The sequence below is a fragment of the Maylandia zebra genome, linkage group LG14, assembly GCF_041146795.1.
Source record: "Maylandia zebra isolate NMK-2024a linkage group LG14, Mzebra_GT3a, whole genome shotgun sequence".
Classification (NCBI taxonomy): Eukaryota; Metazoa; Chordata; class Actinopteri; order Cichliformes; family Cichlidae; genus Maylandia; species Maylandia zebra.
Window position 1 is genome coordinate 9,131,819 of NC_135180.1, and position 102,393 is coordinate 9,234,211.

Here is a 102,393-nt window from a genome sequence, read left to right on the forward strand (position 1 = left end):
ATTATAAATCCCTAGAAAGCACATCAGTACATAATACGCACACATAATACTGTATTTAACACAGAGGAAGTCATTATACCAGTGATGAAGAAACAGACATGTCGGTCTCTGCTCAGCCTTTCACCTCAGTACCAGCATCCCCCTCCATTCACTAATTGGCCCACACTGAATAGGCTGTTATTCTTCTACTTTTTTCTCATCACATCCCTCTTTCCTTTCTTCCCTTTTCCCATCCTCATCCTCCCTCGTCTTCTCCCCTCGTCCGCCCGTCTCTTTGTTCTCTGTGACACAGCAAGGCAGGAAGGGAGTGTGTGGATGAGTGTGTGTGAATCCTCTTTCTGCCTTTTCTTCTTGCTCACGCCTCTTGTTTTTCTTCTTCTTTCTGTTTTTGGTGAGTCAAAGAGGTAAGCTGAAGGCCCCCTTTATGTACACAGAGAAAGACAGTGGCCCCATCTTAGTCTCTTCTATAGTGACTATACATGCTGAAGCCAGCTGAATAACCCTTTTATTGAAGGAAGGGCAAGTTGTGGAAACATTGCAGAGATTAAAAGAGGCTTCGGTGTCATTAGTCTGTAGTCTCTGTCTTTGCTGTCATCAGTGGATGTGTAAATAGGTTTATGGGGGGTTGATGGGGTTAAATGAGGTTAAAAGCAGTGTGTCAAGTATTGGATCGGTCTGTGAGCTAGTGCTCCCAGTATTAAAGTGATTTTTCCTGTTTTTCTTCAATTAAGCTGCAGTTAGTTTGAGACCCTTCTACCTGCTGGAACAATTCAATTGGCTTTAGTGTAATACGAGCACAGTCAAATGCAATAATCTCCTCTTACTCTGTCTAATTTCCTTTGCCTGCCTCTCTCAGGACCTCATCGTGGACCAGACCATAGAGAAGGTTTCATTCTGCGCTCCGGACCGTAACTATGACAAGGCCTTCTCCTACATCTGCAGAGATGGGACTACAAGACGATGGATGTGCCACTGCTTCATGGCTCTGAAAGACTCGGTGAGTAGACACTTCCAGATACCCTTTAGGATTTATACGGAAAAATGTCTGTGTTGCTCTAGCTTTTATATATATCAGTGCAAACAATTCTTTCATTTGTGCCCCCCCTCCTAAAAAAAATAGATCTTGAGGTTTACTTTCAGTATTTTAAAGGGGCTTAAAAACAGGAAGAGATTAGCAGTGGCAACAAGGGACCATAATAATTCAGCAACTTGTATCAACAACAGGTAGTAACGGGCACAGTGCAAGTTTAGTTTTTCAATATAATTTTGATCTCTGCTGTCTAAAAATGCCAGATATTTTCCACTTATGTGAAATAGTGTTTGGTAAAGTTTGGTTTAAACAAAAATAAGACTCATCTATATCATAAAGCCATTTACGCACTCTGGATTTTGTCAAGAGAATCGGGTCTGGACATACACAACTGGATAACTCCACTGCTGAATTAGGTAAAGGTGCCATCTGTATGTATATTGTATGGATATTTGTTAGGAAGCATGTATCCCCCATCAGGTAATGTCTATAGATGGCTACATGAGTGCTTTGGATGTTTCCATTTTCTTATGTAGACATACAGCATTAAGTCACACAAGATACTTGGATCCCAGTTCTAAATTTAATTTATTTACGTTGTTAAAATGTCTGGAGGGGGTTTTTCGTAGCTCTTTTTTTTAAAATAACAAATCACCGAATAAAAATAAACAGACATTTTACTGAAAATACATCTTCAGTTGTTTTTCATATATTAACACGCATTGCAATCTGTCTGTTAGATTTGTATTGTTTATTGTCATTTATGCTTAGAAATATTTAACCATATATGCTTAGAGGTGTGTAGTCGATTGTGTAGTGATAGGATGTGTGATCCTTATTAGTCTGCAAAGACTTTGTGTGCATTCCAGAATGTTCTGGCATTCACACCAACATCCTGGGAGCATGGGAGAGGTTGTACCTTCTCTTATTGTTTTATGGTAGGATAAACAAAGCTATATCTGTTTTAGTCTAAGTGCCTTTTGTTTAGATGAACTGCTGGACTTCCAGATTAGCAGGTTTAGGGAAGTCATTTATGGGGTCACACTCTGACCCCACACACACACACACACACATACTTACACAACGCACAAGCAAGGTACTCTTTGTTTGTATGTAGACGTCATATGTTAATGAACCTATGTATATTCATGTACCTCAATAAAAGAGCAGTGTTACGGGGGAGTAGATGAGAGCAACTGGGGTCGAGCGAAGGAAAGGCGTTTGTCCAGTTCTCTCCCGTGCACGAGAAACATAAAGAACTTTGCCTACTCGTGTCTTGCTTTGCTGTGTAATTAAATTATCTTGAACGTTCCAGCGAATAGGTTTAAGCTACAAACCTATCACTGTCAAAAAGGTAAACATAAACACAACCCACTCTGTGACAGGTGTCTCAAAATACAGCTGTAGCCAATTAAATGATTGTTTATGAATTTTCTCTACCTGTCGCTAAAATAGTGTCACTGGAATGACCTTGGGATAAGCCGACTGAAATTTAAAGACATCTGCGATAGAACGAGTGCTGGCATAGTATAATGTGGTTCTAAACCCCACAGTGGTTTCATCAAGTTAGACGGCGAGTTGGATTATTAATGTGGATGGAAGAGGACGCAGCACAGACCTGGGGGATTAGGAGAAGGGATTAGATAGAAGCCAGTGGAGTTATCTGCCCATTTGTGTCTCTCTCCATTTCCACCATACAATATCCATAACTGTGTGCTCATCTTAAACTGGACTCTCTGTTCTGTAATTGCCGTGGCTGTCTTTGTATAAGAAAGAAGCTAAGACAAGCAGCCAGTGTACCAGGGATGGAAAATATTAATGGCTCAGTGTAAAATGCCCTCTGAAATGATTTGCTTTCAGAGGGATAACTTACTTTGACTTTTACTGATATAAAAGTTTCTTTGCAATCCTAAAGAAACTCTATTATGCACAAATACAGAAAAAGGCATTTCAAAATATATATGATAAATCATGATGTTTTGGGACAAGGGAAAGTGTGCAAATGTGTTTTAATGCTGTTTTTCCCCCCTCTCTATTTGTTTTTGCATCAGGGGGAGAGACTGAGCCATGCAGTGGGTTGTGCCTTTGCTGCTTGCCTGGAGAGGAAGCAGCGCAGAGAGAAGGAGTGTGGTGTGACGGCTTCGTTTGATGCTAGTCGCACCTCGTTTGTGCGAGAGGGCTCCTTCCGCGCCAATTCCTCCTGCAGCCAGCAGGGCAGCAGTAGTGAGCGAGAGGACAAGCTGCAAGAGAAAAGGAAAGGTAGAAGTTTTTTTTCTTTTTTAGCTGCATAGGCAACAATAGCACCATGATATTTACATAAAAACTGTCCTGAACAGCAGTAATTATCGTAATCCCTTCTTCTTCCAGACCAGCCCTCTATCATGCCGGCCCTTCCACCTGGCACCGCCTCCCCACCCGAGGGTGCGGCCTCCCCTATGGAGCGACCAGAACCAGGCGGGCCTCATGCCATCCCCCGCCGCCACGCGCCCATTGAACAGCTGGTGCGTCAAGGCTCATTCCGAGGATTTCCGGCCCTCAGTCAGAAGAATTCTCCCTTCAAGAGGCAGCTGTCACTCCGTCTCAATGATCTGCCATCCACACTACAACGCAAGACAGATTTCGAGACCAAGAACCCTGGTGAGTGGAAACGTTTTTGATGTTATACTGACAAATGTTGACATCTGCTGACCTCCTGACCCCAGTCCTGTTTTGATAGAGGCTGAAGTTCACAACATTGGAATGTGGGGTAGGGCGACAAAAACTACAGCGCTGTTCCTTCGAAGCATGAGTTTATATCTGTGCCCAATTCACACTTTCGTCATAATAATAAATTTGGTTTTAGTGACTGAATAATAAAGACTATGAGAAGGTAGCACGTGTTTTGATAGGTTAGTAGGTTTAGAAATGTCTAAATGTGTGTTGGATGTGTAATTTGGTAATCAAAATGATTGTTCCGCAGTCACACAAACTATATTTTTCATGCTGACATATCATTAATTTAGATGACATTCAGTGATGGCCATCATTTACAGGGCTCTAGACTAACTTTTTGCCATGGTTGCACTGGTGCGCCTAAAAATAAAATTTAGGCGCACCAGCACAAAAGTTAGGCGTACCCAAATTTTTAAACTGCATTACTTAACACCGCAGTTTTACATGTTCACGTTTTTTTTGATTTGTAAATGATTAACTAACAACAACCTTTCAAAATGATTAACTTGACACCCCCTTTGCTGCCCAAATTAACAGCAGCTCCATCAGCCCCCATAGCAATGATTTTATCCAACCAGTTACTGCACTGGTCCCCAAGAGCAGCAAATGCTTACTTTGAGGCAGCATAAATTCCTAAACAAATTAAAAAAAAAATACCATTTACTTATCAGATCAAGAGTTTACAATGCAGTCTTTTTCAGTTTGAGTTTCTATATTCATGTATTATTGCTATGTTTAATTTTCAATGATAAGAACATGCTAGATATGGTTAATTCAGTAACACGACGTAATATTATTAATCATATACATAGGCTACATGACATGACATGGCTTACCTTGGGCATGGGCATGCTGGACCTCAATGTGTCCAATCAGTATATTCGCTGGTCTTCCTTTTTGCAAGATACGAGCGTACACAATGACACATTCTTTTGTGGCGATGTCTGTGTCTCCATCGATCAGGAAGGCCATGTATGTACTGTTCGCAATTTCCACTGACGTCTTTTTTTTCAGTGTGTCAGCGATTACGCCTATAAACTGGGCGCACGCAACATCATTGCTGTATGTGGGGTTTATGTCCAAGCCATTTTTCCTGTGAAGAGTTATTTCTGACTTGAACTTAGTAAACGGAACTTCTTCTTTTGCAATATTGTAGGCGATGTTAAACTTAATGATCATCTCGGCCTCCTCCGATGACCTGTTTACTCCTGCCTGCCGCTGAAAGGCAGTGGGGAGCGGGGACATTTTGGCAGAGCATTTATCGCGGCATATAATGTGTCTTCTCGATGCTGTATGCTTTTTCAGCGTTTCAATTCGAAACGTATTAGCACCAGTGACAAATGCTGTGTTGCCGGCCATGGTCTTTCCACACTCGCGACAATAAATGCAGTGCATCATATTGTCAGCTTGGCTGTATCTTAGCCAGGGAAACTGGTCAAGCCACTCGATTCGAAATCTATACATTTTCTCACTTTTACTTTCAGTGGACTCCGGCTGGGAGTCGATCGTATGTGGCTCATTTTCTGATGCCGTCTCCGGACCAGTGTTTGACAAAAACAGAGAGGTTGATGGCTCCGTGTCAGAGCGCTGGCTCAGAATTTTGGACTGATCAGGCCTTAACTTAACGAAAAAGTTATCAATTGTTCTTTTCATATTTTCTCAATACCAACTTCATACACTTCTGACCTGGGCTACTCACCCTTCTCTATCTGCCCGCACTTTCAAACGTAAACACAAGTAGGTCTGCAGGAATATCTGGACCACGGCCAATCACAGAGGTCCCCGCCTCTGAGTATCTCTGATTGGTTTAGAACACGACATGGGCATAATGTGTGCCTGTTGTTGAACACATGGAGACTTTCAGGGTTGCTGAAACTTTTTTTCCGAGAAAATACTTGGTTGCACCGGTGCAACCAAGTATTTTTTATTAGTCGCACCATGGAGAAATTTGGTCGCATTTGCGACCAAATTGGTCGCACTCTAGAGCCCTGATTTATCTGTTGCTTTGTCTCCTATTAGCTGAGCAGCATGTTAAGCACCACCTTTTTAATTGTTAGACTGACTGCACCATTACTGAAAGTGCACCAATTATAGTAACAAAGGTGTCTAATTTAGAGCTTTTGTGTGAAAGGGGAAGATCCAAAAGTACACTAATGTTTTAGGATACATAGAAAGTTAACTATTTAAGCTATTCTCTGTATGATGTGGAATAACCATGAATTCGTTTCACCATTAGTTTTCTTTAAATCAGTATTAAAGCTACTAATATACTTACTAATGGATCAGTAGCAGGATGGAGGTTTCACAGGCAGTTAAGGATACAACATTGAAAAAAATAATGGCAACAAAATAAATATTTTGTAGTGGTAATAGACAATAAACTATGTTTATAGCAGAAGGATTTATGATATTAACATGTAGATGCTAAAGACTAATATTAGGCTAACTTCATTCACACTTCATTTTTCTGGAGATGATTTAACCACACTTAATTTACACATGGCATCAAAATACCTCTCAGATACTCACAGGAAAATCAGGCGGGATGTCACTCTTCAAGAAGGAATGGTATCTTTTTTTTTAAAGGTACTGCAAACCCCACATTTCCAAGTAATTATTTGTTATTCCAAAGAAGTCAAAGAACATGACTACTGCCTCTACAAACTATCTGCACACGGGGCTGTATTCCACTTGCGTCATGGTTGTTTGTTGGAGGGTTATTACATTTTCCATTTGGCTTGAGCGTGACATCACTGACCCCTGACTGTACACGTCTGAGTAATCATATTACAGAATAAATCATCCGCAGATCTTAGGTGAATTTACATTCATGTTTTCGTGGTGGAGCAGGTGTAATCCTGCTTTTTTCATTTTAATGCTTACCTTCCACTGAATACTTGACAAGGAAAAAAAGAAGCAGTTATGTGAAGTGCTGTTATTATTGCGATAAGTGACAACGCTGACAGCTGCTGCCTGTGCAACTTTGGGAGCGCTTGGCTTTTTTTAAGGGCAATTAAACATAACTGATTTAGCCCAGACAGGTTGCATAAAAAGAAATACACAGTCCCCCCACCCCCCACCCATTCTCTGTGGTGCCACAGGATCAGAGTGCTCAGTAGCAAGGCTGATTACAGTCATTAGAAGAGATGAGAGAGAGTTTTTGATATGACTGGAATACTAAACCACAACAGCCACTCTCATTCACTATATAGTCCATCCTTTTATTTCCATTTCCCATTCGCCAGTGACTGTTACCGTATCCAGGTTGGTGGATATGTTGTTGTTTGAAGCTTTAAAGCTTTTTGGAGGCGTGTCATGAAGTAAAAGTGGACCAGCTAAAAGGTCCTCAATTTCCCAAAGTGTCCTCATTTCAGTGGTCTTGGAGGCACAAACTAGTCCCCACATAGACATATAGACAGGTACACACACACACACGCAGATAAAACCTAAATGGTCTCAGCCAATTCGTCTGCTTGCCTTCTCCCTTGTGACTCCCTGTACAATGTGCGTATTGATTTATGCGGTCAATCAGCTGTCCTGTTTAGCCTGCAGCTACTATTCTACCAGCCCTTGAACCTGCCACTGCACTGAGGAAAACACAGAGAATAGGCACACATGTGAAGTGCTTAAAGTACCTCTGAACTCTGAGAGGCACTGACAAGAGCAGGGGGGGAAAGGGATCACAGGGCTGGTCTTTGTGGAACAAAGGACAGAGAAATCTTTGAAGGGAGACCTTACACATGCCTCCAGCGCCCTCTGCGCCCTCCAGTATAATTCAAGGCTTGTAGCCATACAATGCAGACAGTTAAGAGAGATATACATGTATTAGAAGAATGGATTTGAATGGCACACCAGTGCGATTTGCTACACAATGGGCCCATCTGTTGTAAACATGTATTTCTCTTTACTTGAATCCCACTCCTGTATTCTTGAATCTGTCTATGTATTCATATTATGAAAGTACAATGTGAAAGAACTCTAACAGGAAGGACGAGGAAAAAACACAAGCATCATTTCTCTGAGGTTGTGAGGGAGGCTCAGGAGACTATGAGGAAGGAATTTTATCTATTTATATCTGCAGTCAGTGGTTTAACCCATGGTTGATGTAAGAAACTTGTATTTTGTTGCTTTTTAGGTCAAACAGTGGCGAGCATCAAAGTATTTAAATGCTCTAGTTTTATGCTTTTGATGCTAACTAGGTCTGTTCAACAATTGTGTATTCCATCTCTTCTTTTCATGCTTTACTCTTTGTCTCATTTCTTTCTCTCTCTTTCCCCACCTCCCCCTCGTGTGTCCTTATCTTGCTAATACCAGAGATGGATATGGGATTGCCTGGTGAGGGAGACAGCAGTATAAATGCTCTGTGTAGCCAGATCAACACCTCGTTCACCAAACCATCAGACGAGCTCTTCTCCAACCCTTCCTTGTCTGCAAATGGCCCGCCAACCGGCACCGTGCCCCCTGTTCTGCCTCCTCCACCTGCGCCAATGCAAGGTAAGATGAGACTATAATAGATCAATATTAGTTTTGAATTATAACAAGTGGTGGGCAAGTTTAAGTAAAACTTTTACTCCATCACTTCTAGCCACCTCCTCATGGGTACAGGCGGAAGCTCCTCTCCACTCTCCTCCTCCGGTTTCTGTGGCGATGCAAATGCAAAGTGGCCACAAACGCACGCCATCTGAGGCTGAGAGATGGTTGGAGGAGGTCTCCAAGGCTGTGAAGGCCCAACAGACACCTCCTCCCGGCCCCGCCATCCCCACCATCCCCGGACCTCCCTCCATCTCCAGTCATCAGATGTCCAGTCAGGCAGCCATGTCAGCTGCCCCAGTGTCCACTGTGCCCATGTCCAAACCTCTTATTTCCGGCCCCTCTGCTCTTTCAGGTCAGGCTCCGATGCCCCTCCCACCAATGTCGATATCATCAGTTCCTCTAATACCTGGACCTCCAGTTTCAGGTCCCCCTATGTCTCTTCCGTCCATGTCCATACCCACCATGTCAGGGCCAAGCATGTCTGGAGCCCCCATGATCCAGCCCTCCCTCCCTGGACCTCCAGGCTCACTTCCAAGCTCCATGCAACCGTTCCCTTTGGCTTTTGATAACACTCCAGCCCCTGTGGGAATGTTTGCCAGTCAGCCTGTCCAACCTGCTTTTGTGCCCATGCAGACCTACATGCCAGGTCTAGCAAGCAGTATGACCTATCCCAATGCCAGTGTGCCTGTGGTAGGCATCACACCATCGCAAATGGTGGCCAACGTCTTCTGCACTGCCACAGGCTCGTCGGGCACAGGCAGCACTATGGGCTCGGCTGGAGGAGGAGGACCCAAGGTGGGGACGCTTGGAGCAGTCGGGCAAGCCCATTCCTATCCAGTCCCACCTAGTGCCGTTGGCCACTCTGCAGGTTTTTCAACACCTCCATTTTCATCCACTCCACCTTTATCAACAGCCATTAATGGCCTTGCACCGCACAGCAGCACCACAGTGGCCCTCCAAAATGGGACCTCCAGCACTAGTGGAAATTGTGGCACTAGTAGCAGCTGGCCGCCAGAGGGCAGCCAGCTAACAGCTCCGGTGGTTGATTCCCAAGAGGATGACCGTTTTGAGGCCAAGTGGGCAGCCTTGGAGACAAAACCAGCAGCTCAGCAGCCTGGGAACAAGGCATCAGCTGCGACAGCCAACCCATTTTCCAACAATCTGCAAAAGACTTTTGAGATTGAGCTCTAAGACAGACTTGGCCTCCCAAAGCTGTAGCACTCATCCTGGAGTTAAAGCCTCGGGACGCCAGGCACTAATTCCAGCATCTTTGCTTAGAATGGGATGGAGGTCCTTACATTTAGCCTAGGATCCAACCTGTGGCAGCCTAGCAACTTGCTGAATGCCCTCATAGGAGCCTACAATGATCTTGCTTTCTTCATGCTCCAATGAAACATAGAGTAACTTAGCAGCTTGCTGGACTGTAATCTGAGGATCAGGTCTCTAGCTCTCTAGACTTGATGGACTAAATCCTTTCACTCCACCTGCTACCTGCCTCTCCTCCATGCTTTCTCTTCTCACTTCTGGCTTTAATTTACCTGCTGGAAGTCCCCAGATGTACTGCACGTGCCCCCTCCAAGTACAGTGTTGAGGGGATGAAATGCAGTTTAGTACTTTTTTTCTTTGAAAAGGGGACTCCACTCAGATGCATTCCAATCCCATGTTTCTTGGCAATTTTACTTGATTTTGGTGGAGACTTTAGCAAATGTGGTTATGTGACAAGATACGTGGAGAAGCAGAGCAGTGACCTGTTGACCGATGAACAGACTGACGCTGATCTTAGCAAAGCACAGCAGAAGTTCAGACACCTGAAAGGACTAGTCAATGACGTGAGACTCAACCCTACGAATCCAAAAGGAGTTACTGACCAATAGTAGAGATTTATGGCCAAAAGTATTTTATTTATTGTATTTTATTTTTTATTTTAACAGGTTATATGTACTTAAAAATCTAAATCTCAAAGCAGTGTTTCAGGAGCATGTTGTTTTTTTATTTCTATCCCCTATATTTATTTTTGTTGAATCATAAAGAGTAGGTAAAACTACAGGTAGCAGGTTGTAAACAGTTGAAGGTAAGCACTGTGGGAAACTGAATCATGTAACAGGAACCAAATAACCAGGGCATACAGTAATGTGACATGTGAGACAAGTGTGTATATAGCGGCATGTTTCTTCCACCCGTTAGCCGTCAAATAAATATGCTCCACTGCTGCTGCCGAGGCCAGATGAGTCTGTATGGCTTCACTTTGGCATTGTTGCCCATTTCTGTTGCTAATGCCTAATTTAAAGGGCACTGGGACTTGAAAAATGTCTTCAGGATATCCAGCACACAGACACTCTGGACAATACAGCACAACAGTCCTTTGGACTCCATCTTCACCGGACAAACCCAAGGAACTTTAATAACTCAGTGGATTTAAAAAAGTAAAACTCTGCAACACTGTGCAACTGGTTGGTGGAAAAAGATGCACTACATTCTAACATTCAGAAGTCCTTTTATGTGTTCAAACACAGGGTAAAGTCTCATCATGTACAGTATGATTGTGTATTCACCTCTACTGCACTGCTGTGACGCAGCAGGGCTACACTCACAACTGATTTCTGGACTGTAGGAGAAGAGAAACACGAGCAGATATCGATTCAGGCGTGTGGGCTGAAAAAAAAGAAAAACAAAACTGGAAGGGTTTCTGATGTCGAAATATTAGGGACAACAAAGATTCAGTTGATTACCAGAGGGGGAAAAAAACAGCGGAGAGGAAAGATGAAGGATAAGCTGTATGTGAGAGGATGTTGCTACTGTATACCTTTTAAAGAATGGGATGGAGGAAGTCTGAAGGAAGGAAAATCAGATGTGCGTAAAAAAAACTAAACAAAACAACCCAAGATAAAAGCAAGAGGCAGTTTGCGTGAAAACACGTCGAACAAAGACACATTCATCACCCACGACACAAGCACTGTCTGCCATCTTTGTGTTCCTCAAGGTCAAGCCGCTTTCATTTCAGCATCCTATTCCTCGTCTCTTAAAACCTCAAGAAAACAACACTTCTTAATCATGTGAATTTATGAAAACAATGTTGCTTATTATTATAACTGCAGCCTCATAAACAAGGTTTTTCTCAAACTGTGCGCAACTCCTTATATAGCTAAAACTCCAGTACTGTCAGCAGAGCCTTCAGTGTTTGTCCAAAAGATGCAACCTTACTAAAAGTTCAAGCAGGCCTGTGTAATGAAGGGCTTTTCCATGGGTTACTTCTCTATGTTATTTAAACTACAATCTGACCACAGATGCTCCTGCTATGTTCCTTAGGAACTGAATTGTGTTTGGATATATGGACTGCCACTGATTAGATTTCCTGCTCATTAACTCCCTAGAGCTTAATTAGCTTGTTTGGTCTCTTCCTGTGGCCGGCTTTTCAGAGAACCTAAATTTACATGCCACTGGCCTAATTTACACCACCTCGGCTCCTCCCAGGTTTTACCCCTTTGTTTTCTGATGACTTGATATATCTTCCCCACAGAAAAAAAATCCAATCCGCTCCCTCTCTCTACAAAAACAAATCCGATTCCCTCATGAGATCGATGCTTTTATTTTGTTTAAAATCGTTTGGGGTTTTTTTGCCCTCAACTCTTGTTTGCACGCTCCCCCCCAAAAATGGTAAATGTAGGTTAATTGTGTTCCGCGTTAAAGCAAACTAAATGACCTCATAAACTTGATTGTAAAACCATAGTTTAGTGATGGTAACAAAGCAAAACCAGTGGAGTTTATTTTTAATCTTTATTTACAGAATTTTTGTATTTAAACCAACATATTTGTATTGTAATTACATTGTACAAAAGATAAATAAAGTAATATAATATTACACCTGCTCGTGATTTCTGGGTAGTGATTGTGGTTTTCTTTTTATCCCATTTTTTGACTCATTTCTTTTCAGACATTTCCCATCCTTCAGCTGATCTTTTATGCTTAACCCCAAGCAAAGCTGCGTTCTCTTTCTTCTGTTATTATCATTCTGGCTCATACTTGTCGGCTTCGTTGCTGTGCTTTTTCATCAGCTGGATTTAAATGGGTTAAACACTTTTCCCTGGATGTTCTTAAACCACAGTAGAAACCCTTCAAGCGAGCCGATTTAGAGCAGTTATGCTGACATGTTGGATAGTCCTCACCGGCATTTATCTGGGAAGATCATTACGGCTCTCATATCTGCTGGCTATATATGTAACAGTCAGGAGATTGGTAGTGCAGTGCTGCAGACGAAGAGTGAAAAACACCTTTATATGTAACTAAATAAAATGTTATGTCTTGCTTGTTTAAAGCAAAGATTATGGTCATTTACAGCTCCACACAGCAGCATTGCATAATTCACAGATTGAAATAATCCATATTTATCTTACACGAGGCTTTCATGCTGCCCTTCAGTTCGTCCCACCGTCTGAACCACAATGGATGAACTGAAGCTTTCAAGCCAGCTTTGTTCTGATTGGATGGCCCTTGCAAGCAGGCTTGAACATCAGGTGGGTGGAGCTTGTGTTTATAGTCAGAGCTATGTGCCCAAGATGGCCATATTAAGGATACTTGCAAGGTCCACTCTGTAGAGAAAAGGAACCGTAAAAAAGTGAATTTTTGGTTTTAAGGTGGGAAATCACCGCTGGATAACTAAGAATTTTAAGAAAAAAATTTTTTTCTTTTTGAACATTGGATAAAGGTGGGCTCCCTCTTCCCTGCCCGTCTTTGTGCTGTGCAAACCACAGTCAGCAGCAACTTCTGGCTGTAGCTTCATGTTTGGCAGACATGAGCGAAAGCGGTTTGAAGGGTAATATAATACTTAGTCCCAAAGACGGACAAAAAGGAATGTGGCTGCCGACAGGTTGAAACAGCTGACAGCACATAGCCTTATTATACTTCCATTAATCTCCTTTTTTGTTACTTTCCTCTCTAACTAAACATCCTACTCGTGACTAAACTGCTGTCTAATAAGCGCTGTCCTCCATGCAGCCAGGACCGAGTGCTGCCGCTCCTCAGGTCACTAATGGAACCAGACAAGGCCTCTTTTCTTCTTAAGGACCGTGAGAAACTGAGTGAATGCGCGCGTGCGCGCACACACACACACAAACACACACAAACACACACACACAGCGCTTGAGCAGCGGTTGCAGTAACTCTCACCAGTCGATGAGTTTGTGCTGCAGACAAGGAAAAGAGGACAGATCAGCTGTGCTCAGTAGCTTGTGAAGCTTGTCTTCCAGTCATTCTGGATGTGCATCATGTTTCATGCATGTCAAAATGATTTAATAGCCAACGTTAAAGAAGCCATTATTAGTTGTTCTCAAAAAGCAGGCTAAGGCTTTGTTAATTAGGACAGCCTTCATTGTTGCAGCCATGGTAGCAGTGTGGTCTGTGACATTTGTGCTCCCTCGGGTTAAATCTGGGTTATTTATCAGTTTTACTTTTGGTTTATACATTACAACACTCTACAAAGACAATAACGAACTTGGCAAACATTGCCTTTTTGGAATACTGATGTTAGCTTTTAGTTATTTGTGGACTCCAGGGCTGAAAAGTAAGGCCAGCATTGAATTGCCAAAGGCAGCAATTCTGTTTCTTTGTTGGATGTTTTAAAAGAATTAGAGTTGCCCCTCTGAGAATTAATGTTAATTTGCAGGTGTGTGTGTGTGTCTTTGTGTTATACCTGTGCACCCTATGGACCCAACACTAGCACTGGTAGCAGTAGCTATCAGCTAGTGCGCCTAGTTTGTCCATATACTCTCACTTTAATAGGTACATAGCCGATCAGATGACAGAAGCTCAATGCATTTAGGCACGTTGCCATGTTCAAGACGACCTGCTGAAGTTCAAAGTGAATATTAGACAAAGCCCTAGGCATTACAAAAAAAAAAAGCACTTTGAATTCACCGTTATTGTAGAAAAGCACTATTTAAGTACCAGTCCATTCACGAGAACAGCCAGACTGCTTTGTGGTAATTGGAAGGCTTAAGTGACCACTCGTTACAACCAAGGTAGGCAGAAGATCCACTCTGAATGCACAACCTTGAAGCAGATGGGCTACAGCAACAGAAGACCACACCAGATGCCACTCCTGCCAGCTAGGAGCAGGCTCACCGAAGCTGGGCCACACAAGTCTTAATTTCTGCTGTGATATTCAGAATTTGGTGTTAACATGAAAACATCAATTCATCCTGCACTGTATCAAAAGTTTAGTAATTTGACCGAACAGCTTTACATTACATCTTTTTCTCCTTCACAACCCCTTCAAATACTGATGAATCCTCCTCTCTTTTAAGCATGTCTCAGTATAGTCCGACTTGGGTTTTGGTTTCTATCCCTTCCACAGCACTTCAGTCAGGTTAATGTTCCCCCAAAACACTGTTGTCTTCCATTTATGCTTTTGTAGCTATTTGCTGGTATTTTCTTAGGTTGCAGTGCAGACCATGTATATCCCTTTAAGACCACAGTGTACTCATCTTTTGATGGCTGCTTCTGCAAGAATAATATGTTGCAAAGCTTAAATCATCCAAAACTGGCTTCTTGAACATGACGGTGAGTTCACTGTACAGTCGCCAGATCTCCATCCAATAGAGCATCTTTGAGATGTGGTGGAACGGGAGATTCTCATCACGGCTGTGCAGACCTGCTGACCGAAATCTGTCGAGGAGTGTTTTCAGCAGCTCGTTGAATCTAGGCAACCCAGTTCTAGCAAGATATACCAAATTAAGTAGCCGTGTGTGTATTCACTTCTTTAAATCAATCTGTAAAAACTGGTCACAGATACGTTTTTTACTTTTAGGGGTTCAGAACTATCATTTAAATTCAACCAGCTGCAGCACCTCCACCTACCTATCTACCTACCCGTACTCGTTACATTGTAGGCTGCTGCATAATGAAGTTGGTCTACATAGGAGATGGAAATGCTTGGTTGCCATGGTGACGTAGTTAAAGATTCAGTAACATCTGAAAAACCACTGGAATCCGCAGAAAAGGCTTCCTATACGTATACATTACAGCGCCGAAATAAATTAAGGTTGCTGAAAATACAATATAATCCTAATGGATTCTCAAGGTGGGTCAGACAAGTGTGTGTGTGTGCATTTCTCTGCCTATTTGTTGCACACCTAGCAGCAGTGTGAGATCACTCAGAACAGATTACATTAAACCAAATCATGTAACAGTGTTTGAATGACCGTTTCTGTGAATTGTGTTTCACTTCAGATTTGTTCTCTCTCTCTCTCGTGCTTCACTGCCTTTAGTGGATGTGTACAAAAGGAAGGCTGTTGTCTCTTTCAGCCCTTTGCATCACTGTGTATGTGCATATAATTAAATAGGGCCTGTGAGGAAGGATGCGACTGAGTATGTGTGATACCCGCGCATCTGTGCGATAGCAACATCTGATAGCTGTATAAGCACAGACTTGGTAATGGTTTTTGTGTAATGGACCATGGCCGGACTGTCAGCTCTGCACCGGATAATGTATCCATGCTACATGCACACACTCATTTATCCTTCTTATCGCTACTTGATCGCACAAAAAGGCACAAACACGCTCACGTGCATACTGATATTTCCTGCACGTCAGAAATCTCGTCAAGTGTTTCTCGCACTCCAGGACTCATTCTCTGCACACTTGTGCGATATGGCCACATTTATTAGATATACTGTTTTCAGTGTGACCTCGCAGTCCTTGAAGCTTGAAGGAAGTAATTACATTGATTAATTGGATGTGGTTCCTATTGATTAGCACAGCATCTGTGTCTACTGTTTGGCACACAGCTGGCTCCACCAGCACGACATAGTAATGTATACATTAAGGACGGGTCTTAAACAAAGCAAAGCAGTGATCCATTTTTGTACTTGTGTACATATTAAATAAGCCATGACAAGCTTCTACTAAGGGGGTGCAGTAATATGCACTTGTCAAAACAAAAAAGCAACAAAAACACATTAAGCCCTCAGGGATTAAGCCAACTTCAAATACCAAGGCAAGAGCAGGGGCCTGGCTCTCCTAACAGAGCTCAGTTTAAAATCAAATAAGACTCTAACCACTTTCTCTTTTGGGCTCCTGATAACAGCCTTCCTCCTGCCCGCCGATATAAGATCTTAAATTGTATTGCCTCAAACAATCAGCTCTTGAGATAACGGATCCAAAGGAGAGCTTGACCGGCTTCTGCACATCATCACGAGTAGGAATTTGTCTCAGAGCCCTCAGCTCGGTGCATCCATGAGTCTCTGTGTCCTCCTGACCTTCTTGTGTGTATTTCCCCTGCTATTCTCAAACTGAACAGGGTAATTTGTTGCGCGATACAGATCAAAATTCAATAATCCTGGAATTAGATGATGATTTATGTGTAAGGAGACAAAGAAGAGTATTGTGCAGGCAGAATTTCCCTCTGGGTACAGACCAGAAGGCCTTGGACCGGGGAGTGCTGCCTCACTGTGCACAAACACAAAATGAGCACGGGCAGTGAGAGAGTGCCGGCTCCTACCACCCCCTGCCAGCAGCTGTCACTCATCAGCACTGGGTGCCAGAGAAGACCAGAGCGAGTCAGCTCTCGCCCATTGTTTGCTCTCATCAAATCGCCCAAGCAGTGAAGTAAATCGTCTATTTACTATGCCAGTAAACCAGAGGGGACTTTCCTGTGTGCTGCAATACCTAATAAGCCTATAGCAGACGGAGTTTACAACTCTTTAAAATGGAGCCATCTCCTCAGTGCTTAGTCACAAGCTTAATCATTTGGGTGACAGATTGTCAATATGAGTAAATCCTCTGATATTTATGTCTTCTGTGTAAATGATATCATGCAACACGAGCCCTGAATATCATTTTATTTGCTCTAAGTTTGCCATGCAGAGCTTTTCTGTTTTTGTAAAATGCTACAACTTGGGGGGAAAAGGCTTTTATTTCACTGAATAAATACCTTTAGAGGCTAAAGTAGAAAAGAATAAGCAGTCATGAGAGGTCTAGCAGTAAAAGAGTGATGACAATGTATGCCTCCCTGGGCATACCTGAGAAGGTGTGGACAATTCAGACAATGAAGCCCATAGACCTATGCACTGCCACTGCAAGGCCAATGAAGGTGCAGGGGACATAACAAATAATATAGTGATCAAATCACTCTCATGTGACTCTACTGAGGAGCATGTATCCATCTCCCTACAGCATCTAGCTCTGTTTGTGAAGCAGTGGGAGTCGAGTTCTGAGCTTCTTGAAATCACGAATAACTCACTAGCTGAGAAAATGCACATTTCTAACTTCCAAATAGGACAGCTTCATTGTAAAATCCCCTGCTGGGACTCATTCAGGACACTTACCAGTAGGTGGTCTCATACAAAATTTACTAAGCTCCAGCCGCATTATTTATGCTCATCTGGCGCCCTCCTGTGAAAACACGAGGAATTACAACATGGGCCCGACAACTTATTTCATGCTGCTACAAGATTTGCTCATGCCAGTTCTGTTGGAGCTCTGTAATGTCTTTGATTAAGTATGTATGTGCATGTCTTTACAGCCTTTAAAGCCAACGCTTAAAATTCAGCTGATACCAGTATCTCAACGCCCACCCATGCATCTAAATGTCCAACTCACGAAAAATGTCCTTTTTAAACTTCTTTACACAGCCTAGAATTGCTGCATCTGCAAGCTGCTTTGGAACCCATCTCCCGCACACCTGCTTCTCTCAGGCAGTCCTCTGACTAAATGAAATCTGTAGTCATTGATTGCCTGCTCTATTCTGTGCAGTGGGTTTCAATGTTGCTATGCTAAGCTTCCACTGGTTTTCCATGTTTGAAAAGAAGAGCAGGGGGATCTCATAAAAGCAGCCAAGGCCCTAAAAATGAAAGCTGCAAATCGAAATTTAAACCTTCTTTTACCTGTTTTAGTTCTGGCTGAAATATCATTAACAATGGTTGATAAATATCTGTATCCACAAGAACAGAACCTTGAATCTGAAGAGAAGGAAACTACCAATACTCATTTCCCACTGTGCCACATTATTACTGGATGTTACAATCCCTGATAATGCATTGCTTTAAATGGAGAAAGCGGGATGGCTGTTATAAGGAAAGGCAGCCCAGAAACTTTAGCAGTTTGGGACACATCGTCAGTAGTGGACCTTGGATTCATCGGGTGTTTCGGCCATTATCACTAGACACCCTCATCTAAGGAGGCCCTGCCAGGGTTGATCAGGCCCGGAGTGTGTCACTGGTTTATGTTGAATTGGTATTTCTCTTCTTCTTTCTTCTGTTTGGTTTTCTGCAGTTTATTTTCTTCTATCTATTCACTGCAACTAAGAAATAATACTTACCTCTTTGACATTTATGGAGCCTCACGTCTTCAAAGGGATAAAAAGGTGACAGAGAGAAGTAAGACCACACCTCTCCACCGGATTGGGCTATAATTAATAATTAATGTGCAAAATTCACTGGAAATCTGCTCATAAAATACTGGTGTGGCGGGGCATGGTCTGCGGTGCTGCTGCAGGGGAGATGGACGCACCTGCACGGCCTATGCAATTCGGTCCTAAACCGTTTGGGCTTTACAACAGTGGATTTAAAAGTCATCGTCTGAGTGTTTAAAAAGTCTCGATATCTTTAAATCATACCTTCCATACTTTGGGATACTCATATATAGTAACCATGTAACACCCACTTTAAGTGCATCATCACATGTTTCAGCAGTCACGCTCTGATCCAGGACCTGGCACTGAGACAGAATAAAAACTCAAGAGGCTGGTGGCTTTTTCAGCAGAGTGTCTTGTTCAGACTTAGTGCTCTTGGATTTTTCCACAGTGCTTTGGAGAAAACCCCCCCAGGACAAATACACGGGGCAGTGCAAACCAGTCACTCAGCTGAGACCACCAGCACCACTAAAGTGTTTCTCCCAAGTTTCCACGTGTTTTGCACCTACAGAACCTGTTTGTACTGAACCAGTCAGTTTTTGAGCAGAACTGCCTTGCCAAGGACCAAATGTGTGCTTGGGAAGTAAACCATAAGGAGCTTATGATCTATATACACACACACCCACAACGGCAGAAATAAAAAAACAAAAATCGGAAAACTCACATTTTGTGCAGATACCTCAGATTTGTCCATCATGTTTTAAAGTCATTTACTTTGATTTGCTGTGGCATCGACAATCCATTCACAGACATCCCTCTCCAGATCTCGTGTCCATGCTGGTGCAATGTGGAATTGGTTTTTGAAGGACATGAGGACTACTGCATGGATTTACTGTATCTATCTATACTGTATGGATGGTGTCATTGAACACCAGGGACAATGAACTTCAAATGACCTTGAATGAGAGCGAGAGAGAGAGAAAATTACTTGGGAATATGTGTGTATTTACAGTAAGATTAATTCAAGTGTATTTTAGTCTTTTACAGCAACATCTTTGCCTCCATTTTCATGTGTACAACAGCGAGCTGCTGACTGACTAACAGGAGTGAGTCTAGTCCAGCTGCGTCCTTTTCTATGAATTGTTCACACACAACAGTGCAGGGCCATTAGTTTAGACTGGATTTCATCTGTGGAGACTGCAGTTGACTCCAAGGTAACATGAACACCAGAATACAAAAGCCAATAAACAGAAACAGAGGAGAGGCGATGAGGACAGGTACAGCAGAGTGGAAAGCTTTCAGGTTGAAAAGAAACTATTGGAATTCAAAATCAACGCAGGACAGGTCACCCACAGAAATCGACCGCGTCCTTTGAAGAACTCAACAAAACATCACTTCCACTCTGGAGAGAACAGAGATAAAAGTATCAAAGCGAACAAAGATGCAGTAGCAAGAATCGAAACGCTAGACAACACAAGACACTAGTTTAAAAAAACAAAACAAAAAAAAACAACAAACTTGGAGCAAAGCTTTGAATTAAGTTTGGAAAAGACGCGTTTTGTATCGTATGTAATACTCCGAGTACCTAATATTACGTGAGGGTTTTTATTCAATTATATGAATTTATCAGTATCTTGTACCTCTGTTATTGCAGTTTATAGCTCATTTAATGTTATGACTGTTCACCCAGGGACTGCAGGTGGAAATGAGCTAACAGCTAAATCTGGGACGAGGCGTTCTTGTACAAGATTAATGTTTTTGTGCTGACAAATAAAAAAGAAGAGTAAGTGTGAAGTGTCCACAATCCACACTGTTCCAGCTCATCAGTGAAACAGACAGGAGGTCAATTCATGGCCTGGATGTGCATGACTCACCTGCACTGATGATGGAGGAGATAATCACAGCAGCAGGATGACTTCAGAGGAACACAAATGCATGTTTTGTTTTTATGCACTGCATTCATTATATGGATTCAAATATTAGACTTTATCACTTTTACCTCCTCGCACAGAACTTCTGCACGATAACTACAGAAATGGCAACTCTTTATGTAACGAGACAGACTGTACAGACATCCCAGCCTCTGCTTCTGTCACATTAACACGTTTAGAGTTTGGGTGGAAAGGTCACCTGCCACTCTATAAACAGAATTATCTAGGATTTTCAGGGTAGACTAATTATCCTCTAAAGAGAGACGAACACAAAGAAAAAAAGATGAACAACCAAAGAATGCAGCCAAGATCTAATCTGCACTGCTGCATCGACCAGGCTCACAATAAGGAACACGGAGGGAAAAAAAGAGCCAAGCACAGCAGCAGCAAGCTGAGAATACCTCTGAGGACAGAGGCTTATCAATAAGAGCAAAATAGAGGAGAGTAGATTTTAAACAGACAAAACACACACACACACACACACACACACACACACACACACACACACACACACACACACACACACGATGAGCTCATGTGGGCAGTGTGTGACCCATAAGCCCAACTACAAAGAGATCTTAAATGGAAAAACAGAATATAATCTTATTTTACCAAACAGAAGACAGATAAAATTTCAATTTGTCTGACTCGGTGTGTACTACAAAGAAATTTACTGCTACTGTGAGGAGAGAGCTGTTAAACCGCGGAGCCAAATCGAACCACACTCATTAGCGATATGAAGCTTTTTTTTTTCCCTACACAAAAACAAGAGATGGATTGACTCCAGCAGCAGCTGGCTCACAAACCAACACTACTCATAAAACGTTTTGTGAATACTGGCAGAACAGGAATAAAACAAACAACTAATTACAGGCGGTGAGAACACAATGCTGATCGAGCCAAAATGTCACCCTGAACTGATGAAAATGGGGAAACGCAACGCTATAGTCGGTTTGGATGGGATGACGGTTTTAAAGCCAGCGGAGTTAAAGATGGAGATGAATGGATGCACATTACTTCTACTTGACTGCAGTAAAGGACAAAGCCTGCTGTGTGTTATCGCTTTGCTTTCCACCTCCACATCGCACGCTCTCTACTGATGCTATCTGAGGAAAAACCAGAGATAGTCAAAGAGAAGAGCGACTCGTTCCAGTTGCAGTGCTCGCCGTCGCCTCACAACTTGTGCGCTCGCGCTCATTCAGAACAAAGTCAGCCGTCAAGCTACTCCCGCTCACATATTTATAGACACAAATCTCTCCTTTGTTTTATTTATTTATTTGGATGAGCCTCATCAAAAACTGAGATTGTCAGTAGCTAGATTTAACAGAAAATTTGATAAGTGGTTATTTTGAAAACTGGGATAAAGCACTAAAGAGTCCAGTATGATACACAGAAAACGTCTCTCGAGAGAGAAAATGTCGTTTTTCTTCCATCAGTGTTTATATCATTTGCATGTCATTCACCATGAGAGCAACTCTATCAGGTGTGTTCTTTGTTTTAAAGCCCTTCAAAGACACCAACTCCCATCAATTCATCGGAAACAGCAGCAGTCTTGGTATTTCAGACCAAGAAATGAGTCTAAATGCACCGAGTTACAACTACGGACATGCACACAAGACAGCTGATGATGTCTGCTGCTCAGTGAGCCACTCCCTTCATTAGAGAATTCCCTGACCAGAAATAACCTGCACATAACGTCATTTAATCGTAGTTTCTTTTAAGAAAATTTAAACCAGAAAGGAGATCTTACTCTCCGAGCCTGTGCTGGAGGGGTGAGCTCAGCTCTCTCTCACACAAACAAACAAACACACTGCTCTTAGTGACACTGCCAGATAGAACCTAATGCTTTAAAGTACCTATGTTGACAACTCCTGTTGCACAAAAAAGAAATTAAAAAAATCATGTGTTGCTCTTCCAGTCATTATTGTTGGCATTTTTGATTGAAGCCTTTGAGATGACTATGACTGAGCGACAGAACGCCGTCACTCTGATAGATTGATGAGAGCAGCGATGTCTGAAAAGGGCTTGAGAGAGCTACCTGGAAACATCAGTGCTTCACTTCTTATAAAACCCCAGAAAGGCAAATCTACATTAGTACACAGGTACTTCTATATAATGGAATGTCTAACATGACAACAGCTACATATTTTATACTGCAGATACAACTTCACGAGAGGATGGAGGCTATAATCGTGGCTCTATAATTAGGCACAAATGAGCTCAGAATTTGAACGTACAGAGAAATCTCCAAAAGCAAACCCAAGAGGTTAAATAAGTGGGTGTTAAGATTCCCATGAAGGCACACACTGCTGCAGTTTGTGTTTCTCCAATTTGCATTGCATTCTGCCCTGAGTACTGTAGGAGCATCCCCCCCCCACTATCATGATTATACATACTCCTTAACCAGGACTTGTCACCGTGTAAGTGGTTGCAGTGAGTGGCTACGTTTTAAAAGACCATTCAAACTTTTAAAATCTCCCACTATTCCCAGTACGTCCCTTTTACTCGTCCTCCTGTCATATTTAACTAAGAGCATATTCAAACTGAGAACCATGGTGCTGGCCTGTGCAAAGAGAAATTAATGAGCATGGAAGACCACCCTCGAGTGCAGTTAAGAGTTCAAGCTCTGCTGTTATAATGATAACTGGTCGAGATGAAAGTCTTCATTCTTAAAAGCAGTCAGTTCAAAACACATGTCCAGCTTCCCATTTCTCCAGTTAAAGCATTTCGATTGGTCAGTAGAGGCTGTCAATCATCTCACGGCTGACAGGAAATCAGTCGCTCAAGAAGGCAAAAGAGACCGAAAGCAAATCCCGGCTGAGCGGTGGAATCCAGATGGTCATCCTTCTACATATCTGAGCAGCTCCCGTTTCACATAAAACAAAGGCTGATTCCAGACCTGCCATTTAGTCCCCTTCCTGGTTTCCAAGGAGCAGCAGTGCCAAGATTCACAGTGTTTTGTAGCCCATCTGAGAAAAACTGAGAGCACTTTGAGAAGTTTGCCTGGTGGAAAAGGTCACAGGCTGTCTGTGCGGGCGTGACAGCTGTCACACACTCTGACCGGGTGGTCCCAACCTCGAGAGGGCACGGGCTTGTTGTGTGTGGAGCAGGGCCCGCAAACGCCCTGCCCACAGGCCCTGCAGTGGTGCTTCGACATGGCTGGAGTGAAAGGTTTGGAGCACTGGTTGCACTTGGTGATGTCCTGGTCTGGCACCCAGTAGTCTGGCCGAGCCACGTCCTTCACGAAACCTGAAGCGGACGGGCAAACAGAGAAGAGTGAGTTTAAGATTTTAAATCGGAGATTGGCTTTTTATTTTTTATTGTCTTAGAACATAAATGCATTGTTCATTGTGTGTGTGTTGGGAGGGGGGACTACTTCAAAGTGGAAGTCTTCTTTTTGTCCAGTGTTAACAAAGTTACATTCACCACCTAAGATGGCAACATGTAATATGTACCCATCTAACAGCATCTCCATTACAGCCCATTCAAACCCCTTTCAGCTCCACTAAAGAAAACTCTATCTTCCCTCTCTGTGTTTCTCTCTGTGTTTCTTAGAGAAGAAGATTATTTTTCTTGTACAAGAAGCTTTCAGGTTTAGGTTTGTAGTCTTGATCAGTCACAGTTGAGGCTTGTATTCCAGTAAACAGCTTGCGTGGAGGGACAAAGAGGGACTGCGTTTTCTGAAACACAAACCTAAACCTGACATTTTTGCCTGTTAATTAGTTTTTTAAACTGATCTGGACTAGCAAACTATAACCACCAGCCTTACACCCAATACCAGTTATCCATTATTCACAAGGCTATTCGCTACACTAGAAGCACCAAACCCCGCTGCTGTCATCAGAGGACAGACGATATATCCAGCTATCATCTGAGAACCTATGTGGTCACCATTGCAGTGCTGGTCAGGTTGGTGATTCAGAATCATTAATTTTAATCCCTTTGCCCAACATCCTATATATTTGGTTTTTCCTTCCTGGAAACCGTTCATTGAGGCTGACTTCACGCTATGTCCTTCACTCTGCAGGAGCACTCAGCCACTCAAACATCAGTTTCCACAATAAACTCTTGTGCCAAGTCTGAGGCTTTTACTCATCTGTGTTTTAGAGCAAGGTCGAGCAAATCCCAAATTGTGCCAAAGCGTTCTATTATTACCTCCACCGATGAGGTCATGTGACAGGTTGGATTTGTCTGTCTGAAAGCAGCATGATATAAAAATATATGCATTTAATATTTACTACACGTAGAGTTTGACAGAACTTAGAAGTTATTATATTTTTGATCTGGATTCACAAATTTTTGAAAGGATCTTTATTTTTTTATTATTAAAGGAGTTGAGACAAAAACGGAACATTTCACATCATATCTTTACAAATACATATAAAATCAAAGTTTGAAAAAAGGTAGGCGCTGTTTCGATCTGCAGCTGTGTTTCTGCTTATGATCAGAAGCCTATTGAGACTTTGGTACCAGCTTTAACTTAAAATCCACTGACTAACTGAATTTGTTGCCACTGTCACAGGTAAACTGGCTCTTGTTGCACTGATGTTGAAGCTTAGCAGTCTGGAATTTCATCACAGTTCATCAAACTAGTTTGACTTTAATTATACGTTAATTTAAACTGATACTGGTGGATAATATATAATTTTAGTGGTATTGCACAGACATGCACTCAGTTCTTGGTGGATGACAAACATCAGTATGCAAAATCACTCTGAAACCAACCATCCGATCATGTCCCAGATGTACCTACGCCTGTAGATTAGCCTATCCTAACACACTCATGGAGTGGTTGTGCTAAAACCAGGTATTAGAATTACCAACAAATATCTGAGTGGTGAGGAGACAATATAAAACAAGCTGCAGAGCACCAACAGACCATGTAATGGTAAAAGAAAAAAGCAGTGCTCACAGAGAGGGTAGTCCACAGCCGTGGTGACCATGTCCAGTGTCGACTGTGCCACCTCCGTCACCCTGCGAGCTATCAGACCACGAGGCTCCACCTTACAGACTAAACAAACAAGGTGTGTGTGAGAGACAAAGAAATCAAAACACAAAAGCAGTAATAACAACAAGTCAGGAGCCGCGACGACCAGCATCAAATGCATGAAAACACACAGTCTCACTGTTCGGTATGCACGCTGCAAATCCATGACACAGTATTTGCTCCCCTCGTGATACCGTGTTGTTTTTTTTTTTGTATATTTGTCACACTTAAATCTTTCAGACCAGACATTTATTATTAGACAAAGATAACCTGCTTAACCCTCTGGGTCTATATTTCACCTTTAAAAACTGTTTATCTTGCCTTGTTTGGTATCATTATTTTCAGCACAACCTCAAATAACTGGAATTTGAGTTATTTTTTCATTTTTATATACTATATTAGCACAATTGATCTAAATTTAGACAAAAAATTCTAAATCCGAGTAAAAAAAAAGTTATATTATTTACTGTAAAACCCACAAACATATTTAACGAATCATTTTCATAACTTGAAATGCAAATAGAAATTGTACATGTCTAAAAATTATGCACAAGTTTTGCAAACAACAAAGTTATCTGGTACTATTTAAAAATGCAGCCAAGGCCTCGGGCGTTTTTTATATAACCATTTAAATCTATTTACAGAACAATCAGGTGTGCTGCATCAAATAAGAAGGCACACTAATTATTTGTGTCAGTCCAAAAAAATAGTTTGTGTTCAGTATAAGACAGAGGAGAACACCACAGGCCTAAACCCTGCAGGTCTGACAGCAGGAGGTCCTGTTTTCCATGTGGGAACAGCGTTTACACTGGAATCTGCCTGTGGCCCATCGACACAATTCAAAAACTGGTATATAGTTTGAAGTCCGTACTTTCGACCCAGGTTTAAATGGAGACTCTGAGTCGCTGCATCTTGTAGCTGTGTCGTCTTGAATTGGTCATGTGATTTTGACGCGCCAGTGCGTCCGTCGACCCCAGAGGGTTAAATACAAAATGCAGTTTTTAACTCATGATTTCATCTAATAAGGGTTATACAAACCTAACTGGCCCTATGTAAAAAAGTAATTGCCCCATCTTTATAAATCATGAATTAACCACATATTTGTGTAGACTGACTTTGACTTTACTAGCTACACCCAGGCCTGATTACTGACAGACCTGTTTAATCAAGAAATCTCTTAAATAGAACCTGTCTGACAAAGTGAAGTAGCCTAAAAGATCTCAAAAAGCAGCACATCATGCCACAACCGAAAGAAACTCAAGAGCACACGAGAAACAAACTCACTGACATCTATCAGTCTGAAAAGGGTTACAAATCCACTTCTAAGGCTTCAGACTCCAGTGAACCATGGTGAGAGCCATTATCCACAAATGGAGAAAACTTGGAAGCGTGGTGAACCTTCCCAAATGTGGCCAGCCAGCCATATTACTCCAAGAGCGCATCAATGAGTCATGCAGGAGGTAACAAAAGACCCAGAACAACATCTAAAGTACTTCAGGTCAACTTGTCTCGCTTAAGGTCAGAGTTCACATTGAGTCTTATTGTGGAGTTCATGACTCAACATTAAGAAAGAGACTGGACAAAAATGGCAACAATGTGAGTGACAGTCACATAAATAAACCACCAATGCTGAATTAAAACAATTCTGCAGCGAAGAGTGGGACAAAAGTTCTTGATGCCAAGGGTGGCACAACCAGTTATCAGGTTTAGAGGCAATTACTTTTTCACAAGTGACCATGGAGATCTGGATAACTTTCGTCCTTCAATAACTAAAATAACAAATAAAAACTGCATTTTTAAAAATTTACTCAGGTTATCATCGTCTAATATTAAAATTAACAGCATTGTATACACAGGTGTGCGTGTCACATAACATTAAGTGTAAATGTGGGCTCACCTGTAATTGAGTGCTTAGCGACTACAATGATGAAAGACATTTGTCTAATGTAACTCTAGGTTTAGGCTCGTCCAGCAGTTTAACTGACAGCTTGTTTCTGTCTTACCCTGGCTGTTGGTGTCAGGAGGACCTCCCTGGCGGTAGCAGGCCTCACACACCCTGACAGGACTGTTGCCCCAGCCCCTCTCTGGCACCGGCATCCTGCGGCTGGAACAAGGATGGCAGAAACCCTCCCCACATGATCGACAGTGATGCTTCCTTTCAGCCTCCTTGAACTCCTTTTGACATCCATGACAGGCCTGAGGGGAAAGAGGGAGGGGGATACAGTGATGGCAGATATCACACCGACAGACACAAGTCAATGAAGACCAAAAATTTAACCACTTATAACTGCTATAGTTATTCTAGTGCCTTATGTTGTGTTTCTAAATGTTAGCCCTTCATACTCACAGTGATCTCTGTATTAGGTCTCCAGTATGGAGGTGCCACCTGGTCAGTAATCCAGGCAGTGACGGCTTTGGTGGGGCCAGTACCGTACTCTGACACTGACTGAATCACATAGTTCATCCCATCCAAGACCCTCTGGGCAGCATTTTGGTGGCTGGTTAGAAAAGCGTCAGACTGAAGAAAGACACGAGTGTGATCTCAATTAAAAGCTTGATAAAGAGGATGATGGTCAAATTAAGTGCCCATTAGTGATTCCACCATCATTTCTACAGTCACAAGTGCAAATCAGCTGAAGTGAATCATCTTAACCCCCAGAATTACTTGCAGTTTAGCATTTAATATCAGAATTACCGTATGAGGCCAATAACTGGGAACTCCCAGTTGCAGGGAGGAAGGCAATGATGGTGTTATAGCATGGCTCAACAGTCCAAGTGTTTCACTTAAATTTACATCTGACAAAACATGCGAGCATCCTGTTTTGTCTGTGTGCAGAGAAAGCTTAGCTGCAGGCTCTCTCTATAGCAGCAATGCCTGCAGCATGCAGGGATGAATCCAAACTGATGGCACAGGGTGTACTCCACCACACCTCAAACGTTTAGTTGCTACTTATTTAGATTAGCAGAACTAAAAGTAAATATATTAAATAACACCCCAACCCATAACGAGACAGCCTAAAGAAATGAATTTAACCATTACAGAATATTTTTTCTCTAGGGCAGTGACAAAATATGACAGTACCTTACTGAGTGTCAGGACAACAATCACTAAAACAATTTGCCTCTGCTTTAATTACAGGCAACAAAAATCCAAAACAGTATTTCAGTACTGCGTGCTTATTTTACAAAGACTAAAAATATGTAACATAAAACCAACAGGTGCTATTTTTTACACTCTCCACAAATTCTTTTGATGTTTTTTGTGAAATAAACATTATTAAATATAAACATGAGTTAAGCATGTTTTAGTACTCACATCCTCCCAGACGTGCTTGACCTCTGATCGCACCACACCACTCTCTGGGTCCTGGTTTCCCATCCAGTACTGTCTGCTGCGGTAGATTACCCCACAGCTAGCACACTCCAACACATATCTGAAAGAGGGACGAGAGGAACAAGGCAGCAGACAGTGGAAGTGAGATTATTGGCTGAAAGGCAAAGAGGAGTGTGAGCGTCCGCCTAAGTGTGTATATGTGAGTTTCCATACCCTGACCAGGCGTATTTGGCCAGTCCAAACCAGGGATTATCAGACGAAGCTGATGTTTTGGGCACAACAATCACCTCTCTGCCAGCTTCATAGCACCTCTGGACATGCAACACAAAACAGATGTAAACAACAACAACATACAGGTTCACCAAAACTAGCAGTGAAATTCTGTTCTTACCTTACAGATGAGGACCTTGTTGTTGTACTGGTGTGCATACTGGCAGAGTCCATCTGCCATGTGGGGAACTCTGTCTCTCAGGTGGTTCATTCCATTTTTACAGCGAATGCTGGAGAGTCGACATGACAGATATTAGAGTTGGTGAAGGAGAGGGGGATTTGTAAGAAACCTATGGTTACAGTGCACTCATTCTGAACAAGTGTTATAATTTCTCACACACACGCTGCTCTCAGGTTTTAGGAAAGAACAAGGAAGAAGAGTAGCTAAGAAGCAAAGTAGGTTTCTCTTCACCAAAACCAAAACATGGAAAAAGAATTAGCACTTATGCATCCCACTGAGGAGATAGTTAACATCCACAAGAAAAGCAGAGGATTCCCATTTTTAAAGAATACTGTTCTCTACTGTGATTCAGTCACAGAGACAGTAAAAGGCTGTTGTTCTGAGATGGAAAACTAGAACTATTTGGATCAAACTAAATGAGAAAAAACTCAGGAAAGGTGTGGTTATAATAACAGTCCATCCAAGGTGATTAGGTAATCTGCAAACACCCAGCGCTGGAGATGAGTACAGTTTCCAGATCAACAATAATAATACACACTTCTCACACATTCCCAACTATGCAATCTAAATATTTCAGGTTTAGGTTGACCATCCATCCATCCATCCATCTTCATCCGCTTTATCCGGGGCCGGGTCGCGGGGGCAGCAGCCTAAGCAAAGAGGCCCAGACCTCCCTCTCCCCAGCCACCTCCTCCAGCTTATCCGGGGGAATACCAAGGCGTTCCCAGGCCAGCCGAGAGATATAATCTCTCCAGCGTGTCCTGGGTCTGCCCCGGGGCCTCCTCCCGGTGGGACATGCCTGGAACACCTCACCCAGGAGGCGCCCAGGGGGCATCCTTGTCAGATGCCCGAACCACCTCAGCTGGCTCCTTTCGATGTGGAGCAGCAGCTGCTCTACTCTGAGCCCCTCCCGGATGGCCGAACTTCTCACCCTATCTCTAAGGGAGAGGCCAGCCACCCTTCGGAGGAAGCTCATTTCTGCCGCTTGTATCCACGATCGCGTTCTTTCGGTCACTACCCACAGCTCGTGGCCATAGGTGAGGGTAGGGACGTAGATCGACCGGTAAATTGAGAGCTTCGCTTTTACACTCAGCTCCCTCTTCACCACGACGGACCGGTGCAACGTCCGCATTACTGCAGCTGCAGCCCCAATCCGTCTGTCGATCTCCGGCTCCCTTCTCCCATCACTGGCAAACAAGACCCCGAGATACTTGAACTCCTCCACTTGGGGCAGGAACTCATCCTCGACCCGGAGTGGGCACTCCACCCTTTTCCGGCTGAGAACCATGGCCTCAGATTTGGAGGTGCTGATCCTCATTCCCGCTGCTTCACACTCGGCTGCGAACCGTTCCAGTGCGAGCTGGAGGCCCTCACCCGATGAAGCCAACAGAACCACATCATCTGCAAAAATCAGAGATGAGATTCTGAGGCCACCAAAGCGAAAGCCCTCCGCCACTTGGCTGCGCCTAGAAATCCTGTCCATAAAAATTATGAACAGAACCGGAGACAAAGGGCAGCCCTGGCGGAGCCCATCACCCACCGGGAACGAGTCCGACTTATTGCCGGCAATGCGAACCAAGCTCTTGCAATGGTTGTATAGGGATCGAATGGCCCGTAGCAATGGGCCAGACACCCCATATTCCCGCAACACCTCCCACAGGACACCCCGAGGGACACGGTCGAATGCCTTCTCCAAGTCCACGAAACACATGTAGACTGGTTGGGCAAACTCCCATGCACCCTCAAGTATCCTGGAGAGGATAAAGAGCTGGTCCAGTGTTCCGCGACCAGGACGAAAACCGCATTGTTCCTCCTGTATCCGAGGTTCGACTAACCATACGTTCAAATTTTAAGGACCAGTTCTAGCTCTTGTGTGTAGACAGCGTTACTGACTTACTTGCAGCTGAGACAGAGAGCTGAGCAGGTGAAGTATTCATCTGGGAAGAAGGAGTACAGTGTCATCTTTTCATCTGATAGTTCTCCACAGAAACGCTCACTCAGAGCCTTGTTGAAACAAAAACAGAAGGGATTAGAAGACAGAGAACTAGATGGGAGCTGAAAAAAGGCTGAGGAGACACAAAGGAAGGATTAAAAAGAATCATATGCTTTTTCTTAAAAGGCCTCTAATATGGTGCTTCTTCACTTACTTCTAGTGCATGAAACACTATCCCAGGCTGGCGGGGGGACCGTGTATGAGTGTTCTTCACTTGCTGCTTGATGGCCTCTAGCAGCCCGCTATAGTCTGTGGGCGGTGTGATCGTCTGAGTGCCTACGTACTGCACTGAGCTGAAGGCCTCTGTCCCCAAACCCAGGTCATGAAAACGCTTCTGGAGGAGTGTGTCTGCATAGCCGGCCATCTTTGAGTCTACAACAGGAAGGAAAGACAATAACATTGAAATCTGTGACACAGGAAATTACAACCAAGGGAAATAATTATCCTAAAGTTCTGCTTGGAAGTACCTTGGCCCAGGAGTTGCGTGTGTGTTGTTTCCTGGAAGATGATGACTGCAGGCCCCAAAGAGGACAGGGGTACATCCAGACCACAGCGGGTGGACAGGGCCCTTAGCTCTGGGGTGAAATGCTTCAGGTATGCCCCTGAGGCACTACTCAGGAACTGGAACATGTCATTGTGAAGACGCTCTGCCCGTGTGCGATACACCACTATATCCGACACTGCCAGCACCTGAAATTGAAATAAAAATGTATCTGGAAATAAGATGACTTGCTTATATCATGAAAACATTGGAAATGAGAAATAAAGTGAGTTTCACTGTTCTGTTTACATGATTAGGATGTGACCATTACCTCAGCAGAACAAGCAAAGAAGACAATACTAGAAGTCAGCACACAAAATCACAGACTCCTCCAATTATTCCACCCAAACCAAGCAGCAACCGCTAAATTTACCTTCAGCAGCAGCCGCATTCTCTGGTTCTGATTGGCTGCGGCTCCCAAGAGGCCCTCTGTATCCAGCGCAATGAGGCTGAGAGTGGGGTTGTAAGCAGCCCAAACTCCCACAGTACAGGAGCTGGGGGACTTGGAGGTGTAGAAAACAGTCTCGCCATCAAACAGGACGTGGTTAAGCGTGTGGGACTTGCCATCACCGGTGTTTCCAAAGATGGAGAGGACCTTGACGCCCGCTACGTCGGCACAGCCAAGTCGCTCCACGAACTCTGCCTCATCCCGGACCTATAGGATAAGAGGAGAAAGAGCACCAAGAGACAGGCTGGTTACAGAGATGAGCTATTTTGTGGCACCGTGATACAATTGGGCAAATTACTTTTACTGATTCTTTATGAACGGTATTATTTATTTTAAACAAAGAAACCAAAAACAAAACAAAAAAAGAACTGCGGGGGATTAGTCACTTCAATCTTAACGCTGGTTGTTCATACAGATTACCTTAAGTACACAAGAAAACATTATCTCTTGTACTTTGTAACACTGTGAGGGTGCCTTCCATGTGGGTCAACTGTGCTGTATGACTCACCAGGGACTTTCCTAATAGCAACCCTGTCTGCTGTTGTGCTGCTCTTATTTACAACTTAAATTTAATGTTTTTTCACAGTATTATAAGCAAGACACCATCCACACGTTAAAGCCACGGGCTGTATACAGACAAAGGCTAAAAAGACAAGAGGCTAAACACGACGAACATCCAAACACGCTGTTTAACGTCGCATTAGCAAAGCGTCGTGAAGTAGCTAAAGCCTCAACAAACTTGCTTTATTAGCTTCAAGACAAAAAGATCGATTTAGCGCTGAAAGCAGATTTGGCTCATCCAACATTTTTTTCTTTTCGTGACAAAAGATAGTTAAGGGCCTTCCGTAACAGGAGTCTTCCCCTTTCTAGCCTAGCGGCTAACTGTTAGCCGCCGTTAGCTCAGCTGATGTTAGCTAACTTTACCTGCAGGTTTTCTTGCTCGTCCACGAGCAGGAAGCTCCGGCCGCCGCCGTTGGGACGGTCCTCTGGCTTCAATGGACTGATCGACAAACTATCCATTTCTTTCATCAGTATATCGGACATCGTTGTTCACTTAATTGAAACGCATTTGTGGCAGCAGCACCAAAGAGCAAAGCGAAAGTTTAACATGACGCCTACCTGTCGGTCAATCACAACAACAGCGCGTGGACTGTAGGAGGAGCCAGATGGGGCCACGCAGGGCAGCAACGTAAGACGCGCTTGTTTGACTTTGGTCTAAACATGAGCACCACCGTGTGGTCAGCCGCAATACAGCACCTCACATGCCATTCAACAAACTTCCTTCATCAGGGAATGAGAAAGCATAAAATAAAACCGAGTGGACCCATGTGACCGGTCTTTTGTGGCCCCTAATATATATTATTATTATATTTTTTTCTTATTTAGGATTAATGATGTGAACCAAACACAAATAACGTTCATCTAACATTTCTTGCTACGTTAATACAAAATAACACATTTATTATTCTTCACAACTAAAGAATAACGCACAAAATCAAAGTTTCCTTAACTGACAGAGAGTATTTTATCGGAGCGGTGCTTCCATGCTAGAGCTGCTTGCTAATGTTCATTAAATATTTGTTAGCACAGATCTATAAATATCACATGTCACTGGCTTCAGAGCGGCGCCACTGCTGCTAACATGACATGGAGAAAGAAATTCCAGCATTGCTGCTCTAACGGCTCTGAGTCCTTCCTTCCTTCCTCCCTCATCTCCTCCCTCCCTTCCTTCCAATGTCTAGGGAGTGGAAAATGCCAGCCCAGGCTTTGGCATAGTCGCTTTAACACCCTTGTCTCTAGCCTGAGTCAAATAAAATCGCCACCTGGGACAGATCCAGCAAAAGATGTAGTAAGGGCAAGAAAACGAGCGAGAGGGGGAAGGATGCAATAAAGGATGGCGTGGTTAAGGATTTAGAGAGGGTCCCGGCCTTTCTCCGGGCTCAACTATGAGAGACAAATGTCTGAAAGAATCAATTATAGGCCTACTCCCAACCCATCACCCCTGATTAATGAATAATTAAAGCTTCTCATTGCAGGGCTATCTAACATCCATGAGGCCATGAAGCCGCTAAGATTACGCAGAAACAACTTCTCTTGATTTTCAACAAATGACTATACAGACCTGTCCTCAGTTTCCTTAACAAAACAGGTAAACATCTTTGTATGCAGTTTGTGCTTTTTGCTACTCGAGTATCCAGTTATTCCCTTTACAGTGCATTTAATATGATATCTGACCCAAATTTGCACCCATATCCACAATCATACCTCTGTAAACAAACACAATTTAGTGTTTAGCTGCTATAAGAGCCAGAGTCATCATCATCACCCAGACAAGGGAACGATGCTTATAGGAGAGACTGACAGAAAGTCCTGCAACCCAACCTCAACATAACTGTGGTGGATTTTCTTCTTCTTCTTTCTTTTCTATAAATTCGGATGGGGGGTATGGGGGGCATTGCCCTAACAAGTCCGAGGCGGGACCGTGGTCCACTTAAACCGCTACCCCCGCTGGAACTTGTAGTACTGTGCTCCTCGGCGCGTCTCATGTTGACATGCATAAAAACTACACTTCCCCAAAGCTGTCACAGAGCGCTCCCGCCTCCCATTGGCTGGCCGCTCCAGCCGCAGCCCCAGAGAATGAATGAAATTGAAATAGCTGCTACATTACATGTACAATACCGGGCTCTGCAGTGTTGCATTCTATCATACTATATCAAAATGGCCACAGCGGTACAGAACCCCCTCAAATCGTAAGTACAACACGTTTCCTGAGTGTTTGCGCTTTTTTCGGTCATTGTGCATGCTGTCACTGTCAATTTAAGCCCCTCAATTTCCCACATATTTCCCCAGCATGATTACCAACGCGTCTATATGCATGCAGTGCATACAGCGGAGAATGAGATAACGTCAGGAGAGGCGAATCAGCCCCGGAGAAAAGTTAGATTTAAAGCTGATGGAGGTTTCTGGGAGGTTTTTTCGGGCATGAGTGGTGGGGGGATTATTGCGCGCTCCGATGCAATTCATATAATCATTTCTCTGAGCCGACAGCAGCGTGTGTGCAGGGATATGGAGGAATGCTGGAGGTAGATTTGGGTGACCCGGTATGTCCCTTGCCAGTGTAGCCAGCCAAGATCACGGCCAAAGCCGGGCTGGAGTGGCAAGGCTGTCCGGGAGGAAGGGGGATGGTTTAGATGGCTTTACAGTACCTGTGTGTATATTTTGTTGAAGGGGGGCTGAGAGGAGGTAAACAAGTAGACTGAACGAAGTGCTCCGTTCCCGGGTTTTTAGGCTGCAGCGTTACCTTTACCGCCGGACCTCTTGGAAACGTATAGTGCGAGGTAAATAACGCTCCTCGAAGACTTGCTTTCATCTTCGGCGCTTAGAATAAAGCCTGGAATCCAACCCAAAGCCCGGCGCTTTACATTTAGTGCAGCTACATCACAGCGGACATTTATCTCCACTGACAGACGTTAAAGCGGCGGGTTTCCCCGTGAAGTTTCTTCCGCGATGATCCCCTTTGTGCAGTTTTTTTTTTTGGGTGGTGGGGGTGGTGGGAGTGGAATGTCTTTTTTTTGTTTTTTTGTTTTTTGTTCTGAGACTGGTTTCAGCGGAATGCAGACGCCTGCTGCCCGCCTCAGCTCCCGGCCAAAAAGGTGGCTGATGTGCGTCTGTCAGCGGGTACGCACGTTCAGCCAAAAAAACAAAAAAAACAATAGCTCGAGTACCTTGGAGTGTTTGAGCATACAAACGCTCCAGCTCAGGCAGTTTGAAACAAAGAAAAGTCACAAGACCTATGTGCCAAAGGAAGGAGGGAGGGGGGGAGGCACATCGGATGCTGTGCAGGTTTTTACCTGAGCAGGGAGATGGGATATAGTGTCTGTCTGTCAGCTTCTCCGAGAGGCGACATTTCGCGCATTTCCATGAACGACTGCCCTGTACGTGCCTGCTGTGAAAAGCTCCTCACAGGGGAGAGGGAACTGGATTTGTAACGGTGCTGATTGGTCAGCAAGCCCTGATTGACTGTGATGGTATTTTGGGGGTGTTTTGGTTCAAAGTACTTGAACTACAACGCAACGCAGGGACCACAGATATAACGCAAACACGCAGGAGATGAATCATTTATTTTTGGTTTGTATATGCTCTAAAGGGCAGGTATGTGGCAATGCCGATGACGGGACGAGAATGGATGGGTGGAAAAGGATGAAGGCTCCTCTTCTCTCCTCCACAGGATCCAAGCAAAGAAAAAGTGTGTCCAGATTGTTCCCAGAGGCCCTCAGTGGCACCATGTCAGGGGATTAAATTGACTCATTTGCATGGAGTACACACCAAGACACACAAACAGAGAACACAGGGTTTTGGTACAAGGAGGAGAATAGAATGAGGGGTGGGGGGAGTGTACAAAAGACAGCAAAGTAAGTGGTTAGAAAGAGTGACTAATGAACTACAGCCCAATTTTGAGTGGACTTACACTGATTTCTTTTTAAGTGCTTCAAGTTAGACCAGAACCTCCATATTGTTAGCCAGTATCAACCCTGCAGGGATGCTGGATTCCCTTAAAGCACGTGAGAAGAGGACAAAGCTGGATGTATTTATTTATTTATTACACAAGGCCACAGCAATCAAAGCGGCCTTTAATATCTCACCAACTGCATAAATGCCATCATTACGCAGTGTGGGTTTAACTGTGTTCCAGTTACCGCTCTGCAATGGGCTTTTAAACAAGCCCTTGTAATTAGCATGTCTACAAACAAACTTGCTATTAGAGGCTTACAAATTAGGGGCCCATCCAGTAAAATGGGCCAAACAACCAGCAAAATTGGGTTCAAAGTCAGCCCTAATAGGGTGGCTGAGCCCTGCGCGCCTGGAGACGATGCCTGTTGTGCCCATGAATGTCCCCAGACCTTGCTGGATCTCTGCGGCGAATTAGCTTTAATTCAGTGTATATAAATCTTTGGGAAGCTGCTGGTCCCCACTGTCCAGCTGAGTGTGAGCGGGACACTGTGACAGCCAGTCTACGTGAGTGGAGGTATGGTGGAGGGTTGATGTGCAACAGCAAATGAGGGGAGGAGAACACCGAGCTCCATTCAATCTGCTGGGCATTTCCCTACCAGCCCTTCTCCCTGTCTATCACTCTCTCTCTCTCTCTCTCTGCTGGATTAGACTCGTTTATAATCTCTCTTTCTCCCTCCCTTTTACTTCCTCTCTGTCCTCCCATCACCCTGCTGCCCTCTCTTCCACTATATGCCTCCCTCCTTCTTCGCCGCTTTCCCCATCCATCACTAGTTTTGCCATCTCTCGTTTTTATTCAGCCATCTCCTTTCTCTCTCTCCCTCTCTCTCTTTTTGTTGTCCATTTTCCTTCTTTTTGGCCTCAAACCATCTGAGCCCTCTCCCCTCCCACCACTCTTCTTTACATTGTGAATCAAGGCATGGCCACTCTTTTAATAAACTACATCGATGAGAAATTCCTACGCATTCTCTCAGATCCCTCGAAACTCCGTTATATAGCTTACAGCTAAGAGTTCCTTAAGATGTATCTACTGTATATTTGGGCCATCCACTGCCAAGAAAGGGCTTTTAGTATACTGTCACCACATTATATAATGTTTCATAAGAGTTATGGTGTTTACAAAAGACACCCTGAATATTTGGGCTTCTGGATGTCTGCTTATAAGTCATCTTTAAAATCCTCTGCAGATGAAAGTCTTTCGGGAGGAGAGCGCAATTAAATGAAATTTCAGACTTTGCAGCAATCACTTAAAGGCACAGGTGGCAGAACTGATCAAAATGACAGTGGATGGCGTGTGCATTTCCACGATATTACTTCCCCGTGCTGGTTAGAGAGGGAGATGTAGATAGTTGCGCGCTGTGGCACTGGCAGCAGTCGTGGTGGCAGGGCCCTATATGATATTATTTCTGCCCTGCCTGACTGAGCTAAATGAGTTCCGTGTAATAACCGGCTCTGTGTGCAAACAGCCCCGCGTGATGGCTGAAGCCACAGCCTGAGCATCCATTTCTAGATCTTTCCCTCTCCTTTCAATCTCTCCCTTTCATTCCCTCACTCGCTCATTTGTGTGGCATCGCGCGTGTGTACGGAGGTAGACAGGAAGGCACACAAACACGCACACACTGTTGCACTCTCTCATTTCCTCTCTTACTCTCAGTTTTTTTCTTCACCCGTATGGGAGTAAGCCTGAGGTCTGATGTTTTTAAGGGTATTTCTTTTTCCGACTTATTCCTTTCATCATCCCCTTATTTAGACTTTCTATCTGTTTTACTTTTTTTATGAAGACAGGAGAGAGAGAAACACACACACAGAGTGTGTGAGAGAGAGAGCGAGAAAGAGAGAGACATAGATAAGTATTTTTAGCTCTATGACCTATTTCTCCAGTGCTACCTAACTGACTGTCAGTCAGCTGCACTGCTTTGGGACTTTGCGTGATTTCCAGCTAGGGAATTTGGAATTTGTAGTTCTGTTTGGTTGGAACTTGAAGTCCAAACTAAAGGCGTGGTAGGAAAGGAACAGAATATATTAAGCCTCTAGTCTCCTCAACATTATTTCTTCTCTCTTGTCAGTCCCCATTTATATTATTCCCAGTGTCTGTGCTCGTCCACTGGTTCCCTATCAGGAGTTGTTGAGGGAGGAGTCAACAAAAAACCCCAGTGCCTGCTTTCCTCTGCAGCACTTTAATAAGGATGCACAGTGGTGTGGGGAAGTGGGGGTCTGTAGGTTTGGTGGGGTGGGCTGGGGGCCACTAATAAACACACACACGTAGCCACACATGCAGACACACGTGCGCACCCAGATACAGAGGTAGGGAATCCATCGCCTTAATAAGAGGCCAAGTGCAGTGGTGATAAATCTCACCTGAAGGAGCTGTTCACAGGCAGATTGCCTTACCCTGATGTACTGCCCTCAATGCACACTGCAGCCAGTTATAGGCTATATACACCCACCCACGCGCGGGGATGTATGCGCACGCAAACACAAACAATCAGCGCGCATAAACAGGCACGCACGAGCGATAGCCGCACGCATATGTAGAGACAAACAAACGCAAGCGGCAATCGTGAACAGACACATGGACATGGTGGGCCTGTGATTCACAGATTTAGAGGGTTTCTCGGAGAACCACACCCAGCGGACAAGCAGGCAGACGCACAACTCTTCATTAAAATCGCATGCAGCAGGTAACACAAAGCGCTGACAGAAACGACACGATCTGTTGCACGGCCCTGCCTGTTTCTGCCTCCCTCCGTCAGATCTCTCGTCATGTTCAAATATGCAAACAGTCAGTTGCAGACACACACACAAACACTCGTGCACATACACACATGGCCATACCCAGTGCTGTGACAGCCATTCGAGGAAACTGACGCTTTCCAGCTGGTAGCGTGGCAGACGTCCGCTCCTGCACAGACACAGCCACACTCACACTCCTGTCTGTCCATCTGTCTGTCTGTCACTGTCAAACTGAATGTGCGGCCTCTTTGTCTTTTTCTGACTGGCGTGCACGCTCTCAGTCACACACACACACACACACACACACACACACACACACACACACACACACACACACACACACACACACACACACGTTTTCATTAACCTGCATACAGGAGTAGGACTGCATTAGTGCATGCACTCCAAATGTATGTGTCTCACTCTTCAACCCAATTTTTTTTTACTCTTGATCTGCGTTTGCCAGACCACATCTCTCTACAATACTTCATCAATATGCATGCAATATCTGCTAGTGTGTGTTCACGGGCAGCCATCCACACATATTTCAGTAGCCCAGCCTAGATATACTATATACACATACAAATATCTATATATTCCTACTACTGCAGCCTTGCAGTCTTCAGAAGAACAGAAAAATGTGTTGCTGTGAACAAGTGCACATGCACACACAGAAAGAAGAGAGAGAGAGAGAGAAAAAGACAAATCATTCGACTGAGAGAGAGAGAGAGAGAGAGAGAGAGGAGGAGAGTGGAAAAGAAATTGAATTGGGGATGGTGAGGGTGGAGGGGCATGAGGAGGAGGAGGAGGGGTGAATTGGTAAGGGTGATATTGCATAGTTTAATCTGTTGAGTTCAGCCATGGAGGGGCTGGGGTGGGGGAAGGGGAGGCACGGAACAGTGGTAGGCCGCCTGATATTAGTTCTCCTCTGCGAGCACACACACACACACACACACACACACACACACACACACACACACACACACACACACACACACACACTGTGGGCTGGCATTTGTGTGTGTGTGTGTGTGGGTACAGATGGACAATGGTGGATAGGACAGGTGTGTGGACAGGTGTACAGGCTTGAGTATGTAGGCACAAGTGTTTCTACAGGCTCCAAACTCAACCGAGACGTGCACACAGCTACCAGCCACGCTGTCGGCAGCATTTGCTAACAAATCTTAAGTGCAGAACACAATCTGCCCTCAGTCCTCAAAAAGCCATTTACAAGTGAACTACTTCATTTCCTTACAGTTTAATTACCTAATTCCACCCAGTTGGAAACCACCACTGAAATGAAATCCTTTGTTGGAATGGAAGTTTCTTGTAATTTCTGATTCCCTCATATTTTCCCCACCCAATAATATGACTTCACCTCTAGGGGGAGCCCTCTGTTTCCCTATCGGTTGGGGAACCAGCTAATTGGTGTGGTTAATTACACCATAATAGAAAAATGCTGGCGGCAGTCTACGTGCGTTTGAGCGCCAGTGCAACCCTGGGCCGAGGCTCAGTGTGCGCTGAAGTGGACTTCTGCTGGATGGGACTTGAGGGATCACGGAGAGAGTCAGACAATGGCTTACCCAGGGTGGTCCTGGTGGGGTGGCTGTGCTTTTTTTTAAGGATGCTTCTGTATCTACTGCCTGTCAGCTGCACCAGTCTGTTTATTTGTGTGCGTGCTCCCAGTGATACCAGTTACTTCAGTGTTTTCATGGAGGCCTCTCCCTCCCTGCTGTTTGCTTAGTGCAGGCTGAGGCAGACAGCTCAGTGTGGGCTTAGGATTCATACACACATATACACACACACATTCACAAACACACAGTCTGCATGCTCCAGGCACTCTCATTCTCTTTTCTTATCTAATCTCGAGCCTGTGTTTGTATGTGTGGCTAAAGGTTCATATTATTACTGCCTGTGCATGCAAGCATCTCCTCCGTCTGCATGCCTCCTCTTTGTTTTTGTGGCTAAATATTACCCATACAAATGCATATCGCGCCATTGGTGGTGTTACTTTAAGTATTTCTGTGTGCAGGCACCCTTGCACAGGTGTCCTTTCCAGTTTTTGTGCCTTTGCATAGTGCGGATCTGCTTGATTGTCATTTCTGTCATGTCTGCATGGACATTTTTGGTAGTCAGCTCCAGTTTGTTGGAGAGCTGGCTCCATGCCAGTTCATTACTAAAGCGGCTACTATTTCTCCCTGCTCTTGCGAGTCTGTTTGCATCCATTAGTGTAAAATATAGCTGAAATAAACCTGAAATAGAAATACATGTTGAAAAATATCACAGATGAAAACGATTGGAATTGTAAAATTAGTTTTCATGCTGATTGAGGCACATAACCCCTGTCTTCATGTGTCTGTGTGTGTGTGCGTTCACTGATGTGGAATCAGGTTTCGGCTTTTCTTAATCGGCTGTGTGGTTTGATGATAGGCAGTTTGGTTTCTCTGTGTGTTCCCCTGTGGTCTGTGTTTTCACCAACTGCTTGGCTGGTATAGGACCACAGTGGCCACAAGCCAGAGAGGTGCAGATGTTTCCCTGTCTGTGCTAAACATCTGTGTGGAGTAGGGGTGTCAAACATAGGGAGAGGGGCCCAGATCTGGCCTGCCAAAGGGTCACATTTGTCCCACTGCATGGCTTTGCAAAGTGTGAAATGTGCAGCCAAGTCATACCTGCCACTTGTCTGGTGTGGTGGGGCCAGCCTTACTGCACAGGAGCAAAAATTCAAAGGACAATGTTAAAAGTATTTCTAGAAGTTGCTTGAATGATAAAAACATAAAAATAATATTGTTGTTCAGTTACAGGAATTCTACATATGAAGACATGTAGTGACAGCAAACACAAGGAATGTGGAATACTATAGACGCAGAGTTGAAATTGCACTTAATTTTTATTTAAGATATCTTGGAACGTTTATGGTCTGTTTTTGTTCAGTTAAATCATGAAATGATAAAATAATTTAAGAACAAATAATACATTACTCTGGGACGAGATCGCAGATCCGAGCAGAGGAAATGAGCTTCCTCCGAGAGGTTTTGGGGCTCTCTGTTTCCCTCAGCAATGATCCTATCTCTGATTTCAGTGCTGAGTGGCTCAGAATTGAACTGCCGTGCCTCCGCATCGAAAAGAGCCACTTGTGGTATTTGACTTGCATGCCTCCTGGACAGCTCCTATTTGAGGTGTTTCTGGCATGTCCAGCAGGGACAGAGGCTTGGGCTATGTGTCTCGGCTGAGTAGAGCTGGAGGAGGTGGTCAGGGACAAGGCGGTGGACAGATGACACTAAAGAGGGGTAATGGTTTCACAATTTTTAGCTATGGCCCATTTAAATGTGGTTTGTCCAGAATATATGGCCACAAACTAAAAGGCGACACCCTGGTCTGCTTTCTTCCTTATTGACGTTTTAAAAAAACTAGTTCAGCATTTTGGGAAATGTCTCCTTCCCTCTTGATACCTTTACAATGGAGCCATGCTACTTGTTTTCAGTCTAAGATAAGCTGACAATCACCTGGCTACAACTTAATACAACAAACAGTTGCGTCTGTCATGAACGGCTTTTAAAGCGGCGACTGTGTCGCACCTGCAGATCCACAAGGGAGCACAGGGTGTCCTCTGGTGAATTGAGAACAGCTTCTCTTTTTTTCTTTTTCAATTTCACTGCTATTCAGATTTAATATTCTTTTTAGCAAGCTGGCCAGCACAAAGGCAGACAGAATTTAAGGCAATATTTGGTGATCACACTTTTTCCTGCTGTTGCCACCCACTCAATGTGATTTCTGAATCAAATCTAAGAACCAGCGATTATTACTTTTCAAATCGATGTTGAATGTCGGACCAACGCTCGTTGCTATTTGCAGCTGAATTGGGGGTTTTACTCTCCAGAGAAATGTTTGTGAGAGCTCAAAAATTTAAAAAAAAAAGTGTCCGAAATAAGCTTTCCACACATCCCCTGCCCCCGCTCTGCTACTGTGGGGATCTGCTCTTTTTCTCCCAAACTTTCATTCCCCATCTCTTCCCGGATGTCACTTTCTTCTGCCTCTTGCTCTCTCCTCAGCCCATCTCACCCTGCGTCCTCTCTTTCTTCAAGTGGCGTCTCCCAGCTTTCTCTGCGGGTATCTTCCTCCTCGTACAGCTCTACTGCTGTACGAGCCTTCAAACTGGCAAACAGTCATGCGGCTCTCCTATCACAATATAATGAGATTGCAAGCGCCCAAATTGAAAGAAGCCATTTTCTACAGCTGTCAACTTATTATCGAGGAGGGACCGACTTATTCTGGCGCCTCTAAAGGCAGCAGAGGAGAGAGAGGGATGGAGGTGATGGAGAGATCGAAGGGAGCAGGTTTTGAAAAATGGAGGGGGAGGAATGTGGGGAGCTGTTTTACATTTAACATTTTTCTTTTTCCGCTCTCTCCCAGTCTCTCTGGTATTTCAGTTTGGTCACTAGCACAGCCTTGAAGTCCGGGTCTTTTATTCACCATGTTCTTGTTAATATTTTAAACAGCACCGTGTAAGGCTTTCTAGGCCTGTGAACGTATGCGCCCGTTTGAGCGCCTCTCATCAAGTGTGAGTGTTTATTCTCCGTCCTCATGACTATTTATACAAACAGCAGGTACTGGATATTTGTCTCTGAGGGAATGGATTTCTCTATTTTGGCCAAGCTTCTCCCGGCCCATTTAAAATTCAGGCATTTAGGTATTGCTTTTATCCGTAGCACCTCCTAATGAGTGAGTGGTGTCTGAGTGGCTCTGTGGATCTAACCTGTTATTTTCTGGACAGGCCTCTAGTGCAATTCGTTTTTTTCTTTTCCAGTTGTTTATTGTAAACTGCAGGGAGGAGCATGGGCACAGCTCTAAAAGAAAAAAAGTGAAATAAGGTGAGGAAAAGTTCTGCTGACGCACCTTTTACACGGCCGTGAAATACTTTGATGGTCAGATATGCATGGCCGCCTGAAGGGACAGAGCTGAAAGGAGCGTATTCTCCTCAGCAGAAGAGGAGCAGCAGCTCCTTTCCAAAGACATGCAAACAGACATGAGCGCAGCATTGATGCCCCAGTCGCATCCTTTAAATGTCATACGTTGGCCCGAATGGTTGCAGAGCTGGTTTAGGAGGTTTTGAAGATTCAGTACACAAGCTGTCAGTCATCACAAGCATCTGCTGGGTCCGATGGCAGTGCTGAGTTTGTTCTTATTTCCAAACAGGACAGCTGATTCTACTTGACATTGTCACAAGAGGGTTTTCCCTCGTCTTTCAGACCTAATTCTGCTTTCATTCTGTGTTGATTGGGGTAATATGCTCTGTTTGTGCGTCCATATTGAGCTGTAGCGTAGTGTGACGTTAATCCAGCTTTTTATTAATGAGCCAGGCTGGTGAGTTTTTTATTCCCGTGAGCTGGTTTACTTTTTGTCTGCCAGTTAGTAGGTTTGTTAAAATGATTTAACAGTAGGGCTTGGTGATATGGCCTAAAATTTATATCGCGATATAATTTGAAGCATGTGCGGTAATGATATATATCACGATATATTCTTTTCTTCTGTATAACGCATTTTCCACACTATAAGGCGCACTTAAAATCCTTTAATTTTCTCAAAAATCGAGAGTGTGCCTTATGTATGAATTCTGGTTGTGCTTACTGACCTTGAACCGATTTTGGCGTGCAGAAATCTGTTAAAAAAGGTTTTAGTACAACTTTGGTAAGCTGCACTGCTTGATGGATTGTCAGAGCATTACGGCTGAGGGGCTTCGCAGAGTAATCTGAGTCCAAAACTCCGTCGGCGTCAGGTCCCAAAGTCAAACAACACTAAGAGTTAAAAACGGTCTAAATTCTTTCATCTTTAATTAAGTCATCAGCGTTGCTGCTTTATCGGGTGTAACAATTAAGTTTTACATCCATGAAAACAGGATTTATTAAATTTAACAGAGTTAGAAGTTAACAGGAAGTTAGCTCGCTAGTTTACACCTAAACATTTCATACCATGTTCTGACTGAGAGATTTTTGAAACTAATTAAAACGTACAGCTCTGCTACCACTTCCAACATAAATGAAGACAGAAAACTAAACAGCAGTGGCGTTTGCAGGGTCACTGAAGTTGGACTACCTGGTATATAATGATTTAGATTTTTAACCGGAAACTCTTTTATCTACACGTCTATCCATGCCACAACCTTCCATGCAGTTAAAGTTGTGGTATGCCTACGTGACCCTGGACCAAGATCAATTATGATGATCCAGGAACAACACCAATGCAGGGCTATCAGACACACCCTAGTGACCACAGTATTTTCTGTGGGATGAGAGGGGGAAGTAATGAGACATACTCCTTTATTAAAGCATTGATTTTGACATAAACAGGAGGTAAATATAGGTGATGCTAATGCCATTAGCTAATGCTTCTGCTCTATTTAGGTCCCAGCCTCAAATAATGTGGCTGCTGTGATAAATGTCAAACAAAGTCCAAATATAGAGCAGGCTGAGCCGGATGGATGATTATCAAAATATCAAACTTTAACACAATTTTTCCACATCTAAAACATAGTCGACATAATATTTTTCATGGCCATCATTGTTCCCTGAGCTTCACCTTGTGTTTACTGTTATAACCAGTGATGAGAGGGGTTCTTCAACCTCTTAAAAGTAAGGGGAAAAAAAGAGGATAAAAGTGGACCTTTTATGCCACGCTGCAAAATTTCCATAAACGTTTGTGTGAGTTCTTCTGAAGGACATTGTTTAATTTAGTGAATTGTTGAAAGGTGCGTGTTGCCTGTTTAAAGTGAAGCTTCATCAGCTTTACACACCAAAGTCTGTTGACAGGTGTTTGCGGAATATGTGTGTGTGGCGTTTAAAGTCTTATGCATCTCCAAAGGGACTCAAGTCCCTCAACTCCTTTGAGTCAGCATCAGGTGGGGCTGCAGACTAAAAGAAACCTGAAAGTGAAAAAAAACCGTTGTGGGTGTTGAAATGAACTTACTATTCCTTGTGGTCTGGTCCTCCTCTCCACTTCAGGCTAGACCCTCAAGGCTGCATTAGCCATTACTAGCATAACAATTTCTGAAGTGAGCTGCCGAAGGTCAAATTGCATTGTGGAAAATGTGGGTGCCAGGTTGTGACAAGACAGAATTACATGTGGAATTAAAAAAAAGAGTATTTCTGGCTCTGCTCCATGAATTCTGATGATTTTTCTTTTTAAAAAGCCTTTATGAGTCTGGCAGTGGTAAAAGAAGGCAATGCTAAATCGGTGGAGGAAAACTGCATTGTGGAGATACAACCGAATAACACACAAATCTACATCTAATCGTTCAGTTAATAGGCCACGCCCCTTCAGTGGTTGGACAGAAACAAGAAAAAAAAAAGTCAAGAAATCGCTACCAGCCACTACCCTGCACTGTCTTTGTGAGCTCGCTGTTGGCCCTCGATGAGTGCATGCGTGTGCGCGCGCTCGCGCAGTTTTGTGTGTCGTGTATCTATCGTCTGTATAGTAGAGTGACCTTGATGTCTGTGCTCAGCAGGAAGACGCTAGAGAGGAGTGATTAACAAGAGAGAGACAAAAAGAGGAGAGAGAGAAGTGCAAAGAAAGATGAAAACGTAAAACACAAAGGGAGGAGAAAAAAAAGAACAGCAGGAGAACAGGGGGAGTGGGAAAGTTAAACACGCAAGTAAAAAAAAGATAGGAAAGAAAAACAGTCTTGGAAACAAGTGAGAGAGCGAGAGAGACAGAGCGAGGGAAACGAGTTGTGAAAGAATGAGAAGCCAAATGAACGGGGGGGGGGGCAAATTAGGGTGGGGTGGAGGAATGACTCACCGCACATCTACTCACTTTTTTCTCCTTCTTCTTCTTCTTCTTCTTCTTCTTCTCCCTGCAGGCAATCTGGAGGTGCAGTCATCAAGAACAGGTACGAAGGGGTGTGGGAGAGGGGTGGGGTGGTGAGGTTGAGTGGAGGGAGGGACAAAGGGAAGAATATCCCACTGCATGTTAATCAAACTCACACTTGTACAGGTGGGAAAATACTGTGCATACATTGTTCTTGCAGTGAGAATAAAGTGTTATATACTCTCTTACTGTACAGGATGTGTGTGTCTGTGTGTATGGGTGTGTGGTGTTAACAGTGAGTGGTCGCCAGCTTGTCTGCTGTGACCCAGGTTATTAGGACTGTGCATCTCCACTCCTACCTACACACACACACACACACACACACACACACACACACACACACACACACACACACACACACACAAAGACTGTAGCTGTCCATGACTGTTCACCCACTGCCCCTTTTGATGGTTTGGGTGTGTGCAAGCTTCACGTTGCTCCTTGTTCTACTTAAAGCCTTCCTCTTTTGACTCACACGCCACACTGGACCTCCTCTTGTCCTTCACCTTTAACCCCTCCTTATAACCTCCATCCTTGTTCTTCCCCTTTGCTCTGACTCAGTCTTGGAGAGGAGTTTTATAAGGAGGCCATCGAACACTGTCGCAGCTACAATGCCCGTCTGTGTGCAGAGCGCTCCATGCGGCTCCCTTTCCTGGACTCCCAGACCGGGGTGGCCCAGAGCAACTGCTACATCTGGATGGAGAAGAACCACCGTGGACCAGGTTTGTGTATGTGTGTGTGTTTTTTAGTGTTTTTACCCATCAGAGTGTTCTTCCTCTTCTTCTCCTATGTTGGTGTGTGTGTATGCCAGCTGTTGTGCTACACGAACTGTTCTCTCCAGTCGCTCATCACGCTTCTTCCTTCCTTCCATCCTCTGCTCTGCTTGTTTCTGTCTTTCCTTTTCATGCCTCCTACCTCTCACACCTCAACTTTTTTCCCCCAAAGGGTGTTTCCTCATTGCTTTTTCCTTCTCTGTAACATCAGTGTGTTTTGGCACTGAATCAGACAGCCCTGTAGGCGATGTTACGCCGCTGGCACCAGCTATTCCAGAGACAACACACTTATGTGCGTGTAGTTTTGTGTAATGCCTGATGCATTAACCATTTTGGTTTGTACAATTTATTTATTTATTTTTTGCTTTCTGTGTGAGTCACTTTCAGATAAAACTTTATTTTCAGTGTAACCCAAATTAGAATTGAACTCACTTATTGAATTTTTAAAAGAACTTTTAATTTTTATTTCGTGTTTGTAGATTTAAAGTTGTTTTTCTTTGTTTAATTTCACTACTTTTTGTTACTGGCCAAATAACTTTGAACAAAATTGCCACATTTTCTAAAACCACCAAACAAAACTTCATTGTTCATTGGATATTTTACACACGCACATTAACCCAACACAGCACCATCACACTTTTCTTTGGAGTGGTTTCGTCACACTGAGATCCAATAACTACTATTATAGCATCCAATGGTGCACAGAGGACACAATATGATTTTTCCTGTAGTGTCACATACCCATACCAACATTTGTGGCCACATTAGCTGGCATCAGGGCTGTAGAGTGGTGAATGACAGTTAAATAAGCTACATTTTTGTAGTTTAGTGGTAGTTCAAGTAGTTAAAGACAACATGAAACACTAAACATATAAAGGCTAATTTACACCACTGAGCCCTCCTCAAAACTGATATACTGTAGATATAACTCCGTGAAGCTGGATTTAAAAAAACAAGTGCTTAAGGTTTTAAAAAAATGTTTAGCACCATCTTCTGACATCATGTGGTTGGTTGGTTGTGGTTAATAGCCTTACATTAAAGCAGTGTTTCCCAACCTTTTGGAGCCATGGCACATAGCACACAGCACACCACCAAACAAAAAATTTCACAAAAAACATATTGACAAAAAACATGCACCAGCTATAGCGGCTATAGTTTGTTCCCAATATACCATTTTTGCTTTCTTCTGACTACTACTCATGCTAGGACCTTCCTCTGGGTTGGACTTTTCTCCAGGACCCAGGTCAGATTGACTACTTTTGCTTTTCAAATATTTATCTATTGCTGTTACACCCTGCATTGTCGCATGACAATGTAATTTCTTCTTCATCTTCTTCTGTTTAATTGGCAGTTGGCAACCCGTTTAATTGGAGCAAGAAGTTGTACTGCCCTCTAGTGGAAGAGAATGTAGTAATTGTTTTGCCCGTTACGCTGGTCGCTTAGCGTACCAATCAGGTGAAACCATATATTCTTCCAAGGGACACCTGATCATTTCTCACGGCACTCCTATGCGCACAGTGGTTGGGAAACACTGAGCTAGCTAACATAAGCTAATATAAGTCTATTATCATCAACCAACCACATGACGTCACGTTCCGTACTGACAGAAGATGGCGCTAAACATGTTTTTAAAACTTTAAGCACCTATTTCTTAAATCCAGCTTCACAGACAGAGTTGCATCCATGCCGGTTTTTGAGAGCAGGGCTCCATGGTGTAAATTAGTGTTTCATGTCATCTTTAGAAACACACAAAACAGTCAAAAGTAATCTAACTACTGAAAGCACAACTTGGGTCATAAAAGAAAACAGGAGATTTTTTTATTTTCAGCTTTAATTTGACCATTTGCAAGTTTCCACTCTAAGTACATCACTTTCACTAGTTATGGCCTCTCCTGATTTTATCCTGTCCGCTCTGAAGACATGGCCAGGTTAGTTAGCTGAGGGTCTTTTGTAGTATTATATTTTTGTTATATCACATGTACATATATCGTTTTTTATAAGCACCCATTCACACCCAGTCACAGAAGCACTTTTTTAAATGTTTTTTTGCCCAAGTGCTTTCTGTCTCACATTCACACTCCGGTGAATGGATCAGAAAGCAACTTTGGTTCAGTATCTGTCTGTATACTATACTGGAGCAGCCAGGGATTGAACCATTAACCTTTGGATTACTAGATGACCTACTCCACCTCATGAGATGAGCTGCTCTAGCCCTCCTCAAAACAGTTTCAGAGCAGTTTCCCAAGAACACCAACTTTCGGATGAATTACTACGAGATCAGGTTGACACATAAATGCAGGGGTACTTTCACAGGGGTCACTGGTGGTCACAAGATGGTAACAGTAGGTAACACCAATGGCCAGTGGTCCCTCTAGAGTTTCCTCAACAAGGCCATTTGGGCTAAAGGCTCACAACACCCAGTAATGATAGTACCAGTGATGAATGTACTGAAGTACAGTTATGTTATATAATGTATTTGCTCTTTATTTATTTGTTATACTGTTTTCTCCTTCTACTTCACTATGTATTTGCAAGTTGCAACTCGTACAATTTATTTTAGGTCTTATTTTGCCGAATATAAAAATAAATCTTCCAATAAATGTATTATAGATAAAGTGACACAGCAGTATATAAGTAATTAGCTGTAATATAAATATTATATACACAGAATACACAGAACACTGCATAATTAATACTTTAAGTAAAACTTTTACACTGTTATTTAAGGATGAAGACTTTTACTTAAAGGGTGTAATGCCTATTTCACTACTATTTCAAGCAGAAGAATAAGAATAAATGTTTAGTTCTTATGCAATGCTACCTTTTCTGTAACACCATCTGTGTCGGGCCACTGCTCTGCACACGAGCTCTCGAGATAAACTAAAATAACAAACCTGAATAAATAACTGCGAAATGTTGTAAAATATAAAATGTGTTAGCGTTTAGCACCGCTGTGTGTACAGTCGCTCACAGTCTCTGGATGTGGGCTGTCTAGTTAATGATGTAAAACACCAAAATTAGTTACTTGGTAATTTATTCCAGCACATCAGACTTTGACATGCCAGAATTATGATTATTTAATAACCTACTTTCCTTCATGTACTAATTAATGTATCAATCATGCCAGTATGTGTGTTCCTCTGTATTTCAGGTCATGCTCCGGGCCAGTTGTACACATACCCCGCTCGCTGCTGGCGCAAGAAGAGACGGCTAAACATCTTGGAGGACCCGCGGCTTGTACCGATCGAGTTCAAGATAGGTGAGTAGGAAATGGGATGAACAGAAACACTTGAAAGAAACTGCAGAATATCTCAACTATGTTAGGTGTGGTAGACATTGCTTATAAATTCAGAGTCACACAGAATATCTCTTTTCTTTGAAAACTTTATGGATGTTATTGTATAACTAACTTCAGTGGAGTGATCATATTTGTAGAAAACTTTAACCTGATACTTAAGTAACTTTTCTTATTTTCTTATTTTACCAACATTTTACAGCAATTGGTTAATGCTTTGAGAAAATTTAAAAACAGCAATTTTCCACAAGTGTTATACAATCATATGACGCTAAAATGGCCATGATCATTTCAGCCTCTGTGCCGTGGAGATGCTAAAAGTCACTGCAGTTTCATGAACAAGCCAAATGTCGTGTCCTCGGGGCTCTGTCAGCTCGGCTGTGCACGCCAGCGTGAAGTCGTGCTCTCTGCTGCTTTCTGATTGTAATCGTCTCGTTCCACAGACTACGAGGCATCTTTAAAGAAGGAGGGGGGGATCCCAGACGGTCCCGTGCTGGAGTCGCTGCTTGCTGGGGAAACCCTGGACAAGAAGGTAGAAACCAAGGAAGAAGAGCCCATGAGCGAGTGTCAGGTGAGACGCTGCTTCCTCTTTCCTCGGTCGTTTCTCTCTCTGTAGTTCTTTGTTGCTCTCCACGTCTTGTTGTTTTCTTCTCATGTCAGGCTGTCTGTCTTTTTTTATCCATCTGTGTTTGCGTTTCTTTGTCTGTCTCTTGGAGTGTGCGTTTTGGCGGTGACATGGGCTCCTGCGGCTCCTGACAGCGTGTGCGTGTTTCCCATCACTGCACTTGCGGCTTGTTGTTTTACGGGGATCCCGCTCAGTTGTTTCACAGACTTTGAAAATAGTTTTCTTTTTATCTTCTTTACATTAAAAGGAAACATAACTTATGTGCAAAAACTTAATGCTCATCTGTCTGGAGTATTTCACGAGCTTGAGACTGCCGCTGTTGAACTCTCACGGACAGCTAATCAATCAGCAGTTGAGTGAATAGCGCTCACAGTGGCCCTTTGAGAGCTGGAGTCGTGTTTAGGGCCTCTAATCCGGGGCTTCCCCCAACTCCTGCTCTTCAGCAAGCAGGCGTTATACCGTGTGTCCCATCAAACACTCAACTGTCAGCTTTTTACACTTTTCTTACTACAATATTTGAGCTCAGTGTCTGTGATATTCCACACATGAATATATTTGAACAAAGCTGGTGTCTTTGTTAAAATAGATGTTTAGTCCTACTAAAGCTCTTGCTAATAGAACGCTAAAAGCCTCTCATCCAAGAGGGGCACTCCACTGATTTTACGCATAGTCTTCAGTTTATTCATCACAACGGACTCTGCACAGCCTGTGAAGTTTCTAATGAATAGGCTGTAATGCATACTCAAGTGAACCTTTTTGGGGTATTTAGGACACAATGGAGTTCGGTAAAACAAGCTATCAAGTTTTAATATAGGAAGTGGAAGTATGTTTTTGTTGGCTGACCCAAAAGGAAGAGTATGTCTGACACTTCTGCCTGCCTTTACTCATTCTGTTATGCCCCCCTCATCCCATGATTTGCCCAGTTTTATTAGATTTTCATGATCTACCTGTTTAATTGAGAAAATTGTGATTCAAATGTTGTCATATTTTATTGCAGCAAAACGGTGAAAGTATTGGTTATGTTCAGTGTTAATAGTGCTTTCATGCTGGGATCATCCGAACAAGTTAAAAACAGCAGGAAAGTGCGCAATTTAATTTAAACATACGGGCTCATGCAGGGTAAAAGGAAAAATAAATGACTTAAGCGATAAAAGGAAAGGAAACTAACCTGTATGACAGTCCATCTCTCCCTTTCTGTTTCTATATCTCACCAACAGAAGCTGCTTGTTGGGGATTTCCCTCATGAGCTGGAGGCGGATGACATGGATGAAGATGTTCCGAAGCGCAAGAACCGTACCAAAGCACGAGTAAGGAAAAGGGACATTTCAGTCTTTTCCACAGTAAATTACTTACTTGTTAATGTGGAAGAGCAGAATCAGGAAAAAACAAATGACCTAGTCTGAGCTCAGAGTTATCAGCTCTGAATCTGTGTCCTGTCTGTAAGACATAAAGGCACGCAGTGCTGGAGACGTGACAGTGTATAAGGAATGATTACTGGAAACTTCACATAAATGTAAAATATAAGTTAGAAATCTTTTCGTGCTTTTTCTGTGTACCAGACTTTGAAGTGAAGTGTCATTACACAAAACTAGAAGTTATTGCAAATAAATGCAAACAGATACAGTGATTAAAATCATGCTGGGAAGACCTCTTTTATAAGATCTTTGATTAGATCAGACAGGTCTTTTTTCCCCCCACACTCTTTTTGGGGATCCTATGGGAAGATAATCAAGTGTTAGCAATGCATTCTGAAAGTCACCACACACAAACTCTCTCTCTCTCTCTCTCTCTCTCTCTCTCTCTCTCTCACACACACACACACACACACACACACACACACACACACACACACACACGCTTACACATACACCAGGGTTGCTAATTGGAACTGTTGCTCCCCTGCTAGGTGTCATCAGCCCCCTCCTGCTGGAAGTGGAGCTTTACACTGAGAGCAGATGATTAGAATGCAAACGTGTGTGTGTGTGTGTGTGTGTGTGTGTGTGTGTGTGTGTGTGTGTGTGTGTGTGTGTGTGTGTGTGTATTGTGAAACAGTGAGTGAGGAGTGTGCTGCTATGCTGTCTTTATTGTGTATGAGTGTACAAAACTTAGTACATAATAAGCGTGGAAGTTCAAACTTTTATGATTATATTACATGTATTTTTACAAGTGTGTGTGTGTCTGTGTGTGTGTGTGCTCTCTGCAGGCCTATGGTGTTGGGGGCATGAGAAAGAGACAAGAGCTGCCTGCCATTGAAGACAGAGACAAGCCTTATGTCTGTGACAGTGAGCGTCACATTTTCTATGGATTCATTTAAGTTTCTCCTTTCTCGTTTCTTCTTGCAAACGTAGATAAATCTAATATTATACACTGCGTGTGTGTTCCAGTCTGCGGGAAGCGCTATAAGAACCGCCCAGGGCTGAGTTACCACTACACTCACACACACCTGGCAGATGAGGAGGGTGAAGAAGACTCAGAGCGACACACGCTACCCTTCCAACGCAAGAACAACCACAAGCGTGAGTCTGCACTTATCTGTCTGTCCATTTGCAGGTTGTTGTGGAGAGTTTTCAGAATATTTGTATTCAAAACAGACTAAGTATAAAACATTTTCAGGGTCATACCAACCATCCTTCATAATCACAGCTGATTGCCTTGAAGTTACCCCAGTGGCATTAGGGATGGGTACAGTGCTGACAAAGCCAAGTCCAGTGTGCACTTGTGTGCATTTTATAATAAGATTTAAGCTGAGTTTTCAGCTCTCTCTTATTCACATTTTAGAACCTTTTTCAACCCCGGTCAAACAATGTGAGCTTCCTTAGTAGAAGAAAAAGGGGTTAAACGTGCATTATAGGACACACCACACCCTACAGTGGGACTGAAAGTTTGCACTAGTTTGAGTCTGATGGACGCAGATTGTCACACTTTTGTTCTCTGTTAACTTCAAGTCTACAGAACGTGGCACATGACACTTCAATATTAGCATGACTGCCCTGAGGCAAAGTTAGCCCTAGGGTAATTTTGCTCTTTTTCTTTTCTTGCAATGTTTAACCTTTCAGGGATTTGGCTGCTGTAGCCCTGAGCTAATGTCACTGTCAGACCTCATTCAAACTTCTACTATTACCACTGTATCAATACTGTATAGAAACTTTTCAGAAGTGACAAGATAGCTATTTCTGAATGTACAAATGCATCATTATAATGTAGCATACTTGCTATTCATAGGGCGGGTTGAGGGAACACCAAAACAAGCACATGATCATCAGTCATGTCAGTTGCAATGATGAATGTCTATTTGAAATAAAGCACAACCACAGTGTTTAATATAAGCAAAACAACAGATACATTTTTGTATATGTTGATTGTGTGCCTGTGATTTGTGCCTGCCCTGCTACCTGCTTTCAGAACGTGCACACACAGACCAGTCGCTGTGAGGTTCCTGCCACAAATCTGGGTTTGACAAACTTTAGCAGGAGCTGAAGTTGTTGCTTTTACATGTTTTATTTACTCCTGCAGCTTTGTAGGGTTTCCTGCAGCAGCAGGATCAATACGTGCACCTGAGACAATGTTCATTTTTCAACATAATTATTAATTATTTCCAACACATAGAAAGGATGGGTCATGACGTGTGAACTGTTGATGTCTTCGGTAAAGTTCAAAACATTGTTCATAAATTCTCAATCACTATTTGCAGTTGTGATTTTATGAATAACTGTGAGCCTGGGTGTTTACTGTGACTAATCTTAGCACAAAAAGTGAGGACATTTGTTTTCGGTCGATCCTTTTGTTGTTGTAACAATGCTTGTCTAATCGATGCAATGAATCTTATACTGTTGGAAAGCCTGTGTATTTCCCCTTACATGGTGCCGGATTTGAAAATTAATTTGCGGGTTGAGCAGCAGAGTTGCCAACTTGCCAGGTCTTCTCTGTCAACGTCAAACAGCTTCTGCTATTCACTAGCTGGGACCACATCCTCATTTTAGGTTTGACAGCATTTCTAGTAGTTAATGGCAGATGGCTTGAACATGAATTGAGGCTGTGGGTAGAGGAAGGCTTCAGTGGCGGTGGCTCCCAGGCTGGGTAGATCCGCATGTACTAATGAGTAGTGAATGAACTGAAAAAGAGGAGGGAGGGTGGCGTAATATATAGAGAACCGGAAGGGTATGAAGGTGTGGTCCCAATCCTGAAATTCAGATGAGTTATCTCCTATTGACTCTTGTTTTGAACTCCTGGTACCCAAGATGGTGACAATTAGGAGCCTGATTGCTGCCTGATAGTGGTCAGCTGGTGTCTGCTCCAAGCATGCCAAGTTTGACTGATCTGAATAGGGCCTGTGGCATAGAGCAACTTTAAGATGATGCTCTGTAAAACCAAGATGCAGCATTATTTGGAGCGAGCACTAGTTCCATATAACAGTTGATATCAGATATAGGCTGTCCCAAGAAGACTGTGTTTCCTCATCCTGTCCACATTTAGGAACCGCAGTCTTCTACAGATTTACAGTCAAGGTGTGGAGGATGATTTGGCCGACAGCTCTTTACCCAGACAATCCAGAACAGACTGAACATAGCCACAGAGAAGATTTGGCAACTTTTTCATTAGAGCAACTCACATACTCAACTCTGCTGCTCAACCCACAAATTGTCCTCACAAACATGGCACTATTTAAGTGGAAATAATAAGACTTTTCAACAGTGTAAGATTTATTGGGAAGAATGGGACCAGATGGTAATAATGACAGCACATTTAACACATTTATTGTGAGATCAAGACAAATTAGATATGTTATCACATAGAGACTGTTTTGTGTGTTTCTGACAACATTAAAAAAAGAACTTTACACTTGTGATAGACTTACACCATGCCATCTCTCTTTATGATTTCAAGAGTTAAAGGTGCAATTCATCTAATTAAATTCACCAACTAAAAATTAGTACTTAGTCAAAAAAGGTCTAAGTCATGCATCCATTTCTAAGGGGCATTGGGAGATCTGACCAGGATACTGAAAGTTAGAGAAATGAAATTACCCAGACTGTAAAGGTTCTTCTACCCAACCATCATCTATTTTACTTAATTGTATACCTCAGCCTTTGCTGTGAATGCATATCAGTTGTTAATGAGCTTTTAACTGGCGCTGATCAATTTTGAAGAAGTGCTAGTTTACAAGTCATACTACAGTAAGGAACATTTCCATCACACTCTTTAGACATCAACTTCTAGTGTATGTACATTTTTTTACAGGATGCAATATGGCTGCAGCTATCAAGGGCCTAATGAGAATCTCTTAATGCAGTGGTCCATAATATCATGAGGTAGTAATGATGATAGCGCTCGCTAATGCCTTCAGCTCTTCTTGAAGAGAATGTCGACAGCTATGCTGGGTTACAGATGAAATGTTTTTTCAGACTGACTAAAGTATCTAAACCATTAACTAGCGTTTTGTGACATTCATTAGCTCCAAAATATGAACTCTAGTGTATATAGTGATTTTTTTCCCAATCTCACAACATTCATATTTGTAGTTCTGACTGAACAAAAAGGAAGTAATAACAATAAAAACAAAATGAAAAAATATGGGTAGCTGCACTGGCATCTTCCAAATTATTCTTTTTAACATTAGTATTCAAAATTTTGCAATGGATGTATGCATTCCCATTCTCTGTTTGTATGGTGTGTGTATAGTACCACAAACATTTAAGGTGGTGCGCTTAACAAACATTACACCCGCATTAGCAGCGCCTTTCCATAATGATGTTACAATTAAGCTTAAAGCACAAGTGTGGCCAAATGCTGTTAAAATGTCAGGGTTTAAGAAAGGAAATATAAAGTGACTAAACCCGCGTAAACACAACACAGTTAAAAGAACTTGAAATGCAAATATTTAATTCATTTTAGTTCAATTAATTTTTATTTGCATAGGAAACAAATAGAAACACCCTACAATAATACAACCCCCCCCCCCCCCAACAATCAGAGAACTCCCTGTGAGCAAGCACTTGGCACCAGTGGGAAGGAAAAACTCCCCTTTTAACAGGAAGGAACGTCCAGCAGAACTGAGCTCAGAGAGCAGCAGCCGTCTGCCATGACCAGTTGGGGCTTGAATATGGGAGATATGTAGTCTTGCTTGCTTGTGGCAGTTTATAACCGTGCTGCAGCGTTTTGGACTAACTGCAGTCGGCTAAGCACTGACAAATTGACACCTGAATAATGATTATTATAATAGCGAAGCTGGATCGCTCTCTTAACGTCTCCGAATCAGAGAAATTGCTTCACTTTTGCTAGTATCATAGATGGAAGAATCTAGTTTTAATGACTGTGTTAATCTATTTGTCACAAGTTAGATTATTGTTAAAAATCAATTCCAGGTTCCTCGCAAATGGTTTTTATAATTCCTTATAGGGACAATGTTGTAAAGGTTAAAACACAATGACCTCTGTTTCCTGTATGAGTATGAAAAAGGACTGGGCCAAGAATGGACCCCTGGGGGACCCCATATAAGCACAGGGTTATTGAGGAAGATGTAACCCCTACCCACATAGCAAGCTGGTCTAGCCTAGATCTGGTATCAAGTCGGCACTGCTGGCTGTCTTCTGGTGTGGTAAGTGGTATGTCATCCAGATATGGGCCAGGCCTGCCATAGATGGCACTGTCTATGTGATGGCATGCCATATCTGGCCCGATTGTGGTTTGGTTTATGTGGCCCAGGCTAATAGAAAACAGGTCTGGCCCAGATCTGGCATCAAGCTGGCACTTCTGACTAACTGGTGTCATGACAGAGTGTATGTCAACCAGATGTTGGCCAGGTCTGGCAATGATGGCACTATTTATGTTCCTATTTTCCTATTTTAGTTAGAAGACCCAAGTGCCATGTTGCAATACTATACTGCTATGGTAGCCAACGGTTCAAATGCAGGTTTGACAGGTTTGTGAGTGTACACTTTATCCACTACCTAGTGACGGTTTACTCATCTTTGCCAGTGGGTGGCTGTAGCTCAGGAGGTACAGCAGGTCACCTACTAATTGGAAGGTTAGTGGTTCGATCCCTGGCTCCTCTAGTCTGCATGTCAAGAGTGAGAATGTGTGTGCCTGTAGTTAAGAAGCGCTCAATTTCGAGGAAGTGTATGAATGTGGCATGTTGTATAGAGCACTTTGAGTAATCTGGAAGAGTAGAAAAGCACTATATAAGAATCAGTCCATACAGAGTTTCGTCATATTACTTTTGCACTATTATGTTCCGGCGGATGTTGTTATTACATGGCTTGATTAAGGTACACATTAGGCTGACATCTGGGGCCAGAGCTGAAACTGTTCTGGGCCAGCACAGGGCCAACAGTGTGTCTGCAACTGGCCTTGTGCTGGCCCATGTGTGGGCCACATCTGGCAAAACAGATCTGGGCCACCAAAGGGCCGTCATTCTTTGTGGTATGTGGGCCATGTGTAAGCACATTGTGTGGGCCAGATCTGGGCCATACCAATTTTGCTATCTGGGTAGTCTAACTGTAAAACCTTTGTTGGTTAAATAACATTTAAACCATTTTCAGCACAATTCTTTTGATTCTGAAGAAGCTGAGAGATAAGAATACCATGAAATACAATATTAAAATCAGGGCTAAGGTTTTAAAAAATTACATGAATGAATACTAAAATGACAGAATCTTCTAGGTCAGTAATTTTTATTGTTAAGAGGTCATGTAAAACTTTTAAAAGCACAGTTTCAGTGCTGTGGTGTGCTTGAAATCCAGACTTGTAGTACTGTTACAAACTGAAGCAAAGTTGTAAAGTATGTAAGGTGTTATAAAGTTTATTTTAGCTCCTGCTGAAGCGTCCAGATCACAATTCTTAGAATTATATTCATTTTGGATTAATTAGACACCTTGTGAGTTCAGATGCAATGCAAATGCTTCCTTCCAGTGCAGGGACCAGTGAGTCCAGCAAAGCACACATTAAACAAGCTGATTATTCGACTTTAATGAAGGAATATTTTTTTATGCCTCATGCCATACTTTAATCACTGTTGACTCAGCCAAACTGATTTTTTAAAATGATACGGCTGCACACCTGGTTTGGCAAATGCAGTAAACTGTAGTTTAGAAACATTTGCACGCAATGTAAACAGGCCCATCACATTTGATAACTTCAGAGAAATCATGTTCACTGTCACTGAGTTTTCACTAATTTTTCATAGAAACCATTTAAACAGGAATGACACAGGTGTAACAAACGTAAATAATAGTCAGTTTCCTGTTGGTTTTCCAGTGAGGTTGCACATACAAAACAGAGCCCTGTTTCCCTAAAGCATTTTAAGGCCCATTGTAAGTCTGCTGACGACAGTCTTAGTAAAAAAGATGCCTTTGGGAAATGGAGCCCAGGCCCAGGCACTACATGAAGCAGTTTATTAGACTGCAGTCAATATATATGTAATTGCTTACAACTGTCTTGAACACATTATTGTGCATCATGAAAAAAGTCACACCTCTGTGGACATTTATTCTCTTTAAAACTCACCTTGGTTTCCTCTCATGCCACATTATTCCCTGTGTTATTTTTACCTATTAAATAAAATGAACTGTGAGAAGTAAGTGTGAAAATTATTGAAAACTGGCAGATTTCCCAAAGCTATAAAGGGGCCTTTTGCAAAATCTGGAGGGGCACAGGTTTGTACAGACATTATATGGCATGAGACTGTCCAGAGATCACTTTTGCAGTGTGATTCACTGAATGGTACTGTAGTATATGCAGAACGCTGCTGTTGGTGTTTGGGATCCCAAGCCTGCACTTAGCACAAGGCTACAACGGCTCTGCTAAACGTATCATGGGTACGATAAGAGAGCAATAAGTGCCAATGAACAACAAGTAAAGCAAATATTTAGGTTTCTATGAACAGGTTGGGAATCAGGCCTCGACTCTTGATCCTGTCAGCTGCAGCATCAAAATTGCTCTGCTTTTTTTTCTTTGGCTATTTGTTCTCATCCCCCGGACCAGTTTTCTATTGCCGTGTTCGGCGTTCAGTGTTGTCTTCTGTGTGTGTGTGTGATTTGTTTGTTTTTTGAAGACTTCTTTTAAGGACAATAGCATGCATTTATCCTACGGGAGATTGTGTTTTGGTCAGTAATCATGAGTAAATTGGCTACAGTTGTTCACAAAAAAAAGGAAAAAGAAATAGCTGTGGACATTTGAAAGAAGAGCACAGACGAATCATCCTCTTTCTTTGTTCCTCCTGGTCTTAAAACAAGCAATTTGCTCAGAATAGAGCACACAGATAAACACACAAAACACACACATCCACGTTATCTGCACTGCAACAATGTCCACAGTGAAACCACGCTGCCTCAATTAATTGGCAGTGTGTGTTTTGTGTTTTTAAACTGGCCGTTTGTCTGACAGGACACAACAGTCCTTTATATATATATATATATACATTTCTCTCTATATATATTTTTGTGCGTGTTTGTAAAATGTGTGTGTTTGTGTGTGTGTGTGTGGCCAGGCTGCAGTATTAGGTCTCTCCAGTGGAGGAGAGCAAGAGAGACAGCATTTGAATTGTTTAATATCCCCCATTACTCCCTCCCAAGCAGTCAGAAATCACACACATGGTCACGTGAACACACACACACACACAGTCAAACACGCATGCACGCACACGCACACGCGGCTCCAGAAAACCCAATCTTCTCTGCTGAAATGAAAAAGAAAGCTTAGCCTTTTGGTTGGTGTGTGTGTGTGTGTGTGTGTGCTTGTGTGTGTGTGTGTGTGTGTGTGTGTGAGAGAGAGAGAGACTCCAAATGCACAAGTGCATATGCATTTGCAAGACTCTGTGAGTGTAAATGCATTGATGTGCGTGTTTGTGTGTGTCTATATATGTGCACGTGTGTGTGTGTGTGTGTGTGTGTGTGTGTGTGTGCAACATTTTACATTTAACCAGTCTGCCAAGTGCCATGGAAGAGGCTCCACCACCCTCCACCCTCCATCTTTTGGTATATTGCCACATATGTAATAATATTAATACGGCTTCCCTTGAATGAGAGCAACCCCGCATGCATAATTCATGCTATATTCTCGCTGTCTAGACACTATAGCATGTATGCAGCATCCCTGACACACAAGGGTGAGCCGAAAAACACACAAACTTATTAGAGAAACTATAAAAGTCTGTTTGGGGTTTTTTTTGGAGCCTCGCCCCTCTCTGCTCTCTCTGTTTTTCCATCAGCGTGATAAACGACAGATTACTCCACGAGGAGATGAGCTTTTCCTTCCCTCTTGCTCTGCGAGTCCATCTTTCACCACTTTTCTTTTCCTCATCTTGCTCTGCATCCCCCCCGCCCCCCCCGCTTTCCATTCTCTCCATCCATCTGCTTTGGCTTTCCTTATAATTAATTTCTTTGTTTGTGTGTACCATCGCTAAAATCAACCATCGTTACTAACCCTCCACGTATTCCTGGATCCTAGCTGATATACTGTTTACTCAAAAATGAGCTGCGCCATTAAAATTCATGACCGCACAACATACTATGTTTCTCTTTCTCCAAACAGGAGAAGTAGTAGAAGAGGCTGGAGGTTAGAGGGAGGGAGAGCAGAATATTGAGAGGTGGGGGTCTTTTTTTGGCATTGGTGTGATGGTTGGAGGGCTGGGGGTAGGAGACGGAGATGAGAGGGAGGAGGCTGAGGGGGGAGAAGTAAGGGGGGATGTTTACTTTAGAGGTCGGCCCTGCACTGTCCACCTGAAAATTGGTTTTGTGGACTTCAATAGAGAAAAGCAGGAAAAAGAAGAGCGAGACAGAGAGCGAGGAAGAGTAAAATAATGGGAGAAGAGTCGGGATATAAGATGGGTAGATAAAATGAGAATTACCCAAACAGAGCAAAACAGCACCTGTGAATATGGGAATGGATGACTGAGTGAAATAAAAGAAAAAACAAAAAGAGAAGGGGGGGGGGGGGGATGTGTGGGAGGGAGTGGGGGAGGGAGGAGAGGGGGACGGGGGTGTAGTTGTCATTAAAGCCTCCTCTCTCAAATCAGAACTGAGATTCAGAGGCCACTTTATCTGGACGGACAGACGGTCCTACGGTGTAGAGCAGCAGGGACACAGAATGTGTGTGTCTGTGTGTGTGTGTGTGTGTGTTATTAAAAAAATGCACCTAACTCACGCACATGCATGCCCATGAATGTGCGCACGCCTCTCTGTGACACTGAGCTGCGTGAGAGTGCTGTATGGCCAATCACGCCCAACTCCAAATTTGTCTGTGTGCGTGTTTGTGTGTGTGTGTGTGAGTGAGACATGTAATTGAGCCCTTTGAAGGTCAGTATCCCTCTGTTCCTACTCACCATTGTTGGTTGTTGTGGTTTTTTTCCCCACATACATTTTTTTTCTTGTGTTTCAAAATGGCCTCCCCGCTCTCCTCCTGCTCTCTGCAGGCTGAAGCGAAGCAGGAATTTTGATCAACCAAACACTGAGAACCTGAAATGGCCACTACCCACTTTGTGTCTGTTGTCATTCAGCTGTGCTCAGCAGTGCCCCCCCCTTCTACTTCCATCTGTCTTTGTCTTCGGAATATCGGAAAAGGTGATTTGAGGTGTTGGAAGACTCCGGCAGCTCTCGTGTTTGTTGCGCTGACATTTATAGCAATGTCACTGGGCAGATACAGATGTGTGTCTCTACTGGGACTAGATGGGAAGTCTTTGCACTAAATGCTGTTTGCTACCAAAACCTGACTGTAAGTCCTAGGGACAAAGTGGAGCAATGGCTTAATGTTTCATGCACTCATTTTGTCTATGTTTAAATGCCCTTTGTGTTTAATAGACTTCTGATTACTGTTAGCTTCATCTTATAAGATTTTGAAGCATGTCTCCTAAATTTCATTCATGGCCAGAGGTTTAATTGCATACACGGTCAAAAAAACAAAAACAAACCCTCCAGCTTAAGAACACAGTTTTAAAATTTTTCGTGTTACTTTTTTCCGGATATTTTTTCCCCCTTCTTTTAACTACACATAGAATTTTACAGTTTAAAGAAATGCCCATAAATTTTTGTAAAAAAAAAAGACATTTTCCATGTTTTTCCAAGATTTTTTAATAGTTTTTATTTTAACAGTCTCATGACATTTTTTGACATACTCTGAAAATGCATACTTGTGATTCATCTTCATGGACACAGTTAACCCCAGTTTTTTTTTAATTAATTAATTTTTTTTTGTCTCATATCTCAGCCCGTTCAGTGTATTGCATGCATATCTATTGATTTACGTGCATTCACAGGAAGTGATGTTTTATTAGCTTGAAAGGGGCAAAAAAGTCTGCATCTGGAGACTGTACCGGTTGGTGGCTTATTAAGTCATTTCATCTGTCCCCAGGAACCACAACTTGAGTCCCCTGGAATCATTTATAGACATTATCTGCCGTTACTTTGACACTTCGTTTGTTGTTTTGTTAAATTTAGGCACTAAAAACTTCTCAAGCTTAGGAACCAGAGCGACTCTGTTGGGTTTAGGCAATGATGCTACTTGTTTAGGATTAGAAAATTTTATTTTTTGCGCAGATACAACAGATGATCTTAACACTGTGTTCCCTTGGTTGACCTGTCCTCTCTGTGGAGTTTAGAGAACACATGTGGTACAGCCAAAAACCTACATCCTACTACATCAAAGATATGAATCCTGTGACAGGTAAAACGGGAAATATATTCTCCATTTACATGAACAAATAGATAATTTCTCCTGATTATCTCATGTTTTGGAATAAGATCATGCTGGCCTAAACACATTGCTGATTTTAAGTTTCAATCCAAAGACTAATTAAACTTGAGTCATGTCCTTTCAGTTTGATTTAATATGCAGGAAACATTTACGTTAAATTTGCTACATTGAAACAGCAAAGACATAAAAATGAAAAAAAAAATGATCTGATTATAAGACAAATGATAAAAAAACATCTTCAAAAGTAGCTGAATATTCACCGCAGTGCAGACAACTTCATTAAACTGGAAAGGCTGGTGTATATTTTTGTGTTGCTGGTGCATCCATCAGTACATTGTGTGTATTTTCACATGTGGAACCAGCATTCACTGCTTTCTGGATGTGTTCTGAACTTTTCATGTACTCGAACGTTCCTTCTCAGCTTTTGATTGGTTGATTGTTGCCGCTGCTGCACGGCGCAGGAAAAAGGAAGGGAGAAACGGCTGTTGCCTAGCAATCCGGTTGCCATGGATACCGCCAGGGCTCCCTCCTAAAGAGTACACTGTTATGTACATTGAAAAGAGAGAGAGAGAGAGAGAAAGAGAGTGAGAGATAGGTGGTAGAGGAGGAGGGAAGGAGAGCTATGGAGAGAAGAAGAAAAAGGATGGAAGGAGGGAGAGGGGGAGAGAGAATGAAAGAAGGCAGGGTGGAAGAAGTTGAAGTGGAGGGAGAAGGAGCAGGAGGGGGTGCAGAGTTCATTAAAAATAACATAAAGAATGGGAGAGAGACAACAGACAAAGAGAGAAGCAGAGCGAGAAGCAGAGAGTTAAACAGACTGAGAGAAAAAGAAGACGAAGAAAAAAAACCCCTCTTCATGATTCATCATATAGATCCCCCCAGACAGTTGGAGTGGTGAAGGCAGGGTAATATTGGAGTCTGCTTCATTTGGTATTCTGTCTTAAGATGTGGTGTTGTGGCTTGCTGGATGGTTGTTCTGTGGTCCCTCAGTTGTCTTGGCCATGTTTGGATAAGCCTCCCACACTACCACACCACAACCCCTCCCCTACCACCGTGCCAAATCCACGCTCACCCTCCATCCATCTCCTGCTGTCTAGTTTTCTGTCAGTGAATGGATTTACCGCAGCCGTAAAACTTGAGCGCCACGTCACGCTTGTAAATTATTGACGGAACAATGCAAACATTGGAAAGAGCGAGAAGTAAAAGGTTTGAGGGATGCAAACTTTTTGCACTTGGTCTAAACTACAGCGTTGTTGCTCCTGGGAAGCTGCCAAGCCCCCACGTACAGTAGCGAAGCCACTTGCAGCTCTTGTTTGTGCAGAATAAAATTCCAATTAGAAGTTAGCACAAGCAGCATTAAATGCAAAGATAATGTCACCACTTACAGAAACTCACACTCTTAATTTCAGTGTTGCGGTGGCACAACAAAATACAATCTGTGCTCTACTTGTTTTGTCAAATTTTTGCTTTTGTATGCATATCTATTCTTTTTTTTCTTTTTTCTTTTCTTTTTTTTACCCCCGGTTGGTCATTTTTGACATTTCCGTGTGAGAGCGCAGGGCTAACATAGTGGACCATGTGAAGTAGGGCCCAATTCAAACAGGATTTCACAGTCACATTCCCAGCTGGCTCTGTCCCTGGAACAAAATAGGATTAATAATTTGCATTTTAACTCTTTGCGGACAGGGACACAAGCCACGGAGCGATTCTTTGTAAGAGCGTGCGTGTGTGTGTGCACAAAGTTTTGCACGCATCGGCATTTCCTGCGTGTGCGCGTTTGTGTGTGATTTCTTTACATGCATGATTTATGGGGTGGTAGTGTGCGTCTGTGTGTGTCTATTTGCTAAATGTGCACATATCAGAATACTGCAGAGCCTGACGGATTGTACGCTTGTGTGTACGTGTGCCTGTGTGCCTGTGTGCCTGTGTGTGTGTGTATCTTTGTTCCTGTGGGTCAGTGTGATTACAAAGCAGCCATAGATCAAGTTTTATTATGCACCAAAACTGTCTCTGTCCTCTTTACTTTGCAATGTCATCTCTGAGAGCACACGCTCACATTGCACACACACAGAAATGCATGCATCCAGTCCCACAATGCATTGGGAGTTACGCAACCTGCTGACTGGACATGAGTAAAAGTGGTGCTTGTGTATGTGTGGTTGTATAAGGGTGGGGTGCAAAAAAGCAACAAAAAAAAATGGGGGGAGAAAACAGAATAAGAACAGAGCATGATGGCACCGATGCAGGCACCAGTGTGACAACAGATGGATTGCAGGAAAGAGTTCCAATTTCCTCTTTGAGAGTAAAGCAGAGGGGGGAAAAATAGAGAGGCCAAATAAGGAAGAGGGAAACAAAAAAAAACAGAAGAAGAAGAAGCACAATGAAGCAGAGTGAAGAGATCGAATCAGAGGCAGAGGGAGCAGCAGCAATAATGAGAACGCATGAAAGTGCAAGGAGGAAGACAGGGGGAGAGGATGGAAGAAGGAGGGAAAGTAGGAAGATGGAGAGAGAGCGAGAGAGAGCGAGAGAGGAAGGAAGCTAGTGACTTTTCATCTGTGACTGACGGTTTCCATCTGACTGCATCTCTGCCTCGTTGTCTGCATAAAAAAACATCTGAAAATGTCTTCTTGAGCATTTGGGATTTTGCATCTATGTGAATGTAGTCTGACGTGATTTGTGCCCTATATGTTGCTTGTTTCTTTTCCCTTTGTTTCATGGAAAAACTGTACAATATCTCAGATTGTAATTGCATGTGTGTGCGCGTCTGTGTGTGTGGCTGCAAGGGGTTACAGAGACTCTCATTCATCACATTAAAGAGAGCAAGAGGGGGATGGGACTGAAACTGGACGGCAAAAGTTATTATTAAAAAGGCTTGGTTGTAAATCTCGGTGTGCGCGCGCGTGCGCTCTACTGTATGCGTGCGGTCGCGGGTGTCTTTTCCCGCGTTGTGTATGTGCGTGCATGCGCTTCTCCCGAGAAGCTCTCCTCATTAAGCAGCGAGACGACAGGAGTGCAGAGTGTGTGTTTTCACACGCCGCTGCTCCGATACAACAAGAGACACTTCTTCTTTTTTCTATTTTACCTCCATTCCTCCTCTCTCCTTTGTGCTTCCTCCTCCTCCTTCTCATCCTCTTTTCTCTTTCTTTTTGCCTCATCTGTTCCCAAAATCCTCCCCTGCTCCTCTCTTCCCTCACCTTTGTACCTGATCCTCATGTCTTCTTCCCATCTGCACCTGCCCTACAGGGGCGTTTGCTGCCTTCGGTGATCGTAGAGACCAGACAGACGCTGGGATGAGAGCATTCAGACATCACTTGTTAATTCCCGTCTAAACCTCAACCTTGACTAATCAAGTTTTGTATTTTTGTGACAGTGGTATCCATGGAAACGCGCATTTCTTTCTCAATGGCCGAGCTTACCTTTTTGTGTATCTGCACATAACGGGGGTAGGACAGAAGAAGATGAAACATCATATTAAATTCAGTCAGTTCGAGCAGATGTCATGCCAATACCATGCTTGAATGTGCTGAATAAAAAAACAAAGAGGAAGGAAAAAGGAGTGAAATTATGAGAAAATTTAAAGGAAAAAGTGAGGTGGAAAAGAGAGTGCGAAAAGTCAACAGGTAGGCCTGTTAGCTTGTGTGTGGGGAGGCCAGGGTAATTCCCTTTCGGATGAAAGCGCTAAATTAATGAGGCTTCCACTGTGGTCAGCCAAAGGAGGAGATTATCAACCAGTCAGTCAGGCTGAAGCGCTGGTTTCATGTTAGCGTTGGAGGGAAATGGGAAAGAGGGGTGAAGGAGGAGGAAGAGACGCTGGAGGTGTAAGTAAGAGAGAAAAAGAGCAATGCTGGGGAGAAGAATTCAGGGTTAATTTGAGCAGCGCTCACAGACACAGAAGTCATGATTTCTTCATGGCGCCTTTGTATTTTTTATTTCCTTCCACCATCCATATGATCTTTAAATAAGGAGTTAAAGAGCATAGATTTCTTTATACTATTTCCATTGCATGTGACTGCAATAAACAGCAGCAACAAAATGATTTATTGAAATGTATTCTCTTTGTTACTAACATTTATTTTCTCTTTCTTCTTTAAGTAGTCAAATCAAAAGGCTCAGATTATCTGAGAAATACATTACCACAAAGGTGAAAACAAGATCTTTTATGACTAAATAACCTTTTTAGCTTGTTTTTTCAATGGGCAGTGATGTGCATCTAAAAAGATGCTGCTTTTCTTGGTAATGCATGCTCTGGTGAGGAAGCAAAACATGAAAAAGCAACTTTAAAATAACACCTTCTCCTCTTTCTTTGTGAGAAATCCTCAGTTTCATGAAACCATTAATAATAGTATTAATAACAATAATTTTAAAAAAGCAAACATGACAAAAATAACTTTGAGCGAATACAGTTAGTCTGCAAAAAGTAATGTGACACACCTCAGCTGTGCAGACACAACGGCGTGAGGTTGCTTGGAGGGCGAAAAAACACAAGGTTACCGAGGAGCAGCGTGAAGGAGGAAAGGAGAGAGAAAACGAGACGGGGTGGGAGAGAGAAATTATAAGCACAGGGATGGGGAAGAATGGGGAAGGGTAGGTATTGTAGCAGGGGAGAGGAGGTGGGGGTGAGGAGCATTTGAGGATTCATCTCTTGCTGGATAATTCCCAGGAGGATCTTTCTCCAACACTTGAAAGCTGTGAAGTGTGCGGTTCTGCTCATACTCCTCCTGGTAATTGGAAGAGGAGGGGAGGGTGGGAGGGAGGGAGCGAGGGAAAGGACAGTCAGGTATAGGAATGAGATATGGAGGTAAGAAAGAAAGGAAAGGAAAGGATGGTTGAGGCAGGTTAAAATTTTGGAGATGGAGGTGAAGGGAAAAAAGGGGACAGGTGGGGAAGAGCCAACCGCACTGAGGGGTTCTGGAGGAGGAAGAGAAGGAGAAGGAAAGGTACCTGATGATTGCCAGTCTTTTCAGTCTTTGGTATATATCTCTTTTATTTTTGCTCATTAGCTCAGCCCTCTTTATTGTCTCGCTCTCTCTATCACCATTCTCTCCCTCCTTCCCTCCCACCATTTGCCGGCAATGGCGTGTCTGTGGTTGCAGGCAGCTTCTGAAACATGGCCACAGGCGTTTAATCATTGATGAGTTTTTTTGTCTACGCAGGCAGGCCAGCGGGCAGCCCCGACTCACTCACATGCATCAGGACCTGCTGATTCACTCTCAGGGGCCTCCTAGCACACACACACACACACACACACGCAGAAATTCAAAGGCAAACAAAGATCTGCACGTGCACACCCAACTACAGAGACACAGATGAAATACAGTTTGAATGTGTTGTGTGTGTATCCACATGTGTGTCTGTCTAGTTTATCCCGCCAGGAATTGTGAGGTCCAGTCAGCAGCGGTGAGCCCAAATAAAAGGAGTGAAGATAAAAGCAATTTATTTGACCAGAACAAGAAGACAAAAACATGTTTGCATTGGCTCCAGGCCTGCGAGCCGCATATGTCTCTACAGCTTTATACATCCTCCTGCAGTAAACATCTGGCTGCACTGGTTTCTTTAGAAGTAAATACACTTAAATAGCTGCGGCATCCTCATCCAGGATCATTGCGCTCTTGATCGACTGTGTCCTGTGCTTCATTTTGATGGAGCAACAAATCGTCACACGGTTTGCACATGTGGCCCAGGATCAACGCTAGCATGTGGCAGCTTGAATTAATTGGTCCAGCGCATTGGTTCAGACTGGAAGGTCTCTATAAGTATGGTGCTAACACCTTCTGACTTTTCCTCCAGTCTTACCATACCATGCTTGACATTTTTATTTACAGTGAATTCGTAACAGGGCAGCACCGTGGTGCGGTGGCTAGCACTGTTGTCTCACGGGAATCAAGAATGCCCACCATTTGGTTGTAGCCTTTCTGTGTGGAGTTTGCATGTTCACCCCGTGTTTGTGTGGGTTCTCTCTGGGCAAAGACTTGCAGGTAGTGGAGTTATTTATTCATTTAAAATTACCCATTGATGTGAACGTGAGTGGGAATGGTTGTCTCTCTCTGTTAGTCCTACGACAGACTGGCAACCTGTCCAGGGTGCACCTGTCTATCATTCTGCGGCAGCTGGGACAGACTCCAGCCACCTTGAACTGGATAAGTGGAAGAAAATGAATGGATGGATGGATTTGAGACATAGCAGGACAATGACTTATCACTATACATCTGTGGGTTGAAAACACTTGTACAAACATTTAGATGAGCTGAAGCAAGCCTCACCACTCTGCTGCTATTCTGAATACCTCTGGGAGCTATTTGGACAATTATTGTGAAGTACTGTCTATTTGTTTTGGACATAAAAATTACATTTTAAGAATCTCCAGTCAGTTCTGATCCACTAAAAAAGTTTGCCGTGTTTGTTCGATAAAAGGTTTTCTAAAGCTTTTTTTTCCCAAGCAAGGGAAATTTTACCACCATCTTTGCTCTTGCTGTGATTTTCTTTATATGAATGTTATATGTATTAAATGCATATTTACTCGCTGGGCCCATGTCCTCATTTTAGGTTTGATAGCATTTTAGTAGATAAGGTGAGGCTTAGACATGAATTGATTTGCAGTTTGGGGAAGGCCACGAAGGGGACTGGCGGCAGCTCTCAGGCCTGGCAGTTCCCCATGTACTAAATAGAAGTGAAGACGTTAAAGAACTGAAAAGGAGAGGGAGGGTGGGGCACGTGAATGAGAACGAACAGCTTGTAGAACTGGAGGCGTGGTCCCGCTCCTGAAATTCAGATACTTTATCTCCAATATATGAATTTAGGATTCTTTGAATGGGATGTCTGTCCCTGATAATTTTTCTGAATGAAATACCTTTGGTCATCAGCAGCGATCAAGGATAGTGCTAGCCTCAGCCGTACTTTATTTTGCTAAGTGGCAAATATTAGCATGCCGGCATGCATAGCTAAAACAGGGAATTTTCGTATGCCTGGGCTGTGTTCAGATTTTTTTCCTATGTAACAGACAGCCAGCAGTTTACAGTAAGCAGCAAGTATAATGACATGGTGGGAATTTTATGATGATTGATGAATTATTAATAGCTACAAAAGCACTAAAACATTATGCTAACATGCTAGCACACAGACATGATAGGTTTCTGATTGTAATATTAAGCCAAGATAACTGCCTCCACCGCTAGACTTGCTGTAATGTACTTGAAAATGTAAGAACTGTATTTTTTAATATTTATTTAATTTTGGATAAAATGTAATTTTACCACTATTTAACTGCAACTTGGTCAATACTATAGTAAGAAAAAAACAGATGAATATATTGGTGATTATGATTTTTTTGTTGGCGTTTCATTTCATTAATTGGATCCACAAAAAAGACCACACTGGCTGGCTGATGATTTTTAATTAAGGGGGAAAAATAGGGCAGGACATATCTGTCTAACCTTTGCCAGCACACCAGCCTGATGATGTGCAGGTAATTTTTTTTCTTCAATTAAACTATCATCATTTGAAAAAGCTGACACCAGCAGATCTCATTATATCACCACTAGCAGAAGAGATTATTGAGAAATGTGAGGTTGCAGCCATTTATATTGAAATGCTAGGGGACTAGATAGACACTGTTTTACACATACAGTAAATCTACTGTCATTGCTATCTCTGTTGATAGTCGATAACCCAATATAGATGGTAGTATTCATGATTCTACAATATAGAGTATGAAAGTGCATAACCAGGCTCAGAGTTACGGTGCACAGTACTACACTGATCTCATGATATAGAGCCTACTGCTTATGGTTTTGCTGTAGCAGACACAGTGCATTATTCCTTTCCTCTCCCATGTGTCTGTCTTTATGTTTGCCAGTCTCTCATCTTGATCAGGACTTTTTTTTTATTTTTATTTCTCATTGGGGATTAAAGACGTACCCTTTCGAGTAGAAACCCAATCTCTTCCTCTCACTCCACCTTCCCCTTTCCAACATCAAATTCCATCAAATTCACCCTCTCCTCCCCTTTCCGGCCTAGCAAGACTCCACCCTTATAAATGGATGGATTAATGATCTCTCATAAGAGCACAACCACAGTATTGCTTATAGTGCTTTTATTTTCCTGCGGGATGAATGGTTTTCCACTTGAGCTTGTATGTGTGTGAGTGTGTACCTGTATAATCCACTCTATTGTATATTCACCAGTGCACCAGCCTGGTGACTCACTGTGAAGGACCCGTCCGCTGCATTACATCTTTGAGACGAAAGCACACATACAAATAGTCTGCAGTGGTTATGTGATTGCTTCCATTAAAATGATTATGCAATCAACAGTAGTGAGACAGGCAGGAGACAGACAGACAGGCAGGAAGACCAACAGTCAGACAGAGAGATAAGGGGTACGTGTGGATCATACACACACACACATACAGTGATACTTACAGTATATACACAGCACTCAGGCAGGCAGGGGGAATTTCTCTTTGTTAATAATTATTATGAAACGGCTTCACATGGAGCACTTGCCTCTCCGTGCTCAGCATGATGGCAGGTCTGTCCCGGCACCCCCCAACACATGCACGGACACAAGCACACATCCACAAGCACACGCACACATACACGGGAACACACGGTCTCTCTCTTTCTGTCTCCTCTGCTCTCCCTCCTCCTCCACTCCTGAAAATATTTGCTAGACCCCAGGGGCTCCCAGCGGACGTTCCCTTCTGTTCGGTCCCACCCTCACTGGGTGAGCCAGTGTTTGGAGAGTCCCAGGCTCCAGAGCAGGCCTGCGTTGGTGCTTATTTTACCAAAGTAAATATATAATAATGAGTGGTGACCAAGACTTAGTTACACGTCTACTTTCTTTTGCTTTGTTATCTCATCATTTTATCTCTAATCACTCGTATTCTGTAATACTCCATTGACCATGCTTCCCAGCACACCTCAGTGATGGTTGCTTTGTTCACCTGATATGACTTTTATAGGTTTTCCCTCTTCAATCTGTCTCACTGTCGAGAGACTGATACAGCCTCTTCACCCCGAGGCAACATTTCATAACACTGACTTATGAATTTACACTCTTGCTCTTCATCCTCTTTTCCCCAGGAGTCCAGTTGGGAGAAAGTTTTTCTTACCCCCTTTTTCTTTTTCTTCTCTCAGCCAAGAAAGCAGCGGATGGCTCAGTCATTGCCAACGGCTACTGCGACTTTTGCCTCGGAGGCTCAAAGAAGACCGGCTGTCCTGAAGACCTTATTTCCTGTGCGGACTGTGGACGCTCAGGTAGGGCACCACTGAAGGGGATGATTGGCAGAATGGCTGTTAAGGCACAGTTTTAATACATTGAATTTCTTGGCTTAAGATTTCATGTTTACTACTTAATGTGGCCCTATTTTGCTAATTTCCAGATTTTTATTCTTGAACTTTGTAGCTTTGCACGATTGGCAGTTCAAAATAATCATTACTTGTCGTATACTGAACCTCGGTACTGACCAAGTTCATTCATAGTTTGATACACTCCACTTCAACTCCCCTCCCTTTTAAGGGCACCAACTCTTTAAGGGAACTTTCTTCTGATTGGCTGCATCTTATTAAGAGACTTTTTAATCACGGGGTGGGTGGGGCTTCTGTGCTTCAAATGACCTTATAAGGGATAACTTTATATGACAGAAAGTAACAAAAAAAGCACAATAGGCCCATTTTAAGTAAAATAAAGTTTTGATTCTTTTCATTAATGCTTAAAATGGACCATACCAGTGTTTTTTGTTTTAGCCCATGTAATACAAATGATGTACAGTAAAACTAGAGTCCTTACTAGCCATTTGCTTCAGTGTTTCAAACTGCAAGTGATTATCTTTAATTACACTACCTAAAAATCAGTTTGCACAGACTTGGATATAGCTAAGGGAAAGTAACCACACTGAAACCTTAAAGTAGTGGTTGCCCAGACACTAAAGTGGTCACAATACCAAAGAACACAACATTAATACTGGTATCATCACAACATGATTGTCAGTGAGCTGATGGCTTTTCTTTTAAAGAGTTACTTGCAAAACTCAAAGAGATCAGAAGTTTTCATATGTTCATCATGAGCATGAATGTCATGATTTCTTTGAACCGTGCTTTTTCCAGGGAATGATTATACAGCACACGTTTTTTTATAATTTTAAAAAACAAGAGCTGGTTGCACAACTTGTATTGTTTTTCGGATTTTCTCTAATCCACACAGGGTCAACAGTATAGGTAGAGGCTCAAATATATAAATACACCCACACTAATCAATTTAAAGCCCCTTTTCCATCAGTATCTACTTATCGACTCGGCACGGTTTGCCCAGGTTTTCAGGGTTTTCCATTAGGCCATAGGAGCTGGTACTTTTTTAGTACCCACTCGGCCGGGGTTCCAAGCAATCTGAGCAGGTACTAAAATCTAACGTCATCAGTCTGCATTAGAGATGGCACGATACCACTTTTTCATGTCCGATACCGATACCGATATCATAAATTTGGATATCTGCCAATACCGATATGAATCCGATATAGTGTTTTTTATTCAATAAAACTGTTTTTCTAATATCTTGCTGCTTTTTGTATAAGTTCATACTCAAGTTAAAAAAAACCCCACTAAAGCCATTCTGTTATACCTGTATGCAAAAAATACACTGCACCCAAAATATTTCATAGTTCAGCAACACTGATCAATCTAATAAACTTAAACCTACTCCATCCTCCCTATTCTGGTATTTTAAAGAGTAAGCAACCTAACTAATAGGGTTCTAAAACACCCAGCAAAAAAAATAAAAAAAATAAAAAAATAGGAAACCACCCACTGTCCACCTCATGATGCTTAATTGACGTAATCAACTTTAATTTGATGCAGTGTGAAAAAAAAAATGCACAGAATTGTTTTTGAAGAATAATTAAATAGATTCAACATCTTTCTTCAACAAAATTGCAGACTGCACAGATGGTACCTTCCCAAAGGAAAAAGTACTATAGCTTACTAGGGTATATTAGACTTAATAGTTACTATATACAGTAATGGACTTCTATACATTTTACATCAGATTAAAACTTTGGGTGTAAGATTCGGGTAATTATTTATTAAAAGATAGACATTTTAAATGAGAATAAGAAAGAAAAGTATGTCTTTGTGCCCCCTTTTCCCTGTTCATGCCCTATCGGCCCCCTTGGCTAAACTTTCCTAGATCCGCCCCTGCACAGTTACCAGCCGTCAGCTACGTAGAAAAAGATCCTGGTGTAGAAAGTAATATTAAATAAATTCTAACAACAGATTATCAAGCTTAAACGTGCTGCTGTTATTCAGCCGCTGGTTTCCTCTTTCTGGCGCGAAGTGGGCGATAAACAAACACGACAGAAAAGCCGATCAGCTGATCATTGATCAGTTTCATGATTGAAGTAGTATTGAAGAGGGAGGGAGAGAGAAGAGGCAGTCGCTCCATATGTCGGTTGTTAAGCTTAACGCGGGAATGCTTTACAAACATTCAGAGATGAACTTACACATTTGCTTTACTTCTCTCTGGGATAACTTCCTCGGAGATGAAATGCCGGATTGGTAGCGAGGCTACAAATACACACAGCTGCTCTATCACGTGATGCATACTGCTGCCACGTGCTACGGTTATGATCCGAGTTATGCCATGTCGCAAGTTTTGTGAGGTGCTTTTTCGATATTTAATGGATCGGATTACATTTTTTATTTCTCTCCGATATCCGATCCAGTAATTTATGTCAGTATCGGACCGATACCGATACGTAATATTGGATCGGTCCATCTCTAGTCTGCATGCCACTGATTGGCTGGTCAGTAGCATCACTTGATGACTCGTTCACGGAAATGAAAAACGGCATTTTTTAAAACCTGGCTATGAGGGAAATGGCTACAAAAAACAACGCCGTGATCCCTGAGTCTGACGAAAAGCCACAGACTGAGCAGCAGGTATATTGTCGCCTTGACGTCCACCCTTTGTTGTAGCATTTGTGTTGCTACAACAAAGGGTGTCAAAGCGGGACGCTCTGACACGTTGCTATGACGACAACCATGCATGTTAGGTAATATTAGATTGTAATAAAAAAAACAGTTGATCCGAGTCGAGTCGTGGTGATCCGTGGTGAGTCGATTATACTAACAGCCCCAGAGCATGATGGTACCACTATCATGCCCAACAACTGGTATAGTGTTCTTAGGTTTTGTAGCAGGGGCATCTTGCTTGGTCCATTTTGAGTCCATGGTGATGTAAAACTTGTTTCACTGTGGACCATGACACTGGTGTTCCAGCAGTTTCTAGTTCGTGTGTCAGGGCTGAGCCTTGGTGTTCATAGGTTGTTCCTGAACATCGTAATCAGTTTCCTCTCATCTGATGGTGACAGTTTGAGTCTTCTTCCAGAATTTAGCAAAGCGATGACACATCCAAATAACTTGTACTTGCATACAATTGTTTGAACTGATGATCCTGGAGCCTTCAGTTGTTTAGACTCCAAGACACCTTTCCAAGCTATGTAAAACAACAGTTTTCCTTCTTAACTCTTTAATGAGTTCCTTGGATTTTCCCTTTGTTCTGAGTATTAAGTATCTGAGTATTCACAGTGAGTGCTGTCAGACAAATTCGTCTTATGCTGGTGAAGAGAAACTACCAGTTGTAGACAATCATGATGACTATTGAGTTAATAAGATAATGGGCCTTGTCAAGTTAAAAGAGCGTAGAACCTTTAGCAGCACTTATTAAAAGATTTAATTGAGTGTATGTATAATTTTGACCCCATGTGGATTGGAGAAAATCCAAAATAAAATCAAACTTGTGCAAGTCAACAAAGATGTATGCTGTGCAATCATTCCACCCTAGAAAACAAACACATCAAAGAAACCATTAAAAGACATAAATAACCATCACATTCATGCTTCTGACCACAAGTTGAGCTGTGAAAAGAGCACATTACCTCTTATAATGATCGTAAACAATGATGCAATGAGAAAACAACAGCATCACTAGCCAAAACTAACTGTGGTTAAATAATAGCAGATTATTGCCTTTCTCTTTGATGTAATATCTCATGATTATAAGTCACTGGAAGTTGAACGCTGTATGCAAATTGATGGAAAAGAGTGGCTCTCTGGAAACCAGAAAATACATTGAAAGCAAACAACTTAAGCAACATGATGTGTTTTGGGAAATGGTGGCTGTAATGTAAATTGTTCTCAGACAGTTTCTCATTCCTAATCACATTTTTATCCCGACTTACAAATCAGGGCTAACTGCATTCATGCAATTCAAATGTATTCATTAAAACAACAAAACCTAATAATGATTGGATTTTTTAAAGAAACTGATTCTTCATGGGTTATAATGAGCAACAAATATGGTTGGTAAAAGGTTTTTGCTGACGTCCATAACCAGAAATAGAGGAAACTTTTGTATAAAGGCGTGGAAAGTTGATGTGCATTATGAGAGACAATGTTGTGTATAACTGAAGCTCTTATTCTACAAATTTAATGTGGTCATTTCTGCTGATCACAACACTCTGCTCTGCGGTTCATGCAGATATTTTGCTGGCACTGAAATATGAATGGAACCAATAAAATGTCATCTCAATGTGACCTTCTTGTCTGGCAAGAAAACACAAAAGTGTTTAGAATATTATGTTCTGCCTTCAACACTAGCTTTTTGTGCATCATCCAAGTGTGATATTATAATGATTGTCTGTTTCCTCTTTCCTTTGATACGAAGAATCTGATTTGATGAGAGAACGACCCCCCTCCTAGCATGTATTTTGACTGTGAATAGCAAGGAGCGTTTATTTTAGTGGAGAGAGTAGAGAACGTATTTGTTTTAATGTGCTTGTATTTTTGTTTTCTTATTATAAGGCTCATTTTTTTTGGTGTGAGATGTGTTTGTACATTTCGGTTATCTGTATAAAAGCAGATGGTGCAGTGGTGCAGAATGTGTACTTATAATTTGACTGCATGTACTACATATTTTTTTCTTCTCACATTTATGTTTGAAAAATAAAAAGGACAGAAAAAAAGGGTTTATGTGATTTGTAGTGATTGGGCTAGTGCATGCAAGACACTGGTATGGTCCTTCATAACTGGAAGGTCAGAAAGTGTGGATGACATAACATTTATATTTTCATAATCATGTAACAGTAAATATCAGGAAAAATTCAAATAACTGCAGAAAAGAAGAGATAGTTTGTTTTCCAAATGACTGAAATGTGGACTTCAGTTTATGAAAGCTGTTATTACTTCCCTGTCATTTTATTTAACTAGGGCAGCGGGTTCTATATAAAAGCTGAATGTAGCCACTGGGAATATCCTGATAATCTTACCAACACAAAGAGCTGATCATCTAAGGCTAGCTGGCAATCTTGGTTAGCAAGGTGCATCCATAAAGCACCAAGACATTGTTAGCCGTGGCGAGTTAAAAAACACAGAAACTAAACTAAACTACTTGAACTAAATTGTACTTCCTGAAAAACTGCCTTTATATATGTGTTTTAGGACAACCACACTTGGAACAAGCAAGGAGTATAACTGAAAACCTGAAGGTTTATCAACAAGTTTACTCTAAACAGTACTGATGAAGACTTGAAATTAGTGGCTGAGAAGATCATGTGGTCAAAATCAACTGAGAAGTCGGCTCATTTTCTCATAGACTTCTATGGAGTTGACGTCCTTCTTGCTGACAGTTAGAAATAATGCAGGTTTAAGGCACTTCTAGCTTCATTTTTCAGACCCAAAAGCTCTGCCCATCTTTTATATACAGTCTATGTCTAAGACCAAGTTAAAGCAACTATATGGATTAATTCACATGCCAATAATTGTGGTTATTATCAAGACCGTATTTACATTCTTCATAAATATGCAGGGGGGAGCGGCAACCAAGCAAGCATTCAGTCGCTTGCAAAATACCTGCTAAGTTCTCCTCAAACAGATCACCTGAATGAAGCAAATGAATTTACAGCTGGAAGAAACAGCTGGATGACTGTCCTCAAAATACAGACAGAAATAGTGAACGCGTGTCTGTGTGCCTGTGTGCCTGTGCGCGCGCGTGTGTGTGTATGTGTGTTTGTGTGTGTGCACCCAGGCCACCCGTCCTGTCTGCAGTTCACAGTGAACATGACAGCTGCGGTGAGGACTTATCGCTGGCAGTGCATCGAGTGCAAGTCCTGCAGCCTGTGTGGCACCTCTGAGAACGACGTAGGCTCTTACTTTCTACTACACGTTAAATCTAAGCACATGTGGCTGCACACACACACACACACACACAAACATACACACACACACATGTACAGCTCATACATAATGCCAGAAAAACTTAGGCAGAGCAGGTATAAGTGAATACTGCTGATATTTATTTTTGTAGTTATCCGAGGCCGATGTCTGGCTCAAATACTTGAGTGCATGAAGACAGTGCACGGCTGAAGGATGGTGTTATAGTGCTGCCCACAATTTACTGAGATCAAACAAATTTTACTGAAAACCCTTCCAGAAGTGCAGATTTTTTTGAAGGTGCTTAAATTTACACAGACTGCAATGCAGGACTCAAAGTGCTGGTTAAAGCATCTAGTGTACATACAACAAAGAAAGAGAGTTGTTGATCCTGTTGAGCTTTTTACCGCCTGCCACAACAAAGGTTGAAGTTATGAATATGAAATAAAAAAAAACAACCAGGGACATATTCATCACACCCCAGTCGCTTGATTATATAAATACAAAATCATTGTTAAAGCACTACACACACTATGTTTTGCCGCTGCAGTCCTCGGCTTTGATTTCAAGACCGTGCGCACGTGTGATTAACGACACTAATTCTCTTCTTTTGCAGGACCAGCTGTTGTTCTGTGACGATTGTGACAGAGGCTATCACATGTACTGTCTGAGCCCTCCGATGTCTGAGCCGCCAGAGGGTACGCATGCACGCCGCAAAGCTACACAATGTACCGCATCCTCATTTTTATCAGACTTCACAACTTTCCACAACCACGACAACATTTTTATCATTACAGAGACATGGAACTATCTGTGCTGTAGGTAGAATGAGGAGAGTGAAACCTGCAGTCAGAGCAGTCGTGCTGATTTTTAAGGCATTTTAAAAGAATATGACCCTCAGGACTCTTTTCTTTTTTTTCTTTTTCTTTTTTGAATGAATGTTTTAATCTGAATACGGCGGTCTAAAATACCGTGACTGCGATTACAGAAATGGAGAAGGTACTTCTGTTTAAATCAAACTGTCATTTGCCACATAAGATGGCTGCCTCAAAATGTTTGATGGCGTTGTCATGGAAATGAGTAGTAGAAAGATAATCTGTTTCCATGGCAAAAGTGTCACTTGGCTGAACATACAGTAGCGGTGCCACTTGTGTTCAACACGCACTAACAGTGTCAAGCTCTGCCCACACATGCGATGCTTTCGATTTACAGGAAAATATTTTTTAAAATTCAGCAGCAGTCAGTTAATTTCGGGTCTCCGCACACGCGTCGATGATAAACTTATATTTGTGTACCACCTTTAGTCTGGGTTCACTTTGAAGCGTTAAGGTTGAGGAGAACATTTCAGCATCTGTCTCGACTTTATGTTTAATTAATGTCACAAATCCTGAGCCGGAATCCAAACCAAACTACTTGTCAGATCCTCTGCACCCACAAACCACAGGCACAGCGTGTGGTGTTTAAACACGGAGCTTTAATTTACAGTGTTACTTAACGCTCTGTGTGAAATGAGGGATTAATCCACAAGGCTTTACAATAGCAGTGATTGAACTCCCAATCTGTGTGTGTGTGTGTTGTACAGGGAGCTGGAGCTGTCATCTGTGTCTAAGACAACTGAAGGAGAAGGCCTCAGCCTACATCACCCTCACTTAATCTGCTGAGCTGCGCCTCTTCCTCTTGGCCCTTCATCCTCTCCCAAAACCACTTCTCCGTAACCCCCCTCACTGTGCCTCAGAGGCTACCCCCCCTCTCCTCTTCTGATCTGCTCGCCGCTACTCTCTCTACGTTCTGTCCCCGCGACCTTTGACACGACTGAGCACACAGCAACCACGGCGATGCATATTCCCGAAACGTCTTTCCAGTGGCGAGCCAACCTCCGCCCCGTTTATTTATTTATTTTGGTCACTCGAATTCCCTGTTGTGCTTGACCTGAATCCCCCCTCCCTTCATTCTCTCTCTGTCTCAACAGAGGAATTCATCAGCTGGCAATAAGTTTGCTAGCAAGACACACACTTCAGCCTGCCAAGGGCACTTCTGAGGCATACTACTCCACAGGAACCCTCATAAGGGCCCTCGGATGAGCCCTAATGATCTTCAGCTGCAACTCAGTCAAGTAGTGAGCGAGAATTAATAAGATGGATAGGTGTTAGGCAGAGGACAGGGCATTGAAGACCCTGGATAACCATGGAGCAGTATGTTTCAGTGTTAGTCAACTGTGAAATATACACCCAATCAAAATTTCATTTACTCCCTCTGTCCTTTACCGTGCACGGCAGAGCTGAGACACTGAACTCTGCTCCATTATTTGTCTGCAGGGTTTCCTGCTCCATGCAGTTTTTTAAAGGCAGAGTGAATTGTACAGAATTTTGACTGATTCTCCATCTACGCGCTCATAAAACCTCACCCTCGCCGGACACGTCGGAGTCTCTGGTCAGGAACTCAGACCATCTTTGACCTCACCCTGTCCTCTCTCGTTGCATGGGGTTTTTCCACAAAATTAATGATGCATTTTGGGATTGACACCGGTGGTTTTTAGTGTGCGGATGTGATCCTCTGATTAAAGGAGAGAAGGATTTTTCTCTTAATCAACTATCTCTGATCAAACGATGTATTTAAAAATACAATTTAGGCTTAGCGTCCCTCACAAATCCTTTACCTGACCTTTGTTCGCCCTTTCCCTCGATGAAACAATGACTGTGAAGCCAATGCGAGACTAAAACGCTCCTGGTGCTTGGTGTGTATTATCTGTGTGTTAAGAATGTAGGATCAATGTGTGGACAATGCAGATCTTTGTCTGGCCTATGCGGAGGCCAAAAAAACGTATTTTTTAATGATTCCTTTTTTTAATTTCTTTTTCATTCGCATGTTGTTGTTTCAGTTGTTTTTTCAAAACTTGTAATTGAAATCGAAGAGAAAGCACACTTAATTCGCAATAATGTGTTTGTAATATGAACTCTTTTGGCCAAACTGGGTGTGTGTTAGTGTGTATGTGTGTGTGTGCATGTCTGTTTGTGGGACTTTATTTGAAAACTACAATAATTGTAGCCATTTCCAAGCTAGGCAGGATCTGTGCGAGGATCTGAGTAGCAGAGGTCAAGTGGATGTAAGGAAAGTCGGCATTTTCTCGTCCAGGTATTCTGACAGAGTGAAGACAAAAAGAAAGTGTTAAAGGAATTGTTTCATCATTTCACCGTGGCTTATATGCCAGAGTTCATCTTGTAGTGACTCTGGAAAGTATGGAAGAAATGAATAGTATGGCACATAACCCACACTGAAGATCATCATTTTTATCATTTACAACCTTTTGTTTTATATTACACGTTAATCCATAAACATTAGAGGTGCTGGTAGCCAGGATGAGAGGTGAAACATCTTCAAAAAACGTAAAGAAGTCCAGCCACCCTTGATTCAAGGGTCTTAGACTAACATTACCTGTTTGAGTGAAACCCTACACAGACATACGGCCAGGAAAACTGTTTCTTACAGTGGCCCTGAGAGGTCAAATGCACTGTAGCTAAGAAAAATAACACCAACAAATACTAAAATGCTGTAATAGCACACAAAACAAAACTGATGATGAATAAAACACAATAGAAATAGAAAAATACATCCATCCATTTTCTTCCGCTTATCCAAGGTCGGGTCGCGGGGGCAGCAGCCCAAGCAGAGAAGCCCAGACCTCCCTCTCCCCAGCCACCTCCTATGGCTTATGAACACCAAAGCGTTCCCAGGCCAGCCGAGAGATATAATCTCTCCAGTGTGTCCTGGGTCTGCCCCGGGGCCTCTTCCTGGTGGGACATGCCTGGAAAACCTTACCCAGGAGGTGCCCAGGGGGCATCCTTGTCAGATGCCCGAACCACCTCAACTGGCTCCTTTCGATGTGGAGGAGCAGCGGCTCTACTCTGAGCCACCCTTCCTCCGAAGGGTGGCTGGCCTTGTATTTGTGATCTCGTTTTTTCGGTCACTACCCACAGCTTGTGACCATAGGTGAGGGTAGGGACGTAGATTGTACGGTAAATTGAGAGCTTCGCTTTTACACTCAGCTCTCTCTTCACCACAACAGACCAGTACAGCAGCGGTCCCCAACTTTTTTTGTGCCACGGACCGGTTTATGCCCGACAATATTTTCACGGACCGGCCTTTAAGGTGTCGCGGATAAATACAACAAAATAAAACTAGTACCGGTACCGAAAAAAGAAGATTTATTCATAACACACGTGAAAAGACCCAGGAAAACCGAGTTAACAATAAAAACGATAACAAAATAACGGTGAAAACCGATAAAAACCCTGAAAACCAGACATTTCACATCTGAGCCTCAACTCTCGCGGCCCGGTACCAAACGACTCACGGACCGTTACCGGTCCGAGGCCCGGGGGTTGGGGACCGCTGTGGTACAGCGTCCGCATCACTGCAGCTGCTGCACCAATCCGTCTGTCGATCTCCCGCTCCCTTCTCCCATCACTCGTGAACAAGACCCCGAGATACTTAAACTCCTCCACTTGGGGCAGGGTCTAGTCCCTGACCTGGAGTGGGCACTCCACCCTTTTTCAAAATATATTTCAATATTTTGAAAGTGTTTTTCAAAAAATACAACAAAGGTTAAATAGAATACAGTTAAAAGAAAAAAAAGAAAAAACTAAAAAAAAAAACCAAACAAGATATAATGAACGAAACACAAGTATTTTTTGTGTGTATCTACAGTATTTGGTAAGTCACACAATTAAAACAAATTTTGTATCTTTTTCTCCTGAACGAAACGTAACACAGATGAATCCTTAGCTTCATTTAAGTGTCTGTCTCTTTGTGGAGTCCTTTACAGGTTTTGGTTAATGTCTCCCCCAAAACACTGCCATTGTATTTTGTGTGCTTTTGAAACATTTTTCTGTTTTCTGGTGTTTTCTTAAGTTGCAGTTTATTTGACCTCTCAGGGCCCCCGTAGTTTCCCCAGTCTTGAGATTAAGCTAACTGTCCCATCCAATGACTACAGAAAACGTTTCTACAGTCATTGTTCCCATCACTCTAACTTCTCTTTTATCAGATAAGTAAAAATTTGTAATAAATAATAGTTGCAATCCTGATTACAGACTACACCCCTTAAGAGGTGTTGTCTTTATAAAACTGTATTCCACCTTTAGCTTCGCATAAATAGATTTTTATGTGAGTACTTAATTCTCTCACAGTCTTTGCCATTATCAGCACAATGATCACCAGAGAATAATGTTAAGGGGTCATTGATTTTACATTAGCGGATATGCTAAGCTCTGTGTTGCTAGCATAGAGCAATACTCAATCAGGTTGCTCTTTCAAGATCAAACCTGTCTAAAAGAGAGACAGTGTCACCAAAATATAAATAAATTAAACTGTATTGGACATTTGTTAACATGTATACATTCAAATGACATATGACAGCCTCTGTGAAGCCATCTGATTTGTTTCTTTTTCTGTTTTTTGGGGTTGATAAGAAAAATATGTTGTTGTAGAAGTTATGCTAACACTGCTAGTCTGCGCTAAAGAATCTGGTGTAAGTGTGGAGAAACGTGGGTTTAAATGGTCAGCCAGCATGCATCTTCATGGGCTTTCACTGAAAAGATATCTTTTATTTTTCTCTTATTGAAATGACCCGTTATAGTGTCCTCAACCAGTTTAACTGGGTTTCTCATGGCAACTTAACAAGCATTTTTAGAAGACAGGTGAAGTACGAGTGCTGATTTATGGGGACATTTCTAAATGATTTATTAGTGCGGATGTGAGGTTTGAGTTTGGAGACAATACCTGTAAATATGGGGATTGAATTAAGGGCAACAAATTGCCATTTTACACAGTGTTTCATATTTTTGTGTACAGGTAAGAGTATGAAACGGCTCAGACTCAGCCAGCTTCGGCTTGAATGAACGTCTCATTTTAATGCTGCATCATGTCTCTGAAAGGAAATTCACAGGATCAGATGGCTCGCTAGAATGTATCTGAACTGTACTCGTGTTTGCCATCTGATGCAGACGGGCAGTAGGTGCAAATACTGTACTACCCCCTCAATTCAATTCAACTTTGCATGAATGACTCATATTTTGATAAAGTCGGTAATGCATTTTTAAATAACGACGACTAAAACCTTTAACTTATGTTCAGTTCCTGTTTGTTTGCTTGTTTGGTTCTGTACCTTTAAAAAAAATAATTTTACATTTTGCACAGCGTGGCTACATTTGCTCTCCAAGTGCGTTTATGCCTCTGTGTGTGAGTGCGTGTTTCTATATATGTGAGTACATGTGTGTGTATGAGTGTAAGCGTATATCCACAGAAGGTCAGTGAAGAAAAAAAAAGAAAGAAGCAAATCGAACCAAAATAGTGTGTTATTTATTATTCTGCAGACATTTTCTTCTCAGTGGAACCAGTTGCATGGCACAACACTGCTTGAGGATTGTAATGTTGAGTACAGATTATAACTAAAGTGCACTTGAGTGTACACATTTCACGCAAGGCACTCGGATTATACTGTATGACTTTATGGTGTGTTAAATTAGTGTTACATTTGCCGACAAAATCACTAGCAACCAATAAAAAGAAATGTTTATTTCCATTTACAAATCAGAGCTAACACCTAGACTTGAAGCATGTCTGTGTGGAAATAGTTTGATGATGAAGTGGAAATATTTAATGGTGATTGTTAGATTAAATATAATGGAAATGTTTGGGATTTGGATGATAATGATGATGTCATTGTGACTGAAAAGCCTTTATATTTGGAGCTTTGCTGGCACTTAAAAGGAGAAGCATGGTGGAGTCAAACTAACTTTGATTGTACTATCTGGGGTGGGTGGGGAAGCCCTGTTGGGTCTTTGGAAAGTTTAATGAAACTTGAGCCTTCTCTCTGTACAAATGGATGAAGCAAAGCGATGGTGGTGTAAGGGTGGGGATGTGGGGTCCAACAAAGCCACACCAGGAGCCTCCAGGTCTCAAGTTGATGCCATTACCCCCATCTCCTCCTTCCACCATCATTTCAGGCTGTTGGTGGCTCAGTCAGAGGGTTGAGCCTTTGGGCAACTCTAGGCCTCTGTTGTAAATTGTTGTTCTGTGATCTTGCTTGCACTTTTTTTGTTGTTTTATTTGTTTTTGTTTTTGTTTTCCCAAAAATAAGAAACTAATTGTAAGTATGTATGCGTGTGAGTGCGGGTGCACTTTTCATTTTCAATCTTTGCATTTTTTGTTTTCCAATGTGACTGTCTGTTGTAAACAACACTGGATAAAGACAAGTTTTTAATTTGTATTTTTTACCTCGAGAGGAAGATGCAATCTTCTTGGACATTTTTTTAACCGCCCTCCTCTTTTCCTCCCTCTCTTTCTTCTCCTCCTCTTCCGTCTGGTACCTGGGAATGCTTTGAAATGTGGACCGTGACCGCATTGCTGTCATCACTGCTGTCAGTCATTTTCTGTGAATTCATTCGGCTTTCTCAATTTACCCAGTTTTTTCTCTCTTCCCTCGACTCATTTTTTTCCATTAAAAAGATGAGATTGAAAAATGAGCTGTACCTTTTGTGTGTGCCGTGTGTGTGTTTGCATTATTTGCTCCAGTTCCTGTGGTGTAAATCGCTGAATATTTGTGTGTTCTTGGACAGTAGTCAGTCTGTCTGTCTGCTCGTCTGTATTGCTGCCAACTAGGGCAGCTTACAAGTCTGTCTTTTTTTTTTTCCTTAGGTGGGGAGGACTAGTCCACGGACTTCTTCTCTCACATGCACATACTTATGGGCTTGAAGCTGAGGCCAATGTCGACCATTTTTTTCTCCCGCTCCTATTTCTTCCTTTCCTTTTTCAGTCTTCAGAAGAGAATGTAATTGCATAGTTTTAGCTAGAAAACACGTGTCTCTTTTTTAAAAAAAATATAAGGTGCCTTTTCATGTGTTTCAAAAAGGGGTAAAAATGCCTTTGAAGATAAAAAAGAAATTAAGGGATGCCATTGTTTGGAATGAATAGCGGATCCTGGAAAACCTGGGAATGGGGACAAAGGAGCCCTGTTGTCCACAATTGTTTTCCAGCAACACTGCAGAAGAAAATACACTTTGCTATTCAGGGCAGGTACAGTTTTGCTATTTGTGATGTATTCCTGGAGATGAGACATTCATCATAGCTGCAGTGTTGGCCAGACCTGGCTGAGCAACAGCAGCGGGGTGAAGTCAAGCCGATCAACAGTTCCATTTTTTGCTTCCTACCAGAACACAGAAAACCAAAAAACTGGTGCATACTCGATTCCTTGGGGGTTTTTGGTGAGAGGGGGCTGAGGGGGGATATAGGTATTTTTAACAATATGCTCTGAAAAAAAATTCCTCCATCCATCCATCCTTTTTGGAACAGCTCCAACATTATCCAAAATCCTGCACAGCACCATCCTGTGCATACAGAAACCCACACAAAAACACTTGTGTGTCACACACACAAAAAAATTCAGACGTGTGTACACCAACAGTGTGTTTTTGTGTGTGCGCACACACACACACAGCCTAGAGCCCTCATCTTCTTATAAGGTTCATTACTCTGACCCCAGTCTCCCTTTCATATCTCTGAGGACGTTTGTGAGTGAGTGTGTGTGTGTGTGTGTGTGTGTGTGTGTGTGTGTGTGTGTGCTTGTGCATGTGCTTTCCAATATCCAATAGATTATCAGTATGTATAATTATTTAGGCCCAAAGAAAGTACAAGTGTGTTTTATATGTGTGTGTATTTGTGTGCCTGTGCGAGTATGTGCATACTGTATGAATACTGTACTGAGTGTAACTATGTGTGTGTGTGTGTGTGTGTGTGTGTGTGTGTGTACATCTGTGCATGTGTGTATGCCTTCCCAGCCAATTACCACATCTCCCAGACAGACTGAGACTGCCTAGGCCTTGCCAGCCAATCGGAGAGGGGCTGCGCACTGCCGGGCTGGAGGTGGTTGCTATGGTAACCAGGAGGCCTGTTTGCATGGTGGCTGATGGAAGAGTGATGGATTACAGTAATGGGATGGAAGGAGAGAAGGAGGGAGGAAGATAGGGAGCTGGAGGAAGTGGAGGGAGGTACAAGAGAAGGAGGAGGAGGTGAGAATGGGAGGAAGAGAGAGAGAGAAAATGGGGGAGGTGAGGAGGGAGGGAGGCAGACAGACTCATACATAAAGATATTGGTAATGTATGAATGCATCTGAAATGAAGCGACTTAAAAAGATGAAAAAGAATGAGAGAAAAATGATAAAGGGAGGGTGGTGGAGGAGTGGAGGGGGTGGTGGGGGGTTGGGAAAATTGGGTTGGGTGTGTGTGTGTGTGTGTGTGTGTGTGTGTGTGTGTGTGTGTGTGTGTGTGTGTGTGAGACTGAATTCATCTCTTTCCTTCTTCTGTCTGGGCTGAGACGTGTGTCTGGCCATCTGTCCTTGGAGCAGTCAGAGACGTAAGTGTGTGGAAAGATGCAGTCTCACCTTTTTGCCTCCTCAGCAGCACTGCAGTCAGTTCATGCAGGAGCTACCTCTGTGCTTCCACATCCACCTGCACCAACTTAAAGTATGATATCAGGGGGCCAACATGATGCAACTCCAACAAGTCAGATGGAATTGGAAAGTTGCACGTGTTCTGACAAGCGATAACAAATTTTTTGTTGCTTGTGCAAAAAGCTTGAGGTGGAAAAATCACAATGCGATTACAGGCATTTTATTTTTTGTTACAGAATTAAGTCTTGATACCTTTTTGTGTCTTACTGTTATTACATCTCCTGTTTGGGACTACATGGACTTCAGTGCTGCATGTTTAAAGTAAAAAATGTCAATTTTAGCACTGATGTTCAAGATCTGAAGGTGACAAAATTCAGAAATATATACTTTAGGCTCTTTGTAATCATCTACAATGTAAATCCATTTAGTCTGACATGAAGTCTTTCACATAAAGAGGTGAAAATGTCACAATTCACAACTTTTCAGACTCATAACTTAACAAATAATACAAAATAAGAATCTTTTCTTTAGCAAATGTAGTTTTTTCTAATTTTGCTCAGTGCATGACTTTTCATGCATACAGCACTGGTTTAATCAGTAAATCCGCTAATCAGTAATTTTATGGGATGGAATTATTCTGAACATCTACTGAGTGCGCCTTAAGTACTTGTCTTCCATTGTCTTGTGGGTGTGATGACCCCCTATTTGAGAATCACTGGACTAGACTACAGAGAGGTCAAACCCCTGTTAGGCCTATAATGAATAAACTATTCAAAACCTCTAACTGCAAAAAATAAAGAGATGTTTTGGAGGATTTGAGAGGATAATGCTGCACAGAAATTATTGCCCTGAATAAAGAGCTTGTTAAGAAAACCCATCATTTTTGTTTTTTGCTGCCTTTTATTTTTTTTCTCTAAGCTGATTTCTTTAAACAAGACTGTGTTTCTAAGCATTTCTCATTGAAGTCTCAAAAGTCACAAGGAACTCCGTTTTAATGCGAACAGCTGAACTTATTGTAACAGTGTAACTGGTTAATCAGTGATGTGAAGATCAATATGAATAAAATCATATAATTTACTTAACTCATGAGGCGCTAACAGTGAAAGCACCCGCTCATCTATCCCAGTTCTTTGAAACAGTTATTATTTTTGTCTGATTTATACTCTCACACATACATTATTCCTGTCGAACCACACTCAATTTCCTCTCATTTATAGAGAGCGTCTGAAGATGCTTTAGAGCCAAGGGTTAGGCTAAATCTGCATCTGGGGAACCCAACTCCCTGTGATCTTTCCCAGCGACAAAGCACCATTCATGTCAATTAAAGATCCAGTCCACTAAAATTAACTTCTAGGCAAAATCAAAAACATAAAAGGCACAACTAAAATCCATCATGGCTGCAGTTTAATAGGTCCTCTTGTCTTTCAGAGTGCCATCTTCAATGCTTATCATCCACAGGCCTCACTTTGAAGATGTTTATGGCTTTGAAGCCATCTATTGAGACAAATCTGTAATTTACTTGTGTGTGGGTGCTGATAAAACAGCTAATCAATGAGTGGATCAGCAGTTTGCAGAATGGGTATTTTCAAGGTGGGTAAACATTCGAATAATCAGAACAGTGTGCAAAAAGGGGGGATTACTTCAACTTGAAATCATAATTCAACACTGCAACCTAGAGGCAGAGCCAAGCAACAGCAGCCGTTCAGCAGTAAATCGAAAGAAACCGTAAAGCTTCACTACCTGTGCAACAGCCACTGTTCAGCCAGGCAACAAAAACAAAAAGCATCACTAATTTATCATCCACTCTTAAACAAAGAGAATAAAGAATAAAGGAATTGTTATTATTAATAATAATAATGCTAATAATGACTCCAAAGTGCACATGTCTTAATGTTTTGTGTGTGGTTTATTAATTTAATTCACTGCAGTCTGAAATTTCACACTTTAATAATCAGCTAATTAAGCTTTATGAGTCAAATTCTTTGTTTTCTGTCCCTTTTTTGTCTTTAATAACTGAGTTTAACTGTGTTTTCTCATCTCTGATGTCTACACTATTTACATCTGAAATTAGTGGAAAGCCAAACAGGATGGATCATTAATTACTACATTCATTTGTTTCCCTTACTAATAAACCAATTACACTGAGCAAACGCAGTTCTAACACTGCATACTGTCATGTACCGTCTTGCAGTCATGTTCTGTGAGATTGTTTATTGTGTTTATAGCAGAGAAAGGAGAACGCATGAAGCTGACTCTTTATGTTGTCCATGTGTTGTGTGTTTTCTTTGGCACCCATCAGCCCCTGTGGCTTTACTCCATAAAGCCATTGTCAATATTTCACCTTTTCTCCCTCCGGCAGCCGCAGTCCGGCACCCGTGAAATATTGTGAAATTAATATAATACAGTACCTCTGAGGGCTGGAGGACATTTATGCAAATAACCTACAGGGAGAACCTAACTAAGCCTAGGAGCAAGGCTGTGGCAGTTCTCTATAGTACTGAGCAGAAACAAGTTTGTGAAAAGACTAGAATCATTCTTCAAAAACGCTGGCACTGATATTAAATATTTATGTATTTTCCCCCTAACTTCTTCCCAGACATGTATTTGTTGCTTTTCTGTCGACTGCAGTATAACTGAGCATTTTATTATACTGCATACTGTTCTTATACATTTATACAAGTGGACAAACATCACTTTGAACTGAATGTTACTGTAGTATTTCTCTTTAATGCTACTTTATGCTTCTTTTAAATTCATTAGCTCAGTTGTATTTCAATGGATCAGCGGATCTCATTGCAAGCCCCTGATCTCATATATTGGACCCTATTCAAGCAGTTTTACCAGTAATTTGCAAACTGCTTTGCAACCCACCTCCACCTCAGCTGCCCTTCATTCTGTGTCTGATGTAATTATCCATCCATCCATCCATCCATATCCATCCATCCATTCATCCATATCCATCCATCCATCCATCCATCCATCCATCTTCTTTCATTTATCTGGGTCCGGGTCATGGGGGCAGCAGTCTAACCACTGAAGCCCAGACCTCCTTCTTCCTGGCCACCTCCCCCAGCGTGTCCTGGATCTACCCAAGGCTTCTTCCTAGTGCGACATGCCTGGAACACCTTGTCAGATGCCCGAACCACCTCAGCTGGCTCCTTTCGATGTGGAGGAGCAGCGACTCTACTCTGAGCCCCTCCCGGATGGCTGAACTCCTCACCCTATCTCTAAGGGAGCTACCCTTTGGAGGAAGGCGGAAATGGGCTGACGTAATTAATGTCATTAATATCTTATTGTCACCAATGCCTGCTGTGGGGGTGTTTCTGCTGCTCTCTATCTGTGGCTGCCCATGTATGCAGGTGGTATGGCAGGATGTCCCAGAAAACAGCAAAAGAAATAATGATGATAATCAGGTGGAAAGAAATGATTTAAATAGGACCTGCCTGACAAAGTGGAGTAAACCAAAAGATCCTTGAAAGCTTTAAAAGACATTGTGCCACAATCCAAGGAAATTCAGGAACAACTAGAAAAAATTTGCATTTCCTGCGAAAATGCAGTGTGGATGCCTTAACGCTGAAGATGTCTGCTGAAAAAAGCTGAAAAAGTTGAAACAAAAACAAAAAAATGTTGCCCTGAGCAGGATTCGAACCTGGCCCTTCTGGTCTAAGGGCAGGTATTTAGCTCAATGAGCCAAACTCATTCTCACAAAGAAGAGGTGGAGATATTGACAATTGTGCTGAAATGAGCAGAAGCTGCTGAGAATTGTGCTGATAAGAGGTGGAAAGGCTGAAAATTTTGCAGAAAAGAGGTGAATCAGCAGAATTTGGGCAGAAAAGAGGTGAAAATTCTGAAAAGTCTGCTGAAAAGAGTTGAATCAGCAGAATTTCTGCAGAAAAGAGTTCAATTAGCAGATTTTCTGCTGAAAAGAGTTCAATGAGCAGAATTCTGCTGAAAAGAGGTTTTTGCTGAAAACAGCAGAAAAAGCTGGTATTTGTGCTGAAAAGTGGTGAAAAAACTGAAAATTGTGCTGAAAAGGGGAGACAAAGCTGAAATTTGTGTTGAAAAGAGTTAAAAAAGTTTAAGTGTTAACTGAAAGAAATGTTGCCATAAGCGGGATTTGAACCCCGGCCTCCAAGTCTGAGAACGGACGCTCATCATTGTGTGGTACACAATGAGAAAGTAATTGAGATATGTCAGTCTGAAGAATGTTATAAAGCCACTTCTAAAGCTGTGGAACTCAAGCAAACAACATTGAGATCCGTTGTCCACAAATAGGGAAAACATGGAACTGTAGTGAACCTTCCCGGGAATGACCAACTGACCAAAATTACCCTAAGAGCTCAGCAACGACTCATCCAAGAGGTCACGAAAGACTCCAGAACAACATCCAAAGAACTGCAAGCCTCACTTGCCTCAGTTAAGGTCAGTGTCAATGATTCCACCATAAGAAAGAGACTGGGCAAAAATGGCCTGTATGGCAGAGTTCCAAGATGAAAACCACTGCTGAGCAAAAGGAACATAAAGGCATAAAGGTCTCAGTTTTGCAAAAAAAACATCTTGATGATCCCAAAGACTTTTGGGAAAATACTCTGTGGACTGACAAGACAAAAGCTGAAATTTTTGGAAGGTGTGTGTGGAACATGGTGGTGGTAGTGTGAAGGTCTTGGGCTGTTTTGATGCCTCACGACCTGGAAGGCTTGCTGTGGTAAACAGAACCATGAATTCTGCCAATCACCAAAACATATCAGAAAGAAAATGTTTGTGACCTCAAGCTGAAGTGCAGTAGGGTTCTGCAGCAGAAGAATGATGCTGAAAACACCAGCAAGTCCACCTCTAAATAGCTTAAGGAAATCAAATGAAGACTTTGGAGTGGCCTAGTCAAAGTCCTGACCTGAACCTGATTGAGATTATGTTGCATAACTTTAAAAAGGCGGTTCATGCCCGAAATCCCTGCAATTGTTTTAACTGAATTACAACAATTGTGCAAAGATGAGTGGATATAATGTATAATAAGGGAAATTATATTAGTATTGAAAGTGTTGATGCATACTCAATCATCCCGGTAAGGAAATTACAGAAAGTTGATTCTGTTCCTCTGTTCCTGCATTTTCAGTGGGATAAACATTTTAACACTCCTCCAAGTGACTTCTTCAGTCTCAGCTGGCTGCAGGTTTCACTAACCTTATAAACAGTGCATTTGCATAATCACAGAAACTAGCACCACCGACAAACACATTTATCTTGTGATATGCAAATTGTCATCATGACCACTGGTCATGAGTACTCTGCACAGAGAGTTGGGGAATGGCTGCAATCACAGCATTGTAAGACAGTGAAAGCCTTGTAAACCTTTGGCTATCACTGAGTTACCAGCTCACTTTCATCATCATTAACATGCAAGTTCATGGCTACTGATCAATTGCCATGCATGCTTTTCACAGAAATGGGAAATGGTTGCAATCACAGTTGAAGTGTACTATAAACCAATGTATTTAAGGTTAACTCTTAAACATTTACCTCTAATCATCCATTGGAGCGCAAATTAGGTGGCATCGGGTCACTGCAACAAAGAGTGAACACATAGACAGCAGGCAGAGAAGCTGAAGAACATCATATTAAAGAAACCCTGAATAAATGTGGTTATCCCAGATAGGCATTTATCAAAGGCGGGAAGATGCCTAAAGAATTCTCCAGGTGAGAGAAGAAGGACAGTCGCTGCCTAAATGAAAAACACTGGTGATCCTTAATGTGTAATGAGTATAGGAACAGCAGGGACACAGTTTTTCTCTGTTACTCCAAAACATGCTAAACCAAACGTTGGTCCACCCAAGGATCAGGTCCCTTAGGGACAAACAGAGCAATATTGTATCAAGTGCTGAAAGCACTCCAGTGATCACTGGGGCAAAACAAAAAACCAATGAAAGACGACGCCAAAGAGCTACCTTCTCAAGCATGTACATCTACTGGGCAGTGGTCAGCTTTTTTCCTTTAGTACCTACTCTCCCTACTCACGTCAGCTCAGCACGGCTTGACATGGTTTTTTAGGGTTTTCCATTAGGTGATAGTACTAGTGTTGGTCAAGTTACTTGAAAATAGTAATTAGTTACTGTGAGTACAAGAAAATAATTATTAGAATGTAATGTGTTAAATTTGTTTAGATCACAGTAATAAGGAAGGATTGGTCTGTATTTCAGTTTGGTTTAGCTGTGGCCTGAGAGTGTGTTTAATTGTTTAGAGAGAAAGGAATTTATGGACACTGGGGGTCTGGTGTCATAAATAAAAGGAGTCAGGAAGCTACAGTTGGGGGTTGCTGATGCTGATGCTTGTACCTTTAATAAAAACTCCTAATTGTTATAACTTAGAAGTAGGTTTGCAGGAGACTCTCCACCTGATCTGTAAATGTAAGACAACAAGAGGCCAACGACCCAGTGGATGCAGAGTGGTGGTCTCAATATTTGTAATATGTTAACTCTGTTTTGTATGTGGTTTAAAGGAATTTGGTGTAGCTTGGGAGAGGTTACTTTTATGACTCCCAGGAAGTCACGTACGCAGAGACACACACACACACACACACACAGTGCTTAAACATTCACACATCCACACGCACACTCACTCACGTGCACTCACACATACATACAGGTACGCACATACATTCACTCACATGCACTCACATAGGCATACGGGTACGTGCACACACAGGCACTCATGTGCTCGTGCACATAGACACAGACACAGAGTTTGCAGCAGTTTGCAGTTTGTTACTTCACTCATTACTTATTTTCAAAAGTAATTGGTGACTTTATTACTTAGTTACTATATAAAATGGAATCAAATGGAAAAAGTTTCTTTTTAAAACTTGTTCTATTAGTTTTAATCTTTTAACTTTATGCACATTGCATCAAGAAAAATTACAATTATTTGCAACAGTCTTTGACTTGAAGAAATTTGTTTAACTTTTAACCCTTTTTCTTCATATTCCAGCATATAAAATAAAATAATGTTTTTGTGTTTACACTCACAATTAGATGCAAGTAAAACACAGCAAAAAATAAATCAAATCAAAGATTTAGCAGCAATAAGTCCTGTCGTCCTTAAGTCTATTTTTTACCTGTTTAGCAGGAGTGGGGCAAGTGGAGGTTTGCTCGGTGTCACAGTGGTCATGTCAGTGGGGGGATCTGGGGGTTTCTCTGTGAATTTCACATACCTGTGGCAGCGAGCTAGGTGTTTGCTCAGATTTGAAGTTTAATTTTTCACTGTAGAAAGAGGTTTTCTTCCCACGCAGAGTGTACAGCAGACACTAATGTCTTTGTCACTTTTTACACAATCAAGCTCAAAGTAATGTCAGTACTTCCAAGCTTTAAACGCTGCATGGTTGCACTCTCTCCTGCACTCCACCTGCACAGGGCAGGTGGACCCCTGCCTGGTCGCTTGGATCTCAAACTACCTCACCGACAGACCACAGTACGTCAGGCTGAAGGACATCACGTCTGACACTGTGGTCAGCAGCAAAGGAGCCCCACAGGGAACTGTGGTGTCCCTAGTGATGGTGAGATGAAGCCTTGTGATGAACTGAAGCTTCTCTGTCTCTGTGTTGTGATCTACCATCATATATGCTGTGTGTTCTGTCTGCCAGTGTAAGTTATTTGGATTCTTAGTTTTGTTCTGTTTGAGTTCAGCATTAAAGCTGTTTGAGTTCACTTCTCCGGAGTCTGCACTTTGGGTCCTCCATTTCACCACTCCTGCCTGCACACAGCCTTCACACGACAACAAGTGCACCACACTGCTAAGTGTGTTTTGTGTTTAGAGTTTTGGTAAATGGGAGACTGAGATTTGCAAATGGTGTCCTAACCAGATGAATAGTGTTTAAGATTTTGGCAACTGTGGGATTGATTTGATGAAAGAGTTTTCATAGTTGACAGTTTAGTTTTTACAATGGGGTTTAGTGTTTTAACAGTTCAGAAAAACTGTAATACACCTGTGCTTTTCCCAGCAACTGAGGCCTTTACCCTGCACAGTTATGATAAAGCACTGACCTTATAAATCCTGACCGCCAGATGGCACAAAATCCACATTTTAGCTGGGAGCTGGACACTCACAGGGGAAAGGCCCCATTCAACCACAACAACATCATCATCAACAACAACAATAATAATAATAATAATAAATTATTATTAGTCAGGCAAATATATTATATATCAAACATGCTTCCAAACTAATGAAATTTTTTGCATTCTTCACATCAGGTCAAAATGTACTGTAAAATGTAACTTTTTTTTTTTTTAAGCCACTGGCACTGCGGAAATGGATCTACAACACCACTTAAGAAACTTTAATGAACTTCTAACAGCTTATTTACAGCTTGAAATACGTGTATAACATTTATTACACACAGATTCAGTGAACCAAATCCAAAGAGGAAGTCTGGAAGTCCGTCATTTTGAATGTAAAATGACATTTTGGCACAGTTTTAGTGTTTTCCAGGCATCGCTGGTTTACACATTCGCCTGCAAAGTGAGAGGTCACTGGTTAAATTCCATTTGGTTACTTCAGGAACTTGTTGGGGTTACTTCAGAAAGGGACATCTTGGTCAAAGCCATGTTTGTGGTGGAATTTTGATCATTTACCACTGGACATAAGATTTTCATCTCTAAAAGTGTACTTTGTCCAGTCTGTCCCAAACTTCACGTTTGATGACAGTCTGGCGACGACTACATGCCAATATCTGGTCACACATGGCGCCACAGTTCTCATATAACATTTTAATCAAGACTACCCCACTGTGATCGAAGTATTTCTTGCAAAACAATCATAACCAAACAAAACCTTTCCTGTTCTGTAAATGAACAGTAGGACAAAAAGATTACTAGTCATTGTAGAAAGCACAGTGAATGTTTTTGTTTACATCGTTGGAACGAGGAAAAATTCCACCACCACAAAAACAGAAATACTCATGAAAGCAACCTATAGTGCAAACACGAGGGCTGAATTTATTACTTCCTGCACTAGAAAACTGCCGATGTTACTGATATGGATAGATCACCAGTCTTCCTGGTCTTCCTGCTGCAACATCTCAACCCTCCTGTTGAGATGTTGCAGCAGAAAATACAGCCTGCCCTGTTGAAACATTGTTTTTTTCAGTGTTTCAACATTGTTCAATGGAACGGCTTTTTCCACGACGGAGAGCGGGTTTGCCTGAAGTTCGAACTCCTAGATCAATGCCTGTGGGACTACATACGGGACCGGAAAAACCAGGGTCTCCCCATAAGTGAAGTCAGGCCAATTTTAGGTCAACTAACAAATGCTCTGTCCCACCTGGGTTCTGTGGGAATAGTGCACGCTGACCTCAAACCTGGAAACATCATGGTTGTGAACCGGCATGAGTCTCCCATCAAAGTCAAACTTATAGACTTTGGCCTCGCATGTCCTGCGTCTGCAGTGATGCCTGGTGACCGTGTGGGGATGGTTGGTTATAGTGCACCTGAGGTTATGCTTGGCCTTCCTTATAACTAAGCAATTGACATGTGGTCTCTGGGGCTGGTGGCTGTTGAGCTTGTTACAGGGGTGCCACTCTACCCTGGAAATGAAGACTATGATGTTTTAAAATTCATCATAGAGACTCAGGGTCAGCCACCAAATCATGTTCTAGACTCTGGCGTGTACACTGAAGAATATTTCATTGAAGACAACGACAACCAACAGCGCTGGACATTTAAGACTGACCAACAATTTCAGTGTGAGACAGGGTATAAGTCCCTGGAGACAAGATACGTAAAACTGACGCGTCTGGATGACCTCGAACAACTAATGATCTTTAGACGAGGACCTGAAAATGGTCAACGTTTGTTTGTCAGCTTAATTAAACAAATGTTGGCCAAGGATGGACAAAAGCGCATAACACCCTCTGAGGTTCTCCGGCATCCCTTTTTCAACCCCAAGAGTTCCCCTTGCATTGACATGAGTGCTGAAAGATCACAAAACCCTGTGGTCTTTCAGCACCCTTCAAACTTGAAATGCAAGACATCAGAGAAAATCAACTGCAGTTTCCAAAACTTGGTTGAATTGTCTCAGCAAGTATTCAGCCACACGTCAGCCAGCCCATCCTTCAGCTCAGATGAGCTTGAAATAGTTGAAGGGAGCATTTTGGGAAACCACTACAAGGTAGAGGCTTTCCTCGGAGAAGGGAGCTTTGGTATTGTAGCCAAATGCCGTGATACCGAGACCAACCGAGCTGTGGCTAATAAAGTAAACAAGAACCGCTCTGATATTCTGCAACAGGCAAAAAAGGAAATTTTCATCCTGGAGCAGCTGCGAAGGTTGGATCCAGATGCCACCAACATTGTTCAATGGAACAGCTTTTTCCTTGACAGAGAGCGGGTTTGCCTTAACTTAACAAACTTGAAGGAATTGATTTAAACCAAGATGTTATATTATATAATCTGTAAAAGTGCAAAACCTAAACAAACCCAGGATAGTAGATGTTTGCCTATTGCAGACTATATATGAAATATGGTTAAATAAAACAAGAATGTTAACTTTTTTTTTTTTTTGCCTGTCCTGTTTGGCTCTTTTGCCATCAGAATTGTTGTCTAAAGGCAAAGAAAGATGCCCAACGGATTTACTTTACCAAATTGACCATCCCAGCCTTGCCATAATGGTCCATTTGATTCACCTTTCATTGTTTATTTTATTTTCACTTGCTGAATACGGGACAGACTTGACTGGAGGAAAGAAGGGGAGAAAGAAAGAGGGAAAGAGAAACAGCTGAGAAGAGGGACGGGGGAGAAGGGCAAAAAACAAAAACCAACAGAATGGTCAGGAAAAAAAAAATGCATATATCAATCACCTGGATCACCTGCTGAGAAAGAAAAAAGAAAACAAGCAGAAGAGAACAAGAGTAATAGAATAAACAACATCACAATGATATATGGGAATATGACAGTAAATACTAAATATTAAACATTATTGTGCAGCTCATAAGATCAACAGAACACAGTGTGCTTTGCGGTAGGAGCCAAAAGGGGTGTAGTTTGTGGGTGTGAGCACCCGTGTGTACACCTGTGAGCATGGACGCGCTTGTTTTTTTTGGTTTTTTTTAAAGGTTCCTTCATGTAATGATCTGCTAGAGGGTGTGTGTGTGTGTGTGTGTGTGTGTGTGTGGGGGGGGGGGGGGTCACAGCCCCGTCCTCCAGGGCCTGAAGCAGGTGTGGAGGAGATCAAAACTCCAGACATCCAGAGGCCCCCAGAACACAAGAGACCAAGGAAGACCAACAGAGGGGCAGCCGCGCCACTGTCCCAGAAAGAGCTGAATGTTAACTAAGAACATAGACAAATGGTCTTCTCACCCACACCCCAGCTGTGTTTCCCTCCTGTTTCCCATTCCTTGATTGCTCCCCTGTGTATTTAAGCCCTGTGTTTCTGTGTCTGTGTCGTGATCTCAAATCAAATCACTTCACTTCACTTATATTGTCACATCACATGCGCAGGTACACTGGTACATGTGAGGGAAATTCTTGTGTGCGAGCTTCACAAGCAACAGAGGTGTGCAAAAATACAACAGCATAAAACAAGCAAAATATAAGAATGGCTAAATCTGAGAGTAATAAATATATGTACAATATAAGAGTGTATGCATTACTGGATGTATATACTAAATATGTTTTTCTACGTGTGTGTGTGTGTGTGTGTGTGTGTGTGTGTGTGTGTACACATATTTTACAAATTAAATAGAGTAAACAATAAAATAAAATATATGAAATTTACAGACGTTGGTAGTTGGACATGTGCAAAACAAGTGGCATTTATATACAGTGTGGAGTGCATGTGTTGAAGTTCCAGTAGTAAAGGTGAGGTGTCTATGAGGTGTTCAGCAGTCTGATGGCCTGGTGGAAGAAGCTGTCTCTCAGTCTGCTGGTACGGGACCGGATGCTGCAGAACCTCCTTCCTGATGGAAGCAGTCTGAACAGTTTATGGCTGGGGTGACTGGAGTCCTTGATGATCCTCCCCGCTTTCCTCAGGCAGCGCTTCCTGTAGATGTCTTGGAGGGAGGGAAGCTCACCTCCAATTATCCGTTCAGAGCACCGCACTACTCGCTGGAGAGCTTTGCGGTTGTAAGCGGTGCTGTTGCCATACCAGGTGGTGATGCATCCAGTGAGGATGCTCTCAATGGCACAGTGATAGAAGGTCCTGAGGATGCGGGGGCTCATGCCAAATCTTTTCAGTCTCCTGAAAAAGAAGAGGCGCTGCTGCGCCTTCTTCACTGTATTGTTTATGTGTCCTGACCACGTAAGATCCTCAGCCAGATGTGCACCAAGGAACCGGAAGCTGCTCACTCTCTCCACAGCAGCGCCGTTGATGGTGATGGGGGTGTGTACTTCTCTGCACCGCCGGAAGTCCACTATCAACTCCTTTGTCTTTGCGACGTTGAGGGTGAGATGGTTGTCTTGACACCAGTGGGTCAGGGCGCTGACCTCCTCCCTGTAAGCCGTCTCATCACCGTTGGTGCGCTCTGTTTAGACCCAGACCAAACAGTGTTGTTTGACTGATGGCCTTAATATAAAGACTTTTGGACTTTACGTTTCCCAATATGGCTTTAAATTATAAAGTTATTGTGTTATTTATATATGGCCTAATAAATATCCTTATTGCTGTTTTAGAGAGGATCGGTGCTTCAAAGGATAGTTGCAGATTTCTGACAGAATCTGCAGATTATGAAGTACAAATAAAATGTTTATGTTTCAACATTGTCTTCCCAACAGTTTCACTAACATCTACACTGGATGCCCAGGAAGCGTTCGTGATGTCTTCTCGGGCGCTGATAATTGGCGTCTGTCTTGTGTCAGTGATGTAAAAGACAGCTTTAATGCGACATGACCATTCAAACAATAGATGTGTATCAGATTCAGTACCACATACGAAAGTGACCCAGGTCGGATTTGAAAATATCGGATTTGTGCTGTTCACACTGTCATA

At 42.5% G+C, this 102,393-nt stretch overlaps 3 protein-coding genes across 7 annotated transcripts in view; 2 read left to right on the forward strand and 1 right to left on the reverse strand.

Annotated features, from left to right (window-relative positions):
- Nucleotides 1–12,136, forward strand: part of numbl (NUMB like endocytic adaptor protein) — a 67,479-nt gene extending 55,343 nt beyond the window's left edge. For all 3 annotated transcript variants that reach the window (XM_004562770.6, XM_004562769.3, XM_004562768.3), the window contains exons 5-9: nucleotides 857–997; nucleotides 3,082–3,289; nucleotides 3,398–3,667; nucleotides 8,057–8,236; nucleotides 8,328–12,136. In XM_004562770.6, coding sequence (XP_004562827.1) covers nucleotides 857–997; nucleotides 3,082–3,289; nucleotides 3,398–3,667; nucleotides 8,057–8,236; nucleotides 8,328–9,466 — 1,938 coding nt within the window. In that variant the 3' untranslated portion in view covers nucleotides 9,467–12,136. The remainder of the gene's footprint in view (nucleotides 1–856; nucleotides 998–3,081; nucleotides 3,290–3,397; nucleotides 3,668–8,056; nucleotides 8,237–8,327) is intronic.
- A 9,670-nt stretch (nucleotides 12,137–21,806) lies between these two features.
- On the reverse strand, nucleotides 21,807–33,509 carry si:ch211-11n16.2 (zinc finger FYVE domain-containing protein 1). 2 transcript variants are annotated; one of them, XM_004562766.3, is made up of 12 exons: nucleotides 33,426–33,509; nucleotides 32,232–32,513; nucleotides 31,785–32,007; nucleotides 31,472–31,689; nucleotides 31,222–31,328; nucleotides 29,265–29,373; nucleotides 29,087–29,184; nucleotides 28,856–28,973; nucleotides 27,887–28,057; nucleotides 27,543–27,735; nucleotides 25,465–25,563; nucleotides 21,807–23,801 (listed from the first exon to the last, which is right to left on the reverse strand). In XM_004562766.3, exons 2-12 carry the CDS (start codon nucleotides 32,247–32,249, stop codon nucleotides 23,569–23,571), a joined length of 1,587 nt encoding a protein of 528 aa, XP_004562823.1. In that variant the 5' UTR covers nucleotides 32,250–32,513; nucleotides 33,426–33,509; the 3' UTR covers nucleotides 21,807–23,568. The 2 variants fall into 2 exon arrangements, with proteins under 2 accessions (XP_004562823.1, XP_004562821.1); XM_004562764.3 differs by having other exon boundaries at nucleotides 33,231–33,470.
- Nucleotides 33,510–34,950: 1,441 nt separating this feature from the next.
- On the forward strand, nucleotides 34,951–84,113 carry dpf1 (double PHD fingers 1). 2 transcript variants are annotated; one of them, XM_004562767.4, is made up of 12 exons: nucleotides 34,951–35,056; nucleotides 47,401–47,430; nucleotides 47,970–48,130; nucleotides 51,333–51,440; nucleotides 51,920–52,047; nucleotides 53,319–53,408; nucleotides 54,305–54,383; nucleotides 54,486–54,617; nucleotides 73,917–74,036; nucleotides 79,858–79,970; nucleotides 80,599–80,680; nucleotides 81,565–84,113. In XM_004562767.4, the coding sequence occupies exons 1-12, from the start codon at nucleotides 35,025–35,027 to the stop codon at nucleotides 81,633–81,635; spliced, it is 1,146 nt and encodes a 381-aa protein (XP_004562824.1). In that variant the 5' UTR covers nucleotides 34,951–35,024; the 3' UTR covers nucleotides 81,636–84,113. The 2 variants fall into 2 exon arrangements, 1 of the variants encoding a protein (XP_004562824.1); XR_003024816.2 differs by lacking the exon at nucleotides 79,858–79,970.
- The last annotated feature ends 18,280 nt before the right edge of the window (nucleotides 84,114–102,393 follow it).

Bases quoted from the DNA above. Each gene is read 5' to 3' on its own strand.
- si:ch211-11n16.2 (XM_004562764.3), bottom strand. From the start codon at position 33,350: ATGTCCGATATACTGATGAAAGAAATGGATAGTTTGTCGATCAGTCCA. The intron at 31,329-31,471 runs GTAAGTGAAGAA...TGTTTCAACAAG, and splicing joins TAGTGTTTCATGCACTAGAA to GCTCTGAGTGAGCGTTTCTG. The intron at 27,736-27,886 runs GTGAGTATGAAG...CTTTCCCCTCAG, and splicing joins GACCTAATACAGAGATCACT to GCCTGTCATGGATGTCAAAA.
- dpf1 (XM_004562767.4), top strand. From the start codon at position 35,025: ATGGCCACAGCGGTACAGAACCCCCTCAAATC. The intron at 52,048-53,318 runs GTGAGACGCTGC...TCTCACCAACAG, and splicing joins AGCCCATGAGCGAGTGTCAG to AAGCTGCTTGTTGGGGATTT. The intron at 79,971-80,598 runs GTAGGCTCTTAC...CTTCTTTTGCAG, and splicing joins GTGGCACCTCTGAGAACGAC to GACCAGCTGTTGTTCTGTGA.